Source organism: Dioscorea cayenensis, unplaced genomic scaffold (assembly GCF_009730915.1).
Source record: "Dioscorea cayenensis subsp. rotundata cultivar TDr96_F1 unplaced genomic scaffold, TDr96_F1_v2_PseudoChromosome.rev07_lg8_w22 25.fasta BLBR01000847.1, whole genome shotgun sequence".
NCBI classification, from domain to species: Eukaryota; Viridiplantae; Streptophyta; class Magnoliopsida; order Dioscoreales; family Dioscoreaceae; genus Dioscorea; species Dioscorea cayenensis.
The window spans coordinates 1-125,867 of record NW_024087238.1 but is presented as its reverse complement, the minus strand read 5'-3'; the positions used below and the strand labels follow the sequence as shown (position 1 = coordinate 125,867).

The 125,867-nt window shown below is 35.5% G+C and overlaps 5 protein-coding genes and 1 non-coding gene across 6 annotated transcripts; 2 read left to right on the top strand and 4 right to left on the bottom strand.

Moving 5' to 3' along the window:
* Positions 1 to 22,357: 22,357 nt before the first annotated feature.
* On the bottom strand, positions 22,358 to 22,804 carry LOC120255116. The gene has a single exon (XM_039263007.1). It carries the CDS (start codon positions 22,802 to 22,804, stop codon positions 22,358 to 22,360), a length of 447 nt encoding a protein of 148 aa, XP_039118941.1.
* A 703-nt stretch (positions 22,805 to 23,507) lies between these two features.
* Positions 23,508 to 24,476, bottom strand: LOC120255115. The gene has a single exon (XM_039263006.1). The coding sequence runs from the start codon at positions 24,474 to 24,476 to the stop codon at positions 23,508 to 23,510; it is 969 nt and encodes a 322-aa protein (XP_039118940.1).
* A 20,558-nt stretch (positions 24,477 to 45,034) lies between these two features.
* Positions 45,035 to 45,141, top strand: LOC120255119. The gene has a single exon (XR_005534909.1). It is a non-coding gene; the product is annotated as a small nucleolar RNA R71 (small nucleolar RNA).
* Positions 45,142 to 64,313: 19,172 nt separating this feature from the next.
* On the top strand, positions 64,314 to 66,966 carry LOC120255118 (uncharacterized protein At3g27210-like). Its single transcript, XM_039263009.1, has 4 exons — positions 64,314 to 64,469; positions 64,593 to 64,819; positions 66,073 to 66,153; positions 66,266 to 66,966. The coding sequence occupies exons 2-4, from the start codon at positions 64,681 to 64,683 to the stop codon at positions 66,712 to 66,714; spliced, it is 669 nt and encodes a 222-aa protein (XP_039118943.1). The 5' UTR covers positions 64,314 to 64,469; positions 64,593 to 64,680; the 3' UTR covers positions 66,715 to 66,966.
* A 28,220-nt stretch (positions 66,967 to 95,186) lies between these two features.
* On the bottom strand, positions 95,187 to 100,173 carry LOC120255117 (putative pentatricopeptide repeat-containing protein At3g25060, mitochondrial). Its single transcript, XM_039263008.1, has 4 exons — positions 98,110 to 100,173; positions 97,684 to 97,841; positions 97,296 to 97,400; positions 95,187 to 95,443 (listed from the first exon to the last, which is right to left on the bottom strand). The coding sequence occupies exon 1, from the start codon at positions 100,146 to 100,148 to the stop codon at positions 98,340 to 98,342; it is 1,809 nt and encodes a 602-aa protein (XP_039118942.1). The 5' UTR covers positions 100,149 to 100,173; the 3' UTR covers positions 95,187 to 95,443; positions 97,296 to 97,400; positions 97,684 to 97,841; positions 98,110 to 98,339.
* Positions 95,354 to 97,823, bottom strand: LOC120255114 (actin-related protein 2/3 complex subunit 4-like). The gene is made up of 4 exons (XM_039263005.1): positions 97,779 to 97,823; positions 97,296 to 97,400; positions 97,019 to 97,105; positions 95,354 to 95,443 (listed from the first exon to the last, which is right to left on the bottom strand). Exons 1-4 carry the CDS (start codon positions 97,821 to 97,823, stop codon positions 95,354 to 95,356), a joined length of 327 nt encoding a protein of 108 aa, XP_039118939.1.
* Positions 100,174 to 125,867: the final 25,694 nt, after the last annotated feature.

The window sequence follows — 125,867 nt, the reverse complement described above, 5'->3', positions numbered from 1 at the left end:
TTAATCGGAGGTTCCTAAGATTTCTAATCTAGGGTAATTACTAATAGAGGCTTTGCCTCTGTGAGATGAAAGAACCACTTAAAACAAATCGATATTTGTGCTTGATATATTATGCAGTGTCTTTTTCGCGATGCGGAATCACATATTTGATCCCACAAATTTCGGCACGCTTGGGTGGGGACCATTCCTCCTCCCATCTTTGGGGCCGAGGAAATACAAGAGTAAAGGCATTATTTCCTACATCCCCCTTAGAAAAGAAATCTAATCATATTTCTTTTTTGTTTTGCGGAAACGAAGAGAACAAAATGGCACTCAAAAACCACGACCACATACGGAAGTCCAAAACTCCTGCAATTTTTTTCTTGTGGTAGGGTGCTGGCCTTGTTTGCATTCAACCTTTGGGCTGGGGCCCAGGCTACCTTTGGCACCATGTCAGGTCGGGGTGCGGTTCATCGGAGACCCGCACCTTTGGAGAGAGGCATGAGGTCCACATGACTTCCATCCAAAGGCGTCGCCCCAGTATGATTATTCACACTGACTACATGGGGATCTTGTTCTCAGGACTCACTGAGACTATCTGTATTTGAGCTATCCCTTAACCCTAAGAGGTGGTTCACATGAATGATGATGGGGATGAACCCACCTTCATTCGATAGTGGAAGTAGATTTTTCCACTCAGCCAGTGAAGGCACAAAGAAGAAAAGTGTGTTTCGGGGCTCACACAAAGGAGGAGTTAAAGTTCAAACAAAATTTGGATTTTGTGTCGTTCAAAGAACTTCAAAAAAATAATCAGTTCGATACCTTTAACAACTCATTTGAACCTCTTAACTTTAATTGAAGAGCATGACCCTTTGCAGACTGCACATTCCCAAGCGGGGTGAAAACAAGTTGGTAGACCTCAAGAATCTATCACGGGGAATTCATTTGGTCAGAATCTCTACAAGACTACAGCGTCAAAATTGCAGTCGGAGAAGATTAGACCAAAGAATTCTATCAAGAAAAAGCAATTGATGTCAATAACATGAAACTGAGTGTTGTCCTTCCAAGCTCTAGAAATCAACAGGAGTTAGCGGTCCTAAATTTCAATGGAGAGGAAATGAAAGATGAAGAAATATACGTCTGATGTAGAGTACACACTTATGCATGATTCTTTGAAGCAAAGGAAGTCACACTTTTGACAGGGGCTCATGGGACTGACACAGTCCGTAGAAGCGTGGAATCTGAATGGGAAGAAGGTTCAGGTCATGTGCCATACATGAGGAGCAAGGGATAGGACTAGCCTTCCACCACTCACACGTACTCAAGGAAGCACAAAGCAGTACCTTACTAGAATGACCGAGCATGGCAGAGGACGAACTGCCTTTTATTCCCTCGCAAAAGGACATGCGATCACGAATATCAAAGACCTCAAATCACAACATGGCAATGTTGATGGGGTCAATGTTACAAATGCAAAACAAATTAAAATCCTCATGGAAAATCAGCTCGAATACAGCCGGGAAGATCGAGAGTCAACCCGAGTTTCACGAGAAGCCCCCGAGGCCCGCTTGAGCCGAGGGCAACCTACGTTTCCTACGGAGAATGTCAAGAGGTCGAGAAGTCCAACACCACCTCCAAAGGGAGCAACCTTCGAGGCCGCTGAGAACATGGAAGAACCTCTTATGCCATGCTCGGGGAACAATCGGTACACAATGACTCGAAGAGATACGTGCTAGAATAGTGAAGTTCTTGAGTCACAAACCAAAAGGAATTGCTGAGACAAGGGCAGTATGGAGATCAAGCCCCATCCCAGCTACTCACGACACGGGTGCCTTACCCCAAGGGATATAATATGTCCTAAATCTCAAGCAATTCTCATCAGAGTTGGCAATCCCGACCAACTACTTGGCCTCATTTTGTCCGTGCTTATGTGGAGATCTGACAAGGCACGAAGCCATCGCTCCTCCTGAGGCAGTGCTCTGCGTAAGTCTAAGCGGAAGTAGCATTTGAATGGCAGCGCAAACTGCACACCGAGTGTTCCGATTCAAACATAGCGAGAAGCTAAAGATGCACTCGAGTACTGGCTTGGGGGCATAGGCTTAGCAAAATCACAATTGACGACCTAGTAGCCACTCGCTCGAAAACAGATGAAAAAGTGGTCGAATTACATGCTATGAGATGGAGGAGTCCTGAGCACCAAATGTGAACAAACCACTCTCGACCGGGCATGCAGGCCCGGTGGGTCGGCTGCTTCAAAGAGACATTGATAGTTGGACATGTCACCTTTCTTGAGTACATCTAGCATCACTACATCCCAAGGCTTAATCTGAAGCTAAAATTGGAAAGGACCAGGCGAAGGGTAGCGGTCCAATTTCCAAAACCACTTCAAGGGGTGACAAAGACAAATCCAAGAAAGCGGATAGAGCGCTCAAAGTACACTGCTACTGCACCTTCAATATCGAGGTGGAAAGGCGAACGCAGGTCCCATAAGTTTAACAAGCTAAGGTACCTAGCTTAGAGTGCTACTCTGACGTGAGTCGAAAACCTCTTCCTTCCTTGAAGGATAGGATGAATAAGAAGTATATCCTTCGGAAGGAGATAAAGTACATAAAATCTTCAAAGAGATCGTTTGTGAGAGAGGGTCGCAGGACACTCCTCAGATGCAAAAGACACGACCTGGTGAGACAAAGCAAGACGTGATCATCCCACTCATCTCATATCATGGGGTGTTGGGACCTGATAATAGAAGATTGTTATGTCTTCGAGGGCGGGTCGAGCGACAATACCAAGAGGGCAAGAATCACACTCTCAAAGAATAAGCTTTTGATCCGGAGCAACCAGGCCGCAACACATATACGCTCGATGCGCCCTCGCCTAAACCCCGGAGGTCTCGTCCCTGAAGGAAGTCTGGTGTGGTTGGTAACAAGGTGATATTTACATCGACGGAAGATGATAGGCACTTGTCTCAGCCGAAGCAGAGTTATGGGAAGTATTTGTATCCAAAAGATCAATGAAGATGTTAAAAAGGTTGGGCTGAGCAATTGCAGTGGAGTCATTTGAGGCTGCCTCGAGCAACCTCCACTAGAGGTCGCTGCACAGAAAGCGCAAAGAAAAAGAATAAGAAAAGAAAGCAAAAAGCGCGAACACTCAAAGCGCAGAAATCCTATTATTGGGGAGTATAAACCCAGGACTCAGTGAAGGAATGAGCGAGATGAAAGGGTCTCCTGATTACCCTCGGAGATGTATTTTCCTCACGAAACTCGAGGAGTTACTCGGGGGAACGAGCGAGAAATCGAAATGAAGAAGATGTGCAAGTGGAGACCTGCGAGGATGGCTATCCGGAGAGAAACCTTTATATATAACAACGCGAAGATGATGATGAATATGATAGCTTTTCCGAGCGCAGAAGAGCTCATATGGCCGTGCTGACTGCGACCCCAAGTGCAGTGAAAAAGCAAAAGAAAGCAGATAGCACGTGGAAAGAGTAAAGAAAGGCGAAGCGCTGAGCTCTTAGAGCCCTACCACAACTAATGTCCAAAGAACCATATTGACACCCGAAGACCCCAAAATATAAATAAGGTCTTAGAAAGAAAGCGCACTACTGCTGAAGACATCACGCTTATCATTAAAGAGATGTGGACGAGTGAGGAGCTTACTAGGCTACATACCATTACACATTAGAAGATCGTTTGAGCGGATGAATCTGAGACATATCCTCGAATCACTCAGACAAAATTTTGTTTCACGGTACGTGCAGATTCTCCAAATACCTTCTAAAAGTCAACAAAATATCAAAGACAGAGATCTACGGGAAAGGAATAAAAGGAAAGTAGCTTTTTAGATCAAAAGTGCTATAAGTCGATTGAATTTGCATAAACCCAGGCGCGCCTAATGCGTCTTGGTAGACACTGAGCCTCACGCGACTATCACCGGTTTACGGGTGGATATTAACGCATAGAAGAATGTCAAGCTTTCCAAAAATGGTTGCAAGAGACTGTGAGTTCTCGTAAATTTCACACTCTTGACGGGCATTACTGGGCAGAAAGGAGTGAATGTTATGCTACAATGCTCGTGATGATTCGAGGAAGATGGGCTAAACTTCCCCGCAGGAGGAAGATGAAAGCACCGCGGCACATATACGTCGTGATCACGATGCTTTCAGGAGCGGGCGAAAAGCACTTCACCCAGAGACGTTCCAGCTCAAATAAACGAGATAGGAGCATGATTGAAGTTAAGAGGAATGTCTCTAAGAGACCCTTGAAAAACGCAAACGCTAAGCAATATTTTCGGCACATTTGAAGAAAGGTCCCAGACTTTCACTCGGTGCACGAGTGCGCTGATGATGTCGGTCGAAGTCGGGAGTTCTTTGGACATACATGCCCTACAAAATCCTTGACAGTACTCCAAGCATACCGGGCAAGTCAACATAAAAAGAAGCCCCTATGCATAAGTCTCCTTAGCGAGCATCTTCTCCTGATCTTCAAAGAGGACCTAGTACTTGGGACTACGGACACAACAGTGAGACTCAATTATATGTGACGTTGTGGATTTTGTGGACGAGTGCAAGACTCAGCCGGGTTTTGACTGGATCCGAGTCGTCTTTGAGATTTAATGACCCTCAATACTCTCGAGCATCGCTCTCGAGGCGGCGTCACTTATCTTCGGAGAGGATTGGCTATCCAGCTTCAATCGAGCCATGACCAAAAGCGGGTAGCGATCGATCGCTCTCCCACAGCAAGTTTTGGATATCTGTCCCGGTGTGAAATTTCATGTAATCGCCACGTACGTCCTATAAAAGCTCTTAGGAAGGCCAGGATCTCGAGGAACCGCGAGTGGTTCCTTCCAACATTGCATCAATCAGCAAAATATTTGGTGGATAGAGGAGGAGTCTGGACTGATGGAGAGATCCAACCCTTTGGCATCCAATGGCACACTCAAGTGAGGATGCGAGGCAATATCTCAACACATCCAAACCAAACCGAGCAGATTGCCACTCGCGGAAAAGAAAGTGATCTTTGGATCAAGGCAAATGCAAAACTACCACGTGGCTCCAAAAGAATCCGGCACACCTCGCTTTGGTAGTGACAACTTTCGAGTCATCAGGAAGATGAGAGCAAAGCGGACATCGCCCAAAGTAAGGGTCAAATCGAGAAGGATCCTCATCAAGAAAAGGCTTCACGACTTATACACGACATGAGGATCCCTCAAGGGCTATACACAAATCCTATGGATGACTTGGATGTAAATACACGATCGAGGCATTTAAAAGCACATCATGTCTGACTCATGCTAGATGAAAAGGAGAGAGAGAGGCATTCTCTTTTATAAGGACAAGAGTAAAGAAGACCTGAGTGAGATGATACATATCACAAATATTGAAGAAATAGAAGGCGAGTGAAGCTCAACTGTAAATTTCCTGTACGCCAGTACCCCAACAAGCTTCCGCCTGTGAAGATATGTAGTTTGAGAGATTTTGGGAGCAAAATCAGAAGAGTGAGTCAAGGAGGTCACATACGCCAGGCTTTTGCGCGAGCTGTGGCATCCCATGACGATGAACAAGAACGGGATAGGCTATTACAGAGATTTTCCAAGCACTCATGTTGGCATGGTAACATACTGCGGGGAGGGGAGGAGGGAGGAAATGTAAGATGAAAAATGCACCACCTCAGACGCTAGACAGCCAGGGCAAGCAAACACCTGATGAGCTGAGTTGAAATCGACTTAGGACGCAATGACGCCAAGGCGGCGGACAGCTTTCCTAAGTGCACAACTATCAGAAGAAGAAAAATCACTCATTCCAAGGCCTCTCTTGAAGGAGCATTATATCACCGCTTTTGCTTTGGAAACTATAATGAAATGCCGAGTTGGATGATGAGGTGGCTGCTATTCGCGGGTCAGCCATTGATCTCGATTGCACATTCCTAGCAAAGCGGGCACGAGGGAGATGAGGTCGATCTAGAAGAAAGTGATGAAGAGGACGTTCGAGTTGGAGCCGATGTCGGAGAGGAAAGAAATGCGATTGGATGGCTAGCATAGATCCCACCGCAGAAAGAAAGAGATGGGCTTAAATACTGGGATGTGTGTGGACTTCTGTGAGATTACGAGACAAGGCATGTCCCAAGGATGATTTTCCTCTCCCAGCTATGGAGCTCACGTGATCGACACAACACCTCGAGGGTCTGAAGCATGTTCTCCTTTATGGATGGCTAATCGGATATAATCAAATTAAACGCATCCGAGAGGGATCAAAAGAATACTTTCGCTTTCAGACACCCACATGGAAATCTATTGCTATAGGGTAATGCCGCTCGATCGAAGAATGCGGAGCGACATATCAAAGAGAGCTAGTGACTGTAATATTTGATGATTTAATTCCACAAAGTTGTCGAATGCTATGTGGATGATCTTGTGGATTTACAAATTCCAGAGACTAACATCTTGATGGATCCGAGAACAGCTTACACGCCTCGTAAAATACAAGTTGAAAATGAATCCCATGAAGTGTGCTTTTGAGTCCTCTCCGGGAAAATTCCTAGGCTTCATCGTGAGGCATCGAATAGAGATAGATCCTCCAAGATAAAGGCAATCCAGAAATGCTACACTCTCCTCGGACATCAAGCAAACAAGGCCCTTCCAGGGTCGCTTATGCCACATCGTGAGATTTATCTCCAACCTCTCGGGAAGATGCAAGCCCTTATCTAAACTAGTCAAGAAAAATGCTCCTTTTCAAATGGGATGATGAATGTCGAAAGCATTTGACATTAAGCGGTACTTGTTGAATCCACTATCCGGCCGGCCCGATTCATGGAAAGCCTCGATCTTATATACTGGCCGCATTGAAGGGTCTTTGGGAGCCATGTTGGCTCGTAATAATGAAGAAGGCAAAGAAAATGGGCTATATTACCTTAGCAGGATGTTGGTAGGAGCTCAGAGTAAATATACACCAATTGAAAAAGCATGCATTGCTTAGCTTTGGTGTTTTGCATATGAAGTATAGAGACAATTACTAGCAGAAGCAAAGTAATACTCATATCAAATAGACCCACCTCAAATACCTTATGATCGAGGCCATTGCTTACAGGAAGACTCAGCAAAATGGCATTGATTCCCGATGGAATTTGATATAACGTGATACTCCACGTAGGCAATTAAAGGGCGTGCGCTGGCACTTTCTAGCAAAGACATCCTCTCCCCGATGATTCACCACTTAATCTTGATCTCCCTGGATGAAGAGACATTAATGGTGGAGAGAAACAAGGTGGCGACTATACTTTCGATGGAGCGCCATCTATAAAACCGCACTTATGTTCCAAATCCCACAAATTAAAGCCGGGATAGGACTTGTGTTCGTCACACACCGTAAGGAGGGATCCTGATATGCCTCTCCCTCACGAGCCATGTACAAACAATGAGGCAGTAATATGAAGCTCCTATAGCCATGGTTTTGGAACCGGTCATCAAAATGGGGATCCAAGACATACACATATTTGGAGACTCACACCATTATCAAGCAAGTTGAAGGAGACTACAAGATATACAAACCTGAACTTCTTAAATATTATAAGAAGGTCAAAAATCTGATGAAGAAAACTCCCCAAGTGCAATTGAGGAGGGTTTCAAGATCGAAAATGGAGAAGTCGATTCTTTGGCGAAAGTAGCAAAGGAGCTGGCAAATCCAAATTATGAAGAAATCCATATAACCATAAGAAATAGAAGACCCATTAGTACGATCCCGACGGAAGTCAAGAGGAGAGTGGCTGGGGCAATGCTGAAGTCTTCACTCTCGAAATGTCAAAGGAAGATTGGAGACAACTGCTCATAGAATATTTGAAATATCATAAACTCCTGAGGATAAATCAAAAAGGTCTCATGATGCAGTTGAAGAGCCCTAAGATTCACCCTCATAAATGATATATTATACTCAGTAGGTCATATGATCAATTACCTGCGAGTGCCTCTCATGATGAAGAAGCCCAAGAAGTTATGCATGATATACATTCCCGGGATATGTGGTGCACACCAATCCGGACCTGCAAGATGCGACTCAAGATTAAGCGCTTTGGGATATTACCGCACAACCATGGTTGGAGATTGCATTAATTATGCTAGAAAATGTCATCTATGTCAGATACATGGAGACTTTATTCATAAACATCCAAATCCTTTACACCCCACAGCCTCTTCATGGCCTTTTGAGATATGGGGAACGATGTACATCAGTCCTATCGAACCACCATCATCTTTGGAGATCGATTCATATAGGTCAGCTTGCATTACTTTTCCGCGATGGGCGTATGCAATCCACTGAGAGAAGTCAAAATCGAGAATATCCTCAAATTTTCGTGGAAAACATCTTATATAGATTTGGGACTCCAAGAAGAATTATTTCTGCACAATGGCCCCTCTTTCCGTAAGCTTTCAGTCGGAAGATTTTGCAGTAAAGATCATCAAAAATAGATTGGAGATATACCTCCATCTATAACGCTAGAGCAAAATGGATTGGCGTAAGCATTCAACAAAACCCTCTCGGTCGCTGAAGAAAAAGCCGTGTCCAAAAACAAAAAGAGATTAGGCATGAAAGACTCCCCGGAGATGCTATGGGCATATCGCGACTACCTATAGGACTCCAAACACAGCTGGCACGCCATATTCTTTTTGGTATTTGGAACTCAAGCGGTCTTACCTCTCAAATCCGGATACCTTCCCTAAGGATGGCATTGCAAAAATGAAATTTCTAATGAAGATAATGTTCGGCCCGCTTTGATGAGTTGGACTCTTTGATGAAAAAGATTAGTGCAACAAAATCTCGAAAGTCTACAAAGCTACAAATGTCTCAAGCATACAACAAGATGGCTCGCTTTTCGGACTTTTACCAAAGGAGAGATGGTCCTTGTTCTCGGGAAGACCCATCATCACCAACAAAAAGCTGAGGCAAATTCAAAGCAAATTGGGAAGGCCCCTATGTTGTGGAGATCGCTCACTGATGAGGAGCATATCAACTTATCGATGCCAACGGAGAAAGACCGATGCCACCCATCAACGGGCCGTTTCTTGAAGAAATATTATGTTTAATGTAAAAATGTTTTGCCTATAGCGACTTTTAACGTGCCTGTCCCTCATGTAGGTAGACTAGTCATATACAATTAAATGTATTTCTCGAGGCAAAACATTTAGTTTCATGCATTTATGTACTAAAATCATACCATATACTAAAATTCTTTCAATGAAATAAGGAGACACGTGTTTGTCTATGAAGGAACGTCCGCTATTTGTAGACCGGTCATGGCCACGCTAAGCGTGCTTCCCGAGGCAAATACACCGTCCCCGTGGTCTCTTAATAAAAATTAAGTTAGAAGAAAAACAAAACAAAACAAAACAAAAACAAACAAAACAAAAAGAAAACAAAAAGAAAACAAAAAACAAAAACAAAAACAAAAACAAAACAAAAACAAACAAAATGAAACAAACAAACAAAACATCCCTATGCATGTTAAAGTGTTGAAAGTTAAAGTTTCTTTTGATGGTATTGCTCTCAATCAAGGTCTTCATCGGTGACCAAATTATCTTTGATTATCCTAAAATTTCTTTCAAATCATAAATACGTGTATAATCTTCAATCTGAACGGTTGAAATATGATTTAAAGTCTAAAATGAATTATAGAAGCAAGGAGGATTGTGGGTCACGATTATGATATCACTTCCACATTCAATGTTGATCAAGGTATTAATCGGACTATGCCAAAATTCGGATCGGTCTGAAAATTTTTGTGCAAACTTCAAACCTGACAATGCTCAATATGAACGGTGATGATTTGGTCTCAAGTCCACCAATTATCAAAATAAAATCACAAGACAAACATGAAATTTATTGATGATTGTCATTACATCATAATCAAATTCTAACTTTTAGACTCAGATAGTCAAAAGAGCTTCAATCCTCTTTGAAAGTTTTTTTCTATATGATCAAGGCATCTTAATATCTCAAATGAACGGTCACGATTGATTCTAAGTTCATATGTCTATTATAAAAATTCGCCAATCTAGAGGTAGGATCTGCCTAAATTCCTGCCCAGCTACCCTCATCATCAAGTCAAGCATCGCTATATCAAATCATATTCAATTTTAGTGAAACTTTTACAGTCATTTTATAAGTTCCTTTATCTCTAAGATGAACGGTGGAGATTGGAATTTGAGCTCATTTGATTATCATAAAAATTTGAATTCAAAGACCTTGTTTTTGTCTAATTCACTCGCTTTTAACCATGGTGCTATCAAGTGGATGAATGGTTTATAAAATTATTCCAAAAATTTGGCCGAAAAATGTCTACAAATACAAGACTTTCATTCAAAAAAAGGCAATAAAAAGAAGGAAAAAAATCAATCATGATTTCAATTTTCCAAGTATTCCATAAGACAAAGATGCATGAGAAAAGAAAAGAAAGCTAAGGTTTATTCAAATCAAATGTCCATGACCAATGTGTTAAAATCAATTGCTAAAGCATAAACAAACTAGAAAAACAAACTAAGAAAACAAACTAGGAAAGCAAAAAAAAAAGAAAAGAGAGAAAGGGCTCTTTAATGCCCAGTAAATTTCAACAATGATTCTTTTGCTTCTTCCAACTCGTCAAGCCATTTAGTGAAAATAGCCATAAGAGGAGTATCTAAGTTCTCTCCTTGATTCTCAGCAAGTTGTGTCTTGGCCTCATCCAATGCAACTTGAAGATTCGCTTGTGTATGCTCGGAGGCTTCAAGCAGATCCATTGAATCCGCCATCTTTTCGCTCAGAGTCTTCATTGTGCCTTGAACCTCGCAAAGTTCAACTTGAAGTTGATGTTCCCTTTCAGCAAGTTTTTGATACTTCTCCTTATTCGCACTTATGTCATTGGTCCAGTCTGTCCTGAGATTGTTAAGATGCTCAAGTGCCAAAGTTCTTTCGTGTACGCATGCCTTGGCTTGTTGACTACGTATGCAAGCTTGAACATTAGGATCCTCTGAGGCTTCTTTAGCATAGGATGCACATCGAGCGATCTTCTCTATGAAAGGCTCTAGATTGTTCAAATCAACGTTGAAAGGTTGAAAGAGTAATTTTGACTCCTTTACTTTGTCGATGATGTCTTGGTAGTTGTGATAGTTGAGGGACTTGATGTTGTTGATCATCTCGTCTCGTAGGCGTAAAACTACATTTGGTATATTCTTTGAACCTACAAAGAGAATATACAAAGAAATTTTGACCTTCAATAAATAATAATAATAATAAAAAGATTACCTTGGGCTTGTTCTGGCAAAATGGTAATCCCTACGTCGGCATTAGAGCCATCACTTTCCACTCTTCGGTGGGAGTATGAACGTCCCTGGCAATTTCTTGGACGTCTAAAAACCGAAAGAAAAACCCGAAAAGAAAAAGAAGAAGAAAATTATATATATATATATACATATATCATGGAGGTTCGCGAAAAAAAAGAGAAGGAAAAAAAGAGAGAAAGTAAATAAATAAATAATACCTTCGTTCTGCATTCCTAGAGGTGTGGTATCAACATTAACGTTATCACTATTCTGAGGCGTGTTTTCAATGCTAGCGTTTTTGCTATCACAAGGTACACTCTCAGCATGAGTATTCCCGCCATCACTCTCCATTGAAGAGGGGGCATCTTTTATAAAACTTGCCGAGGGAGTTTGACTAAGAGATGAAATACTTTCATTCTCTTGAATCGCTAAAAAATAATAATAATATCGTTATGCGATGAAGAAAAAAAATATAAATAAATAATATATATTAAAAAAAAAAAAACCTTCTTGGATTATTGACGGGTTTTGCGGGAGCTCATTTTCCAAGGCAACGGGTGCATCCCCTAACAAAAAAAATAATAATAACTAAGGGCTTTGTTGCAAAATTTACGGAGAAATGAAAATATACCTTGTAGTGGATTTGGAAGAGTCTCTTCAATCTCAATATTTTCCTCTACTCCAATATTGTCTTCCATCCCAACATCGTTGCCAACTCCAATGTTTTCTTCGCGACCGACACTTGAAATCTTGTTCGCTCATTTGATCTAGATATAAGACGTCATCAAGATTCATTAAAGATGCATAGATGAGGAGAAAGAGATATTTCTTACCATGGGAGCTCATGTGCATCTCTAGATCTAATGTGGGAACATCATCAATTCTTGAAGGACTTTGAATAACCCTAACATTGTCTAATGGGGTGTCATGAACTTGTATCCCTATATTGAAAAATAGACTTTTGAGTTAAAACTTGGACTTTGAGTCAAATAAAAGTATGAAGTTACAAAGTTTGACTTTGAGTCAAAATTTGGACTTTGAGTCAAGTAAAAAGTGTGAAATTACAAAGTTTGACTTTGAGTCAAATAAAAAAAAACACAAAGTTTAATTTTGAGTCGAAAATTTTTTTTAAGAGGTGATAATAATAAAAAAATTCCGAATTTTTGAAGATAAAAATTTAATTAATTAAAAACAGAAAAAAAGAAGAAGAATAAAAAAATTCGAATTTATTAATTAAAAATTTATCATCAGATTTGAAGGAAAAAGAAGGAAAAAAATCATTGGAAAAAAATAATAAATAAAATAAAAATCAAAAAGAAAAAAAGAAAAAGGGCGTGAAAAAGAAAAAAGAAAAAAATTCTCGAGGGTTTTTGAAAAAAATTTTTCCTTTGTGAAAGAAAAAGTGGTAAAGGAACAATTGATTTTTTTCTTTTTGGAGAAATAAATAAACAAATAATTGAATAAATAAAAATTGACATACCTTCGCTCTTTTGTCGCTTTGATGAGACAACCGGGTCAATAGTAAGATCGTTGTCATCAATGAATATATTTTTCGCTGATAAATCGCGGGCCCTTCAAGATTGCCCTCGCCTCCCTATTAATGTGTCTCTTGTCTCAAGTCATCTTGGATCAACAATGAATGCCTCTGCTTTGAAAAAAACTTCAACAGTTCTCAGCCATTTCTGTGCATAAACAAGTATAAGTCTCCCTTCTCTATCGTGCATCGGGATGTAGAATGAGCTAGATGTCCTTTGGCGAGAAAGATGGAGCCAAGACTCCCGCAAGAATTCCGAGAGAAGGAGCCCTCCTGGGAATATTAATGAACGCCGGAGTATGCTGATCGTATCCAAATTGGCGCCCAAATCGATGTGGATTATAAGGTTCTGCAAAAAAATCTCCTCGCACACTCGAGCGGAAGAATTCCACAACGAAGATTTATCACATATTCCATGGTATATGAATCCAATACATATGGTCCGAGCCGGGTATCCGAATCTCGCACCACCCTCGCCATTATGGTGCATGAACGAGAAAGGGCGAGATATGAAATTGCTTTCATGTCGGATAAAGTTCCTCACATATATAGGATTGGTAAACGGAGTCGCGCTGGAATTCATAAATTGCAAAGATCTTCGGTATTCTCAAAGAACCCGTGGATACTTTTAGGTATTGTCGCTCTATCCTCCTTTTTGAGATATATGTCTCGAAAAATAATAACCAGCCCAAGCATACAAGAAATGAGCAGGGGAACACTGTGGTGGAATATCCTGGTCCTCTTCTGTGTTTAGCCATGGCATTTAAGCCTAAGTATAAGCGTGCTAGCACTGCAGGGGCAAAAGCTACTCTCCTCCCGTGCGCAATGTTGCATGCCATCATAAAAACTCCTGGTCTAATTACTTTGCGATCACCCGCATGATAAAAAAAGCAAATCCACAATGCTATGAAAGCAACTAAACTCGCCTTTGAAAAACAAGCATTGAGGGGATTAGACGCCGATCTATGACGGAGCTATATCTTGATTTCCCAAGAACTCCACCCAATCCTCAAAGAATACATCTTCGTCGACGTTTTTGCCTTGAGAGCCATTGAAAGATGTCGAAAAAGATTTCTTAAAAATAGAAAGTTCGTGGTCATATCTTCGGCAAATTGTGTCATTAGGAGGTATGACTTCATCATAGATGTCTCCCTAGAATTGGAAGTCCTCCCAATTCCTTGATATCCCATAATGAAATCCCAACTTCTCCGGCAAGAAGTGGAAAGTGTTAGTATCGGGACACCATAGTTCTACTAGCGCTTTATAAAAGTTTATGTCAAAATCGTAGCGACCGACTGAAGACACAATCCCGCTCGTCAATTCTGCTTCAGATAGCTCGTTGGAGTAGTTATTAACTATGAATTTGGCCCATTCTGCATAATATGGAAGATCGATCAAATTATTTTGGATTGGTTCCCTACCCTTCCATCCCGGGCGGTGATTGATGATTCTTGATCCAAGGGTTTCGAATGTCTTCAAATCTTTCACTTCTCCTTCAGGTTTCAAGCAAATTGCATCGCTAGGGCCGTCTTCAAACCAACGGTTCGTGGTCAATTTGGCAATAGCCATACGATTTGGATAGCGCTTCACCCACTCTGATTGTTCTCCTCCTTCGTATATGATTGCGGGTTCGGCTTCAGAATCAAACATGGGAGTGTGGCGCATGAAGACTTTACCTTGTGGGACCTCATTGTAATCTTGGTTCATATCCCAAAAAGGTTGAGATGTATTGGCCATGACAAAAGAAAAGATTGGGGATTCCTACTTATCTCACTCAAACTCACCAAAGAGAATTTCGTGAGACAAGTAGGAAGGGGGCATTTGTTTATATAGAAATAATATAACACTTGTCCTAATAAAATTTAATGTCCTAATGGAGATCAAATTCCAATTTAATTTAAATTCTAATATATCTTAATCATAGATATATTTAGAATTTAAAATTTATATGTCCTAATATTAATCTTAATCGATTATTTGGTTGTCTTGGACTACAATGCAAATTCCAACGCAAATACAAAATAGAAATTCGCAAAATTGCCCTTGAGAACATATCTCGAGGCAAAAATGCAAAATTACAAAATTGCCCTTGAGAACATATCTCGAGGCATAAATGCAAAATTTACAAAAAAAATTGCCCTTGAGAACATATCTCAAGGCATGAATGCAAAATTTACAAGATTACCCCTGAGAACACCTATCTCGAGGCAATCCCAAATCTTAGGATAGCCCAAACACACATCCCGAGATAGATTCAGTTAAGTGAATTTTAAAAAATATATATATATATATAAATAATAATATAAAATAATAAATAAATAATATAGAATAAATAATAATAATAATAAATAATAATAATAATAAAAATATCAAAAAAATTAATTAAATCAAATAATAATAATAAAATATTAATAATAAAAAAATTTTTAATAATAATAATAAAAATAATAAATAAAAATTTTTGAAATTTAAATTTTGAGATTTGAATTTATAATAATTTTTAATTAAAAAATTGAAATTTAAATTTTGAGATTTGAATTTATAATAATTTTAATTAAAATTATTTAAATTTAAATTTTTGAGATTTGAATTTATAATAATTTTAATTAAAATTCAAAAATTCAAAAAAATTCAAAAAAAATTCGTTGCTTTGTTGTGATCTCTCGGGGGGGTTAGGATGAGGATAAGATTGATGGATTGCTTTTTGGGGGAGGAGGATAAGGATCGTAGAGAGTTCTTTAAGAAGAAAAAAGAAAGGATCAGAGAAAAAAAAAAGTGGAAAGAATTGGGGAAGGAAAAAGAAGACAAAGGAGAAGGGTATATCTCTCTTCCTCTCTATCTCTCTTCTTCTCTCCCCGTATTTATATATATATACATTAAAAAAAAAAAAATCGCCCGCCGTTCATCGCCATTGCCGCCGTTCATCGCCATTGCCGCCGTTCACCGCCTTGGCATGTTTGGATGGCTGAAATAATGCCGCCAAACATGCCGTCCATTGGTATATACATATATATAAAAAGAAGAAGAAATCACTGTTGTCGTTCATCGCCATTGCCGCCGTTCACCGTCTTGGCATGTTTGGATGGCTGAAATAATGCCGCCAAACATGCCGTCTATTGGACGCTGCTGCTACTCACTGCTGTACTTGGAATCAAGGTTAATCCTTCAGATCCATTGAATGGAGAAGCTGCAGCCCTGATGATGCATGATAGACCTGCTTAGGAATAAAGAGTACTGTGAAAAGTATGCAGAAGCCGAAGATGTTGGGGCTCCGTCAGAAGAGAAATCCAGTAACGAAGAATTAAGTGATGGTGAATATGATTCCCAGTGATGAGGCTGTCGTAGGCAAACCGGATTCTTAGCGGTCATTATTGCTCATTGTCATCTCTGGTTATGTATATTGTAATCCAGTTTCAGGCAAAATCTGGAACCAAAATTTCTAATATATCATCATCCCTACATTCGCAATGATGTCGTTGGTCATCGAAGCCGACATCACCACCCGACCGATCTCCGAGTTGAGCAGCTTCAGCTCTGCTAAGCTGGGCACAATATTGGCAATAGACGTGAAGGAATTCACAGAACAAATGGAGACAACATACACAAACTTTTCCTCTTTGTTCTTGTCCATCAAGATAAGGCCAGAGGTCAATGCTATAGAAACAAAAAGGAACAATTATGCTTGACAAGACAATGACCACGACCTTCCTCCCGGACCTCTTCAAAGAAGCTCGGGTCCATTTTCAATCCAATTAAGAAGGCAGCGAGCATGATCCCAAACTTGGACATTACCTCAACCACCAGCTTCTCCTTGTCCGGAAAAAAAGGGGCCTTGAACCAGCCCATCCTGCTCAACACCGATGGTCCTATCGATATCCCACTCTGCATGTATCATGCATGCATGCATCATGCATGATAGATTTCTGTATTACGTCTACATCCACTTTTTCTATATAAATATAAATATAAGAAATAAAAGTAAGATGACTTACGATGATGTCAGAAATGATCCTGGGTTGTTTAAAGGGACGGAGAAGGAAGTGGATGCTTTCTGGGTGATCCGCTGCGAAGTTCGAACAGCGTACGTGTTCATGGTTGATGTTTACACGTGGAAGGATCCTCACCCTTCGTTGGCCGCTATCATCTTTCTCTCTGATTTTTTATAAGCTATCTATGTATTGGATAAATTATTATAAAAAAAAAGCAATAAAAAAAAAAGCCGGTCATGCATACTCACGTGAATCAATTTAAAAATAATAATTATATATATATTAGCCATTAGTAAATAATGAATATGGCTAAACATATATATATGTTTGTATTCACGTGCCATGCATGCATATATATATATATATATATATATATATATATATATATATAAAATAAAATAAATAAAAAAAACAAAAAAAATCAATTCATGCGACTTATTCATGCACATATAATTGAGGATATGATAAATTCATAAAAGCATCCACGTATGCATGGGGACAAAAAAAATACATATAAAAAAAAATAAAAATAAAAATAAAAAAATTGATGGAAAGCATGCTATAGTCTTGAGACATGCATGCATGGGAAGATATATAATAATAATAAATTATTATTGTTATTATATGCATGCGCATGTTCATGGCAACAAATATATATAATAAAAAAACAATGATGATGAAGCATGCGTACATGCATGGCATATAAAAAAATGATGAATGAAATAATGATAAGCATGTAAGGGAAAAAATGGAAAAATCATGCAAAAAAATAAAAAAATAAAAAAATAAAAAAATAATAAAATGAGAAGTATTTGAGAAACATGTCATATGGGCATTCAAATATGCAGACATGCATAAAAGAGGTGGCCACCATATATAATATATATATATATATAAAAAGAAGCATGCATAGTGGCATAAAAAAATTATAATAATATAAAAACAAAAACAAAATGCATATTGAATGGGAAACATGCATGCGGACGTGCATGATAAAATAAAAGCATAAATAAATAAAAATAAATAGTAATAAAAAGAATGAGAAAGCATGTTCGTTTTTGCCCGAGATGATAAATAACATAGAGAGGAGAGAGAGAAAAAAATTAATGAATGATAAAAATTTTTAAATATGCAATTTCACGTGCATGTTTGTGCATGTTTAAAAAAATGGTCCCACTTGTCATACACATGGGTGCATATATATCTATCCCTAAATATATATGTATACTCAAATAAATACTTCTATAATAAGTGTGGACTGAAATAGATTTAAATAAATAAATAAATAAACAAATAAATAAATCTAGAAATGATAGCATGTCGCTAATCTTAAAAGCAACAACTGAGGGTGCTTGTCTCAAGACAGATGGTTAAATTTATCTCAGGCGACAATGAGATATATAACGCGATCTAGAGATGATAGCATCACTGCTAATCTTAAAAGCAACAACCGGGTGCTTGTCTCAAGACGATGGTTAAATTTATCTCAAGGCGACAATGAGATATATAACGCGATCTAGAGATGATAGCATCTCGCTAATCTTAAAAGCAACAACGGGCGCTTGTCTCAAGAGCAGGTGGTTAAATTTATCTCAAGGCGACAATGAGATATATAACGATGATAAGGCATAGGCAGTGGTGGCCTATTCATTTCACAATAGTAACCAAAATTATTATAAAAAAAGAGACGGCAATGAAATATACGTCTCAAAATGGCAACGCGACAGGCAACGTGGTGGCAAGGCATAGGCCGCGGCAACGATATATATATATATAAAGTCATTTATATCAACATATAAGTGATGTAATCAATATGTTTATATAATAAAATAACAAAATTTATAATTTGCAAATTCTCTTGTCTCTTTACTTGTACTTTTGCCCTTAATCGGAGGTTCCTAAGATTTTTTTTAATCTGGGGTAATTAATAATAGGGGCTTGCCCCTATTAGGAATGAAAGAACCCACACAAAACAAATACGACATTTGTGCTTCGATATATCGTCTGGTGTCTTTTCATGATGCCAGACACGTATTTTCGATCCCACAACTCCCTTTAGCCATTTTATGGACTTGGAGCCAATAACACAAGAGCGAACTATATTGGACAGGTTGATGCAAGTATTCAATGAAAGGACGAAAAGGTTCAAGCTAGGAGAAAGTCATTTGCAATTCAGGCCAGAGGATGTAGCATTGATATTGGGCCTACGTTGTGATGGTGAGCCCATAGAGTTCAAACATAAAAAGGAACGATGCACACTTGAGGAGTAATTCTTCATGAAAGGAGTAGATAGAAACAGGGATTGTCTAATACGTACTTTAATGAATTTAGTGGATAAGAAAAAAAGGAAACAAAGAGAGGAGTTCTGTCAAACTACTTTTGGTGTACATCTTGGGACCATTGCTATTTCCCACAATATCATGTGTAGCACCTTCTTGGTTACTCTATTACTTGAATGATTTAACCAAATTGGACCAGTACGCATAGACACAAGCAACCCACAAATGGCTTATGGATGATGCACCTGTTGCAGCTGCACGAGTGAAGCTTAGGTGTGCGGGGAAGCCATCTGTGATAGGATACCTAAGAAGTTGTGTCATTGCACTAAATGTTTGGTTCTATGAGGTAATAGGTACTGGGAAGAAGGTGTGTTTTGGGAAAACACCAAGGATCCTCTGCTACGGCAATAACAGTTACAGAAAACAAGACGGTGTCACTACATTACTCGAGTCACTCAAGGGAATAGAAGTAAGTGAATATATAGTTTTTGTTTGCAATTTCATGTAAATGTACAAGAGTTTGCACAAATGTTCATATTTATATGTATGTAGATCAACTTATTCGAATATCTTTAACCTATGTACAATTAAAATAGTTTTAGAGTAAACTATTTATTACCTTTCTAATATGATCTCTAATGTACAAACCCATTTATACTACTCCTTTAATATTTAATTATTAAATAAATGGTTAATAATTTTAGAGTTAACGATTGTCTTATTTTGCCAGTTTTTTTGACTTGGGACCAGCTAACCAGGCTGAAGTTGACCTTATTGGTCTTGGTAGAGCCGTGTGCACGAACATACAAAGAAGCCTGGTGGATTTGGCTACTGGTGTGCAAGCATCAGGCTTCAGTAAATCAAGGAAAGCAAAGGCCTCTCTCACGAAAGGTTGACAAGTCGCAGTCATTCTGTCTCATCTAGCCCAGACAGGTAGGCTACAAACGATGAGAAATTCATGTTGGTGATCAATGAAATGAAAGCACTCATATCAACAATTAGTAAACTTGAGGCAAGATTGAATGCGCTTGAGAAGACTATGGATTAACCGGCCGACTCAGAATTGGAATTGGAATCTGAACCTTTGCAAGGAGAACCGTCTGCCCCACCCTGAAAATGAGTGAAAAGTTGCCGTTAAACCCCATAAAGGCCCGGATGATGAACTTCTAGAGGAGACTCGTCACACATGCTGCATTGGCAACAAAGGCCAGGGCACCACGACCTACACCTGAGATTCCCAAAAAGGTTGCGCCAGCAAAGAAAGGGAGAAAAAGATCTGCACCAACACAAACCACTTCTGAGTCCACTGCAGTCGATGAAGAAACAATGAACGACGTTGGTAAAATAATAGAGTCCTTTGCAACTTTGAAGGAAGAGGAACTAATGACCGGCAATGATTTTGCTACAACCATATTTTTTTTTAACACAGTCAGGGTGACAAATCAAAAACTGGTATGGATGCCAAATCGGTAATTACCCAAGACGACAACGTCACAGAAAAGCAGATAGTCAAACCCTGATGTACGAGTTAATTTCATCCCCCAAAGAAAAAGGCTCAGTAGGGTTTCGCACTCCTTGATGAGTTGGAACAAATGACTCTGTCTGTTTTTCTCAATACCTGGATTGACAGGTGAGCTATCTAAGTTTGAAATAGCCCCATTAGTTTAGTTGTAAATAGTGTACAATATTGTTGTTGTTCATGTGTGATTCCAATTTGAAGTTCATATATTTCATGCTTAGATGCCATCATTATTACAAAACGAACTGTTATCTCAATAAGCATTTAGTTATTTTCATTGCAGTTTACTTTTACCAAAGTTTATTCTTCAATTTAGTTACTAAGTCAGTTTCTTCTTTAATGGTGTATTTACAGTTAACATATGTTTGCATTTGAGGATTTTGTTTCAGATATTAATCGCACATAAATTTGCCCTTCCTACTTATACCAAGACAATCGTTTGGTCCAACAGCTATGGACATACTTGTTGTGCACATTTGTATGCATTTTTAGATGGTAAACAATTGGTGCCGGATGACATCATTGATGTTTTTGTCTTAATATTGCTAGATTAAATGAAGAAGCACCCAGGTCGTTACAAGATATATGCTACCATTACCAGACCGCATATCCTCGCCTTATCCAAACAAAAGCATTCCCCCAAGGGGCTAGATAACTTGATTGCCCCTACTGTGCGTGATTATCCCAATGTGCAACTAGTGCTTATGCCATTTGTACTTAGCAAGCATTACAACCTTCTCGTGTTGGACAAGGCAAAGAAAAAATACATTCATTACTCGTCACTTGCAAGCATTGTATATGATGAGCCAGCAAATACTATGGTAATGTCTAAACTTTGAAATCGTAGTCTGTTTTGAGTTTCAATTTGCATAATTTGGTTTTCATCTTGCTTTTAGCGTGCATTGTTTGACATGTACCTACAGAAGAAGTTAGACATTATCGAGACAAAGTCTTATTGTTGGTCACATGTGCAAGACTGTCCACAATAGAGGGAAGACAGTGTGGATTACTTTGTCTACATCATGCGTTTCATGGAACAAATATTACATGGAGATCAACTCAATCTTCCCCATGGTGATGTCCCGCTAGTACGACTTCAGTATGCTACATGGATATTAGCAGAAGGTATTGCCTGCAACCCGCCAAAGAAGGATGACCCCACCCCCATCTTAGATGAACACACCAAAGATGATGAAATCTTTGCAGAACCAAATGAGAATTTCATTGTGACAACAAATGCTACAAAGCCACCAGAGCCAGATGCTACTTTAGTGCCTTCTACAGATTTAGATGCATACGAGACCGCATTAGATGATTGCCTCGAACTATAGATCTATAAAAGAAAGGATGCTTATGGTAGTTTATGTGTCTCATATGTGAATGAAAGTTTGTGTACTATTCTTTTGTGTGCACAGATATCGTAATTTGTCAATAATCATTGGACTTTGCGTAAACTGGTTTACAAATGTTTATGGAACTCGTACTTTATCCATAATCATTGGTAGTTGGTTACCATCTGCGAATATTGCTCTTTATTATATGAATACCTTCATAATTTTATAAACATGTTTAGAATTGTTACTTACCGTTTATATTTCGGCAGTATGTATTGATATATGACTCTCTGGCTTCATATTTTGCATGAAAATATTTAATATCTAGACGTCACTATCAATATCAAGCCATTGTGCTCAAAAATATTCTACCATAAAACTTCATAAGGTGAGATGTTCTACTACTTCTAAAAAGAAATATTTAACTTTTGTCACAGTTTTTAGTCTGCTATAACTGCATTACAGGTAGCTCTATTGTGCCCAACTTCATGACAGCGACTACAACGTAGCTCCCTCACATTGAATGCTTGTAATTCAATCCTCCTGCGTTTTGGGCGCCCAGGTCTTTTCTTTGTAATAGGTGGTCGAAGACGTAGAGGTCGGCTATCATCTTTAGGTTTGTCATCATTTGGTATAGGGAATATTGGGGTTGCGTAAGCTGCCTTGTATGAAGCAACTGTGTGATATTCAGCCACGAAATGATGAACGTTAGTATCAGTCTGCATGATCGCCACACAAGCATGTTGACATGGTAGACCATAAATTTGCCAATGTTGGTATGAGCATGTTCTATCACGTAAATTGATGGAGTTGCTATAGCTGTCAATAACCTTATATTGTTCCCCATTAGAGTGGCCAACGACAAGGGACCTGCTTTCCTCTATCATTTCCTCAATCTTCTTGTGAACCACGGGACAAAGGTGAGTGTCCCATTTCTCACATTGTTGGTGTTGATCATACCGCATGTTCATTACTTTGTACCTATGACACGTATGGATTAGACCAAATGTAAACAAAGACGTGTGGATTCTACATGGAGTACAACAATACTAAAGGCAACAGCTTTGTAACCATGCAGTAATAGATATAACTAAACATTTTCATAATTTAATAAACATATAATTAATATAATAATGACTTATCAATAATATTAACTAGGAAAGACAAATACTAATTATAAAACTTCAAAAGTATTCAGAAACCATGAAAAGTAATCAATAAAAGTGATAACTATACCAAAAAGTGCAATTGAGAACATTTAATGTCAATCCTGAATGAATAAACTATTTAACAATACAGTTAGGAAGAAAACCTAATCGAGTCAACCATATTGCACACAGGAAGGTGGCATGCCTCTCTTATCCATGCATTAAAAGATTCAGTAACGTTTGAGTATATCTCACCCTATTGGAATCCCAGGAATAAGTAATTACACCAATGCTTCAAGTCCGATTTTTGGAACAACCAGTTATGGGCCTGCGCCGAGGTGAGTAAGAGTTTGTTTACAGCATCATCATATTCTGAAGATGTGCATGCATATGCTACACGTACAATCAAGCTCCAACACTCATCTTTCAATACCCTTCCTAGCTAACTATTTGATTTTAAGAAGTTTTCTTGAAGATGTCGTAGGCAGTATACATGTGGGGAAGAAAGGAACACTCTGGCCATAGCATTCATAAGGCCCTTGGATCGATCGGATATGAGCGTAATGATCTTGCCATAGTCAGCTTCACCATATAATGCATCACCTAATGTTGATATGAACCACGTCCAGTTGTTATCAGTCTCATTATCCATGATAGCAAATGGCAAGTGGAATAATCCTTCATTTGCATCCTTGCTTGTAGCACCTAAGAGTATGCCACTATATCTCCCAAGTAGATGTGTTCCGTTAAGAAATAGCATAGGTCTGCAACCCTTTCGAAATCCATTAAGACAAGCACCAAAACAGAAAAAACCACATCTAAATTGCTCACCATCCTTGTCAATGATCACAATGCTTCCCGGATTTGTTTCAGCTAACTTTCCCGCATACCATAATAGCATATCATAGCTTGATATATCACTCCCATGGAGAATTCCTCTTGCTAACTCTTTACCCATCCATGCTTGTTTGTATGGCAAGTGAACACCTTGTTCAAGCAATAAATCCCGTTGTATATCCACTACACAGTATAGAGGACGATCTCGGAGTTTTGGTATTACATGCCTACCAACCCATTTCTTTGATGCTTTTGGATGTGACGTTGTGCTGATACCTCCACTACAAGTATGCACCCCTTGGGTTGTTTTGATTCTAAATGTTGGCAAGTTGCCATCTCTTGAAGCATGGACACACCATTCACAACCATTGGTAGCACATGTCACAGTAACTCTTTCTTTATCATATTTAATGAACTGAATGTTGAAATTCCGCTTGATAGCATGGTCACAAAAGGCTTCCTTGAATTGTGTTGCACTTTCATAACATTGACCAACTGTGAACATGTCGGGTTCAAAATTTCTTGAAGAGTTCGACATTGCTCCTCTAGGCAAACTGGATAATGGCAAGGGCATTGATTAAATGCAGCGCTTTGTGACAAAGGCTCTCTGATTACATCAATACGAATGTTAAACAGTTACTGACATATGTAATGACTATTGTCTGAAATTGAATAGAAAATAACATATGTAAACAAAAACTTCCATAAATAAAAATTTAGGTGATTATAAAGACTTTAGCATCAAAACTTATGCATAACGAATGATTTCTAATTAGAAAATAATGCACAAAAAATGTATAAAGGTGAATTTACATGAAATAGTGAGATTGTGAACACTATATAAAGAAAATAAACACTAATTAGATATGATAATTACGATAATACTGATGACAAAGAAGAGCCCTCTGTAATTCCATTATCAATCTTGACTATCATATCCACCACATTCTTGTTAAACATACGGTGAATGTGACGCATCCATTGGAAGTCGCTTTCTGAGCTAATACAAGACGTTGTCTTCTGCTCATATGGCATTATATACTTCACCCTCACACGGGTAGCTTCAAGGTTCCACCGTTCACATATCTCCTCTACTATCAACCCCCATGCAGTTAAGACAATGAAGTGTAATACATAACCCTCTCTCTTATGCCGTGCAATACTGTAAAATGTATCCATCCCTAGATCAACGAAAACTAACAAAGGTGAGATAAGGATTGAAATGTTCATTACCATATACATTATAAGTTACACAAAATAAATACCACTACAAGACGTTTGTTTTCACTTTGTTCCCGTTGCAAGCTTTCTCTCCCTGCTAGTTTTTTTCACCTACACCATGATCGACTTTCCTCCCCACCAAGTTAGTCTTCAGATTGAGAAGAGATTTACTCCATTCTAACATAAAAGCTTGAGTATAAAAGCAATGGGAACAAGAAGCTTCTTCTACAAGACAATAAGGACAAACAACCATACTTTGACAAGACCTGGCGCCATTTTTCCTTCATTTCCCTCTCAAAAGCATGCAAGGGTATTTTTGAGATTTTCAGAATATTTCACAGATTAAAGTAACGAAAGAGACAATGTGGAAAGAGAATTAAAAAGGAGGGACTGAATAGTATAAATTTTTGTCAAAGGGACTGAATGGTATATTTGAAAAGTCTCAGGGACTTATAAGTAATTTACCCTAATTATTATAAATATATCATTAATTTTAATGAATATAATAAATTATTTAAAATAGTATCTCAATTTGATAATTTATTGATTTAATTAATATATATTAAATAAATAATCATTTTAATTTGGGTTTAGATTTTTTTGGATTTTTCTAACCCCTATATCGGGTTAGAATTTAGGGTTTTTCCTAATCCCAGATTAGAATTTTAGGTTTTAATAATAATAATAATAATAATAATAATAATAATAATAATAATAATAATAATAATGAAAGAACTAATGATAATAATAATAATAATAATAATGAAAGAACTAATGATAATAATAATAATAATAGCCTAATGTATTATTATTATAATTATAATTACAATTATTATTATTATTATTATTATTATTATTATTATTATTATTATTATTATTATTATTATATAGCAATGTATAACAGTAACTCAATGAAAACAAAATGATTGTCCATTTTAGTAATTTTCCACCTCTAAAAGCCCTTTTAAAAATCTCCATCCAAACAACTTCACACATATAAAAGTACTTCTCCATTAACTTATCCAAACATATAAAATACTAAAAAGTACTTAACTTACTCTGAAAATCACTTTTGAAGAAAGTGCTTCTACAATTAAAAAAAAAAAAAAACTCTTTTTTCAAAAACCAACCCGAACAAAGCCTAAATGTAACTCCTACAAAATTGCAATATGAAATATAAACCAAGAATGAGGATTACGTAAGTATAATACACATATAGAACTACTGTATAAATAGAGACGCTCCAAAAAGGTCATCTAGATGTTCCGCATTACTCACTTATAGGTCAAAATCACTTTTCTTGTAAATTTAGTATATTTTAGATAAAACTTGGAAATCCTAGCCTTTATTGACCATGCATGTTATGCCCTCATTGTTGGCGATGCTGTAATACACCGTAATATGGTTTGGATGAAAGCCCCAACATTCTTAGATAGACCTAAGCACGGACTATTAACTTGACAAAGTTAAGCTAAACTTGACAACATGTGCCTCCTCATTGTACCTAGCAATTCCAATAAATGAAGCAATTACCAACAAACTGAATAGAGAAGGTTATGCAAGGACTAAGGAAAAAGAGATATTGCTATGGAGGAAGGGAGATCTTCAAAGTTAGCTGCAAATCATCCAAGTAGTTACACACAACACAACCTACTAAAACGTTGAGCAACTTTGAGGAGTGTAATGCCTTACTTTTTATAACATCAAAGTGGTGAAATAAGTTAAGGCTCTAGATCTAAGGTGAAGAAGAAGAAAATTGGTGAATGAGAGTAAAGTAATGAAGGAGAATCAAGAAAAATGATGTAGAAGAAGAACAACAAGAACAAGATGGAAAGTGAGAAGGAGAAGAAATGGCAATTAATGATATTATCGACAGTTGATAGTACATAGAGATAGGATTTTAATCATAATAATATATGGCATGGACCTTAATGTCATTTTCCTTGAAAGATAATGTACACGGCTACTGCTAATATATATAAGCCAAATAACCACTCACCAAGATTTGAACCCATGACCTCCAATTCACCAATCAAACATCCTAACCACTTAACCAAACTCTTTTTGTCTTTGTTTTTTTTTCTTTTTTGGTTAAATTAAGAAAAACTAAAACCTAAAAATATATTTTGAAAAGAACATTAAATTATCTCACTTTCTTTTTAATCTATACATACCCTTTTACATCTCATTATTTTACATTTTAGGGGGCATATGGTTGTAAGGAATGGAATAGAATGGAAAGGAATGGAATGAAATGGAGTGGAAGAGTAATGATAACGAGAGGGACTAGAGAAGGAATGGAAATGAAAACTATGTTTGGCTGGAAGGATTAGGAATAGTGAGGTAGTTTATTGGGAATGGGAAAAGTGAAAAAAGAAAATATGATAAAATAACTATTATGCCCAAGATTGCTCGTTTTCCTCTCACTCCCCACCCACTCTTCTCTCATACCCATTCATGCCATCCAAACAAAGGTATGACAGTAAGGGAGAACCATTACTTACACTTTCCCATACCTTCATTTGTGAATGTTTTTTGGAAGTTTATCATTACCCTGGCCCCCATAGGATAATGAACCATTAATGAAGGGGGTGGGGGTTAAACCCTACTGTCAAGTTATTTTCTTTAATTGTTATTAGCAAACATTACAAAAGATATTACTCAACATGTTTGTGTATTACTCAACCTTATAACTCATTATTTTTATATGTATTACTCACCTCTGTTATTAATATTATTTAAAATGAATAGAAAAACAAAATGTCAATGATGTAATAGTATAATCGTATTGTTAATTTAAAATTATAATCTTTTCTACACATTTTAGTGTATTTTTAGGTGAAATTTCTAAAATCTTGTTTATATCTATACATGTTAATTTATAATTTTTTTATTTATCTTCATTAACAAGATATTTTAAATAAGAAATCTAAATTAGGATAAAAATAGTCATTAACAACTATTAATATTTTAAAATTTTGTTAGATTTATCATTTTTATATTTAAGAATAACAAGTAATTAAAAAATAAATTAATAATTATAATTTTAATTATTATGGTTTATTTGAAATTATCTTAATTATTTTTGAATTTTTTAAAATTATATTTGTTTTAACCAGCTGAAGTACAAGTTATTAGTGGGTTTTATTCTTTTAGTAAAAGCTATAAACAATAAATTACACTTATGTTGTCCCACATCGCTAACCTACAAAAAACAACATGAAAACCTCCTACCAAAGCAATTATAAGATTTCAACTAACCCAAAAAAAAAAAAAAATTTATTCTTTTTTAACATTTTGTATTAGTTTTAATATTTTAAAATATAATTTTATTTAAAAATAATGAAATTCGATGGGTCGACCCAAGAACCGGTGAGTTTTGGCCCAGTCTATCAGTTTTAGAAGGAGCTCCAGACCGGGTACGAATCACCCTAGAGGTGAGCCTGACCCACAGAGTCCGCCAAAACATAGAATGGGCTGATGTTGATCCATCAAAAACCGATCCCTGACCCACCAGGCCGAGCCTGGTGGATCCGGTTAAGAGATCCATGCCCATCTAAATATGTATACACACGCACCGATCCATAAGCGCACACGCACCCCTCTTTTCCCAAAGAAGAAAAAGTCCCTTCCACTCCGACTTTTCTTTTTCCAATTCACCACTTCAATCCCTTCTCATCCGGACCACCAACAATGTCATCAACATTAACAGTGTTACTTTTTGCCTTTCAAAAAATCCTTTCTTTAATTTACTTTATACACTGCAATTTTTATTTATAACAACTCAAGTTCTATGATCTAGTCAAACATTTTCAAACTTTTAAAATTTATTCAACAACAATAACCCGATTTTGTTAGATCAAAATATTTTGAGTTATTTTTAAAAATTTACTTAACATTAATGAAAATTTCTATATATTATATATATTTTTTTCATTTTCCTCTTAAATACTCCTGAAATTATTTAATTTGTTTAACAACAAAGCAAATTCATTATATCCCTTATCTTGCTCTAAAATATTATTAATATTAAATGTGAACTTGTTGTGGTGGCTAAGTGCAAAGGAATTTGGCCAATGAAAGCACAAGTATTCTTGGGCCCAATCCCAAGGTAGAAGACAAAAAGTGGTAGATGAACTGCATTTTATATGGCAACAGAGACAGTTTCCAATACATGCATGCCATGCACCCCAATAACTATAACATCATTTAATATTTGTGTGCCTAGAATATATATACATGTGATGCTAAGTTGCTAACATCAGAAACAAAAATAAATAAATAAAACGAATAAAAAATCCAGCTCACATGCCAATTGCTCTCAATCCTCTTCATGCAAATGGACCACCAAAAATATCATTAAAAACAGTTGGTATGCAATCTTTGAAAATAAAATTACTTGCATACCCTTGTTCATGAATAATTACTAATAAATTTTTATAAAAATTATATAAAACTGTTTTTACTTGCATAGCCTGTAAATTTTATGAAAATATAAATTAAATTTTATTTTTATCATTTATTTCAACAAATGAATGAAGAGAAGAGGGTAAAAAAAATAGTTTAAGGGTATTTGGTTAAGTTTTCGATTTTTGATTTTTTTTTTTCTATAAATCAGAAACTATAATTTTGTTTTTATATTTAGTTTTTTAAAAAAAAGTTTCAAATTTTTTAATGTATTTTAAAAGCTATATATTTTTTTTATAAATATAGGGGATTATTAAAAATAAATATAACACATTGTTTTGTGAAAGAAACATTCTATTATAAATTAAAATATTGTTATGCCTGCAGGAGATTTTTCCTACCTATACATCAGATGAAGTGGAGTTTGAGTTACTTCAACAACAAAAAAAAAAGTGGAGTTTGAGTTAGAGATAGAAAGATCTATAGATAAAAAAAAAATAGAATTCTAAATTGTGGATGAGATTGGAAACTGAGATTACAGCTGGATGTAATGGGGAAAAAATTATATATATTTATCAATTTGAAAATTTTGGAAACTTTTAATTGATGGATAATAATAAATTTGGTATATCTATCTTAAATACAAGCGAACATATTATTGAAATGCAATATTCATTACATAAATTATTTATGAAATTATAAATATTTTATATTAAAAAATAAAAAAACACAATAAAAATAAATTCACAATAAAATAATGTTGAGTATAAAAAATATTCATTTACAATAATTTTATTTTTAAAATGAAATTTAAATAATATATAATTAATAGGCGAGTTTTGTCAAATCAAATTTTTTGAATTTCCAGAGTACTATTGTAGTTTTTCTTCTTCACACAAAATAAAAAACCAAGTCAATTTTATTGTTTTTAAATAAAATAAAATAGAGATATTAATAACAGCCAATGATAGATTTTTTTCAACTATATAAACAAATAAAAATTGACATATATATATATTAATAACAGCCAATGATAGATTTTTTTCAACTATATAAACAAATAAAAATTGACATATATATATATATGTCACGCCCCAACTCCCGGGCCCACAGGACGTGACAACCGTTACGACAATCCCAAAGAGGGATACCACGCCATTCAACCATCGAGATGCCACAAGACTGACCAACAACATATAATCAACATTATTTAACATTGTCAGAAGGTATAGAAATACAATAATACACAGCGGAAGTAAGAACAACAATAACAATAATATGATACAGAAATAAAGGGGTTTACAAATGTACAGGGAAACAAACTAACAACAGCAACAAAGCTAGCTAATACACCAAAGTTTACAAGTTTCTGAAATACAAGCCATGAAATAAGGTTCTCTACATACTAGTGGATCCAAGACTCAACAACATATGCATGACCAAAATAAACATACATAAACTGAAAAGGAAATACAATAGATAGAACAGTAGTAAATGCTCAGCACACTGCCACACAGTCGTATCTACTACCTGCAACAGCTTGGGAAGAGAAAAGAGGGGTGAGCAACTAGTGTTACTTAGTGAAAGGAAGTTAGCACAACTCCATCAGAGAATACCAACAACAAAGGCAAAAATAAAACTCTAAAATGAATACTTTACCAAAGGAATAATAGTTTAAAACGTTATCGCAATAATAACAATCTTTAAAAGAAGTAACATAACATAATATAATGCCAAGAAAGCCTTTTTACCTCAGCCTAGGTTTACAACACCAAAACCACAAAACAGTGATCATAAGGTTCCAAAAGATGAAAACAAGCTAATTATGAAACTAATTTTTCATCATAGAACATATAAATCAAAATAGTTCCAAAATATAAGCATAACAAACTAAATAACATGAGTTTCGAAATAAGTAATCATAATACTAGTGGCAAACCAAATTTATGGGAGACTGCCATCCTAAGAGTGACAACTAGGCTTCACCGGCTCACCACTAATTCGAGATGACACTACAAATAAACTCAATGGAAATAAATCTCAAACCCAGCATATAGCAACACCCAACACTCACCCAGCATAAAATGGTCTAGAAACCTCTCCAATCCATCGTCGAGGCCGTGGTTAGGTTTAGAACCGTCAAGGTACTCATGCCTTTGACATTGACCCATCTATTCACCGGTTGGTGACTCCGTTTGCCCGATGAATATCCAATAAAGGTCTACACTCCCACTTGAAATGACCCTCGTAAAAAATAAGTTGGTCTACCACACCACCTTAACATCCTAGCTGAGGAGACCACCTACTGTAGTAGGACATTACCATGCAATTTCAACAACAAGAGTAATTCCACACGAATTACAATAGGCAACAATAATTATCAACTAACAACACCTCAGCCATTTCCACGAGAAAATGTTAAATCACAAGAAAACTCAAGCTTTTAACAGAAATTGATTTACAAAATCCAATACAAGCAACAATATGTAAATTCTTTCCTTTCGACAAACCAAAAATGAGTTCAAGCTTAGTTCACAAAAAATCAAAGAATGTCACAACAAATCCAAAGTTTCACAAGACAAAGATTTTTCAAACTTCTTGAAGGATTTCAATCACAAGTCAAACATGAACATTCAAACTCTAATTAAGACATTCAAGATCTTTAATAATAATAAGTATCATTCACCAAGATGGCAAACAATTAAAACCAATAAAGATTTACTTAAGCTATGACATATATATATCTAGTTATCGGTATTCTTCTAATAAAACTTTGTTTAACAATCCCACTCACAAAATTTGACGATTTCACCTCTGCAATGCTAATCCTTGGCTAAATCTTTGCCTCAAACCAAAGCTTCACCTTCTTGCTAAAGCACAACAAAACATAACAATTGTTAATACAAAATCCAAGCAAGAAACCCTAGGTTTCATCTACCAAACAATCCAATTTAATTCTAGTGTTTGCTAAACTAACCCTTGAGGTTGCTAATGAAATCCTAAAGGTTTAAGCCTACCTCTAATCCAAGGAAACCAAGAAAACAAGGAGAACTCACCTGAGCTATAGTAACTCAGAAAACAAAGAAGAAAGAGATCCAATGATTTCACTAGATTGAAGCCAAACAAACCAAGGCAAAAACTCTTCTCAAGCTTCAATAACAAAGAACAAGGTTCAAGCTCCAAATTAAACCAACCAAATAACCCTAGCTTCATCCAACCAAACAAAAAAGAAGGAAAGAGAGAGAAAAAAAAAGCTTACCTTGAAAAAACAATGGATTGATCTCTAAGCTCCACCAACAAGCCCAAGAAGTCCTCCAAAACTAGCCCTTAATCTCCAAGGAAAGGTGGAGGAAGAGAAGAGGAGGGGATGAGGGAGTTTGGGAGAAGAAAACTCAAGAAAAAGGGTTAAAACAGGCTTAAAAACACACAAAACACACGTGTGCAGCCCACACAGTGGATGCACACCACTCTGCTTGGAATGTGAGGCCTAGTGTGTGGCCCACACACTAAGCCGCACACCCCTTTGCCTGGGGTGTGCGGCCCCTTGTGGGCCGCACAGGCCCCAAGATGGCCTGTGCGGCTTGTGCACAGCCCGCACACTCTCTGTGCTGCCTGTGCACAACCCGCACACTCTCTGTGCGGCCTGTGCATAGCCCACACACCCTTTAAAACTCCCGAAACTCACCCCAAAACTCTTAGCAAGAGGCAACGAACTCAAAACAAAAAAAATTAACCATGACATCGAATGAAGGAACAAGGAAAAGCCAAAATAAACTACTCTATACAAGAAAGGTAAACCCCCACGGTGGGAAAAAAAGAAATTTCTACCCTGAAATTTCCTTCTAGGAACAAGAAAAAGAAACAACAAGGCTAACAAGTAAAACCCGAAGAGGCAACAAAACTTTAACTTTCTAAAGAAAATAACTCTATCTTTAACACCACTCCTCTACCAAAACAAGACAACTATGGAACACTGAGCTGACAAACAAAGCAAACAACACAAGACTAAGTAGGATGACCTGGATCAAGCACTGGAGTAGGCTGATAACATCTACGTGGTTCTCGACATCGTCCTTCATGGAATTTATGGCAATTCCAACACTATCGCATAGTTCCTCCTGATCTTGTACCTAACACACTACCTGAAGGTACTGAACTCTGCTGCCTACTGGACTGGCTTGGAGGAACCCTGAAGAAACCAACTGAAGGTGCACCAGCAGATGAACTCTCACCTCTGCTCTTCTTTGAGGGTTGACTTATTTCTATAGTTCTTCTTTTACTCATGCTCTCTCGAACTTGCTTGCCTTCTAAAACCCACCTTTCTACTCGAAGGGCCAACTGAGCTACCTCTTTGAAGCTCTGATATCCCGTGACTGCCATCCTCTCTCGGACATTGAGGTTCAACCCTGCCTCGAACTTCGAACACAAGACTTCCTCGAAGCCCACTAGCTTGGGTACAAAGTTTGTAAGTCGTTTAGCTCTGTCTCATACTCCGTCATAGATCTGTCACCCTGGCTTAACTACAAGAACTCCTGCTTCTTCTAATCTCTATGGAAGCGAGTATAGTACTCCTCATCAAACTCATTCTGAAAATCCAACCAAGTCAAAACAACACGAAAAATGGCCTTTCAAACTTTCCCATCAAACTCTGGCTCTGCTCTCAAGCAACCTGGTGGCGACTTTGAGCCTCACCTTATCTTTAAGAACCATATCATCGAAAGTGTCTATCACTCTCTTTAGCCACTCTTTGGCCACCATGAAATCGCTCGTGTCATCAAAGGAACTACAACCCAACTGTCGGGCTTCCTTCAAAAGCTTGGACAAGAACAAACTCTGACCGGACCAAATATCATCTATAGGGACTCGGGGAACTGACTACATCAAGCAGGTATTGAAGTGGGTGGCTGCACAATTGGTATGGACCCTCCAAAAGCTCATGAAGTTTCTGAACTCTTGATAGATCGGCTGCCTATCCTGATAATCCCAATAGGCCCTGAAAGCCTATATCGCCTCTGGGGATAGAGCTAACTCGGGCACTAGGGCCGGGGCACTAGCTCAGGTACCCCTGGAGCGTGCACCGATGCTTTTTTTATTGATAATGTTAAAAAAGAAAAGGTAATTGAGGGCTTTAGGAATGTAGATAGGATTATTCTTTTAAAATTTAGTTTGGATGGGGAGACTTAAGATGCCATTAGAATTTTATGCCCCTTATGTAGGATTGAGTAAGTAGGTTAAAAATGAGCTTTTAGTGTATTTAGATGAGATTATTCAAAAAATACTGAATAATGGAAAAAGTTTTTATAGGAGATGACTTAAATAGCCATCAAGGTAAGGAGGCTAGAAATTTTGAGAAGGTTCATTGTGGGTTTGGCAATGGTGATAGGAATGATTTGTTATTAGTTAATACTTTGCATGGGAAGAAAAATGAGCATTTAATTAGTTATAAAAGTAGTTCTAGTTGGAGCCAAATTGAATTTTTCTCTTACAAAGCAAATTGAAAAATCAATTTGTAAAAATTACAAAGTGATACTAAAAAAAGTCTAACGACCCAATATAGATTGTTGTTGATCTAAGCTTAAAGAATGGTGTTTTGAATAGTAAAGTAAGAATGCCCCATAATTGAAAGGTACACTTCAAGGATGGTAAGGTACTAAAGTTTCAAAGTAAAGTTGATGCTTCTTTTACTCTATTAACAAGCTGAGGACTAGTAAGTGCACAAGTTGCACAAGTAACATAGTAAATGAGTAAGGATGTCTATCTCATAAGAATGGGAAGTATGGGTATTAATTATTTTCTATTATCCAGCCGAAAGATAAGGATGGAGCTAAAAACTTAGGGAAAGTTAAATTAAGAATTACAAAAACCGACAAATGCTAGCGGAAAGGCAATGAATCTATACCGGTTAACAGTTGCAAGTAAACTTCTATATCAGTTTATTTTCAAGGGTGTATAGGACCATGAACTCCTAGATTATGCTAAAACATTTCTCAAATCTATTAGCACCTAATCTCATATGAAGCTAGGTTGGAATCTCTTCCTTACCTAATTCTCCTTACGATTACATTAAACCCTTTATGAGGCCCTCTATTAGATTTTACCAAAATATAGAGAGCTTGAGGCACCCTATCACTAGATGTGCCTACAACCCCTTTAACCTATGGTAGATCTATTATATGCAATCAGATTTTTTTTTCACAATCACTCACATCAAATACAAATTAGATCTCTTACTATAATTAATTTATAGCATCAAAGGACGCATAGATCAATCATCGATAAAATTCCCTTAATAAACAAAAAATAACGAAGACTAATTACAAGTTCATCCCAAGATTTATCATTTTGAATACCTTAGGATATTTAGTTCCTTGTCCTATGAAAGTTCACAATGCAATCCAAGATAAACGAAATAAAAATTGAACACATAATGAAAACTCCTTTGAACTAAATGCTTCTCTTGGTTGACGAAAACCTTTCTAGGGAGACTTGATCCATCCTTTCAATCTTCATGTTGTGTTGCTCGATATCTCCTCACAATCACTGTCAAGGATCTTTCCTCTAAACTACACTTAAACTCTTGAAAAGATCTGATGGACATCAAAAACCTTCACCAAAAGTGCCTCACAATCTCAAAAACAACCCTTTTATTGCTGTAGAATTGAGGCTAAATACATAGGCAACATAGGGGTGTGTTCCAACTTGTTTTCTTACCCTTGAGCAAACCCTAAAGATACATAGGGAAAATGATGCGTGAGGTTTGTAATGCACTAATCCACAAGTGTAAGTGTCATCAAGTAATAGTTATTGTGTGAGTAGAGTTGCCCTATCCACAGGTACTAAAAATCACTAGTACTGCATTTATCCTTATTATCTAACTGAAATGAAGTTATAGAGAAGTGAATTGCTAAACTAGAATTCAAATTGTTAAGAAATAAGGTCGAGATTTCAAAGAAGAAATCCACCGATTAAGTGAAAGAGGTGTTCAAATAAGATTTCACTTGAGATTAATGAAATAAAGTAATTGCAATTAGCATAGATTAAACCTAAGTGTTGTTGGACCGATGGGATTCAAGAATATATCGAGTGCTCTCTCAAAACTCCTCAATATTTAATCTTATACTACGGTAAAATTAAATCTCTTTAAATTCTACTTGCATATGATTGTAATAAGATTTAGGAAACCCTATTTAGAATTGGAGTTCTCTCTATACCAATTCTAATCAGGAGAACCTAAGCTACCTATCTCTAGTGTGCACTAATGATTCTTTTCATTTATAGGTAATCCTATGCTATGAATCACTCAACCTCGATCATGTAATCAAATTTAATAAGCCACTCTCGTTACGCTAATTCAACAAAATAAGCACATAGATGAACCCAATAATCCAAAGAAAATCTATATTTAAAACAATATAAAAGTAAGAATATCCCAAGCTACATCAAATCCAAACACTCAAGGAAGTTAACCCACCATTGGGGTGATGCTCATCTCAAAACAAAGAAAGTAATGTTCTAGAAGAAACTCCATGAAAGAGATCTCCGCCCCCCCACCCCTTCTTTCCCCTTCCCCTTTCTAATATCTTCAAGAATTGTACTTGATGTGAGTCGATATTGTCACCAAGGATCATCACTCTGGTGACTCTCTCGGACTCTCTTCTTCTTTAACCTCGCTCCTAAACCCTATCCGTGGTCTCACCAAAGTCTCTCCAAAGCGAGCCTCCCCCAATACCTTTTTTAGCTTCCTTTTTATACCCCCATGAATCTAGTAACTATATAGGCAAGTACATAGGTGTCTACTTTTCCCATGTAACTCTCTAGAAAACTTCAAAACACTAATTTTGTGGTTACATGGTCATATACACAAGCATGTAGTTTGGCGGCTGCCCGTGTAGTTCTATGGAAAATCCTGCTATTCAATCTTGGAATCTACACGGATATGTACATGGGCATATAGTTTGCACATGTATTTCTCCAGATTCTTATTGTGCTCGAGCTGGGGAATACACGGCCATGTTCTTGGCCTGTGTATATCTCTAGAATTCCTCATTGCCAATGCTTAAGAGGTACACGGGCAAGTACATGGGTGCGTACTTTGCCTGTGTATTATTTTAAATGTTGTTTTTCGCTCCGTTTTACTCCCGATTTCATACTTTGGCTTCAGTTATGTTTATATTGGCTTGAAATTATAAAAAGAACAAACTGAGGACCAAATCACTCTTAAAAAAATACTTTTGATGACAACTTAAGTGCAAAAGATAATATCAAATTTATATGATATGGCACTTATTACAAAAAATGAACTTGACATTACTCAACACGAGTAGTGTTAATTAACACTATCTTAACAAAAGGGTGTGTTCCAAGTCTTGTTGCTTTATGGAATTCTCCTTTCCACAGTATCCATCAAGCCTTTAGCAAACAATCAACAGTGGGCTATTTTGAACCAATGTTGCCTCCTAAAGCTTCAATATTTGACCCAATTGGGCTCTGACACACCCTTTGCGGGTGTACCTCAAGTGCACGGGTTGTCGAAGTAATAATTACCCTAGTGAGTGGGTAGTCGTATCCATAGGAAATAGTGATTAGAAACACTAGAATTGCTATTTAACTAGGATGACGATGATTCCAAGGTGGTATGAACAATATCAATGTGGAAAAGAAATAAAGAAAACAAGAAAGAGAGACACAATAAAATGAGAGGAAAGGCAATCGATAGAAAGTGGGGCACCCAGACATTGCTTAAAGCTCTAGGAACTCCAAGTGATAAACCCTATTCCCTAATCTAGATCTAACCCTTTGGTCCAGACTTAAGACCCTTAGTCTTAATTAAGCCCCAACAATAAGGATTATTGCAACCCTTCACTCTGTCGCTTGCACAACTAAGCCCCAGTGGAGTTCCTCTCTTAGCACTTCACTCTATTGTGATCGCAAAAAACTCTTGCAACACGGAGGTAGGATAAATCACATTGAAAGGGAGAGGGGACATTCCGCTACCTCTCGACTCACCCTCTCAACCCTCTCCAATCTAGCTTTGTCTAACCCTCATGGTGTGTCACTCATCCACAAGGATTACCAAGCTGGATTATCAACCCTAGTGTCTCTCTAAGGGAAAATCACTTCAACAAACATTCAATATTGGAGATCAATTAGAACATCAATTAAAGAAAACATAATAAAAGATCAATGAAACAAAATTATCCTAGGGTTTACAAGTTGAAGCACCCACTAGGGGTTTAGCTCTCCATGCAGCAAGATACAATCAATAATGAAATCGAAAGTAAAAACATGCAATCCATAAGTAAAACCCCCTTGTAGTCCGTATCGAAGGTCTTGTGGAGTAGCCTCGTGTTGCGTCTTCAATAAACGTCACATTGATGAAGGTCTTACTAGTGTTGCACAAGTCAGAACACGCGAATGTGACTGCCTTTGTGCTCCTCTGAACCATGTATTTGTTTGAGCATGATGGAGGTTGGCACACAATCACGTGTCTTTGAGCACAACTTGTGTCTCCGTGTTTGTTCACTCCAAGATTCTATCAACAAAGTGCATCCACAATCTACTTTTGGCTCCTTTCTTCCACTATTGTCTCCATAACCCTATATGCACAAAAAACACAAATACACATGTATAAGAGATAAAATCTGAGAAAAGTAATGCTCAATGTAAGAAAAAAATACTTCGTATTACTAATACACAAGCACTTATCAAAACCCCCCACACTTAAGCTTTTGCTTGTCCTTAAGCAAAAATACCACATTAAAGCATAGAAGAAGGAAAAATTTAAAGTGCTTGGACTTAGGTTCACCAAAAGCATGCAAGGGAAGCATTCTACAAGTAAGGGAAAATTTTAACACCGAATAAGAAAAATCAATGTTCTACCTAAAAACTGGAATCAAAAAGTTTAACAAACCCAATATCGTGTAAGTGTGTGTAAACTCAGTCAAGTCAACCCAACGTGTACTCCTCAAAGTTCTAAGTACAAGGGACTTATTTATGTATAAAAAGAAAGGAGAAGATAGTAGCTTCACACATGCTCTAAGGTAGCCCTTGCTTAAGCGGCTACAAAGGTAGCTTTCACACTTTCGAGGTGGTACCTCTTCTACCAAGATGGTAGCTTTTACTCATCCCATGAGATAGCTCTTTCTCTCATTAGGGCATAACTAGTATCTAACTTATGAGAGTAGCTCCATATTTCATAGGTGGTAGCTTTTTCCACTGCCACTGCACAAACAAAACAAACCTAACTTTTTCTTTTCATTTAACCATTTTTTTATTTGAAGAAATTAAAATAAGAAATAACTAAACTAGTCCCTTAAACATCGAACATGAGTTTCCACAAGGTTTAATGAGCGAGTAGTGCAACAAGTGTCAATTGGCAAAAAATTCCTAAAAATTCAAGTAGAAACTAGAGCATGAGAACATTCGATGTTAAAAAGTCTCTTAAACTTAAGAATACAACCATTGCAACTAAAGTAAACCGCCATTGGCTACATGAGCATGCACAATCAACGCATAAGTATAGAACATGTGTAATGTGAACTCCCCCCTCCCCCCAACAACACTTAAGATGTACATTGCCCTCAATGTACACATGCAAGCACAATAAAATATAAAACAATAAAAAAACATATGTGGAGGTGGGAAACTGAAACAATAGTCCCCTAAACTCCTAATGGTACGTTTGATAGAGCTATGTTCTTTGAGAGTTGAGTTCCAATGGATTGTGGAGCAAACAGGGCCATGTGAAAATCATAATGACCGTGTCTATGACTATTCCTTAATTTCCATACTCACAAGACCATCTACATGTATACAAAAGGGGGTTCAGTAAAACTCAACAAAAACAAAACAAAATAAAACTCGAGTCTATAAAAATATGAAAATGAAATACAACTCGAGACAACGAAAATAAAAGATAAACTTAGAAGAAGGATCCTTTCTGAGTGATACAAGTCCAACATAAATACAAAAATAAAAATACGAAAACAAATGAAGAAATTAAAGTAGAGATGCCTCAAGCGTTAATGTCTGCTACTGTCTTCTCTGCTGCATAGCTGGAGAAGATACTGATGCTGGTGGATTAGTCGGTGCTGCTGGAACTGGTGATGCCTGAGGGGTACGAGGTCTCATCATGAACCGAGAAGTCGCGTCTCGCTTTAGTAGCTGTTGTTGAATGTCGAGACGCACCATAACCTCCATGTGGTTCGCGGCTTGTGTCGCGCGAACCTCAGCCAAGTCTGCCTATAACACACCCACAGCACTCTCGAGCCTCTCAAAATGATCATGGGCTCGAGTCAGAGAGAAAATCCGAACTGGTGGTGGCTCCTATGCTATAGGTGGTGCCTCTATCTCCATCTTCTCCTCCTGTAGCTCGGGAACACCCTGAGACCCCTTAGTAACGTCACCTCCTCCCTCATCTATCTCTGGAGCAGGTGTAACCTGTATATACACTGCCGCTCGATACCTGTGCACCATCCCCATCAATCTCATCATCTTTATGCCTAGGGAAGCAAGTACAATCATCTTCTCGGCCCCTCTGATCGCGTCTGACAAACCCATCCCAATGATGAGTTTAGTGATGTAAGCGCCGGAGAAGAGGATACTGATCCTGCATACTGTCCCTAATTCAGTAAGTACTCTGCCAAGATGTGTCCAAAGTGGATCGGTGTGCTCCGTACCATATAATATAAATATAACAGCTCATGTTAGCTAGGTAGACCGGTGCTGTCATCACGACCATTCACTGATATGCTCAGAACGGAATAAATATATCTATAGCTCGGCCGAGAGAGACACGTGGCCTTCGAAAGCCCCGCCTCATACTGACCCTGGCCACACAACACGTTGTAAGCACGTTGCGGTGTCATACTGTCGGGGTAATCAGTCGGTAACTACTCATACTCCTCTGTACTGATGAACGCCTCATCATACAGACCCAAGCGGACTGAAAACTGAGTGATGCTCATATTGTGATACTGTCCAAAGGCTCTGAACTGTATGCCGTCAATGCTATCAAAGCTGGAGTACGAGCGGTCAAACTCGAAAGACGCTAACACCTCTAATCTCAGCATACGAATGGCAGGATCATGAATGGACAATGATATGCGCCAACTGCCTACGGTGAGGAGCTCCTTAACCCCATCTACTATATCATTGGATAACTAAACCTTCCTAAGCCACTCAAGTCCGGGAATCGTGTCAGACTAAACTTGAGCTTCGAAATTCACTCAAACCGACCCTGGTGCTCGAGAATAGCGAACTCCATGTGATCCAGCTCAGGGGAATGCTCTCTGGGATGCTTGCTGGCTTGTTTTTTCATCTTGGGGCCATATCTGTAAGAATTGAAAAGAAAATTGATCAAATACACTCACAGAATAATATTGCAGAAATCCTCACGGTCGCGTGGGAATTCCACATGCCCATGTGAATCCACAGGGCGTGAAAGTCGCACGGTCACCATGTAAAAATCAGAAAAATACATAAAAATTTCACTTTAAAATCACTCTCATGCATGCACCAACCAATTAATTATGAAAACTAAGCAGCAAACACCAATTTAACCGAAATAAATCAAGATTTGGTGAAGAAAAAGGGAGACAGGGCTTACCGACGAGATGAACCTCTAAAACCTTGAATGCAACAAGAAAACACCCCCTAAATCTCTATAAATTGACAGTGAAGGGTTGAGAGAGTGAGGAGAGGTGTCGATTGAGTGTTTGGGAGTTAAAATAATGAAGGGGAGTGAGTGATTTATAAAGAAAAGTCACGCCTCTTCACAATCTACACAACCAAACGGGCGTGTGAAAATTACCCACGCCCGTATGACTCCACAGGAGGGCTCACAGGGGCAGACACACACCCCTGTGTGTTGTCAGGATGGCCTCTGGCTTTCTCTAAACGCATCCCCATGGTGTATGAAAATTTCCCATGCCCGTGTGCCTGACCTATAGGGGCACTCACACGCCCCTGTGTCTTTTCGGGATGGAGGAGAACTCTCTGTAGAGATTCACACAGGCGTGTGGAAATTACCCTCGGCCGTGTGTAATTCACAGGGTCATCCACACACCCCTGTGTTTTCTCGGAATGAAGTCTGAGACTCTATAGAGAAACACACGCCCGTATGGAACCCCCTCCCCCCCCGCGCGCGCGCGCGCGTGACCGTCACAAGGTCGTTCACAGGGGCAGACACATGCCCTGTGTCCTCTCGGGATGAGCTCTGAATGAAAACGCAGGCCCATATAGAAATTTTACACGGCCGTGTGTCTTCTCTAGATGACTTAGAAAAAAATCACAGACTCTGTAGAAAATTTCTACACACTTATACAAATATACACATACAGAGCTTGCTTATACTATGAACAACTGACCAGAAAATCATGGAAAACACGCTCAAATGACCAATAAACTTCATCAATCACAATTAAGCCCACGAAAACACCAATGATCCACGAGAAAAACACAGCAATAGCATATAAAAATCAAGACACCAACACTCAAGTCTTATTCATGCAAACACTAAACTAAAACCTAAAAAATAGTAAAGACTTGGGTTGCCTCTCAAGAAGCACTTGTTTAACGTCACTAAGCTTGACGTACTTGACCTTACCTCACGAGGACTCATAGATGAAGGTTTCCCTCTTACCTACAAACTGAAAGAATGATGAACATAATATTTTGAAGGTAGAGAGGGAGTTATCGAGCTTGTTACCACACAAGGGTTCGTCACCCTTAATCCGTTCTTGCACATCCCCATTAGCCTTGGGCGCTTCTTGTAGTGTCTCCTTGCTCGCTTCATCTTGTGGATCATCCTCTTCATGATCCCTGGGGTAGGCTGCATCTTGTCCTCTAGACCAAGCGTCATAACTTCTTCATTCTTTACCGGTCCAGACACATCATTTCCTACACATATTCATATATTAGCTCATCAGTAGTGTCAAGAAAATACGAAGTATCATCAAAATCAAGAGAATGTCTCATGGCTTCGGCAAGGCGATATGTCAACTTGTCATCACCAACTCATAAAGTCAACTCCCCGCCGTCCATGTCAATAAGAGCCTTGGAAGTGCGTAAGAACGGCCTTCCAAGTATCAGCAGAACATCGACATCCTCATCAACATCTAACACTACAAAATCAACAAGAAATATGTACTTGTCAACTTTCACAAGTACGTCTTCAATGATGCCCCTCGGATACCTAACCGTTCGGTCCACCATTGAAGTGTCATCCGAGTGGGCCTAGGCTCTCCCAAGCCTAGCTTCTAGAAGAATGTGTAAGGCATAACGTTGATGCTAGCCCTTGAATCCGCCAATGCCTTTTCTTCACCCAAATTGCAAATGTTGCATGGACTGATAAAGCTTCCGGGGTCTTTCTACTTGTTCGTTATATTCTTTTCCAACACCGTTAAAAATGAAGCATCTAGAATCACAGATGCACTCTCCTCCAAATTCCTCTTGTTGGTCAAGAGGTCCTTCAAAAACTTTGCATAGCAAGGCATTTGAGACAACGCCTCGGCAAATGGGATATTGATGTACAACTACTTGAATAAACCTAAGAACTTCTTGTATTGCTCATCATTTTGGTCGTTCTTCAATCTTGAAGGGTAAGGGATTCTTAGCTTGTACGGTGGTTGTACCACCCCTTCTCTTTTACTATTTCCTCAACCTCCATAACCTCGGGTGATTCAACATTGGTCATGTCACTCGGGAGCCTATCCTCAACTTCATGACCACTTCTCAAAGTGATCGCCTTCACATGTTCTCTTGGGTTGGTTTCAGTGTTGCTAGGCAAACTCCATTAAGGTCTTTTCAAGAGTGACATCGCAATTTGGCCCACTTGGTTCTCCAAGTTGTGCAATGATGCGGTGTGGTTGCGAAGTGCGGCCTCAACTGATTGAAATCTTGTATCCGATGATTGAATGAACTTGATCAAGGCCTTCTCTAGGTCAATCATCCGGTTTTGTAACCCTGAAACTCGATTCTCCATGTTCGGGGCTTATTGTTGTTGTTGGAAACCCGGTGGTGCCATATTCTTCTGTTGCCCTTGATTACTCCAAGAAAGGTTCGGGTGGCTCTTCCACCCCGGATTGTAGGCGTGGCTATATGGATTCCCTTGGCCTCTCATTGCATTACCCACAAAATCCACTTGTTCTATTGAGGATGTAGCACCAATAGAAATAGGGCAATCAGATGGAGTATGTCCTCCTCCACACCCTAGTGCAACTCGTCATAGCCCCCACTCTAGGAGAAGTTAGAGTGTCTAACTTCTTGCTCAATGACTCAACTTGGGCCAACAATGAGGTAACTGCATCAATCTTATAAAGTCCGGCTACCTTCTTTCTGTCCCTTGTATTCCATTGATAACTGTTCATAGCCATTTCTTCAATGAGATGTCATGCTTCTTCAGGGGTCTTGCTTCCTAAGGTATCTCCTGCGGCAGCATCAAGTAACTTCTTTGTGCTTGGGTTCAACCCACTATGGAAAATCTGAATAATAATCCACTCGGGGAGCCCATATTGAGGACATTTTAGCAGGAGCTCCTTGAATCTATCCCATGTCTCAAATAGAGACTCCAATTTTGTTTGTACAAAAGAGGATATTTCATTCCTAAGCTTTGCAGATTTTCTGGGAGGGAAATATCGGGCAAGAAAAGCTTCTACCATCTCCTCCAATGTAGTGATCGATGCTCTAGGTAATCAATGTAGCCATTGCTTCGCTCTCCCTTTTAAGGAAAATGGGAAGTCCCTCAACTTAATAGCATCATCCGTAACACCAAGAAGTTCTCAATGTGATTGTTTAGATCCTCATTGGCCAAACATCAAACTGTGCTGACTGCTGTAACATCTGGATGAAACCTGGCTTGAGCTCAAAAGTCTAAGCCGTAATCGGTGGCCGCACAATATATACTAGACTATGTGCTAAAAACTGCGGGTCTGGCATAATCTGAGAGTGTCCTCTGCTGCTCATTCTATTCTGCCATGTCATCAGACCCTTCACCTTCTATCTCAGCTTGATTAGACTATTCTTGCACAGATTCTTTTCCCCTTCTATGAATTCTTCACTCATTGTCCGGATTTCCTTCAACCAATGTCGAAGAGTTTCCTCGGGTCATAACCTGGAGCTGCAACCAAAGAATTAAAGGCAAATCAAAACGATGGAGGAATAAGAAATTGTGAAATAGAACAAGTGATGAATAGCTAAAATAGCAAAGTGCAAAGTGTTTCCAAAACGCCTATTCCCCTGCAACGGAGCCAAAAACTTGACACACCCCTTGCGTGTATACCGTAAGTGCACAGATTGTCAAATTAATAATTACCCTAGTGAGTGGGTAGTCGTATCCACAGAAAATAGTGATCAGAAACACTAGAATTGCTATTTAACTAGGATGACGATGATTCCAAGGTGGTATGAACAATATCAATGTGAAAAAAAAAATAAAAAAAACGAGAAAGAGAGACGTAATAAAATGAGAGGAAATGCAATCAATAGAAAATGGGGCACCCAGACATTTCTTACCCTAGGACTATTGCTTTAAGTGCAAGACTAATCATTATGTCTCCAACTGATGTCTAATGAGTCGTGGAAATCTTTAAACACACGGTCCCAAACCTAAGGTCAACCGTGACTAACCCTACACTATGCCCCAGTGGAGAAATTGCTCAATCTCAACACCTCACACTGTGCAAGGTTGCTTAAAGCTCCAGGGACTCCAAGTGATAAACCCTATTCCCTAATCTAGATCTAACCCTTTGGTACAGACGAAAGACCCTTAGTCTCAATTAAGGTCCAGCACTAAGGATTACTGCAACGCTTCACTCTGTCGCTTGAGCAACTAAGCCCCAACGGAGTTCCTCTCTTAGAACTTCACTCTATTGTGACCGCAAAGAACTCTTGGAACACGGAGGTAGGATAAGTCACACCGGAAGAGAAAGGGAACATTTTGCTACCTCTCGATTTACCCTCTCAACCCTCTCCAATCTAGCTTTGTCTAACCCTCATGGTGTGTCACTCATCCACAAGGATTACTAAGATGGATTCTCAACCCTAGTGTCACTCTAATGCTTTGCTTGTTTAGAGGTTTGGAAAGGTTTTATAAAGTATGGTATGGTATGGTATGGTAAAGTATGGTAAATAAGGTTGTAAACCATACTTTGCTTGGGGCAAAGGTAGAGTAAATGAAGGTTTTTGAACCATGTTGTGCTTGGTTTGAAGGTAAGGTAAAGTAAAGTTATATATTAAAATTATGAAAAAGCCCTTTGAATATTAAAATATATACATATCAAATATAACTTTTGAATAATATATTTTTATTTATTGTAATTAAGTTATAACCATAAATGGTAAAACTTTAGTCAAGTGAAACAAAATTCTTAGCTTGGAGTGAGTTAAAATATAAGGCATGTATGTAATTGTTAAAAGTGTAAAAGGGCATTTTAGTCAGGTGAAAATATAAAACCCTTCCAACCCCCCAATTTGGAGGGTTGAGAAGTGGGGGTAAAATGGAGGTTCCATTTTACCGCCATAAACTATACCATGTAAAAAACCTTGGATCCAAGCAAGGTTTTATGTAAAACCATACTTTACAAAACCATGCAAAACCTCCAAACAAGCAAGGCATAAGGGAAAATCACTTTAACAAGCATTCAAGATTGGAACCAAATTAGAACATCAATTAAAGAAAACATAATAAAAAGTCAACGAAACAAAATCATTCTAGGGTTTACAAGTGCAAGAACCCACTAGGGGTTTAGCTCTCCATGGAGCAAGATACAATCAATAATGAAATCGAAAGTAAAAACATGCAATCCATATGTAAAACCCCCTTGTAGTCCATATTGAAGGTCTTGTGGAGTAGCCTCGTCTTCTCCGAAGGTTCCCTCGTCAAGCCTAGGGCACACCTCGCCGAATTGATGCCGATGAAAGCTCCCCCAATAACTATCTTCCGAAGGAACTCGGTGTTGAAGACCGTAGAACCACTCCAAAAGCCTTGCCAAAGCCTCCCCGAACCCTAGCCACGAGTGTCTCCAAAGATGAGAAAATAATGGGCAAAAGATTCCTTAAAATGGCTAAAATTGCGACTTAAATTGGGCCACTTTGATTGGCTTCTGCGGTCTATGAATAGTAACTACTACAGTAATTTGCCACTTTGATTTGCTGCAATAAACCGCTACAGTACTCTGCCAAAATATTTTTAAATCCACACTTTTCATCGAGGCCACATGAACGGCACACATCCATGTGGTAGATCGAGTTGCATCTTCAATAAACGTCACATTGATGAAGGTCTTGCTAGTGTTGCACAAGTCGAAATACGCGAATATGACTGCCTTTGTGCCCCTCTGAACCATGTATTTGCTTGAGCACGATGGAGGTTGGCACACAATCACATGTCTTTGAGCACAATTTGTGTCTTCGTGTTTGTTCACTCCAAGATTCTATCAACAAAGTGCATTCACGATCTACTTTTGGCTCCTTTCTTCCACTATTGTCTCCATAACCCTATATGCACAAAAGAACACAAATACACATGTATAAGCGATAAAATCTGAGAAAAGTAATTCTCAATGTAAGAAAAGAATACTTCGTCTTATTAATACACAAGCACTTATCAGGCTCAAAATTACCCTAAGGTCGCTTTTTCTTCTTAAAGCATATAGTTTGTGACCTAAATAAAAATAATAATAATAACTTAAGTACAAAAAATAATCAAATTACACAAAAAGACAAGCGAAGTGAATCAATTTATGGTATGAAAACATGTTTATTCAAAAACTTATCAAAAGTACAAGAAAGCACATTTTGGAGCTTAAAATTGGATTCAAATGGCATGTGGAATGCAGTGGGTGATTGCATTAGAAAAGTAGCTAGGAAAGTACTTGGAGTGTCTAAACGAGGATTAACTAATGCCGGTGGTAAAAAATAGAAAGAGTTGGTGGTGGTGTGAGGATGCATAGAAGATAATTAATACTAAGAAGGATTGCTTTAAGACTTGACAAAGGAATAGAAGTGAGGAAAACTTTAAAATGTATTGATTAGCTAATAAAGACTCTAAAAGGGTCATCATCGAAGCTAAATATAAGGTTTATAATATATTTTATGGTAGATTAAGTTCAATGAAGGGAGAGAAATCTATTTATATGTTAACTAAGGCTAGAGAAAGGAAAATTAAAGATTTAGTGAGTGTTAAATATGTATAAGATAAAGACAATAAAATACTAGTTAAGTATGATGAGATTAAGGAGAGATAAAGAGAATATTTTTATAAGTTGTTTAATGAGAATCATGAGGGTAATATATCATTAGAGGTTAGTAAATACGAAGGATAGGGACAAAATTAAATATGATAGAAATTGAGACTAAAACTAGAGAAATTTTAGTTTATATTCTCACTAATGTACTTAATATTATGAATGTACAAATATTTTTATCCCCTAATCTATTCAATGCTAGATTACAACCACCACAATTAAGGATACCTTAAAAAGATGAAAGTAGGGAAATGTGTAGATCTTGATGGTATCCAAATAAAACTACGGAAGCCTTTTAGGATGTGAGAGATATTATGGTTGACTAGACCTTTTAATAGGATAATACAACCTGGGAAAATACCAAATGAGTGCAAAAAAAGTATTTCAATTCTATAAGAATAAAGGTAACATCTATTGTTGCAATGAGTCATACTATGAAACTTTGAGAGACTTATTAAACAACAAGAGAGACTTGAAAATTAAATTAATATGATTTTATGCTTGAAAAGTCGAAAATATAAGTTATTTGTATTTTAAGACACTTGATGGAGAAGCATAGGGATAGGAAAGAAAATTTATACATAATATTTATTTACCTAGAAAAGACAAACAATAGGGTACCTAGGGAGGTCCTTTGGTGGGTTTTTTTTTTTTTAAGATTAGACCAAACAAAATATATGTGTCATAACTTTGCTACTAGCATTAAAATTATAAGCAGAAGAACAGAAAGTTTCTATTACTATAGGCCTATATCAAGGCTAACAATTAAGTCTTTATTTATTTGCTTTAGTTTTGGACAAGCTGATAAAGCATGTTTGAGATCTAATCCATTGGTAATTTCTTTTTATTGATGATGTAATTTTAGTTGATGAAAGCATGAAGATGCCAACTTAAAGTTAGAAATGTGGAGAAATACTTTAGAAACTAAGAACTTTAAGTTAAATAGCGTAAAGATGGAATATATAAGATGCAATTTTAATTATAAGATAAATAGAAATGAGGGACGGAGTAGGATTGGTAATATTGAGATCAGGAGAAGTAGAAATTTTTTGTATCTAAGCACTATCATCTAAGATGATGGGGAACATATAGAACACATGACAAATATAATTAAAACATAATAATTAAAATAGAGGGAAACCTCTAGATTTTTATGTGATCTACCTTTTAGATTGAAAGGTAAGTTTCATAAAAAAAAAAAAAAGTCATTAAACCGGTTGTGATATTTAGATGTTGAGTGGCTAACAAATAATATACTCAAAGGATAAGCATGATTGAGATCAGTGGCAGACCTAGGAATTTGATCAAGCCCGGGATTTAAATGAAAGTCAATGTTTGATATTAATTACAAAATGCATGGACAAATTTAAAGGACAATGCAAACTAAGTCGATATTTAATATCAATAATTAATATATGGACAAAGTTCAAAGACAATACATAGTAAGTGAAATAACAATGAAAAATACAAATACAAATACAATCTACATGCCGACACTTGAGTTACTCTTGTTACTGCTATGATCAAGAGGTGGCAATTGAATCCTAAAATACTGTCAAATATCTTCATTGTCAATTTCATTAAATTATCTTTCTCAATATAGCAAACCAAGCTATCAATCAAGAAATCATCCTCCATTTTGTTACACAAATCTGTCTTGATGATATTCATTGTTGAAAAAACTCTTTTAACTGAAGCAATTGAAACAGGTAGGACCAACGCCAACTCAATCAATTGATAAACTAGAGGATATTTGAGATATTTTTCTGTTTTAACCAACTTTATAGCAAGTTCTCCAATACTTCCTAGTGAAGAAAAATCAACATATTTTCTCATGTCATATATGTACATCTCTAATTGATTTACTAATGCTATTCGATACAATTCTGAGAAATCTTCAGGATAAAGCTCAGCAATATGAACTAATTTAATAGAATCAAATCTTGAAAATGATTGTTTTGGATCAAGGAAACTTATTCAAGAAAGCAATTCAATAGTCAATTATGAAAAAATGACTATTCATATCTTGCATAATCATATCAAGAACCTAACATAACAAATAAATAAAGAAAATATTAATTAACAAAAATGTAAAGTTTAATAACAAAATAAAGTGAAAGTGATATGGAAAATACTAACCAAGTAAAAAAACTTCAATGCGATAATAGTGCAAATATGTAGTAGTTTGCTTCTCACATCTTGGACGATTGTAGACCAATGTACTATTTTCCATATTATTTGGCATCTCAATATCACTTTCAACACAAAAAATCTAAAACATCAGCCAACAATTTATCCCATCCATAATCTCTCAATGATTGCAACTTAAACTTGACATCTTCAACCATGTCTAAAGCATTCACTATATTTTGATTTTTCTCTTGCATGGCTAGTGACAAGCCATTTGTTATACTCAACACCTTTTTCATCAAAAATAATATGAACACAAATTCAAATCATTCCATACGATCAATCAAACCTAAACCTACACTTTGTTGGTCAGGGTTAGTTCCATCATCACGAACATTTCAAAGAGCATTCGTTATTGTTGGCCACATCATTAGAAGATAAAATATTGTATAATAATGAGATCCCCAATGTGTGCCCCCAGGTCTTGCAAGACTTGTCGCTTGATTGTGGCCTCTGCGTTAGAAATTACACCTTTCTCTATACATGTAACTATATTTTCATGTTGGCTTTGTAGAAATGCATCTTTCCTTTTACATGATGCTCCAAACAAATTAATAATTTTGATCACATAACTAAAGAAGTCATTGATAATAGGCATTTTTTCACAAGACCAACAACAACTAATTAAAGTTGATGCGCAAAGCAATGAACATACCTTGAATATGGATTATCCTTCAATGCCAGTGATTTTAGTCCATTAAATTCTCTTTCAAAGTTTGGGATAAAGTGTCTGTCACATGCTCTATGCAAAGAAATCTCTCAATCACATGTCCACGAGAATCAACATATATCAAAACAGCGGCCATTTGTTCCTTCACTGAAATGTCTTTAGCTTCATCAACCATAAGTGAGAAAATCCAATCACCAATGTCTTCAATAATGAATGATCTCACTTTTTCAACACAAGAGTACTCCAAGTCCTTTTGAATTTTTAGAGTAATCATTTGGTTATTCCTAGGAGCATTTGCTTTCAATGTCTTAGCAATCTTATCAACACGTGCATCATACCAATAGAGTAACTCTAAAAAGTAACCTTTGTTCTTGGAACTTGAAGATTCATCGTGCCCCCGAAAAGCTAAACCTTGTCTTAAAAAAAATGGCACAACATCTAGAACTGCCGTCAAATCTAACACGATAAACAACTTCCATTTCTGAACTATGTTGTGAGATCTTTTGTATCACATTTTTCCACTGGTTCTTGAACAATTCCAATTTATCGGCTACAAAATTATGAATACTAGTAACATTTCCTTCATGATCTCTAAATGTAGAAATAGTATTCTTCCAATTATTATACCCCATTTTAGAAAACACAACCTTTCCGTTTTGCATTCCATAAGTTGCTAGTTTAAACAAATAACACCATACAAATGCAGAAGCCTTCTCCACACTATATGCCTACCATGGAAAAGAATCAAACCATGATGGTGTGGGCCCCACCCAACACTAAAGCATGCTTAGGATGCTAAGCTCTTGATTTGCACTTAATCCCATCTCCTTGTCTCTATGCCTTTATTGTTTAGCTGAGGTGATGAATTTCCGGAGGGATTCCCGGACACCATCCCATCTTTGCCTCCCACTTGGCCGAACTTTTACTCCTCCTATGATCATCATCTTCCTCCTTTCTTCCATCTCCATCTTTTCTCTCCATTCTTCCACTCTACCTAGGACTCCTTGGAAGGTTGATGAAGAGTATGTCCTTCACCGAAGCTTGGGTTTCTACCGGAGTCCTTGTCATCCGGAGGTGAGGTGAAGAGGAGCAACGAGCCGCCGGTGCTTCCAAGAAGGCTAGGTAGGTTTCTTGCCCTCTTGTTGGTAGTAGAGCTTCATGCTAGAGTTTTGGGAGAAGCTTGTTGTATGTGAAATCTTTAGCATGGTTATAGTTTTTTTTTTCTAATGAGATGCATGTTTTGAAGCTCCTAGTTGCTTGTGCTTATACTCATGCAAACCTTGTGATCCTTAGAGCTTATTATCTTTTTTCTACTCCATGGAACTTGAAACCTTTGTATGTCACCTTGGTCTAGTTGTATCTTGTTTAGTGGGTGTTTTATACTCTCATGTGTCTATGGTTGCATTTGATGATGATGTTTGTTTGTAGAGCTTCACCCTTTTGATTTGTTTTTGGCTTATCCTTTCATGGAACTATATATATATATATATATATATATATGCATGCATGAGACCATGGCTATTTATTGTGCAGGAAGCTATATGTATGCTTATATACACATGCAAGAGGCTAAATAGTTAGTTATACTTGAAACCACTTCTACTTATAGGTTGTAGAGCACTCTTGTTCCTCTTGAATATCTCTAGTTCATGGCATCCAAGGATGAATATATATATATATATATATACACTCATGGAACCATCTACTTGTATATCCTTTTATGCATGAAACCCAAGCTTTTGCATGCCTAGTGAATGCATATACATTTATAGCATGTGTGTTTAGCTTTACTATTTTCGGCTCTTTGTGCATGCCTTTCAAAAAATCATACTTTTAGCTACATGGAAAAATAACTAGCAACCTTTGAGTTTATTCTTCTAAGATGCTATTTAAATTGCTTTGGCATATTTAAACTACTCTATTTAGAGTTTGGGTTGTGTGCAAGTAAGTATAATTAGTGAGGCTTTTCCTTGTTGCCCCCTTAAAGTTATAAGTTCTGAATTGGTGTTAGAAAAGGTCTTGCTTTATTTTGTAGAGTTGGTATTTAGGCTAGCTCATCTATAGCCTATGCATGAACTCTCCATGCTTAAGTATTCTTACCATTTGGTTGTAGCGCACTCTTGAAACCACTTCTACTTATAGGTTGTAGAGCACTCTTGTTCCTCTTGAATATCTCTAGTTCATGGCATCCAAGGATGAATATATATATATATATATATATATATATATATACACTCATGGAACCATCTACTTGTATATCCTTTTATGCATGAAACCCAAGCTTTTGCATGCCTAGTGAATGCATATACATTTATAGCATGTGTGTTTAGCTTTACTATTTTTGGCTCTTTGTGCATGCCTTTCAAAAAATCATACTTTTAGCTACATGGAAAAATAACTAGCAACCTTTGAGTTTATTCTTCTAAGATGCTATTTAAATTGCTTTGACATATTTAAACTACTCTATTTAGAGTTTGGGTTGTGTGCAAGTAAGTATAATTAGTGAGGCTTTCCCTTGTTGCCCCCTTAAAGTTATAAGTTCTGAATATATTGGTGTTAGAAAAGGTCTTGCTTTATTTTGTAGGGTTGGTATTTAGGCTAGCTCATCTATAGCCTATACATGAACTCTCCATGCTTAAGTATTCTTACCATTTGGTTGGTTCTTCCGATTGATTATAGGACCACCTTAAGCAATAATCTTGGATTTCTTTTGGATTTAGAAGATCATCAAGGAAGTAATCTCTTGAACTCTTGTATTTAAAATTTTATTGTTATCAATTTATTTTATTTAAATATTTTGGAAATTTATTTGATTATTCCTTGAAATTTATTTTGGAAATGTCATCACATTTTATTATTTATGTTTTAGTTAAATAACTCTTAGACTTAGTTAGAACCATGGCTTTTACCTTGCCAATATTTATATTTGTTTATTTTCCCTTACCAACCAAAGTTGTATAATAATATTTTCCAACCATCCAATCATGCAACATGATGATTTTGAAATACCATCTTAGTTACTCTAGCAGATTCAAAGAGTTGGTATATTCTGGGTATTTATTTAATTATTTTTATTTTATCATTATTATTTTTCATGAGATGGTTGTTTTAGTGGAAGCTTGCTATTTCTTATCTCTTAATGTGGGAATCCGTCAAAAATTGGAAGTTTGGGAATCTTTGTGTATTTATTTATTTATTTATTTTAATTATTTTATTACTTTTTGTTATTACATGAATTTGTTTTTGGCAAAATAATTGTGAATTGTTGTTACTATTTCTTCAAAATGGAAACCGGGCTAAGGTTTGGAAAAGTTGGTGAATTATTTTGCATTTAATTAATTATTTAATTATTTATTATTCATTTATTTATTTACCTTATATTATTACATGAATTTTTAAAAGATACTTGTGAATATCTGTATTCATGGCTTTGAAATCTGTCTGAATATTTTGGTCTCCAAATGAGCGATATGCAACCCTGTCAGTGGGTGTTAAACCCTGACCTCTTCGACAAAAAATTCTGAAAAATAAGACTGTAGTTTCGCACCGTGTCCATTGGGTGAAATAATCAATGGCCATCTAATATTCAGTCTCGGGTCACCGAGGGTAAATAAATGATCTCTGTTATTCTGACTCTAGTCACCGAGAGTAAACAAATGACCTCTAGCATCTATAGCGAATTTGGAGACATACGGTGGAATCTGTTAATTATTTTTTGTTTTGTCCTTTTGATTCTGATTTTCTGCAAAGACAAACTTTTTGTCTGTCTTGAAGTTTCTGTAGTTCTGATATCGCATTTCTGGTTTTAAATTTTTGGTAAATGGCATATTTAAAAATATTATTTTATTAGAATATCATACTCTGTTGATAAGTGCTTGAGTAAACATGTTTTTATACGTGTTTTACATGCATTGAGTATCATTTTATATATGGTTTATGTCTTATATCGTGTATTGGGTGTTCTTTTATACATGTTGGTTGTGAATACATTGAAAATTCGAAAGGAAGCAAAGATAGACTATTAAGGCACAATGTTGAGAGTTCTTATGCAATTTAAAGACGAAGACACAAGAGGAGTTCGTGAATGGGGAGATGTGTGCCAACTTTTAAGGAGATTTAAGTTAATTCACCAGTTAGAAGGGCACAAAGGCAGTCACATCTTCACGTTCCTTCTCTTTGTGAAGATTGCAAGAAATTTCAAAGACGCGTCGATGAAGAAAAAGTTTTATAGCCTACCACATGATTGTGCGCCCTATTATGTGGCCTCAAGAGGAGAATGTTTGAATCGCGTTTGCGAAAATCACTGTAGTAAAGCACTGCAACATTTTTTACTATAGCAGTACTGTAGCAAAGTTACTGTTACACGGGAGAGTGAGGGCATGTGATAGACGCAAATCTAAGCTATAAATACGCTGTTTGCCCTATTTTTGGGGGACATTTTGCGGAGCTTTTGGGGAGCACTATGAAGACAAGGCAACTAGGGTTTGGAAGGAGGTCTTTGGCAATATTAGGGGAAGTCCATCACCAACTTTGATCAATCTTCTCTCTGCCATAGAAAAGAGGAAGCCACTGGCGACCTAGCTTCGGAGGAGGATTCTTTAAGATGGTGGGCGATCCATCAAGGCCATTCATCACGAATTCAAGGGGGTTTTCTTTCATGTTTTTCATTGCTTTTCATTGTATTAATCATTGTCTTGTAACTTGCCCCATAGAGGGCTAAATCCTAGCGGGTAATTGGGCATGTGAACCCTAGGATCTATTCTTTATATTGATTTGCTTTATGTTTCTAGTTAATCCGAGTTTATTTGAGTTTTAACCTTGTGATTTCATTACTTGCATGTGTTATTGATCTTTGTGATTAATCTACATTGCTTGATTTGTTACTTTGAAGTGAGAGGTCTCCATTAAAGTTAGAACACCAAGGTTAAAGGGGGTTAAGAGAGTGAGTCATGAGATAGTGGAGTGTCCCCTTTCCCTTCCGATTGAGTGTTTCCTATCTCCATATTCCCTAGAATCTTTGCAACCATATTTGGTGTGAGGCGTGAGATTGATAGATTTCTCCGCCGGAACCTTGTAGGGACTTAGGGATCCTTCGCTGGGAATTAGGGTTGGATCTATTTTTAGGAATCAGTTTCACTCCTAGGTATCCCTAGAGCTTATTGCGGTCATATGGGGTGTGAGGTGTTGAGATTGAGCGATTTCTCCACCGGGACCTTGTAGGGGACTAGTACCGATTGCTTGGAGATGAGAACCGGTTGTTCTTGGATTATCTCGACTCATTTAAACTCAGTTTAGAGGCATTTAGCGAATCTTAAGCTTCATGTTAGATCCTAGGGGGAGCATTGCCTGAGTACCCCCATCTTAATTAATTGAGAACTCCTTTACTTTATTCCTTGCCTATTTGCTTGCTTATTAACTTCTCTCGTGATTAGTTCAATTCATCACATTCATTGATTCTGACTAGATAACTGAGCATTAGTTAATACTAATACTCCCGTTCTCTGTGGATTCGCCTACCCACTCACCAGGGTAATTCTTACTTCGATACCTTTGCACTTGTGGTTCACATGCAATGAGAGCGCGTGTCATCTGTATTTTGTTAAATTATGATTTCGGAGATTTGTATTATTCTGAAAAATCCGATATACTTGAAAACTCACTTTTAAAGTTTATGGTTTAGTCTAACTATGGTTTGAAGACGCATGCTTATAATTAGAAGACTTTCTATATTTATGATTTACAGCTTTGAAATATGGTATTCTTTTGATTGCCGTATTCTTGAATGTTGGTACTACTTGAGAACCATACCTCCGTTGAATTATTTATTTTGTATTATTTAGCTATGTTTAAGCTTTGAAATTATTTTTAATATTTGAAATCAAGGTTTATAAACTCTGTTATTTTAAACCAATTTCTGGATTACTTATTGGGCTAGTGAGCTCATAGATTTATTTGAAATCCTTTTCAGATCACAAGTGGTAGACCTGTGTGGATGTTGAAAGACTGTCTATAGATGTTGCTTGTCCTATTATAAAATTTGAATTCTTGCCATTATCTGTCCCTGTGTCCTTGTATTTTGTATTTTAGACTTTTTGCATCCCCTATTAAGTACTCTATAAAGTCTATAACCCAGTAACTAAGTTGGTTTGTTATAAGTTATCTGCTTTGAATCAAATTTTGAGGCCTTGCAGGCTTATGGGGCTTTCGCCCTGTAGATCTACGGCCGTTTGTCTGCGCACTGGGTCAAGTGAGCTGGGTTCGGGGCGTGACAGAAGGATTGAGACATCAATACTGATTCCCATATTTTTTTTTTTAAGAAAGTTGTGAGTCCTCAGTTGACATGGCCCTTTTGCTACATAAGATTGTCTCATCTCATCTCTAATGTTGCCATCATATTTCTCAATCGACATTCGAAGTCCAAGATCCACAATTAAATTATTTGGATCAAATCAACTCTTGGTCATTTCGGACTTGAAGATGTGGTCATGTTATCATCTTTAACACTTGACTCAGTGCTTCTTGGTCTTTTAGTAAAAAACTTATTCATATTGAATAACCTACATTAAACAAAAAATCTCAACACATTAACAATTTTGAAAATCAATAATCTCAATAAACTAAAGTCAAGGATGGCTCAAGGGTAAAACGAGTGAAGCAAATGCTTTAAGCCCCCAATTTTAAGATCCTCATACTAGCTTCTATCCTTGAGACAAAAGATTTTTTTTTTTTTTTAAAACCTTATCATTGTAACTATAATAAGTTGGTTTCTAAAATTTTTATTAATACCTATTAAAGGCCTCAATGTTTAAACCTTAACATTTCTAAAACCTTATCAATGTAATTATAATAATAAATTATTATAAAAAAATTGATATTTAAAATTTTTAATTTAATGTTTATTGGAGACCTCATAGTCTCATACTATGTTTAAACTTTAAATTTTTTTAAAACTTGTTGATTATAATATAATAATTATTCGTTACACTAAACTGATATTTTAAAATTTTAATTTAATACTCAATCAATTATATATCATTTATCAACTTAACCCCCTTATGAGTTATTATGTTAGCATTTAAAATAATTAACAAGTATCTTATATCAGTTTTGTTACTAAAATAAAAATATATATATATATATATATATATATTAAATAATTAGCAGCCCTATTTTAAAGTTTGGCTTTATGACTATGACTAAAGTTACTAAATGAATAAACTAACAACTTTCGGCACTTTAACTAATTTTATCTCAACAAGCTAAATGTATAAACTAACAAATTTTGGCAATTAATAAAATATATATTAAATTAAATTAACACAAAAAATTTAACAAAGTTAACAAATATATTAACAAGTTTTACAAATTAATACAACAATCAACAAATAAAAACACAAAAAATAATTAACTTGAATTAATATATTTTTGGAAATTACAAAAAAATTAATTTATTTTCCATAATAAATATATATATATATATATATTTGGAAATTACAAAAAATAAAATTAATTGATTTTCAAAAATTACAATAAAATAAAAAATACATTACACAATATAATTTTTGGACTTATTTATTAATAACTCACCTTCTCTTCCCCATCGATGGCGACTTTGGTGGCCAACGGCAACATAATTGCGGCGAAACAACAGGCGACGGTTTGGTGGTGGAAGTTTGGGGGTGAATTTGGGGAAAAAAAGGGGGAATTGAAGAAATAAGGGTTAGGGATTTTAAGTTTGTTGAAAAATAATGAAAGTGGGCTACTGAATTTTGAGGAAAAAGAAAGGCAAAAAGGAATGATGCTTTTTCACAATGCGCGTTTCACTTAAGTGATATGACACGGTTTCCCTTAAGTGAAACAATGTCATTTTTATTTTTATTTTTAAATTACATCTCTTTCGTCTTCCTAGGAGTGTGACATGTGTTGGAAAGATATTACGGCATCATCTCCTACCTTTACATAGCACTTCTCTTGTATACCTTTTCCATCTACAGATGCTTGCCAGACTTAGTCTTTCCATGTACAGATGCTTGCCAGACTTAGTCTTTCCATGCACAGATGCTCGCCATGTATAGATAATTGTTCTCTCTATAAGATCAATACAACACCAACGCCCCATTGTGTGGCGTCTTCCTCATTCTCCCTCTCTCTACATTAATTCACATGGTATCAGCTTGATCCTCATGTTCTTCCTTCTATCTCTACTTGCTATCTTCTGTTATGAGCACCTACAGCGCCACCGACTCAGCTTCTTCCCCAGCTACGGCAGACGCCATGGCCTCCGTCATCAATGTTGCCTCCGTCAAGACCCACATCCCCATCATGCTCGACATTACCGGCTCCAACTACTCACAATAGAGCACGCTTTTCACGGTGTTTGTTGGCAAGTACGGCTTGTTGGGTTTCATCGACGGAACCATCGAACCCAGCATTGATGAACCTCACCGGCGGCAGGACTTCGCCGTTCGTTCGTGGCTCTACGGCTCAGTCAGCGAGGAGATCTTCGAGATCATCGTCGAGCCCAATCAGATTGCACACGAGACTTGGATTGCGATCGAGGAGCTTTTCCGTGACAATAAGGAAAGTCGCGTTGTCTTCCTTGAAGCGGAATTCCGCAGCATCATCCAAGGGGACATGACCATCGCCGACTACTGCCATAAAATCAAGAAAACGGCCGACGCTTTGCGTGATGTCGGGCAGCCAGTGTCCGATAAGGCTCTTGTCCTTAACACTCTTCGCGGTTTAAACAAGAGGTTTTCCTCTACATCTCAGCTGATTCCCCTACTTGATCCTTTTCTTAATTTTGTGCGCACCAGGTCTATCCTTGCCCCATGGCAGAGACAAAGGCGGCCCATGAAGCAGCTGTGGTGGCCGGCACGGCATTGTTGTCCTCTACCGCTGGAGCCTTGTCCAACTCCCAGTCTGGCATCAGTGGACGCTCCGACAAGCGTGGCAAGTCCTTAGGAGGGGAAAAGAAGTGGAATAAATCCTCCAACAAATTGCGTGACAACGGGCATGTGAACACCAGCGGCAACGGTGGCTTCAACGCTCGTCCGAGTGCCCCTGGAGGAGGGTCGTGGTTTGCTTCAACCCATGGGGCGGACCACCACCCTACTGGTTGCCCAACTTGGGGGGCTCCTGGAGCAATGGTGTGGCTGGCATTCTTGGGCCTCGGCTCACTGTGCCCCAGGACTACACGGCAGGAGGTTTTCCTGTGTTTCTTGCACCACTTACCACTCAACCTACACCGCCAACTTGGGACTCTACCGACCTCATCGCATCAATGAACGCCATGTCTATGCAGCCTTACAGTAGCCAAGCTGGTGACTAGGTGATGGACTTCGGCGCCTCCTCACACATGTCCTCTGACGTCTGTATACTCGACTCTCCAAAACCTTTTCGTTCACCTCCTTTCGTCACCGTTGGTAATGGATCACCTATACCTATCTTTTATACCGGTCACACTTCTCTTCCGACACCTAATCACACTTCTTATTATTCCTTATATAGTCAAAAATCTCCTTTCTGTTCGTCAATTTACTCGTGATAATTCCTGCTCTATCGAATTTCACCCATTTGGTTTTTCTATCAAGGATCTTCGTACCAAGACCGAGACTCTTCGCTGCAATAGTGGAGGTGATCTCTACACCATCTGATCCACCAAGAGCCCGGCCCTCTCCACCTTTCTTGCTTCATCCTCCATTGATCTATGGCACCGTTGTCTCGGCCATCCCAGCTCACGGAATTTATCTTTTATTCCTCAATTAGCAAAATGTAATAAGTCCAGTCAAACTCTTTGTCATGCATGTCAATTGGGTAAACACGTTCGATTATCTTTTAGTCATTCAATTTCTTTCTCGTTACATCCTTTCGAGCTTTTACACTATGATTTGTGGACTTCTCCCATTCCTAGCTTGTCGGGTTTCCAATGCTACCTAGTCATTCTTGATGACCACACACACTACCTCTGGACTTTTCCTCTTCACTGTAAAAGTGATGTTTTCGACATCGGTATAAATATCAAAATGGTCCCTCTATTTTTCATTTTCCATCCTTTTAGTCCCTCTATTATAAAATCTGCCCTTTTGGTCCTTCTATTTGCACATTTTTGTCCTTTAGTTGTAAAATCCGCCCTTTTGGTCCTCGTATTTACACATTTTCATCTTTTTTTAGTCCCTCTAATTCATCAACTGGAAGGACCAAAAAGGCAGATCCATCAATTAGAGGGATCAAAAAGACAAAAATATGAAAATACGAGGACCACAAAGGCGGGTTTTATATTAGAGGGACTAAAAGGGAGAAAAACACAAAATAGAGGGACCATTTTGATATTTTGACCTTTCAACATCTTTTGACACTTCTTCCCATACGCTCAATTTCACATAAATATTCTAGCTATTCAAGCCGATAACGGTGGAGAATTCGTCAACTCTAGTACCTCTGAACTATTGGCTTCCCGTGGAACCCTTCTACGCCTTTCCTGCACACTTCTCCTCAAAATGGGAAAGACGAACGTGTCATTCGTACTATTAATGACATCATTCACACTCTCCTTATTCAAGCCAGCATACCACCCTCCTTCTGGGCGGAAGTTCTTGCTGCCGCTACATACATCCTCAACCGACGTCCTACCACTGCCCTTGATTCTTCCATTCCCTTCCAACTTCTCTACAAAAGACCTCCCTCCTATGACCATCTTAGGGTCTTCGGCTGTCTCTATTACCCAAACACTTCCGCCACAACCTCCCATAAACTTGCATCACGTTCAGCTACCTGTATCTTTCTTGGCTACCCTGACTCCCACAAAGGCTACCAGTGTTATAACCGAGTCACTCGCAAGGTCATCATCTCCCGGCATGTTGTATTTGATGAGGCCACTTTTCCTTTTGCAAATATGCTACCACGTTCGTCCACAACCCAACCATGGCTAGACTATGTCCCAACCACTTTTCCTTTCGCAAATAACGTTTTTCAAAATTAATATTTTTCAACATGTCACCCTCCAATTTTCTGGCGTCCTCAACCAAATCATGGCTCCACCCCGAGCTTCCCTCTCCTCAGCTTGGGCTGCCCTCTCCATCAGCCAGGGCTTAAACCTCATCAGATGGAGTTCTTCCATGGTTTTTCGCCCGGCCAGACCGGGCTTCAGCCCTGGCTGCCAACCATGTGGGTTCGCCATTGGTTGACATGAGAATATTTAGATAGATATCAGGCGTTACAAGAAAATAACGATTATAGAATGAATTTATTTCAAATAAATTAGCAATGATGCCTATTAGGGGCCGTTTGGTTCACTAATGTTTTCACATTATCGCCTGTTACATGGTAATTTGAAAATATTACCACATTTAGCTTGTGGTGGTAGTAATATTAATATGTGATTACCAACCTTGAGATATTACCAAAAAATTTGATAGTCCCATTATCACCAAAACATGTGGCTATCTTGGATTACTAAGTTGGTGGTAATGTGAAACAATTTTTAGATAGATATGCCCTTTGTTTAAAAAAAATAATTTTCAAAGACCACATATTTTACCCATTGGATAAATAATATTAATTTTGAATAACGTTATTTTGGGAAATCTTCATCTTCGAAAATATAATTTTTTTGTATTATAATAAATTTTTTCAGGTAAAAATTTTATTTTATCTTAACTTTATATTTGATCAAAATTTTAGATATAAAAGTATTTTGGGGAAAATATGTAAAAATTAATTTTGATGTTATAATTTAATTATTTTGACCCCAAATTTTATTTTACTTTAAATTTAAACTTGATCATAATTGTAAATATAAGGGTATTTTGAAAAGTTTGGAATATTATTAAGTTGATTACTATGTAATATGAGTTTTCAACCAAGCATGGTTATCATAAATTGCAATAACATTCCTGGGCATATAGCATTTCCGACTTTATTAAAATGGTAATCTCCTTAAAGTGATAATATATCATTACCGGCTACTAAATGACTCCTTAGTGACAAAGAGAATCGATTCAGGATTACATACATATGTAGTTGCCCACTTATTAGTTACACACATTCTATGAACATTCTTAGCAAAAAGAGACGAAGATAAAGACTAAAAAGACCAATACAAGAAAAACAGAGGAGAGAGATGAACAATGACATGAAGAGTGCACTTCCCATTGTACTTATGTAAGAATGGGATAGGTGGGGTGTCATTTATATATATATATATATATATATATATATTTGGGTGTGCAAATGATATTCAACAATCAAGATTATATAATTACTCTTTAGATGTTGATCCAATAATTGTGAATGGATCACTGTGCAAATACTGTTCCTCACACTGAATATTGTAAAAAAAATGTGCAACCATTAGATTTAAATAAACCACTAAAAAATTATAATTATTAGTTTCTAAGATTTATAAAGCAAATGTAAAATAAATTATATAGGTAATCAAATCCTTGTTAATTGTTATTTGGAAAATATTCAACTTTTTTATTATGTTACATGAAAAATGTAAAATCCTTTGAATAACGTTAATATGCAAAAAGGCCCTTCTTATTTCTAATATTGCACATTTTTTTTTTTGAAAAAGCTAATAACATATATTATACAAATAAATAATTATTGATTTATTGGGTTTTAAGTAGAAATAACTTCTTTCTGATATACATACATAATAAATGGGGAACTCTATTATTTCTATGTGGACCCTTCAACCCAATATCTTCACACTTTCTATACTTTCTCTCTCTCTCTCTCTCTCTCTCTCTCTCTCTCTCTCTCTCAGAGTGGTCCTTCCTAGAGTTCATAGATGAGAGCTCTTGATTGCAGTTCGGAGATTGGAGGAAAGGTCTGCCATTGTTGTGATCTTTGATAGTATGGTAGTTTTGCTTTTAATGTTTGATGGATTTAAAGCTAAAAGAGTCATCTTTTTTGCTGTTTTTTTTTTCTTTGCAAATTCATGGGAACAAAGGTTTCTGGACTTCGAAGCAAGGAGTGTTGTTTGTTCTTAGAAAAAATTTAATTCTTGTTTGGGTGTATAAAGTTCAGTGATTGCAAGCATGAGATTCCATCTAGGACTTGGTTCCAAGGCCAAGAAGCTTTTTGTTTCATCTCCAACCAAGAAGAAGCCTCTCAATGGGGAGATCCAAGTTGGGAACTTGGAGCCTGGGCTTGGTGGTTTCAGGAGCCCTGATTATGGTATAATCCTTTTCCTAATGGAAAAATTCTTTGTTTCATTTCCTAGTTTTTAGATCTTTTTTTCTTATTTTGATCATACTTTGTTATGTGGAAAGAGAGTTATTAATTTGATTGAGTTATACTTCATTGATAAGAAAAGGTATTCCAAAGTTTTTTATTATTTATATTTTTAGTATTTCTCTTATTTTCTTCTAAAGATTGAAAGGAAAAACTTGAGAGACCTTAAGAGAATCAATGGTTTTAATTTCCTAAACATCTCTAAAATTTTCTGAAGTTCAGAAAAGTTATGGAATTTGATGGTTTGGTAGAATTGTTGGTATCTATTTCTGTTTCCTGACTTTCATATTTCATGTTCTTGCTTCCTTTTCTTGATGTTTTTTCATGGAAGTAGTCTTTATGGAAACAGAGGAAAAATCTACATTCAAACAAAACACAAGAAACCAAATTCTCCTTCTTGTTTTTCTGTTTCTTTGCCTGTATTCCTTATCTTGTTAAGCACATGCATATTTGACTTGACAGAATGCATATCATGCCCTTCCACTTCGGTAAGTAATCAATTGTTATTTTTGTGGATTCTAATGTCTGGTTGATGCCTAAAGTTTCATGTCGAACTACAGTTTCACTGTGTCGACCATAGATAGAGATAAACCGGTATCTGTCATTGTTAGTGATTGATTTTTATTGGCTAGTTTATGGCTATGCCCCACAAGGACTGCATGCTTTGTCACATCTTCATGAATATGAATTGATGTCAGCAAAATTTGGCCATTGAAATTCTAAATTAAGCTCTAATTTAATTTTTTTTTTCTTTTATCAATTGATGTTTGATCTTAATAAAAAACTTCATTTTTAAACTGATGTCCAAAAGTCTACATCAGTTTCTGAGTTGAAACTTGGGTAACTTTATTTACTATAATAAATTAATAATCACTTGAGGTTGGTGTAGCAGATCAACAACAAAAACAGGAATACTGTTCTTACATTTTGTTCGGATTAAATTGTTAATTATATTCCTTTTGTTACTGCTATTGTAAGATTTCAAGATATCAGTTTGTCTACTAAAGGTTTATTTTCAGTATTGAATGCCTTTGTACAGCTTCGGCATAATGATAATCTATCATTATATTTTGTTTTAAATTTTTGGCCAACTTGTTTAATGAAACATTCAATTCTTTGCTTCTCTGCAAATTGTGTCTAGAATTTGAAAACTTATGAAAATTCATATGATTGTTTACTCATTTATGGTTCTGCAGGAAGCAAGGATGAGACCTTCTTTGATTCGAGGGCATGGTTAGATTCTGATTGCGATGATGATTTTTACAGTGTCAATGGAGGTAATAACATGGTTCTCGTATATGTATTCTAAATTTATGGTAAATCAAGGACCATGATCCTTTTGCTTAATGATTAGCAAGTGTCTGCCAATTTAATGAACTTTTCTTGCAGATTTCACACCTTCACGGGGCAGTACTCCAAACCATCAGTTTGGAACAACTCCCCGGAACAAAGCTTATATGGGCAGCACATTTCCTAATTCCAGTGTGGAACCTTCTCCTACTGAAAGAAAGAAAAAACTTGCTGAACTTCTACAGGAATCATTATACAGTGAACAAATTAGCAACGGGCAAAATGTATCACACAACAACAAGGCACCAAATGGCGAGCTATTTGCTAACAGACTTGACACTGAACATCCTCCAAAGTCAGTTGTTGGGACACCATATTTTTCGGGAGCTAGTTCAGTCTGCGGCAGTGAGGCAATGACTCCGAGCAGAGACTTGAAGCATAGAAAGGAAAGAAGAAGTTCAAGTTGTTGTTTGCCGAGTTTGCTACTGAATCTCACCTTCACTGAGAAGAGGAGGCAGAAAATGAGTCCTGAACATGGCCGCGGTTAATTACTGCATCAGGTATATCTTGAAAAATCCTTTTTCTGCAAACAAAACTGAGCGACGAATCGGGGAATTTGTATATCTATATAATCAATCAATCATCTTTAAAGGCGATGTATGAAACAGTGAAGATGATATGCTGTTTTGGTTTCCAAATCATGCCTTCTTGTATAAGAAAAAGAATGGCCAAATCATGAAAGCAGAAAATATGAGTTTGAATCAACATGAATCATGTTGAGTTTTGGTTTTCTTGTCAAACTTGTCTTCATGATTCAATTTTAATGTTTTTTTTTTTATTTGCAATAGAAGCTGTATGCATGGTATGTCAATGTAGAGTTGTTGTTATTATTATTGTTTTTATTATTATAGATCTGAACAATGCCATAATAGTTCAAAATTCTTAAAATATTTTGGTCACTTATCAAGGCCTATTTTATAATTATTGTAAATCTTTATTTAAAAATGATTTATCAAGGAGATACAGCATAAATATAAATGTGTTGGTGATGAGTATTTGAATAAGAGGATTTATTGTTAGTGACCATGGAAAGAACTTTTAATTATTACACACTTTTTTTTTTAAAAAAAAAAGAGAAGTGTGTTAATGATAAATAAGAGTAGGATTGCATTGAACACATGCTATAAAAGAATCAATTATGGAGTTATTTATTTTTTTATTTTTTTTTATTTTTTTATTTCAGTCAATGCGATTTGCAAGTCTTATGCAAACACAATTCCATGTAGGTTGTTGTACCAAACTCAATCAAGTAATCAATTCCATGCGTACAGCTTGATAAGAAGGAAAACGCCCATTGGCAACTTAATATTAAAATTAATAATGGTATTTAGACCTAATAAATAGACTGAATTGGTAGTCCGAATGTCGTGGATGCTAAATTGACATTCATATTATCATCGATGTCAGTCTTTCTCTCTCTTTTTATATAAAAAAACTTAATTTATTTTTATCATCTAAACTTAGTGTAAAATGTACTCTGGAAACCTCCTCCTTAAAAGCCTAACATAGTGTTTGAATTCAAAAGTTGAAAGGAAAGTAAGGGGAGGGAAGGGGAGAGAAAGGGAGGGAAAGTAAAGAAAAGGAAAGTACATGTTCAACCCTTATTTAGACTGACAAATTTTATAGAGAAAAAAAAAAAGTTGTTTGGTTAGAGAAGGAAAAGGAAAGAACATATAATAATATGATTTACCAATTATACCTTTATTATTAAATAAAAAATTACTTATTTCTATTTAAACAAATACATTACGAATATCTCAAATAAATTCACACTTTAAGCATAGTTTTTTTTAATAAATATTATAATTATTATAATTATCATTATTGTTTTGATTTTGATTTTTATACTTTAATTTTACCTCTTCTCAAATACCACAATTTAATTTTCTTTTGGAAGTATATCATATATTATTTAAAGATCAATTTCTCCACAGCTCTATTAGATCATCACAAGATCACTTTATCATATTGTTAGTAAATCTATTCTAATATTTTAATTCATAGCATGATAATTATGTTGAATTAGATTTTTTTTTCTTACTCGAAGAAAATTTTAATTTTATTTGTACTTTGAATAAAATTTTGATATTAAAGAATTCTATTGAGATAAATTCTTCTAAAGATGAATTGACAAATAAAATATACAACATAGACAAACAAATAAACAAATAAAAAAAATATATAAAAATAAGGATATGTGATGAGTGTCATGTGAATGCTTGATTAAATTAAAATTAAATTGAAAAAAATAAAAGAAGAAACTTATGAAGTGGTATTATGTAATTAATTTAAAAAAAGAAGGGTATTAAGGTCTTTTAAAAATATTAAAATTTTTAGGAGGTTCTCCATCCTCCAGCACCCCAAATCAGGGGGGCAGAAAAAGTAGAGTTTCAGAGGGTTTCGGAAGGCTAGAGTTAACCATTTCTTTTCCTTCGTGAAATTAAAAATATCTATCCAAACGAAGGAAGAGCCGACTATGACCCTCCAAGACCCTCGCTTTACTTAATTTTCCCTCACCGGCCCTCAATCCAAACATAGCATAAATGATACCATTTTGGGTTTAGGTTTTTTGACTTTTAAATATAAGATAATATTTGGGTTTAAGATTTTTAGATATTAGAGTCTAGAGTTTATTATTATAAATCTCTGGACTTTAAAAATTATAAAACATTATGGATTTAGATTATAAAAATAAAATAAAATATTTTTTTCAGAAAAAAAAGAGATAAAGAATAGTGTGATGTTGACATGGATACCAACTTGCCATCCAAGTCATTCGGACTACCAATTCGCTTTTCTATTCTGTCAAAATAGTATTACTCTATTAAAAAAAATATGGGACATGCTCAACATGTGAAAAAATCAAATATTATTAAGAAAAATAATTAATTTAAATTATTTCAATATTTATTTTTGTAGAAATCTTTTTTGAATAATGTATCCAACATCACCCTATAATAGGAAAGTGAGAGATTATTTCCCCTCCCAAATAGAAGGGTAATAAGTTTTCAATTGGTACTTGTCCATATTTATCAATAAAAAAATGTATTTTATTTATACAATAAAGAGTTTGCAACTCTTTTTTAGACGGCGTTTGGTTAGATGTAATTCTAAATGCGGTGGATTTTCAGTTACAATGTAACTGGAAATACTTGGTTTTCAAAATACAATGCAGTCAAATCTTGTGTTTGGTTGAATGTAACTACAATTACTGTATTATAAGATTTTATATTTTTTTTAAAAGAATTTGTAAATCTGGAATTGAAAAACACATGTGTATATATGCATATATGTATATGAGTATATATATGTATCTATATAAGTACATGTATATATGTGTATATATGCATGTATACATACATACATGTATATGCATATATGTATGTGTTTGTATGTATGCATATATGTATGTGTTTGAATATATGTAAAAATATCTTTATATGTTTATATAAATATATATACACACACACATATATGAGTATATATATAAGTGTGTATATGCATATATATATATATATATATATAGTGTGTGTGTGTGTGTATTTTAAAATAAAAAAAATGTATATTAACTAATTCATCATTTTTAAACTAAATAAATAAATAAATCATCATTGTATAATAGAAAAAAAGGTGTTAAGATGAGAACAGAAAGGTGGCCATAGTTTGCTTGCAATATGCTAAATAAATATATAATTAAAATGATGATAATTTTTTTTTTTAAAAAAAAGGATAATCTATGATGGTAGTATTTTGATAAATTTTTAAGAAAAATTAAGGGTAAATTGCAAGAAGTGGAGTCAAAAGGGGTTATAAAATTATATTATGACATTATACATTCTAAAACATAAATAATTTTATGGGAAAAAAATTAAATGGCACTTGATTCATAGCTTGTTTGTAAACAAGATGAATATTAAGAGGTAATATTGGAAAGATAATTTGTAGACAAGGACACACCACCTATTTATAGGATCTATTTTCTAATTTTTTTATTTTTAATAATGCAGAAGGAATTATTATATAAAAAAACAATTAAAAAATAACAATGATAATAATACTAATATTAATAATGATTTCAAATATTACTTTTGACATCTGTGTATATAACCATGGGTAGAATTTGAACTTTTTATTTTTGAATTAAGAGATGAATGAAATACTATGTACTACTCTATTACCCTACTCTACAACTATATTACTGGGGTGGTTGTCCATGTAAATATATATTTAGCATTTTACAATGAAAAGATAAACTCAAACATTTTAAAATAATTTTATAATAGAATAAACATTTCCCAATTTGATATCTGCTTTGTTCATTTGAAAGAGGCTTTTTATTGCCTCTTATTTTTTTTAAAAGAAATTACTTGTCATCTTCTGATTGGATTCTATTTCACTGACCTCTTCCTAAAGCAATTTTAACTATTTTAAATCAAGGTAAAAGACAATAGTACCTTTTATTTATATAAAATATGTTTATCCTTTAATTTTTCAAAGATAAGTTTAGACAAAACTAAATATATAAGTTGCCTTACTATGCATTTTTTTCCATGTAATTTTAAAATTTTGAAAATGATATTTGTACCCTGTATATTTGATTTTCTTTTGTTTATTTTGTCTTTATAATTTAATATAATAGCCATTATTTTATCAGATTTTCTCAATCCCAACACTGCCCATATAGTAACATATTAAACATTTTCAAAGCTCAGGAATTAAAACAGAAAAAAAAAAACACAAAATACAAGTCTAAAACTTTATATATTTAGGTAAAATATAAAAAAAATTTATGGTTTTTTTCGTTTGCAAAATAAGAAGTAAGAACATATGTATTTTTTTTTATTCTAATTCTATGATGTGTGATTTCTCATATTTACAAAAAGAAAAAAAAAACCGTTACCAAACCATTAATATTGTTAACTCATATGAATAATCGTTATGTCTTATATATATATATATATATATATATATATAAGTTAATTGATCTTTTCTAAAACTCCTGTAAATAAAAAAATTCTAAATTCTAAAAATAAAATAAAATTATGTTCTTTATACCACGTGGTAGTTTTTTTTACATTAATGGGCGATTTTGTCTTTACTATAAAAAAAAATTAACATCATTGACGTTTTTTTTTACAAAGCTAAAAAGCCAATGTCATATAATCGGGAAAAAAAACCTCTATTTTTATTTTACAAAAAGCAAAAACCACAAAGTTATTGTTTTTTTTTTTTTTACTTTTCACTTTATATTTTTATGTTTCCAATTGCTCGCCCAATCAAAACTTGATCGATGTGTGTTTTTTTTTAAACAGTAAAAAAATGGGGAAAAAAAAAGGATTTGAGGTCCTTGGCACTAATTAGTTCTCCTACGTCTGTTGGGCGAGCTCAACCCACACTAGGATGAGAGAGCTCACAGATGCCAGTAAGGTAGGGTGAGCTTGCTGAGGCGAGTTCGGTCTCAATGTAAACTAGCCTTGGCTTTGAGACCATCTTGCTGAGGTGAGTAAGCAATTGCAAGAAAATGAATATGATGCTATACATATTTGTATATGTACAATAGTTATATAAAATAAATTTAATTTAATTAAAAAATAAAAATAATAAAAAAATTTAGGAAAAATTATTTATTAGTCTCTGAAACTTTTTATTTTTCAATAAAACTAAAAACTGAAGGTGATATAAGAATAATAAATTCAAAATATTAAAATAAAAAAAAACTAAAAATTGAACGTAATGTAAGAATAGTAAAACCAAAGTTATTTAGTTATTGAACTTAAAAATAATTTTAAAAAAAAGAGAGACTTTTCAAAAGATTTAAAAAAATCAAAAGTTTTTTGGCCTAATAATAATAGAGCTGTTTGGACGTTTTTGAGCAATTCCTCTCAAATTTAAAATTTATACCACTCATAGTTGATATTTTTTTTTAATTTAAATATTGAGAGTTGAGTCTTGTGATTTGTTCATGTTTATAAAAAACAAATAAATAAAATAAAATAAAATAAAATTTACGGGAGTTTGGAAAAAGATCACGAGTACAGTAATGGTGCAATGAGATTGACAGGAATAGATGATTAGATCTTTCACATCCTTCAAATTGTTTGTTTATTGAGAGCATATGTTGACTTCTTGCACTTTCTTGCTCAATGGAATGCCATGGCCCCCATGAAAATTCCATTTATTTGGCTGCTTTGAGAATTCTCAGCCTCATTACCGACTGTCGGCAGCCTATCTTTCTTTATATATATATATCATTATATATATAGGGTCCACTCAATTCATGCCTTCCATTTCACTTTGGAAATTCTATTGTCTCTTCAATCTCACATTATTGCTCAATCAAGCACCAATGAACATTTCTGATTATGTAAAAAAACAAAAAATCTCAGTATTTCACATTCATCTAAATTTACTCATTACTCGCGATGGGTTCAAATTATAGAATTGCAAATGATTTAAATACGAGATTTTGAGTTCAAATATTTATATATGTAAAAACACAAATAATGAGAAATTGAATCTTTACAAAACTTTTTGTATCTCATTCTGAAAAATTGATAGGCCAAAAATAAAATAAAAAATTCACTCATTGATATAAAAGAAATTAAACTTAATATATTAATTTAATCAATTTTATTTATTTACAAATTAATTGCAAGATTTAAAAATTTATATGTTTTGAGGAATATCAGTATATATAAACCCTCATGATGTGTGTGTTTTTTAAAGACCTACAAGTAGATAATTTATTAAGGGAAGAACAAGAAGATTACAAAAGTTCAAATGAATAACAAGGTACAAACTACATCCAAACTTATTAAGGGAAGAAAAAGAAGATTACAAAAGTTCAAATGAATAACAAGGTACAAACTACATCCAAACTTAAACAATAGAAATGAAAGCCCATCTTTTGAATAGACTCTATCAACCACTTTGGAAACTCCATGCCTTTATGAAATAGGGATTAGCCGGGTGATGTTCTACCATACTTTTCAAGTTTGTCTGCAATATAATTCCAAACTCTTGAAATGATATCAGCCACCAGGTGATTCATGTATGCTCTGAGTTGATTCAAAGTGAAGATTTTGTGTTGAGTACTCAACCATTGTCTCCACTGTTTGGATTTAGAGCTTGACAAACAACTATGCAATCCATGGAATGAATCCAATTTGATAGTTGCAATTTGCTGCAATATTCGGCCCCATTTGCATTGCATCAATTTTAGCCTCAATACTTGACTGAGCTTTACTAATAAAATAATTAAATTAACATTCGACACCAGAATCTTCAATATATGTCTGAATGAAGTAGAATTAAAACAGTTTATAAAAAACTTTCCCATTTCATTCCTTGTTGTGGTATAGTATTATCTAACATGGTCAACTACCCTCCAAACCATGAAATGGAAATATCATTGATAGCCTTTATATATTAAATTACATCTTACGTTCCATAACAACAATTAAATTAGTATTGAGGTTAGCATTAGGAGATTGATTATAGTCTAGCCATCTCCGTGAAGAGAAGCCTTCTCTCATGTTAATATGATGGCCAATTTGTTCTTCCATCAATTGACAAAGTAATTGAGTCTTATGGCAAAAAAAAAAAAAGAACTAGTTTTTCTTTTTGTTTTTTGTTTTGTTTTTTTGGAAGAACAGAGCTAACTAAAAGGAAAACAAAAACTAATCAACAAAACATACAGAGAGCAAGGCAATTAAAACTTGAAATCATTGGCGTACGCAGCCTTCACCAGCCAGTTGGGAATATCAAGGCCTCTATGGAATAAAAAAACAACAGGATTCTTCAGAGCAAATTTGGCAACTTTGTCCACCACACGGTTGAGGTTTCTGGGGATACATTCTAAATGAGCAACATCACATAAGCTTATAAAACTTCACACTCTCTTGAGATGATCACTGAACCTCCAAGAAACTGTCAGATCTTCTTTGTATAACATATCAACCAGGCTTGTACAGTCAGAATAGATATGTGTGTGGTACAAGCTTCTTTCAATATACCTATTTAGAGCCTCCTCTAGAGCAATAATCTCAACCTGAGTGCTAGACTCCACCGTGGTATTACTAGCACCTGCAAATAAAACCATTTGATTACCATTCACTAGAACGGAACCTGTGCCACAGCACCCATCATGCTCAGTCCAAGCTGCATCAGTAAATAAACTTAAAGAGTATTGAAAAGGGAAATGGGATAACTTCCCTGTATTGTGCTTATGCTCCGAGACAATGTCCCTCACCATGTTTACAGCTTGCTTACCAATACCAAACCACTTTAGATCTCTCCTATTATAAACTTTGTCACACCTGGCTTTCCAAATCAACCAAGCACAAGAAGCTAGAATCGCTTTGAGGTTCAGACTTCCACAATTAGCTCTCCAGCTCCTAGTGATCTACTCCCCACCAGTGAAGTTTGAAATTACAGAAAGGTCCACACTCACAAGTGACCCAACATTGTTCCAAATAAATTTGGTCTTATGATAATCCCAAAGGACATGGGCCTCCGATTCCAGCTCTAGCTCACAAAAAACAACATTCTCTAGCTGGACCAATGATCAGATTCTAGAGGTAAGCAAATGTAGGCGTTCTGCCATGAAACATTCTCCAAATGAAATGCTTAACTCTCGAGATGGTCTTGAGCTTCCAAAGAATTTTCCAGCCCTCTCATTTGCCATTCTTACCTTCAGAATCGCAGTTTAGCCAATTGTATATAGAGTTAACTATTGAGGAATTGGAACACTTCGGATTCCACACCAAATAATTATTGCCTTCTCTATTTATGCTCCAATTAATCATGTGAGAAGTATCCATATTTTCACCAAAAACCAGCTTACACATGTCATGATTAACAGAACCATGATTCACACAATCTTCAATAGAAATATCATCCATTCGAATACTCATGTTAAGGAAAGAAGGTTTAAAACCAATCGTGATATCGAAAAACCAGGGATCAGTGAAAAAACCAATTTTATCAGGATTGCACTCTGTAACCCAGCAGTTGGGCCTAATTTTGGAAGCAACAGAGAACAGAGCTCTAGAGAAACTAGAGCCATTCTTGACATGTCTGCTAGTCTAACAAAGCTCCCATATTTCAGATTGAAAATATGAATCCAGAGCCTATCTTCAAAGTTCAACACCATAAAAACATTTTTCACCATCAAAGCAATTTTAGCATTCCTTAAGTTTCAGATACCAAGCCCCCCATTAGGCTTAGCAAGTGTCGTAGTGCTAGTGTGAAAGCCGCTACGATTACAACCCCCCACACACACACACCCCCCACACACACACACAGATCTATCGGCCAGGAAAATAGGATTAAGGCTCCAAGCAGAAGTACAATTTTGAGCTCTATTATGCAGGGGTTGGAAATGAGACTTATTGATCCTCTTAGGCCAAATTAAGCACCCCAGGTATTTGAAGAGGGAAGGATCCCTCTTTCATACGTAGTATGTTCACTATAGCTTTACAGACCTTCTTGTTAGCCTAACTAGGGAAGTGAATGGTAGATTTGCTCTCATTAGGGTTTGCCCAATTTGATCATTATAAATAGTCAGGCACAACTTGCAAGACTTAGCAACAGACCGGGAGGCTTTGGAGACAATAACAAGATCATCGGCAAACATAAGATGATTGAAATTTCTATTCAACCTCTCATCAAACCCAGGAATCCAATAATGCACTAAAGAATTGTTAAGCTTGGCAGAAAGGTTCTGGGAAACAAGGAGAAAAAGGTAGGGAAAAAGCGGGTCTCCTTGTCTTAAACCTCGACCAACATGACCATTAATCAACAAAGCAAAACTAGCATTAGAAATGCAAGCCCTAATCCAATTGATCCACAAAGTGAGAAAGTTCAGAAGATGGAGTGTTGCAAGAATAGTTTCCCACTCAATCATGTCATAAGCCTTAGCTATGTTCACTTTCAAAATCATCCTAGGGGGGCTCTCAATGTCTGATTCTAAGGAATACACAATTTCTTGAATAGCAATAATGTTATCAAAGCTAGATTTCCAGGCTAAGAAAGAACTTTGCTCTTGCCCAACAATCTTATGCATGACATGCTTTAAACTATTTGTTAAAATCTTAGAAACAATTTTGTAAGACACATTGCATAAAGAAACTGTCCTGGGTTTGTCAAGTTTAGGGATAAGTACAATAAAGGTTTTACCCCAAGAGCTAGGCAACTGAGCAGAAGTAAGGAAATGAGTAATGGCCTTAAAGAGGGGTTCCTTAATGATATCCCAGTAAAAAAGGTAGAATTCTACATTTAAACCGTTTGGCCCAAGGCCTTTCCCATTTACCATAGATTTGATAGTAGTAAAAATCTCCATATACATCACTAGTCTGATCAAAGAGGTTTGGTCTTCCTCAAAGATGGAATTGTGATCAGGAGGAAGAGCTTTGACTACTCATTGAGGGATCATTTACCCCTAGAAGTCCAGAGATCCCGAAAAAAATTGATAAAAAAAAGCTCAATACTGATCTGATCTGAAAATGAGTTCCCAAGGTTATTGTGGACAACAGAAATCCTATTCTTGTGGCTACAGACTTTGGCAACATTATTAAAGAATTTGATGTTTAGGTCACCCTGCTTAAGCCATAACATGTGAGCTCTTTGGCCCAACGAATGTTATCCTGCTTGAGCAAGGCAGTGTGTCTATTAGTCAAAGCTCTAAGACAACTAAAATCCAGGGAATTAGTATTAAAGGAACTCTCTAAATTCTCTAAAAAGAAATATCTTTCTCGGTGTTTTGAATGTCAACATCTAACGAGGAAAGGCCAAAAGCTCTCCAGGGAATAAGCCGATTTTTGGTTCTACACAGGAAATGAGAGAAAGCATGAAGAGGAGAGGTCTTGGGGTCAAACCTCCAGGCTTTAACAACCACATCATGACAACCCTTGTAATCATACAAAATATTTTCTTTTTAACCACAGAATGCATGCGCAAATTAAGTAACAGAGGCGCATGATCAGAAGAGATGCACTTGAGATGAGACACAGAAAAATTCTTAAAAAGATCAACCCCCAAATTAGCGAGAAATCTATCAAGACGAGCCCATCTCTGGGCACATCCGAGTTGCCCATTACACCAAGTATAGGAGGGCCCAAAAAAGCCAAGATCTAACAAATTATTAGAAAATTAAACTCATTAAAGTACTTAGACTTAGCTGCGTAATGCTTGAAGCTCCCCCTATATGTTTAGCCTCCGAACTAATAACATTAAAGTCTTTGAATACTAGTTAGGGCACCTTAATCCGCGAAATCTTTGAAGGCTCCTTCCACACTCTGACTTTGCGCCGAGATCATCTGCGAATTATACACAACTAATAAAATCCAGCCATCTGAAGAGTTTGAAGTGATTACCAGGTGAATAATGTTCTGAGACAGGGCAATGGGAGTGACAGTGTTGATTTCCTTCATCCAAAACGTCATCATGTATCCCGACATTCCCCGGGCTGGAAGAGCAGCCTAGTCCCAATCCCTAGAAACTCTTTTGCAAAAATCGATTGCATTTGTCCTTATTTGCCCTAGTTTTGACCAGACAAAACATTTGGGTTCGATATTTTTTCATCAAATTCCAGAATTAGTTACTTGTACTCGAGTTTGAAATACCTCTAAAATTCCAGCATAAGACATCAGAAATTTTAGTGTTATTCATAATCAACAACATAGAGAAAATCATTATAGTATTAATAATCATCGAAAACCAGGATGAACAAGGGCAGATTAATAGGGTGAGTTCCTCCCTTTTTTTATTTTGGAGTTGGCTTTCCTCACTCCCCTCCTTGCACTTGCTTCGGCTTTGGCCTCCCTTGGTACTGAACCAACGTCATATCATCATCAGTCTCCACCATGCCTCCCAAACAATCCGCGTCGCAGGCTATCTGAGTCTTTGGGTTGGATTGCTGTAAGGCATCCAATATTCTATCAACAAGATTGTTATGAGAATCGTTGCTTTCATGATGTTGAAGAGCTGGCATGCAGTTGGATCGATCTCTATCATTAATTTTCAAACTAGATGAAGTGATCAGAAATGGTTTAAGAGATAGAAACAAAACTTCTTGGGAACCGGCTCCCATATCCCCGTCAATCACAATAGGTTTTCCAGCTGACAACAAGTTTTGTGAAGAGTATCCACTATCATTAATGCTTCCATACTAATCCATCTCATCGTTGCTTTAGAAACCTTGCAGATCCAAATTTTTTCCCTTGTCTCTTGAATTTTCAATGGGCGGATCACGATGCATCGGAAGCCATGTGTTCTCATCCCGGGTGAACAATGCATGCCCACCATGGATGGAGCTATTTCCCCCATGCGTCTACCTAGTGCCTTCATGAGAAGCCACGTGGTGATCATCAAGGAGGGATGAACACCACGTGTTACTTGCTTGTGCGCTAGGACTGTTCCTCGGAGCCAACCCAAGACCCCTGCCTCATCCTCGATCCTGGTGGCTGTAGACCATCATCCAAGGACCGAACTGGCTGCCAGCATCCTGTTCTAGTTCCTTCACATGTTCTCTAGGGAAATCATCATTTGAGACAAACTCTGAGTCCTTATCTCTATCTTCGGTATCCAACAGCTGCATGTCATTCTAATCAGGGTGTTAGTCGACAACCATGAAACCCTCACCAACCTCTCCTCCATCTGGTAACGAGCCCACATTTGTAGTAGAACACCAACAGGCGCTCATACAGGACAGCCAATATACACCGATGCCCCTCATCTCCAATCCAAAAATCCCTCTTTAGGGGCCTGGACAAATCAATTTCAACACAAATTCGGGCAAATTTCATTCGGGAAAGCTTCTCAGTGTGATCATCCACTTTCAGAAGCTTTCCAAACTGTTTTCCAATAATCTCTAAGACCTCTCCTTCCCAGTATTTTATAGGTAAATGGTGCAACTTCAAACAAACAATAGCCTTATTTAGCTTCTCGAATGCCAGCTAAAAGTGATCTCGCCATGGTGTCAATTGAAACACCATCCCACTAATCGTCCATGGCCCTTCCCAAAGAACAACCTCCGCTATCTCTTGCTTCTCACATCGAATTAGGTAAAACCCATTTGACATGTCGGACACCTAAAATGGGCCCATCCCTCGCCACATCTCTGAGAGGGAATTTTTGACAACCTTTAGCGGTGGGGCTCTCCCCAAAAATTTGCCGAATAAGCTATTACTCATCTTGTTCATAGCTTTGTCCTTTAGCTCTTTGTGAATAATTACCACATCACTCACTGATTTTTTCAGGTTTTCTAAAGTCTCTCTTTGATTCAAGCTATTTGGTTGATCAGTTACAACTTGCTCCTCCGGTTTCATGATACTCACCGAGGAACGACCAGGCCGAACTGCCAAGGAAGGCCCTCCTCCAGGGTCGTCCCTTCTTCCACTCGCAATCGCAAGTGGGGGCGAAGCGGCAGGTTAGCTTCTGGCAGTGGAGAGACGGTGAGTGCTTGGTTGGTTGCCTCTTTAGGAACACAATCTTGCCTAAATTTTAAATATCTTAGAAAAAATGTTTAATAGGAACAAATATTTAATATCCTCTCGGCACAAACCACAAAGAACACATGGCTCCTCTTGGCCCATGTTCATAGAATGAAGAAAGTAATTTTAATTTTGCCATGAATTGTCATTCAATTAAAAAAAAATAAATCCTAGGGCCATATTGAGATTCATAAATTCTTCTAACCTTTCCAATAATACTCCTCTATGTTTCTCCCATTGTAAAATTTATAAACAAATGTGGAGATCCTGTTATTGTTTGATTTTGGGAGCCAAACCCAATAAATATTTGCTTTAAGCTCTATGTCTCTCAAATTCAAGTTTGGTGAATTCAATTTGCAACTCTCTAAATTGCTAAGAGCCTCAAGGTTATAATAGGATCTAAAAATAAAATCTAAAACATCTAGAGAGTTGAAATTAAAGTTCATTATTAAATAGGTTAGTGTTTCAAATTTAATATAATATCAAATCACTATGGATACTCTAAAAAAGAGATGATGTTAGATTTATAGACTTAATCAATATTATATCAAATTCCTCAATGTTGAAGCATAACGTTCTGTTAAAAAAAAACATTTTGTTGCCGTTTTTATCTAGGTGATCCCAAATCCCCTATATTTCAAGATAGAGGAACACTTGGAACGTCCATTCAAAACCGAATGCGATATTATCACAGTCCAGATAAGGTTCAACAACAACCTGAGGAAAGCATTGAGGATTCACAAACACTAGATTTATTTCAAAATCTAGACAACATTAACTCCAAGTAGTTCAAGCTTCCTTCAGATACTTCGATTTTATGTTTAGATGAATACTATTTCCATTACTACCTTTGGAACACTAGAACTTCTTTGCCAACTTGGAGATGGACTCAAGGACAAAGTTAGGTAAGGAATAATTGGATAAGTAATATTTAGGAATGGACAGTATAACATAATTCATCACAATGACTTTCCTATCACGAGAAATGTGATGTCTATTCTAGGATGCAATTCTATTAGCAATTTTGATTATCATATTATTAAAATGATGGACAAGAAGCCTATTAAAGGAAATAGAAATTCCTAAATAGGTGAAAGGGAAAGGACAATGTTGAAATTAAGAATGCTACTAATACTCTTAGCAACTCTATTGTTAAACTAGTTAGGAAAGTACACTATTGATTTGAGGTTGTTAGGTATTTGATAATTTAAGGATTTGTAAATAGAAGTATTGGTCCTACAAAGGCAAACCACTTTTTTAGAAGTTTTAATAATGATAATCAAGTTGTCATCATACAGAAGATAGTTGAAGGTACAGTTTAGTTTGCTAATAAACCCAGAAATCATGTGAAGTCCCATAGCATAATTTAAAATTGTTGTGAGATTTTGAGAAATCAGGATAAAGAGATACGAAGGTTCTTTTTGCCACACACCTTTAGTTGTTAACATTTTATTAGTAGGGTGACCATTAATCATAGGAGGGAAACTAGCAGAATTAATACAAGATTGAATCTAAGAAATACCTTTTATAGGAAATCCCATTTTAGCTATGATACTATAACAAACATTACACAAAGAAATGGGTAATAATCTATAGTAAATTTGGACTTGTCCTTTTTGGGGATCAAAGCCATATAAATATAACCTTAGGATTTAGGTATAGAGGGGTAGGAGGAGAAAAAGTATTGTATAACACTATACAACCTATCTCCTATCTCTTTCCAAAAGGCTCGATAAAATTCATCATTAATTCATCCAAGCCAGGGCTCTTACCAAGTGGTAGAGATATAAGGGTAAATTTAAACTTTACTTTTGGTAATATTTCTAACAAGAGAAATGTTGTTCCTATCAGAAATGGATTTAAGATAATGAGGCAAAACGTATATCATATCAAATAAATGGACAACACTAGTCTCATGTCAAAGGCTATTATAAGACTGGGTGAAACAATTGGCAATGCTTTCTTGGTAAGCATACAAAATATAATTGTTTTTTGTAGTATGAGAAATGGTTTTTTTAGACTTTTGAGTATTGCAATCACCATTTTGACCCATAGAAGTCTTGCTCTTTGAGCCCATTTAATGGAGTATTACCTGAGTAAAGCATCATAATTGTTATAAAGCATTCCAAGCAAACTAGTATTACTCTCATTGACAAACATGGACATATCAAAATTCTTAGCAATCAGAATGCTAGTCTCCACAGTTTTGATGTTCTCTAATGAATTTAAACCTTGAATTCTCTACCTAATAAGATTTTTCCTAGTTCTAGCAAGGAGGTGGAGAAGACATGCATTGGGGAGGAATGAGGATTAAAATTCCAAGAATATCTCACTACCCTAAAATAGTCATAGTCAATATAATCTAGCTAGTAGTTTTCAAACCTAAACATTCTATTTCTAGAGTGAAACTTATGATTAACAATCAAAAGAAAGGGCCCATGGTTAGAAGTAACTCTAGGAAGGTGAGATACAATCAAAGTAATATAGTTAGTAGCCCAAATAGCATTACCAAGAAATCTATCTAATCTAGCCCATCCCTGGACCATACATAGTTAGCCATTGCTCAAGTGAAAGGAGTTTAAGCATGACCCAAGTCAAACAGAGACTTATAAGCAATGTAATCACTAAAAAGCCTAGCTTTACAAGAATAATAATCAATGGATCCATCCCTATGTTATCATGGGAAGAAAATAGTATTGAAACTACCACTTATTCACCATTTTCACTTATTCAGCAAGGGAGATTAAGAGAAGAGACACCAGATGATTCAAGCCTTTTCTGCTCATCAATATCTTGACCATTATAAACTATAAAAAGAATCCAATCACCAGAAAAAGTTGGCTAATATTATCAGATGAAGTGAGCATTTGGAGACAAAAATAGGAGTCACAATGCCAATGGTCTAACGCCAAAATATGATATATTATCCCGCCAAACATCCCTACTGTAAGGATGGCATCCCACTGCCAAGTCTTATTAAACTTGGAACAAAAATAGACAACCCTTAAGTTATTTGTTGGAGTCTATATAAGGAAAAGAATGACAGGATCATACCCTTCTTATCACTTCAGTAGCATAATGAATGACAACAGATAAATTTTGTAGTAAGCCATCCAACTTTCACTTATTTTTAATTTGGCCGCTCAATTTCAATTTGCATCAAAATAGTCACCGAATTTTAATTTGCTTTCACCTGGTAGTCACCCAAGGTTTTTGGCCCTTAATTGCTTATGTGACTGCCAGACAGTATGAGTCATCTCACCGTAGTCACGTTAGCTAGCCTATTTGACGGTTCCATGTCACCATAATTTTTCCACACCAACAAGAGGCCATTACATCATTAGAAAATGACCATGTTGGCCTTCATTTTGTTTCAATGTTCCTTCTTCTTCCTTCTTTCCAGAGAAATGCCAAAAGGTAAGTAAACCATGGGAAGATAAGGCCATGGGGAGAAGCTTGAATGGCTATTCATAGAATTGGAAGATGTAATGTACAAAGTTTAGGTTTTTTATTTTTTCTAGTTGTTGCAATGTATTTCTTGGTCATGTGATTAAACAAAGTGAAAAAGGAACAGACTTGTGACCTAGAACATGTGTCACCTAGAACATGTGCAAATGAAGTTTATTGTTTTCTGCTTTCATTAAATTGTTTAATTTCAATTGTTAGTTCTAATTAGTTTCACAAATCCTTCTCTTTTTTTCTATAATTTCCTAATGTATCTCTCCATCAATTATTCTCTGTAATGGCATGAATAAGTTATGATATAAGGGATTAATTATTTTTGTTAGTATTAATCAATTAGTAATGCTTAATTATACAATTAAGAAGCCATTATTAATTAATAACTATATTAACCTTAATCAGTTATAATTGATTAGTTGACCATGTTTGTGATACTAAGGGAGTGTTTGGATTGCCACTATAATTCCCCTCTAGGGGGAATCTTTACTTGCCCATGTGCATCCCCATGTTTGGGTATGCACATGGGAGTAATGATTACTCTCCAGGTTTGTTTATAATTCTTCTCTTTGGTTTTATTCCCTATTTTGGGTGTGCTCGATAGGGCTTTATTTGGTCTAGAGAAATTTTGGTTGTAGAATAGTCCTTTTAATCAATTTCTGGCATTGCTTACACGATTCGGCACCGCCTGTGCGATCCTCAGCCCAGAAAATTGTGTAATAGGCTGAAATCCACATAACTTGTGCAAATTGGCACAACTTATGTAAGTTTCAACTCAAATCTTTTGTCGGGCTGAGATCCGCACATCTTGTGCTAGTTTTAGCTCAAACCCTTTGTTGGGTTGAGATTCACACAACCTATGCAAATCGGCACACTCCGAGCGAAATTTCCTTGCACCCTCCTTTCTTGATGTCACATGGGTAGTTTCATAATTTTTCGCCCCTAAACCCCTTTTATCCTCTTCTTCCTTGTTTTTCTTCTAATCTTTTAGCTTTCTCCCCTTGGATGAAAGATTTCCACTTGAATCCCTTCATCCTCATCCTTGGAAGAAGCTCTGTTGGTCCTCTCTCCTTCTCCTTAGGGCTTAATGAGGTATGTCATCTTGTTTCTCCTTATTTTACTCCATGTTCTTTGATAAGTGCTTGAAATGCAAATTTAACATGTCATTTACACTACGTCTAGCAAGAAATTTCATATATTTAGCACCAAACTAGTACAGATATTCATTTTTTCGTTCACCATGGTCTAATTGCAATTAAGGGCCAAATAAACAAATATTGAAGCGATTTGAGGCAAATCAGACCAAAATACAATTTTTAGAATCTCATAACGACCTAACTGGACAGCGGAGAATCGCATTCAGTATGAGTAAGCTCCATTTTGGTAAAATTTAGAAAATTTGTCAAAGCTCACACACATCCGGGTGGGCTTCAGTTATCGATCACTGTAGCGGTGATATTGTAGTAGTGATTAGTGTAGACGATTACTATAGCACAATGTCATCACAACAAGTAGTGATTTCAGAGGTCACAATCAGCATCACGAATCACAACACCCATAGTCATAAGAGATAACGCCTAAAACGACCGTGCGAGGATACAACTTGCGGCCGAAGAAATAAACTTGATCACCACGGTTTTCACAATGGTTGTGGTGTACCTATGGCAGACTCGGTCTATAAATAACCCTATGTTTTATGTCAAGAGGGGGGGGATTATTTTGCCAAATTTGGGAGAGGTGGCTGGATTTGTGGAGACCCTTGCGGCTGGAGATGAGTTCCATCAAGATTTTAGCGGGTTCTGGTAAATTTTCCAAGGAAGATTCAATGTGCATCAATAGTGGAGTCCGCGCGAAGAGATTCGGTGTTTTCTTGACGATCTTGGGATCTACTCAACCTCAAACATCGGAGACCATACTGCAGGGAGTTAGTCTAGAAATTCTTTAGATTTTTTCCTTTGGATTATTGTTATTAATTGATCAATACTTCTATATCCATTAGAGGCCCCCAATTTGAGGGGAATTTCACGTAAATTCACCTTGATTGTTACTTGTGATTCTTTATTGATAATTCAATATTCTTTCTAGTCCTTTGTGATTCATTGCATGTTTGCTTAAAGATATTTTGTTGACGTGGAGAGGAGGATATGCCCACACATTAGAACATCCATGCTCTATTAGATCTATACATGCGCTAAGAGATTAGGCATAGCTAGGTTTCTGGTTTAGGGTTGGATTAGATTTCTGGATTAGGATTTGATTAGCCATTTTAGTGGAGTTCTTAAACTTAAGGTGCATATAGGAGGCTGGGGTGGAATAGATTCTATTTTAAGTTCCTAGTGTTTAGACCTGGTTGCCAATAGATTGGGACCAGTAGACCCTTGAATTCCCCCAGTCCAACACTAGATTGAATCCTCATCCCTTAACGCAATTTCACAAGTGATCATTAAGGGAACCTTCATATGATTTACCAAACTTCTTCCAATCGCACTTAATAATCCTCAATTTTATTGTATTAATTAATTTGTAGAAGTAGAATTAAGAAACACCGTAGACATTCAGGCTATTGATTAAGAGAAAATGAAGTAATAGGAGCTCTCGTAGTTCCCTGAGGAATACGACCCTCGTGCTCACCCACAAGGTATTACTTGATGACCCGTGCACTTGTGGTATATATAGACCTAAATTCACATGTCTATCATTCTTTATCCTTAGCAGATTAAAACTAGCTCTTTGATTGTTGAGAATGAGGAGTTTGATTTGTTGCTCTATCCTTATTTGTGAGAGGGTAGGATCATAGATTCAAGCTAGATTCTTCCATTCCTCCAACTTGTATTTCATCCCTTGAATGCTTGATCTAGGGTTTATACTTGTTGAAATTGGTGAGTTTTGTGTTTGCCCATCTTGTTTGTGGATGTTAAGAGCTTAAGTGAAGAGTGTGTATTCCCTTTCCTTCAATCTTGTTGGATTCATAAATCTCCTTTGTGCTTGAGATCAGGTGCACTGGACAATAACCATAGCACCGATGAATCTTGTTTATTTCTTGTATTTCTTTGGTTTGGAATGGAGTTGATGCCCATGGAAATTTCTTGGAATTTGTTGGACTCAAGTTTAAGTCAATCTAAGCCTTTATTAGAGTTGCATTGCATATAGGTTTACGCTTTTCTTTTATTCATCTCTTCTTCATGTTTTCCTCAGAGCTTATCTTCTTGTTGGTTGGGTTTTATTGTGTGTGTGTGTGTGTGTGAAAGCTCGGTTTGAGGCTCCGGTTGAGGAGTATCACCCTTGGGGGAAAACCTAGTTTTCTACGTTATGAGTGGGTTATGTTGAAATGCATGGTTCTATTAGGATCTTTAAATGCTTTAAATCGTTTTATGGATTGTTCTTGTCTTTATCATACATAAATCAACGTTTTTGATTGTTTTGAAATGGTTTATTATGTTATTGACTTTAACACATGGTTCTTCTAGCTTTAAATGTTTCATGCATTTTCTTATGATGTTTATAAATCCTCATGACAAACTTTATAGTTTTTTCATGTTTGAATGATTTACTTTGATTGATCTTCTATATAAAAATTATATGTTCAAATTGTATTTTTGTATTCGGAAGTGTTGATAACTTACAATTATATACTCTTGTGTATGCATATTAACTTATATTTCATGCATATGAGTAAATTGAATGATTTTATCGAATACGGTTGATTCTGCAAAATATGGTTAATGTGGGACATTGAACCATGAATTTTATTTGCTAGGCTTTTAAATGTGAAAAACACTGCTTGAGGTATTGCAGCCTATAGCTATATATATTTGATTTGATTTTGATGATGATGACTGGGTGCCTTAGCCAAAGCATATTTGTGTTTTTGACATTTATGGTTATGAAAATGATTGTCATTTCTGAAATGCAAATTCTTGTCCTAAAGTTGGCATTTTGATATATTTGTTTGACATGAATTGTACTATTTGGACAACCCCAAGTCTTGAACATATACACAAAAGTGTTGACTATGGCTTTGATGTTCTTGCGAGGGTTTAAGTTTTGATGGTGATGGTCGTAACCTGCCTACTGCAATAAGGGGTCCTTACGGTCTAGCCTTTAGAGGTGGTATGCTGGACTCGGATTATGTTTTTTTTATAGGTGTGAAGAATTTCCCAAATGGGTGTTATTGTAATGAGATACGGGGTCATCACACGTCTTAGTGGGCCAACATCAAGGGTATGAAGACCTCGATGGCTCCGGATTTAGTCGCCGTGGTGGCTAAAGGCGAAGAAGTTTTTCAGATTGTTGTGTTTGAGAATGGTATTATATTTTAGATTTGTAAAACATGACTTATTGAATTGGAATCTTAAATTGAGGATTCCCTTTATGTTTTTAAATATCTTTTTTGGAAATTAAGATGATTTTATTGAAGAGTTTGAAATGGATTGTGATTGTAGCTTCATTTGAATATCTGTATTATGCCAAAGTTTCCTTGTCAACCTTGAAGTTTTTATTCGGTTTCATAATGCCAACTTCCATTTTGTTAATAAATTTATGACGAATATCTTAATGATTCCTTTTAAAGTTTGTCTTAAGTCAAAATTATTATTGGTGAATGTTGGAAGTTTCATTTTATTAAAATTGATTTTTATGTTCATCATAGAACCTATATATATATATATATGCTGAAATGTTTTGAAGTTAAATGTGTACTTGTAAAAGTTTGTTTATTTGGATTTAAATGTTGTGGGTTTATTTCCATTTAGAATTATGCTACTACACTCACTAAGTGACTTTAGTTACTCACCCCTCTCCCCTCTTTCCAAGCTATAGTGTTTAGCAGCGTCGCAGTGAAGTGAAGTGCCCGGCAACTGCTTGTCTTTTCATTCTTCACTCCAAGTATTGGTGTATGTCTGTTTTTGAGCATAATTGCATTGTATAAGAATTATGGATCCACTAATGTTTTTGACTCTATAAACCTGTATTATTTGCACTCTTGTCTTTCTTTTTGAAATCTTGGCTGTACTTTGTAATTTATATATCTTCTTGAACTCTATTGACAGGCTTTGTGAAAATCTTGCTTACCTGTTCAATTATTGTATTCCCTGCAATATACGATCTTCACTTATGATTTGTGTATAGTGTTGTTTAAATCTAGGAAGTTGTAAGCCTTGCTGCGACTCGAGGGTTGGGAGGTGTGTACCCTTCCTTGGGTTATCATGGCTGTTGTCGCATACCAAATTCTGTGGGACATGGCGTGACAATGTTATCATTAATCAACAAGTAATACTTAATACTTACTTATTGATACAAAAAAAAAATAGGAGAAAATTTTGAACAATATTCTATTATCCAGGTGTACATACAGCCAGAAAAAAATGAGCCTACAGGAAAATGGCAAGTTAACTAAGTGCACATACAAATTAAAAATAATGTCAATGATTAATATGAAAACTTAAAAATCTAACTACAACAACCATGCCTTACCTCATTAATTGATTAATTCCTGCAGATTAATATCTTCTAAAAATAATCTCAACACAATACTTGACCCTGCTATGTGCAACATCCTTAATATATTTCCCTTGCAATTCTAGTAATTGCAAATTGTATTATATATTAACATGTCTATAATATTCACATACGTGCATAGTCATCCCAAAGAGATAAATGGAAAAAAGAAACAAAATTACTGAATATCCATTCTTATTTTGTGAAACCAAATTATTTACAAGAGCATCTGAAAAACTAAAAATTACAGGAGTGTACAATAAAAAAAAAAAATCTGCAACTTCATTCAATTTTTTGTATTGTTACTATGCGCAAAAATGGGCTAAACAAGTTTACTATTAAACCATCCCTTTCACACCACAAGAAAAGATGTAGTAGCTCTAATTACATTAAAGTAGTGATGACATGATAATGTAACTTTTTCACTTTGCATTAGATTGTGGTGGCACCCATATCTTTTTTCTTTTTTTTACAACAATTCCTTCTTTGTTCCTTTCCTCTATATCCTTTTATTTCCCCTGAGGCTTTAGGACATGAGGTATGATAGGTTAGTTCATATTTAAGGCTTCTTGTGTTGCATTTAGATTAGTGCTTTTGCCTCCCCTTACACTCATTTTTTGCTTCCTTACTCTAGACCTATTTGCAGTTGGTGTTATCATGGGAATGTTCTAATGAGGTGCAATAATTACTTGGAATGTTATATAAAGATGAACTCATGTCAGTTTTATGGAAGGCAATACATTGAAGAACATGGTGTTGCAGAAACAAAAAAACTACCTATGGCATAGGATCCTTAGGTGCCTATGGTTATGTTGTGGCTACTTCTTGTTGGCCAAATCCATTTAAAGCATCAACTCTTAAGATTCATATGATCAATAGTGAGAGACAGGAATCAATTTCAACATAAGATCTTTAAAATTTAAAAACATCAACTAACCATTTCAAAATGCTTTTACAGAATTTGTGGTCTATTGCGTTCATAGGATTATCTTATCTTGCTTCATTTGAGTCCTTATATTGTTGCTCACTGAGATAGCATGGTTGTAATGGATCCTACTCAATTGCTATTTTCTACATGAGCAACAATCTCCATTCTTGTCAATTATAAACTGCCAACCTGATACTAGGTCTCCCTTCTTGACCAAGTTGTATTGTAAAGCCAACTCAATTACTTAAATTTTTCTAGCTTTTTAAGTATCCTAGGGAAGTGAGTAGTTGTGCTTTTTTTCATGGCATCCCTCCTCTTCAGTATCTTAATCATTAATTTTGTTCTAATCATCCCATTCATGGTGACGATGGCTTTAAAAAATAGAAGACAATCCACCGAAGGAAATCTTAGATCTTCTTGATAAAGATCTTAAGGGAATATAAATCATCCAAGAAATTTGTAAATCGATGGATTTTTTTTTTCATTTTATTGTTCAGTATATAGACATCAAGTACCTAGACTTGATGATATGCTTGATGAACTTAGTGGATCTGTTAGTTTCTCCAAGATAGACTTGCGTTAGAATGAAAGAGGGTGATGAGTGAAAACATTTAAAAAGAAATTTGAATTGTATAAATGGTTAGTCATGCTTTTTGGTTTAACAAATGCACCTACTACTTTCATGAGATTGATGAACCATGTGCTTAGAGCTTTCATTGGAATTTTTTTTGGTAGTCTACTTTGATGACATCTTAATTTTCAGCAAGTCTTTAGATGATCATATTGAACATTTACGTTTTGTACTTGCTGTTTTAAGAAAAGAACAATTATATGCTAATCTTAAAAAGTGCACCTTTTGCACCGACAAAGTAGTTTGTTGGCTTTGTGGTTTTATCTCAGGGTATTGGGGCAGATGCAGACAAGATCAAAGCGGTACATGAGCACGCAACACACCAAAATGTGAGCCAAGTGAGAAGCTTCATTTCAAAAATTGAAGGACAAATTGACATCCGCACCACTACTAGCACTTTTTGACTTTGGTAAGACTTTCGAAATAGAATGTGATGCAAGTGGTGTAGGAATTGGTACAGGGCTTATTCAAGAAGGTATACCTATTGCTTATTTTAGTGAAAAGTTAAGCGGTCTAGCTCTCAATTAATTTGTTTATGATAAGGAGTTGCATGCGCTTGCTTGTAAGGGTTTGGAAACTTTGCAGCATTACTTACGGACTAAAGAATTTGTGATACATTCTAACCATGAATCAGTGAAGCATTTTAAGAGTCAATTAAAACTAAACCATAAACATGCAAAATGGAGGGAGTTCATTAGAATCTTTTCCTTACATTGTCAAGTACAAAAAAGGGAAAGACAACCTTATAGCTTATGCATTGTGTTGGTGCCATGCTTTATTGTCCCAACTAGATGCTAAAACTCTGGGTTGTGTTGGTGCCATGCTTTATTGTCCAACTAGATGCTAAAACTCTGGGTTTAGAGAGAGTTTAAGGAGTTACATACCAAAGATTCATACTTTGTTGAACCCTAACCTAAATGTAGTGTAGGAAAAGATTGTGAAAAATTTCAATTGGATGATGGTTTCTTGTTTCAAGCTAACAAATTGTGTATAACAAATTGCTCTGTTTGCATATTGCTCTTGAAGGAAGCTCATGCAAGAAGCCTCATGGGCCACTTTTGTGCCAAGAAGATAGAAAATATGCTAACCGACCACTTCTTTTGGCCAAAGATGAGGTATGATGTTGAGCGCTATGTCTCGTTTAAACCCTCATGGATTGTATACTTCCTTACCTATTCTTAGTGAACCATGGGAAGATATTTCTATGTATTTTGTTCTTGTATTAACACAGACTAAAACGGGAACAAATTCTATCATTTGTGGTAGTTGATTGGTTTAGCAAGATGTCTCATTTTATTCCCTGTTATAAGACCGATGATGCTTCATATGTTGTTGATCTAATTTTCAAGAAAGTGGTATGACTATATGGTGTGCAACGAACCATTGTCTCAGATCGTGACACCAAATTCTTGATCTATTTTTGGAAAACATTATGGGAGAAAGCTAGAAACCAAGTTATTATTCTCTACTACTTGCCACCCCTAGATAGATGGGGAAACGAAAGTTGTGAACCGCACGTTGTCTATGATACTAAGAGTAGTTTTAAAGAAAATTTTGAAGATGTGGGAGGGGTGTACTGCATGTCGAATTCACATATAAAAGGCTGCTACATTCTACCAACAAATTTTGTCCAATCGAGAACCTATTGCCCCTATAGATCTTTTGCCACTAAATTCTCCATATGTGATTAAGCGATTGAACAGAAGGAGTCGAAAGAACTAGCCTTGATTTTTAGTGGAGTTTAGTTGGCTAAAAGAAGAAGGGTATATAGTACTGAAATCTAGAATGTGCAAAAGAAGTAATACTCTGACAAAAAATAGGATCTAGATTGCTGGAAACTCCAATTTGATGTTTTGATTTTGTAATGCCCTTTCTTGACCTTTCTTTCTTTCTTTCTTCCTTTCTTTCTTTTTTGTTTTTTTTTATTACCAACAAGTAGAGGAATATGAACTGATTATAAACTCGAAATATAATACTAAAGTAACATGAAGAACCAATAAAAAAAAGGATGGGAGAAAATAAATTTTGAGATCGGAAAAACCAAGAAAAAAAAATTATGAAGAAAAAGAGAGTTAAAGATCTTGGAATGTTTGTCTAAGCCATTAATGCTTATGAGGAAAATATAGTAATTAATGTCCTTAATAGGTTAGGTTAATGGTTTGGAAACGTTTTCAAAATAGTTGAAAACATAAAAATTGTCTTTCCACTTTTTTTTGAAAACGTGGATGTTGTTTTCAAAATTATTGGAAACAAAAATTGCTTGCCAAACGTGGTTTTCTAGTTTCGTTTACAAAATTTGGAATTGGCAACAAAAATAAAGGTTTGGCAACAATGCCAAATGACCCCTGAGTTATTAACTGATCATTGCCACATTTTTTTTAAAGCAATTATGTTATTTTCCTACTCAATAATATTCTCCTTGCAAAGAGCCGTGGGACTGCCTTTATAAATGAACTATTTCTGGTTATTGATCGATATCTATCACAAGCTTGTTTAAGTGGCTTGCATTGTATAATATGATATTTGCTAGAGTTTAATATTCTTACATTGTACAATATGCCTTGCATGAGGGGATAAAGTTAGATTGTATCAATTTCAGCTTTAATTCAAGGAGTGTTGTTGTACCTATCAATAGCCGACCTATTTATGCGTAATTATGTCGAACATGTAACTCTAGAGTGCTAGGGGAAAATGACGTCATTTTAGACCCAAACAACCTCAAGCTGGAGTAAACTTAGTTCCCATGAATTCTAAGTAAGAATGGTTTCAATTTGGAGCAAAGAAATACAAGAAAAGACCAAAAACTTTCGGATACCAATTGTTGCGTGTGAGGAAACGCGGAACTAGTGTGACAATTCGTCAAATACTTGTTGTGCAATATCATAATACCTAGCAATAACACAATGAATGGGCAATGCAAGGATAACATACAACCAATCTCACAAGAATAAAGTAAGGGACACCAATTTAATGTGGTTTGGCTAAGGACAAGCCTACATTCACGGGAGAACAATGCTTCATTATATCAGGGGGAATAACAATAGTACAAGAGTACAAAGAATAGGCATAAAGCCACAAGAATTACCAAGCTCTAAGAACTAGCCTTACTTAAAAAACAAAGGTCTTACCTTGCTTTAATAAAATCAAACAAGAACAAGAGCTCTCCTCTACACCTTCACTTTTTTCACTCTCCAAAACACAAGAGAACTCACCCTCTCTATCTTTCTCTCTTTTCTCTCATTACACAACACCCAACAAACATAACCATTTATGAACAATAGAGCAATTAAACTGTTGGATTATAAGAGATTAAGATTTCGCTTTATCCCAAGGATATTAAGCCAATATTTAACAACGATGAGGTAAACGATGTTGCAAAAGAAGCTCAGGCTTCTATAGTTCCATTGCTCTTCCTTCCTCAGCTTTTCCAAGAAATATGTCTACTTTCTTCTTGTCATATCTTGCAATAGGTACATCACTTAGGTTGTTTTGGTTCAATGGTTAGAAACTTATTGAGAATATAAGTTGACACTCTTAAGTTAGCAAATAATGATGTTTTGAGCTCAATAACAATAACATTTTATGTTCGTCATGCACCAACAACTTTTATGGTGCATCAGTGATTGTGTCTCATTACTAACATTTATACAACTGTTAATTATATGAGTACAATACGTTTAGCCTTCCACATCCAATAAACTATTTTCAAACGTAAGTTTTTATCTCTAACTTTGAACTTGAAAGTTTGAATGTTCGTGGGTCCCACACCCATGTGAAAAAATGTATCCCGCCATGTCTTTGACTACCATTTGAATGTTAGTTACACTAGTTCTCCTGACTCCGCCCAATTATTTTAACATTTTAAATTAATAAATAAATTAATTATTAGCTATTGCATCCCCCTCTTGTAACTACAACATGAAGAAAGATCTCATGAAGCAGAATAACACTCATATGAGAAAGCATCTCTATTTGATTGGGAACTTTTAATCAGTTGTTATTCTAGTAACCAATTTTTCAATCAATGTTTGTCAAAAAACCCCCCAAATTGTAGCACTTCTATCAATTTTTTTTTATCAAGGGCTGTCCAGCATGATATAATCTCATTCACATTAAATGGGAAAAAAAATCACAATTTGTTTTTATCAAAGACTAAATTAAGTATTTGTTTTTCTTTAAAAAAAAAACCCCCCCAATTGGAGCAACTTTAATTTTCTCCATTAAAAAAACACAAAAAATTATATCAAAACTATAATAAAAATTGCACCCTCTCAAACAAGGCACTCAACATTGATGTCACAACAAACGGATTTGGCCGAGATGCAATCCGATCATATTCGAAGTGGTTCCCACCGCCGAATGCGCCAGTATGAGCAGGATAAGGAGTGGAACTACTAAGAAGCGGCTCCTTTGGTCGTCGTGGGTGGGGATGCTATACTAGCTTTGTCTCCAGGTGCATTTTTTTTAATATCAACCTCTTAAGGTTTAGTCCTTCATTTCCCTTAATTGGCCGTGTGGTAGTGGTAGTGAACATATTTTTTTTTGGGGAAGAGGAGCGGGGCGAACCCACTAAAGACCCAGGGACGTACACAAGTCTCGGTGGAACAAGTGGGGACGAGACCGCGCTCACGTGGGCGCTGGAACCACTCGTACACAACCCCTATTCACAACTCCCAGAAATGTGCCCTCAGCCGAGAATCGAACTCTCACCACTCGGTGAGAGCTCTATTGGCGACCTATATACCAATAGACCCGCAGGTCGTTGGCATAGTGAACATATTGAAATGGGAGGAGAGAGAGAGATGGAGGAGTTCGAGGATAGTGGTTCTCACAACCTGACTCGCAATCGAGCTTGCAACAACCGTTTGATATGCAAACTGATTATCCATAAGGTTTTCTATGCAAACTGAGAACATAATATAATTCTGATTCTTTACACAAAAAAATCCAATGTTTGATATGCAAACTGAGAACATAATATACTTTTCACAATGTTTGATATGCAAACTGATTATCCGTAAGGTTTTCTATGGAATACATCAAGAACTTTCAGATTTACATTTCATCCCTTATAACAGATACTGTAACTCATAAATTTCACATGAAGTCACATAATTGTTTCAGACGAACTGCTTCAGAAACTCAGTTGCCACAAGCCGGCCTCTTGTGTTTACTGATAGCTTTAACTCAGTGATCTCTTTGTCAATGTCCTATATTATACACAGGCAAAGCAAATTTAGTGAGGAAAAAAATTGCACTTATTCCAAATGTAAGTTTTTAGTATAAGAAGAGTGTGGTTATTTATTGTTCTAAAGACATAGACATGTATCCAAATTTAGTATTACAGAAGGAACATTATTAGATGAATTTTTGAACCTCGTGATATATGTGCCAACTATTTGATTTTGAATAGTAGGGAACTGATACAATCAATGAAAGCAACTGGCAATAGGTTCTGCAAATGTCTTCGATAAGAGAATGTACAACCATTTGAATTTATAATTCTTACTTAAATTCAGAATATATTTCTTCCATCTCTATCACTGAAATAACTGCACATTACCCTACCATTTCAAACAAAATGTGACTTCTCTTACCATTATGACAATATGATCCTCTTACACTATCACTCATAATAATAGTGCAACAGGGAACTGGTACAATCAATAAAAGCAACTAGCAATAGGCTCTAACAAGGTCTTTGATAAGAGAATGTACAACCATTCGAATCGATAATCCTTGCCTATCATCAGAAAATATTTCTGTCTTTATCACTGAAGTAAATGATAATTACCCTACCAAATCAAACGAAATGTGACTTCTCTTACCATTATGCAAATATGACCCTCTTACACTATCACTCACAATGATTTTTCCTGTAAAATTAAAAGTAAAGACCAACTCGATTGGTAGAGGCATAGCCATGGGTCGCTTGAGAAAGTGGTATCAAGTTCAAATTCTAATAATGACAAAAAAAAAAGACATTGAGAGAAGACTACCCTCTTATAGGGCTTCTAATAAATCACCCTGAATCAGTATAGGACCCGTGGCTCCTAGGAAAGCCATTGGTCAAAGACAAAAGAAAAAATAAAAATAAGACAAAAGCTATTTTTGGATCCTATACATTGAGCCCAATATTTATTTCACTTTCAAAATGTTCAACAAAATCCTTGTACTTTGCGTTTTCATTTCATCTAGAGTGGCATGGCAGTCCATTGGCAAGTTTCACCGCGTAAGCATCTCATAAATTGTTGGTAAAGGCCAAGCAAATATTTTTCGTTTGCATTTTAAATAATTTATAGATTCTAGCTTAGTAAAATCCAGTTTGTTAGGCGACAACGATCATTAGGTCGATTGGGAAAAACTGACAAAACAATCCTACGTTTCATATAGCATATCAAGTAGCATCCAAAATCATTCCTAAGGATGAGAATGACAAAAAAATTAAAATAAAAATAAAAACACACGCGAGCGCACACACACAAAAAAGGGATAAAGCACAAAATACAAGGAATAGCTAAAATCAAGATATGCCATTAGTAAGTTGTCAAGAACCTAATAACCATTTCACCAATCAACAAGATCTTTCTTTTACCATTGTGTGCATGTTATGTTATTCATATACCACTGATCAATATGAACTCAGTGTCATGAGAGAATAACAAGCACTTTAAGGCAATAGTTATCCAATATAACAAGGGAAAATTAGCCAAAGGTTTTTAAATCATTGACAAAAGATATTGATGGAAAAAGTATTTAGGTGAAAAGCAAAATGATGCTACCACCAGAGATTGCACAATGACATCTATAAGCTTGTGCTTTTGCATATCTTCATAGTGGCAGTTTATGATGAGAAAACTAAGATCATAACCCTGAAAGAGCGACAAGTGAGAGTGCAGATCATTATCTCAATACAAAGGTCATCCAAATTAAACAATTTAATCAGAATAAAAAATCAAGCTAGTTATTCAAAAGTAAGAAAAGGAAAATATTATTTCCTGTGACACAATAATTGGTGAAAATCCCATACCCATTTTAAAGTAACTTAATGATAAAACACACCTGCACTGCCTTTCTTCTGAGAACTTGGAATGCATCTGCCTTCATTGACAAAAACCTGGGCAACTTTTTTGCCTGAATGTTTTCAAGCTCATCAGCCTGCTTAACCTGAACCAAAAATAAAAATAAAAAGATCATCAATAACCTATATGAATGAAGAATCCCATCACCATAGAAATGAAACCCTCCATTCAAAAGCAGTTAGATCCTTGAGATATATAATATGCTAGGGAGCCATACAAGTCAAAAACTAAAGGTAATCACCTTGATGTTATTCTTTTACTCATCATTCTTGGCATTTATATGCCTTTTTCTTTTATCGATTCTAATTCAAAGTTAGTTTGTCGCACACAATCACACTGAGAATGTTTTACTTGATTAAAATACTCACCCAATGATAAGGAGTGACAAATCAATCCAAGAACAGGAACAAATATAAGCTAGTCCCTCAAGTGTAAAATAATTCATAATCATTTTGACGCTTACACGAATCGAATTGATAGATGTCTCTATCAAGCATTTTTCTGCCATATTTCGGCATATCAAAATCTGCAATAACAAACTGTTAAATATCAAAGAAAACAAATTTATAATACTTCAAATATCAAAATATAGAAGGTATAATGGAAATGATATTTTGAACATCCAAGAATCAATGATATCATATACTCAGATACAAACAAGTACAAATTGATAATTCAATAAGTTCAATCATATCAAATGAAGAAAAAAAACTAGGACATATATTTGAAGGGCTAAAGACAAGAATTTAGAATCCAGAAAAAGGAACATAATCTGAAATGAGAATGAGGAATACCTAGAGGCACATGGTGGCATTAAGGGTGTTGCAAATGCAAGTGAGATAAGAACAAAGGGAGTCTGGGGAAGGAGCAATGAAGGCATGAAATCTATTTAATTGCATCATGGCAGTCCCCACAAACAATAAAGGTTCTTCATGATCAGAGTCCTTGTTCTTGCACTGATGGTTAGCTATCCAAATGCAAAGGCCAGGCCCTCACTGTGGTTGCACAGAATTCTCTCCTTCACCTATTCATCAAGGTCATGAAGTATAAACTCCGTTTTAAGAGTGTATTCTATTTTCCTCATCTCCAAATCCAATCTTTTCAACATCTCAATAATCTCTTCATGCTGTGGATGACTCTTATCCTCCATTAAAAATGCATGGAGCTTCCCATTAACCTCCACTGAACTATATCCTGGAACCTTCTTCATCCCCATTTTCTTCATTAATCTTCTCACCTCAACCACTTTGTCCCACTTCTTCGCTGCAGCATAGACATTTGACACCAACGTATATATTCCCAGATCATCGGGATCCAACTCTATAACCTTCCCCGCAGCATAGTCTCCTAGTTCCAACTTCTTATGATTATGACAACCAGAAAGTAGGGCAACCCAGACAGTCATTCCTGGTTGGATCGCCATAGATTTTATGAGTTCATGGGCTTCTTCAACATGGCCTGCACGAGCTAAAAGATCCACCATACAAGCATAATGTTTCTCACCTGGTTCAAATCCAAATTCCCCGACTATAAGATCAAACCAGTAGCGTCCTTCATCTACAAGCCCAGAATGACCAAAAGCTGAAAGAAGAGAAGCGAAAGTTGTCTCATCAGGTTTTAAACCAGCTTCTTTCATCTCCAAGAAGAGCAAATACGCTTCCTTTCCCTGACCATGAGCACCATAACTAGCTATCATTGCATTCCAAGAGATTGAATCTTTTGCACTGACCTTATCAAACAACTCACGAGCATTTGCTATGCTCCCACATTTCGAGTACATATCTATCAATGCAGTGCCTGATATTCGATCACATTCAAGCTTCCTCACAATGTATCCATGAACTGATTTACCTAATATCAAAGACCCAATTTGTGAACATGCCAGCAGGGTACTCACAAGCGCAACCAAGTCAGGCTGAAGCCCACAAATTTGCATATCGATCAACAACCAGATTGCATCACTAGCAAATCCATTCTGAGCATATCCAGAGATCAATGCACTCCATGAGACAACATTCTTAATCTCCATCCTCTGAAAAACAAGCTTTGCCAGTTTCAGAAACCCATTCTTTGCATACATGTCAACAAGGCTGGTCTCAACAACAACATCCATTCTCATCTCACGGCGAATCATGAGCCCATGAACAGATCGGCCCATCCTCACATCTCCAATCCCTGCACATGCTTGAATTATACCGACCATGACAATCCCATCCCCTTCCATACCCTCCAATCTCATCCTTCTATAAATCCCAATCGTCTCAAACGGTATTCTGGAGCTCGCAAACCCATTTATCATTGTAGTCCAAGAAACAAGATCCTTCTTGGGCATTCCTTCAAACACCTTCACTGCATCACTCAACCTGCCACATTTTATATACAAATTCAACAAAGAGGAGCAAACAAACACATCACCAGCATATCCAAGATCAAAAGCTATGGCTTTGATGTCCTCCCCAGCTCCAAGATCCAAGATCTTAGCACAAGCATTGAGAGCAACAGTGAAAGAGGAGCTATCAGGGCGCGCTTGGTTCCTTGAGATCATGCGACGAAAGAGATCAAGAACGCGGTGAGGGGAGCCATGACGGGAGAAGGCAATGAGAATGGCGTTCCAAGCGGAGACATTGGGTTGAGGAATGGTTTGGAAGAGCAAGTGGGCGGCGGGGAGGTTACGGAGGCGAGCATAGGCGGCGATGAGGGCGCCGGGGGAGTGGTGGTGGAGGAAGGCGCCGGAGAGGAGCATGAGAGCGTGGATTTTGGAGAGGGTCTCGGGATCTTTGGTGTGTTGCAAGAGGGCTTGCAGCCATCGATGGCGGGAGAGAGCTCGGAGCATTTCATTTGTTCCAAGTGAAAGTGTTCACTTATCATCGCTCCCTTAATATATTAAAATTGTTATGTTAATCCAAAGACTTTTAACTGACCTTGACAATAGGCCTTTCCAAGGGCCGGGCTACCGGTCTAAGCCCGAAGGCCCGCTCGAAAAATGAGAGAGTTTGGACAAATATATAAAGCCCGATGTCCGGGGTTTGGAAAGCCCATTTTAAAAATGGGTCGAATTTGGTTTTCATGTTAAAAGTCCGACCCGGTCCGATCTGACCCGAATTATAAAATATATTTATTAATTAGTTTTACATATACATATATATATATAATGGTTTGAATTTCCATTGATTATTTATTAATTAATTTTGTATATATATATATATATATATATATTTTTTATGATTGTCATTGATTATAATGGTTTGAATTTTAATTGTTGTAATTGAATAAATATTTGCATTTTGGTTTTTTAATTTTTAAGTGTTTTGTAGAATAATATTTGGTTATATTCACATATTAATATTATTGTTAAGTTTTTTTTATAACTCATATATTATTTGATGAAAACCTATTTGGGCGGGTCTTAGGTAGAGGTCATTAAATTTGGGTTGGTTCTAGCAAGGGTTAAGGCCCATATTTTCGAGCCTGGGTTTGGCAATGGTTTGGCAAGGGTTAAGGCCCATATCATCATCGTCATTAGCGCTCCTTTAATCAGTGAGTTCCTAATTCCTTTTTGAAGGTTTTCCTCTTCTTTTCTTTTCATGTTTTTTTTTTCCTAAATTTTATTTGGATTCAGGATTGTTTTTACATTGTTTTTTTTATTGGATTTATTTTGCAGCTTCGTTTCCGATATTTTATTTCCAATAACGTCATTCGATCAATGTTATTTTGCTTGGATTGTTTACAATTTTCATGGCTTGCAAGATTGGATTGGAATGCGTGAGCGTGTGTTGGGATGCTTTAAGATTACGGTTAAATACCCTATTAAGTCCCTCTAATATAGTATGTCTGTCTTTTGGTCCCTCTAATATAATTTGTTCCTACGAGGTTCCCGTATTTTAATTTTTGAGAAATGTAAGTCCCCGGATAAATTATATTAGAGAAAGAGATTTATATTCCTCAAAAATTAAAATACAAGGACCTCCTAGAGACAAATCATATTAGATGGGACCAAAGGGGCAGACTAACTATATTAGATGGACTAAATAGGGTATTCTACCTTTATTTTTTATTGAATTGAAAGAAGAGCAAAGTTAGTTATGAAAGTTTCCTACTCCTAGCAAGAGTTTGTTACCCATGTGCTAATTCTATTTTGTAAAATCAAAGTATATAAACAACTATATTCATTCTAATATCATAAAATTCAATGATTTCTCTTCTTCTCCAACTTTTCCTTCTTCTTCTTTTTGGTTTCCTCTTCTTCTCAAATGATTGCGTCTACTTTTCCATTTGTTGATTTTCATTACTAGAGAGCTGTGGAAGGAGATTGGCTTAAGTAGTGAGTTTTCTTTACCTTTATTGATTTTCTCAACAGTGTTATTTACGCTATTCGTTCTAATATCATCACATTCAATGATTTCTCTTCTCCAACCTTTCCTTCTTCTTCTTTTTGGTTTTCTCTTCTAAATCGATAGTGTCTTCTTTTCCGATTTTCATTGTTGTAGGGCTATTGAAGGGGAGTGGCTTTGACCAATGTGTTATTTATGCTATTCGTTCTAATATCACAAGATTCAATGATTTCTCTTCTTTTCCAACCTTTCATTCTTCTTTATAGTTTTTTCTTCTTCTCAATCGATTGCGTGTTCATTGCATCTTCATTATGCAGAGAGTTTTTTCTACATTTACTGATTTTCTCAATAGTGTTATTTATGCTATTTCATGAATTTTGTCGCTTTTTTATTGTAAATAGTGTTTTTTAATTAACTACCTGAAATGCGCATGTTTATTTTTTTAATAGATTTTTTTAAAGTCGTGGGTTCACTCATTTTTTAATCTCAAATTTTTATTTTTTAAAAAAAATCAAGGATCCCACTATTTTTTTAATATTAAATTTTTATTTTTTTAAAAAACAGTGAGTCCCATTAATATTTTAAATTAAAAAATAGTTTTAGATTTAGGGTCCGTTTGGTACTTTGCATGGAAACACTTTCCCTACAAAGTATTTCCTTAGATTCATTTTCCCTGTATTTACTTTCCCTGTAAAGTAACAATACGTGTTTGGTATGAACTTTGAAAATTGCAATTGAAATACATGCAAAATGAATTCCTTTGTTTGTTATGAATAACATTTCCATGCAAAGTTATGTTTATTCTCAATTTTACCCTTCAATGAATATCAATTATTTTAATTTTAACTATGTTCTAATTTTCACATTAATCAATGGTTTATATATAAATAAATCAAGAAAATTGCTTATATACCCGGCAAAAGTAGATATTTAATTCTTGCTTTTCTATTATGAGAAATATGATTACCCGAACTTTATCCAAGAGACACACTTCCTATATGAATTTTGGCAATATTTTTGTGGATAGATCTCACCTAAAGGAAAGGTATTATGCATGTTTCTTTCAATGAATTTTCAATAAAAATCTATTATCAATAAAACAATATCAAAGGCAATAAGAAAAGATTCTTAGAAAAATTACAAAAAATTATATGACTTACCGAGATTGGCTTGCGCTACGGTTTTGAAAAGGAAGACGGTGAAGAAGTTCTTCGCTAAAGTTAGGGTTTTTAAAAAGAAGACAGAACAAAATAGAAGAATTTTAATGTTAGAAAAGGGTAAAATTGGAATTTTATATGTAATCCGTTTCATACCCCCTCTCCCTGTGAATCCTTTTCATTGGCCAAGTGGAAAATAATTATAATTTGACCATTACTTTACATGGTCTATTTTTCAACCAAACATATGAAAGCTTTTCACAACCTCAACTTTTCAGGGAAAGTTGTTCCCTTCCCCCATACCAAACGGCCCCTTAAAAGCCTTATAATTTTTTTATAAATTTATTTTATTTCCACTCCCATTCTCTTATTTCTACTTTAACTAATTTTAAAATTATCTCCAAATATTAGAATAGTTAAAATTGCAATTATTGGAGTAGGTGGAGAGCATTAATAAAAATTAAAATTATATCTAAATATTAAAATTGTCAAATCTATAATTATTGAAATAGGTGGAGAATATTATTGGGGGTTAATAGAATGAATTATTGGTAACAGATGACACATACCCCATTCACGAGAGTTAGAGTGGGATACAAGTCGGTTAACCTGGCCCGACCTACCGGCAAAAAACCAACACGGACCCAGCAGTTTTTTCCTTTATTTTTAAAATTTTTTAATTATCATATTAAAATTTAAAACCCATTGTTATTGATGTTGGGCCGAAACCCGCCAGGCCCGACAGTTTTTTCCTTTATTTTTTGAATTTTTTTTAATTATCATATTTAAATTTAGAACTCATTGTTATTGATGAGATTCGAAGCGTGATCAATTGTAAAAACTTTTCGCCTCCTAACCATCCTTTCCAAACTTCTTTTAAACATAGTTGTTAAAAAATGAATAAAATTATATTTCAGATGGTTTTTAAAATAATTCTAAAAAATTAAAAATAATTTTAATAAATTAGATGACTTTGAGAGAACTAAAAAAATTCAAAATAATTTTAGAAAAAAAAAAGTACTTTGAGACAACTAAATTCATTTTTCAATCTAATTAAAGTTTTGATAAATATTAGTTTTTTTATTTTTTATTTTATTGGAGTTGTTACTCACTAATTTATAACCATTGAGATCTATCTAAGCTTTAGCTTTGGTCTCGAATTCTGAGGTGTTACTCACTAGTTTCATAGCTTCTTGTTTATGTTTCTTATTGTTGAACTAAAGCTATTTGGTTCAATGAGAGTTGTAATCCTCATTGACCAAAACAACACACGAGTGATGTCTCAATCCACACTTACACTTCATAAAGACAAACGTTTGTCGCCTTTTAAAAAAAAACACTAAAGCGTAGTGGCTATCACCAAATTAGAATGAAAAAGGTAGAATACCCTATTTAGTCCCTCTAATATAGTCAGTCTGCCTCTTTGGTCCCTCTAATATGTTTTGTCCATTTGGAGGTCCCTATATTTTAATATTTGAGAAATATAAGTTCTCATAGGGCCCTCTTAAGGACAAATTATATTAGAGAGAGGGACTTATATTTCCCAAATATTAAAATAGAGGAATCTCTTAGGGACAAATCATATTAGAGGGACCAAAGGGGCAGACTGACTATATTAGAGGGATGAAATCAGATATTCTACCAATGAAAGATATAGTTGCTTACAGAGATAGATTGTAAAACTATAAATTAACATATAAATAAATTTTAAAAAAAATTGTAAAAAATTAATAGATTATATATTTTTCCTTTTACATTTCGTAATTGTTGATCACTTCCTCTTTTAATTGTTGTTCTTTGATTTGGTTTTTATGATGTGGATAAGAGAAAGTACTGAAATTTTTTGTTCTAAAGAGTTTGTGAACTGTGTTTGATTTGGATATTCTAAAGAGATTCTGATTTTTTAGTATATTTGACATAATTCACTACAGATTGCATTATATCTTAACAGGTAAAATGATCAGGGCATGCAGTTTAATCTCAAGGGCATTACAATGGAAACTTCATCACAATATTGAAAGACCACACAATCCACACGTGTGGAATAAGCCAAAAGAAGGGGTCTTGATATTGAATTTCGATGGAGCTTCAGGACGTCAGTCAAAAGTTGCCAGGATTGGAGGAGCTTTTAGAGACCATGAAAGTCGCTTCATTCTCGCCTATGCTGGACGCATTGGAAAGGCTACATGCTCAGTAGCCGAATTCATTGCAATAAAGAGAGGACTTGAAATTGCTCTTACTAACAACTGGCTAGATATTTTGATTGAATGTGATGCCAAATCTGTCATTGATCATATTAGATGCAACATTGTGATCAAAGCAAAGGTGGATGCGAAGCATGCAAGGGAAATAGATGAACTTGCTACCAAGCTCAATTCGCTCAATTCGCTCAATTCGGTTCACAACCATAGGGATGCGAACTAGGTGGCGATAGACTTGCTAACAAGGGGTTTAGTCTGAAAAAGTTTGCAATTTGGGAAAACAATCCACCAAAAGAAATCTTAGATCTTCTTGATCAAGATCTTAAGGGAATATAAGTCATCTAAGAAATTTTTAAATCGATGGATTTTTTTTTTTCATTTTCTTGTTCGGTATATAGACATCACATACCTAGACTTGATGATATATGCATGATAAACTTAGTGGATCTGTTATCTTCTCCAAGATAGACTTGCGTAGTGGCTATCACCAAATTAGAATGAAAGAGGTAGAATACCCTATTTAGTCCCTCTAATGTAGTCAGTCTGCCTCTTTGGTCTCTCTAATATGTTTTGTCCTTTGGAGGTCCCTTTATTTTAATATTTGAAAAATATAAGTTCTCATAGGGCCCTCTTAAGGACAAATTATATTAGAGAAAGGGACTTATATTTCCCAAATATTAAAATAGAGGAATCTCTTAGGGACAAATCATATTAGAGGGACCAAAGGGGCAGACTGACTATATTAGAGGGACTAAATCAGATATTGTTGATGTAATATAACATTTCCTGCGTGAAATGTTGTAAATATTTTCTCGAGCATCATACCTTCCGTCGCTATTACTCCACAGAGACGTAGCACTGAAACAATTTTAAATATTTTAAATAGCTCGGAATTATATTCTTGCACGCTTTCTAAAGTCTTTGGAACTTGAGACTTGACTAGTTATTACATGCTTTGGGCAAGTAGACCATTTTGAGATGTTCAAATCGTTCTTTCAGGGATAACCACAATTCTTGTGGATCCTCAATGGTTAAATATTCATTCTTCAATCCATCATCAATATGATGTCTTATAAATATTAAGGTTTTCGCCTTATTATCGTTAGGCTCATTGTTATTAGCCTTAATAGTTTTGCCTAGGTTCTTTGCTTTTCAAATGGAGCTTGATATTGAGGCTCCATGATATATAGTTGCTCCCAGAAATGTGAAGAGCCTCAAATTCTCTTTTTTGCGATATTAGCCATTAAAAATCAATCTCTATAAAATATAATAGATGATTAGAAGAAAGGCGAAAAATATGAATACTTGAAATATAGTTACATTAAAGTTAAATGGAAATGTAAAATAAGATTAGGAGTAGATTCGTGTTGATAACTTATTGTATAAGCAACAAGTAATTCATCTTCAATATAAATATATATAGATTTCTATGAATAGAAAATAAGTAGAGAAGAAAACATAAAGAGAGAAAAAAAAAAAGAAAATGTACTGATCACCGTCAATTACACTGAACCTTCTTTTACTTATTTATTTTTCTTCTTCATTCTCTCAAAATACATAAATATAGGAGGGTATTTATAAGCTTACAAGAGTTGAATGAACGGTCAAAATTGATTAGATCCGACTATCCAAAATACTCTAATAAGTGAAATAGTAACAGTGCTGGCGGTTGCTATAGTACCACATTGTCGGTTGCTATAGTAATACAATTACTACAGTGTTATGGACTGCTACATTAGACATCCACTATTTATAATATTCATAACAATTTTGTTCATTTTAAAGAGGTTTTTATTGCCTCTTGTTTCCTAAAAAGAAATTATCTGTCATCATGCTGTTTGGATTCTATTTTCACTGACCACTTCCTGAAACAATTTTAACTATTTTAAATCAAGTTAAAAGACAATATTGCCCTTATACTTAAATAAAATAAGTCTAACCTTCAATTTTTCAAAAGTAAGTTTTAGACAAAACTAAATATTTAAGTTGCTTTACCATGCATTTTTGTTCATTTAATTAAAATTTTTCAAAATAATATTTGTACTTTGTATATTTGATTTCTTTTGTTTATTTAATTTAAAATTTTAATATAATAATTATTATTTTATCATATTTTCTCAGTCAAACACTATCAATATGGTAACATATTGAACATTTTAAAAGCTTAGGAACCAAAATTAAATAAAAAATACAACAAAATACAAGTCTAAGCCTTCACTATTTTTATGTTTCCAATTACTCAACCAAACAAAACTTGATTAATGTTTTTTTAAACTTAAACAAAAAAGAAAAAAAAATGATTTGAGGTCCTTGACACTAAGCTATCCTAGGTCTCAACAAATGCCACAAATGCGAGTAAGGACATGTTCACCCGGCCTCAACACATGCAAGAAAATGAATATGATGTTATACATACATAAAATAATTATATAAAATAGATTTAATTAAATTAAAAAATTAAATAAAAATAATTTTAAAATTTAAAATTTATACCACTTAGAGTTAATATTTTTAATTTAAATTAATTAAAAAAATAGAGTAATTTGTCCACATTTATAAAAGAAGTAAATAAAATAAATTGAATTAAATTAAATTTATGGAGATTTGGTAAAACATTAACAAGTACAGTAATAGGTCCAATGAGATTGAAAGGAATGGATGATTAGTTTTTTTCACATCCTCCAAATTGTTTGTTTATTGAGAGCAGATGTTGACTTCTTGCTCAATGGAATGCCATGGCCCCATGAAAATTCCATTTATTTGCATGCTTTGAGAATTCTCAACCTCATCGTCCACTATCGACAGCCTATCTCTCTTTATATATATGTATATGATATCATTATTTTTATATAGGGTCCACTCAATTCATGCCTTCCATTCCACTTTGGAAATTCTCTCATCTCTTCAATCTCACATTATTGCTCAGTCAATCACCAATCATGGTGTTAGAATATTTCTGATAATGTTAAAGAAAAAATCTCACTATTTTACATTCATCTAAATGTAGTTACAAATAGCTAATTTATTAAGGGGATAAAAAAGAAGATTACAAAAGTTCAAATGAATAACAATGTACGAACTACATCCATCCATAATAAATAATAGAAATGAAAACCCATCTTTTGAACTACATCCATCCATAATAAATAATAGAAATGAAAACCCATCTTTTGAATAGATTTCATCAACCACTTTGGAAACTCCATGTCTTTATGAAATAGGGATAAGCCGGGTGATGTTCTACCATACTTTTCGAGTTTGTCTGCAATATAATTCCAATCTCTTGGAATGATCTCAGCCACCATGTGATTCATGTATGCTATGAGTTGATTCAAAGTGAAGATTTTGTGTTGAATACTCCAACCATTGTCTCCATTGTTTGGATTTAAAGCTTGACAAACAACTATGCAATCTATGGAATGAATCCAATTTGATAGTTGCAATTTGCTGCAATATTCGGCCACATTTGCATTGCATCAATTTTAGCCTCAATACTTGACTGAGCTTTACTCATAAAATAATTAAATTAACATTCGACACCAGAATCTTCAATATATGTCTGAATGAAGTAGAATTAAAACAGTTTATAAAAAACTTTCCCATTTCATTCCTTGTTGTGGTATAGTATTATCTAACATGGTCAACTACCCTCCAAACCATCAAATGGAAATATCATTGATAGCCTTTATAGATTAAATTACATCTTACGTTCCATAACAACAATTAAATTAGTATTGAGGTTAGCATTAGGAGGTTGATTATAGTCTAGCCAACTCCGTGAAGAGAAGCCTCCTCTCATGTTAATATGACAGCCAATTAATTATTTCATCAATTTACAAAGTAATTGAGTCTTATGGCCAACAAAAGAACAATTGTTTGATATCCTCTCAGCACAAACTACAAAGAACACAAGGCTTCTCCTGACACATGTTCAAAGAATGAAGAAAGTACTTTTTAATTTTGCCATGAATTGTCAACCAATTGAAAAAATTCAATCTTAGGGCCACATTGAGATTCATAAATTCTTCTAACCTTTTCAATAATACTCCTCTATGTTTCTCCCATTGTAAAATTTATAAACAAATGTGGAGATCTTGTTATTGTTTGATTTTGGGAGCCAACCCCAATAATTATTTGTTTTAAGCTTAATGTCTCTCAAATTAATGTTTGGTGAAGTCAATTTGCATCTCAGTAAATTGCTAAGAGCCCCAAGGTTACAATAGGATTGGTGTTTCAAATTTAGAACATTTATAGAGTTGAAATTAAGTTCATTCTTAAAAAGATTGGTGTTTCAAATTTAATATAGTATCAAAACACCATGGATGCTCTAAAAAAGAGATAACGTTAGATTTATAGACTTAATCCAAAGATGAGGTCAATTTCCTCAATGCCGAAGCATAAAGTTCTGTAAAAATAAGAGCATTTTGAGGGGATTTTGAGACCCCAAAGATTATAATGAAACCATACATGGAACTAAGAATATTCGTCCAAATTTTAGGAACACCATTAGGAGAATTAAGAGCATTCTTAGCTGTTAAAGATTTTTTTGATAGTTTTAAGGTTTTAGATTCCTAGACCTGTCTCAGTCTAATCAAGTGAAGCTTTACTCAACTAATTAGATTCTATTGCTACCTTAGAACACTAGAATTTTTTTTGCCAACTTGGAGATGGACTCAAGGACAAAGTTAGGTATGAAATAACTAGATAAGTAATATTCAGGAATGGACAAAAGAACATAATTCATTAAAGGGTTGTTTAGTTGGCAGTAAGTTAAATTACATGTAAGTGGACTTACATTGTAAGTGAAAATGCTATATTTCAGCTTACATCATTATTGTTTGCTTTGATGTAACTGAAAATACTTTAATTAATTTTTATGAGTTTGGTTTGATGTAGTGTGAGAGGTATAGTCACCATGTAAGTTGTATGGTGAGATTACCTCCATTAGTTTTTATTACTAATTATTTAATACTTGTCATACAAATTAATTTAAGCTAAAATAATTAATTAACTTAAATGCATTATTTATTTAATGTAAAATATTTAATATTTATTTTTTAAAAAATTAGCATTAAATTTAATCAACAAATAATATTTTTTTTACATAAAATTAAATAAAATTAGCAAATAATATTTTTCCTCGGTTGAAGGTTGTAGTAGAAATCCTAAAAATGAAACAAATGAAAAAGAAAAGAAAAGAAATGAAAAGAAAGGATGAAGATTATGAGTATGAATGAAATATATCAACGGCAACCACAAGCCTTGGAAATGCGCATGAAAATAACAAGGAAAACCAAGAAAGATAGAGTAATGGTAACTCTGAGCACAACCTTGTTAGACCCACCACCACCATGATGTTCACCATTAATACTCTTCAATCCACCATCATCCTCATCGTCCAGAGAGTCGTCATAGTTCAACTTGTGAGGTGAGTCAACTACTGGTGGTGGAGATATTGGTAAACTATATTGGTCACACTTGGCGATACCAAGATTGAGTTTGGAGGAGAGGATGGAGTTCTGGTTGTAGCAAAGGTTGGGATTACAGGTGACTTTGAAGAGCTGGAGACGGGTGATGAAAAAGGAGTTGTAAGGGATGACGCCATGGAAGTTGTTGTTTTCGAGGTTGAGGTATTGGAGATGGGTGAAGAAGGCCGGGAAGATGGGGAGAGTGCCATTGAGGTTGTTGGAGGTGAGGTGGTGGAGGTTATTGCTGATGGTGTTGATCATCACCTGATGGTGAGATCTAAAGGAGGCAGTTGTTTGATTTTGGAGTAGGGGATGAGGTGAGGTTACTGTAAACAATGTTTTACAGTATTTCAACTCACAACAAAAGTTGTCGTGAGTTAAAATACTATAAAATGGGGGTCTAGTGTAAAAATTTTCATAGGTATAAAAGTTACTTTTACATCAAACCAAACACCAATAAGCAAGTTTGTCATGTAAAATTTTTTACATCACACCTACTTACATCTAATTACTGCTGACCAAACAACCCCTAAAATGACTTTCCTAGTACCAGAAATGTGATGTCTGTTCTATGATGCAATTCTATTAGCAATTTTGATTATCATATTATTAAATGATGGACAAGAAGCCCATTAAAGGAAATAGAAATGCCTAAGTAGGTGAAGGGGAAAGGACAATGTTGAAATTAAGAATGCTACTATACTCTTGGCAACTCTATTGTTAAACCACTTAGGAAGGTACACTGTTGATTTGAGGTTGTTAGGTATTTGAATAGTTAAGGATGTGTAAATAGAAGTATTGGTCCTATAATGGGCAACCACTTTCCTAGAATTTTTAATAATGATAATCAAGTCGGCAACATACATAAGATGGTTGAAGTTATAGTTTAGTCTGCTAATAAACCAAAGAATCATGTGAATTCTCATAGCATAATTTAAAATTGTTGTGAGATTTTGAGAAATCAGGATAAAGAGATACAGAGAGAAGGGTTCTCCTTGCCACACACCTTTAATAGTTAAAATTTTGTTTGTTGGGTGACCATTATTCATAGGAGAGAAACTAGCAGAATTAATACAAGACTGAATCTAAGAATTCCCTTTTGTAGGAAATCCCATTTTGGTTATATTAACAAAAAATTGCATTCCATCTCAGCATGTCATAATCTTTTTCAATATCCACTTTCAATAAGAAGCAACTAGAATCTTGATATATATAATACACCACCTCTTGGACAACAATAAGATCGTCCGTAATGGTATGACCATGGATGAACCCACATGTCTCTCTTTCAATCAAATTAGGGATCACAACTCTTAACCTATTAGTGAGAATTCTAGCAAATGATCTTATAACAAACATTACACAAAGAAAGGGGTTGATAATTTAAAGCAAATTTAGGCTTGTCCTTTTTGCTGATCAAAGCCACATAAATATAACCCTAGGATTTAAGTATAGAGGGGGAGGAGGAGAAAAAGTTATGTATAACACTATACAACCTATCTCCTATCTCCTTCCAAAAGGCTTGGAAAATTCATCATTAATTCATCCAGGCCATGACTCTTACCAAGTGGTAGAGACATAAGAGTAAATGTAACCTTTACTTTTTGGTAACATCTCTAACAAGAGAAATGTTGTTCCTATCAGAAATGGATTTAAGATAATGAGGCAAAGCATAAATCATATCAGATAAATGGACAACACTAGTCTTACGCCAAAGGCTATTAGAAGATTGGATGAAACAATTGGCAATGCTTTCTTGGTCAAAATATAAAATATCATTGCTTTTTGTTGTATGGGAAGTGGTTTTCTTATACTTTTGAAACTTAGCACTATTGTGAAAAAGAAAAATATTGCAATCACCATTTTGAACCCATGAAGTCTTGTTTTTTTAGCACACTTAATGGAGTATTACATGATTAAAGAATTATAATTGTTATAATGCATTCCAAGCAAACTAGGGTTTTTCTCAATGACAAACATGGACATATCAAAATTCTTAGCAATCAAAATCCTAGTCTCCATTGTTTTGATATCCTCTATGGAATTTAAACCTTGAATTCTCCACCTAATAAGATTTTTCCTAGTTCTAGCAAGTAGGTGGAGAAGACATGAATTGGAGAGGAATGAGAATTAAAATTCCAAGAATGTCTCACTAGCCTAAAATAGTCAATATAATCTAGCTAATAGTTTTCAAACCAAAACATTCTATTGCTTGAGTGAAACCTATGATTAGCAATCAAAAGAAGGAGGCCATGGTTAGAAGTAACTCTAGGAAGGTGAGATACAATAAAAATACTATACTTATCAGCCCAAAAAGCATTACCAAGAATTCTATCTAGTCTAGCCCATTATCTGGGCCATGCCTAGTTGGCCATTGCACAATTGAAAGGAGTATAAGCATGACCTAAGTCAATCAAGACTTATAAGCAATGAAATCACTAAAAAGATAGGTTTTTAAAATCAGACCAGATCGGCCGGTCAGACCTGTAAAACTGTGACCCGACCGGTAGTTTGGTCCAGTTTTAGTTTGTTTGTTGACCAAAATGTGAATTGGCCAAACCAAGTGAACTTGGCGGTCGGACCAAAACCTAATAGAACCCAATTTCAAATGATCTTTTTTATTTTTATCTAGAAAGTAAAGAAAGAAAGTGTTACACCCTGACCCACGGGTCCACAGGATGCGACAACCACCTTGACATCCCGAGGAGAGATACCCCACCACTCAACCCTTGGGTCGCTGCAAGGCTAACCTACAAACCTAGAAACAACAATATCAAATACATGTACAGAGTAGAGAAATTCAAGGACACACAGAGGAAGTAAGGACAACATTGACAACGAATACAGAATAGGGAGATTCACAAATATGCATGGAAGAAATATCAACAACAGTAGTAAATGCTTATACACAAGAGTTTAAGTAGTGATTAAATACACAACAATGTAACAAAGTTTTCAACATACTAGTGGATCCAAGATTCAAATAACATTTTCATGACCAAAACAAACATACATAAAATGAAATAGGAATACAGAAGATAGGAGGGTAGCAAATGCTCAACACGCTACCACACCACCATACTACTACTTGCAACAGACTGGGAAGGAGAAAGAGAGGTGAGCAACCTAGGTCACTCGGTGAGCGGGTTGGCACAACTCTACAATAATATACCAAAACAATAAACATAAATTACCAAAATAACACTTTATATGATAATATAACCAGTTTAGAATATAATTACATATAATGGTAATACTTAAAACAATAACAAAAGATAGAGTCAATAAAACCTTTTTTCCCCAACTAGGGTTTTACGACATCAACTCCACAAAATGCCGAACACGGGTTTCATACTATGAAATAAATTGAACATCAAAACAAGATTTTAAAATAAAGTATAAATCTCATAACAGTTCCATAAGCATACAAATATATAATATGAGTTTCGAAATAAATAAAATAAAATAAGCGTACCAAATCAAATTTGTGGGAGACTGCCCTCCTAAGAGCAACAGCTGGGCTTCACCCCCTCACCACAAGTTCGATGTGACACTACAAAAGAAACACAATAGAATGATTCCCAAAACTAGATTGTATTAAAGCATCACTCTTTAAAGTACTCAACTCACAATGTACCAAGCAAATAGTGGTCTAGAAATCTCTCTAAACCTTTAACATGGTCGCAACTAGATTCAAAGCCATCAGGGTACTTTTACCCTTGATGTTGACCCATCCATTCAATGTATGTTGCCTTCGGTTCCCCGATGACTATCAAATCAGGGTTCTACACCCTCTCTTGAATTGGTAAAAAAAGATCAGCAGATCTATCGCGCCATCTCAAAAGGCTGGACGCGGATATCTCCTACTATAGTAGGATACCACCATACAATCTAAACAATACAAGTAAAACTCCACATAGAGTACAATAGCTAGCACAATACTCAGTAATCAAGAAATCACTGCCATTTCCACCACAAGGAAATGATGAACACAAGTATATCAAAAGATTTTAACACAAATCAACTCACAACTTACGAATCAAGTATCAACCCAAAAATCCTTTCCTTTGAACAATAATGCTTTTCAAGTATAAAACATAGATAAATAACTCATTCCAAGTAAATCAAATTCTCGAATTCAAGTATAAAAACCAATGAAACATTACTCAAGCATTATAATATATATATATATATATCGGTGTTTTTCTAATAGAATTATGCTTAATAGCCCTACTCACAACTTCGACGATTTCTTTTTACTTGCACGCTAATCTTCTACAAGCTCTTTGCCTAGAGCCAAGTCTTCACCTCCTTGCCAAAGCATAAGAAAACACTAACAAGAATTAGCACAATAAGGCAAATAATATAACCTTAGGTTTCATTAACAAACAACCCTAATCAACTCTATAGTTTGCTCAAACTAGCTCCTTAGGTTACTAATGACGTTCTAAAGATTTAAGCTTCACTCTAAACTAAAGAAACCAAGGAAAAAAGTAGAACCCATCATGCTACAGTAACTTCAAAAGCAAGGAAGGAGAAGGTTCAAGGATTACCCCAGATCAAATCCATACAAGTAACTACAAACACCCTCTTAAGATTCACTAACAAAAACCAAGGAGAAGAATAAGGATCAAGCTCCAAATCAAACCCACAATTCAACCCTAGCTTCAACCAACCAAAGAACAAAGAAAGAAGGGAAGAATGGGAGCTTACCTCGAGCAAAGAGGAGATCAAATCCTAAGATCCAAAATCAAGCCCAAGAAATCCTCCAAAACTAGCCCTTAGGTTCCAAAGGAAGATAGAAGATGAGTGATAAGCCCCTTGCCTAACCTTAAGTGCATGGGTTGTACAAGTAGTAAAGTGTACCCAATAGAATTAGGTAGTCGAATCCACAGTAACTGGGATACCTCTTGGCACTTGTCCATTTTCTAATATCTAGCCATATCAAAAGGTTGGGTTTAACATAATTAAAATCACTAAAGAGAAAATTAAGAAGAGAAAGAAGAGACATGGTTTTGGGTTAAAGAGATAGCAATGGATAGGACAGTGCCTCGGATTTATCCCTTTGACAAATGCAATGACTAGGCAATGATTCAAGAGTTTCTTCTTGGACCGTGGTGACCACCTATGGAGGGTTTGGTAGCATATGTCCTCACTCAAAGCTCGAAGCGGACTCAACTCCTTCCCTAATGTGTGTTCTAGCTAAATGAATAGAATCTACCCTCTAGACAGCAAAAAGACAATCTAAGGTTAACTATCAACGAAAAATCAATGCGTACGCAGCTATCGGTAATCCACACATCAATTAACAATAAACCCACAACAAGGCAATCACCACAAAGATGAGTAAATAATATAAATAGGGGGGAGACCAAAAGGAAACTCAAGAATCAATATCACTAAAATCAAAACATTAAAAGTCAAGGTTTAAAATCTGCGGCACCTAAAGATGGTTAGCCCCTCATAGTTTTACAATTAATCAAAGGAAATCAAATAGATAAATAAATATTTTCCATTAAACTCCCTTCTTGTTTCATAATTACGTCTGAGAAGGCTTGACAATGGTAGTCGTTACAATCTTCTTTTTTCACAATTTTATCCACTCCAGATCTAGCCCTGAACGGTGTCAACGGCTGTCCTAACCCACGCCTCCAGAAAGATAAAAGATCCCCTCAAAATCTAATTTTAGGGCTTAAATAAATCTTTCCTGATGTAAGCACAGCTGTGTTGATGACCGTGCTTGGCTCCTGATGCTGATAACGATCTTCTGCGTAAAACCAGTAAACTGCACGGGGCTCAGCACGCCCGTGATACTACCCCTGCTTGCTAAGCATGATGGTGCTAGGAGCACTAGAGATCATGCTTTTGCTTTAGGAACTTTCCAGTAAAATGTAAGGGGTTAGCATGCCCGTGCTTATCGCTTATGCTACCTCAGGCCAATGGTGCTAGGGATAGCAAAACCATGCTTCTCAGTCTTGTGCAGACGCCAATGAATCGCACGGGGTTTAGCACGCCCTTGCTTCCAACCATGCTTTCAAGCATACCCATACATGGGACCCTACTTATCCTGAAACTTGTATTCCAATGTTGTTTTGCGTTGGAATTCTTCTCTTGTCATTCCTTTTAGTCTAGAACTCAATTATCTGCATAATTTAGCAAACATACTTCAAGTAGCATCAGTTTATAACAAAATCATGCTAAAAGGATAAGTAAAACACATAATACGGTATATAAAATATCTATATAAAATGCACTCATCAATGAGAGGAGGGGAGGATGAGGGAGTTTGGGTATAAAAAGAGGTATCACACCATACGTGTGTGGCTTGGTGTACGGCCCTCACAGAGGCCGCACACCTTCCAGCCTGGGATGTGCGGCCTGGTGTGCAGCCAACATACTAGGCATCACACCTGAATAGGGATTATAATTCTTTCTACTTCTCAAGGTATATATAATGACAGATCAAGAAGCTCGACTAAAAAACATTGGAGGAGAAATTTTGTGTTATATATGGTGATCTTCCTCCGGTATCCTAATTTGATCTCTAAATCCCCATTTGTGAAATAGGGGGAAAGTAAGTTATATAACTCTTCTCCATTAGTTGATACTTTAAAGGGGTTACCTGGAATAAAAGAACAAAAATTCATGAAGGTGTAATTATTGGATCACTTCCCAATGGTATTTCTTGAGTATGTTTAGATAATGAAGATTTAATTCTAGGTTATGTTTCAGGAAAGATATGGCGTAGTTTTATATGGGCGCACAACCCCTAGGCATGGTTGTGCGTCCTGTGCACAGCCCACACACCTCTAAAATTCCCAAAACTCACCCCAAACTCTTGGTAGTAGGCACCTAACTCAAAACAAAGACAATTCAACCAAGACATCGAACCAACAAATAAGGAAAGACCGAAATACACCATCATATAGGAGGCCGCACAACCCCGGCCTACACACCTCTAAAACTCCCAAAACTCACCCCCAAACTCTCAGTAATAGGCACCACACTCAAAACAAAGAGAATTCAACCAAGACATCAAACCAACAAACAAGGAATGACCAAAATACACCACTCTACACAAGGAAGAAAACCGAAATACCACAAGGACTTAAGGCATGAATCGGTTCCTTTTGTTCTTGGTTTCCTGATACTCTTTGAGTCTTGATTTGTTGAAGGTGTTGTTTGGATTCTTGGAACTTTGGAGTTTAAAAATTAGCTGTTTGAGAAAGTGAGAAGGATGAAGAATTATGTAGATTGTTTAAAAGGTATATATCATCTAGGAATTATTTTATTCTATACCTTCATTTTAATGATAATGGTGATCAGATCTAAGAATTAAATTAAGCATTCTTAGTTCTAGTTTTGTTTTGAATTTTTTGTTCATGCCTTGTCTCATCCTCACATAATTAGAGAGAGAACATTTCTCTCTCTTTGATGGCAGTTTAACTTATCTAGTTATCATCATCCATTTATGAATCATGTATATATAAATATCCATTATGGTAACATTGTCAAAGACTTTAGTTTATACTGTAAACTCGTTTGAAAAGTTTCTAAGCAAAAAGGAGTACATGCTTCTTTGTTTGCTCTTATTAATATTATGTGAGAAAAGGATGTTTGCACTATATGTACATGTATGTAATAGATTAAGAGATAGGGTGTTGTATTTGTTGCTTCTACTAGATTATTTATTTGAATCTTCAATGATTTTTTATAAAATCATAATGATAGTAAAATAAATATTTAAAATAATTATGAGTAACAATATGATAAAGGTTGTTATATATATATATATATATATATATATATATTAATTAATGATGTCATCCGGTCCAACTGGAATGGGTCATCAGGCCGAACCGACTAACCTGTGACCCAAATATGAGACCGGTTTGCCATCTGGTTTGGTTTTAAAAACATTGTTACAAAACCTAGCTTTACAAGAATAATAATCAATGGATCCATCTCAATGCTCATCATGGGAAGAAAATAATATTGAAACCACCACTTATTCACCAAGGGAGATTATGAGAAAAGATACCATATAATTCAAGCCTTTTTTGGCTCATCAATATCTTGACCATAATAAATTATAAAAAGAATCCAATCACTACCAAAAGTTGGCTGATATTATCAAATGAAGTGAGCATTTGGAGACAATAATAGAAGTCACAATGCAAATGGTCTGACGCAAAAAATTATATATTATCTCACTAAACATCCCTATTGTTAGGATGGCATCCCACTGTCAAGTCTTATTAAACTTGGAACAGAAGCAGACAACCCTTATGTTATCTTCTCGAGTCTCTATAAGGAAAAGAATGACAAGATCATATCTTCTTATCACTTCAATAGCATAGTGAAAGACAATTGTTAAATTTTTTAGTAAGCCATCCAACTTTCACTTATTTCCAATTTAGTCATTCAACTTCAATTTATATTAAAATGGTCATCAAACTTTAATTTGCTTTCACCTAGCAGTCACCCAAGGTTTTTGACCCCTAATTGCTTATGTGGCTGCTAGAAAGTATGGGTCATCTTGCCGTGGTCACATTAGCTAGCCTATTTGGCGGTTCCTTGTCACCATACTCTTTCCACACCAACAAAAGACCATTACATCATCAGAAAATGTCCACATTGGCCTTCATTTTGTCTCTATGTTCTTTCTTCTTCTTTCTTGATAGAGAAACACCATAAGGTAAGTTAACCATAGGAAGATAAGGCCGTAGGAAGAAGCTTGAATAGGCTATTTATAGAATGGGAAGATGTAATGTACATAGTTTAGTTTTTTTTTTTTGGATTTTTTTTCTAGTTGTTGCAATTTATAGTCATGTGATTGATTGACAAAATGTAAGTGTGCACGTAAGCATACATGTCAATCGAAGTAATATATGCAAATAGCAAGGTCAAATCCACATAGACTAGATACTACCAGTACTACCTTTATATTTGTTAGCTAACCAATCAACAAAGATCAATCTCTAGTTCAAAAAGTAAACAACAAAAGAAATAAAAGACCAAATCCAGGGAGATGAGAAATAAGAAACAATGAATAAAGTAGTGCCCAAATCAACTTCACTTGGGATATTAATGATAAGGATGATTGCAAACTAATGGAGATTAAACCTTGGCAAATGGATGGAAGGAAATAAAAATTACACTAGGTGCTCTCAAGACTTCCTAATGTCTAATCCTATGTTACATGTGGAAGTGAATCTCTCCTACTTCTACCCTTACAAGATTGCAATGAGCTCTAGAATTTCTATGTCACGCCGGCTATGCACCAGTGGTCCGGCAGGCCTCCGGCGGTAGGCCACGGGTCCACTGGCGGTCCGGTTACCTACTGGCTAGCCTCCGGTGACCGGCCATAAGCCGACAATCCACCAGTGGTCCGGCAGGCCTCCGACGACTAGCCACCGGTCCGGTCATCGATCGCCTGGTCTCCGTAAGTTTTTTTTAATTTTGTTAACCAAACACTCATTTTGTAAAAATAAAATATGCCACAATTTTTGTAATAATTACTTACATTTTCTACATAATAAAATTATGCCATATTTTTTTTTATTATGCAGCCAAACAGTCCCTAAGTAATATTATTGAGCTTAACACACATACCAAACATAGGCTAATTTACATCTCATGTAAAAAAAATTTAATATGTAAAATTATATTTTTAATCCTTTGATGCTAAGAAAATATATTTTAACCCTTGAATTTCACTATTACATGTTAATTTATCCCTAAAAACTACAAGAGGTGGCAATAATTTCAGTAATCTATAAGTTAATATTTTTAAATTTTTATATAATATATGCATTTCAAATTGACATGACATGATCCTGATTTGACAAAATCACATGACAGGGTTAATTCAACACCAATAAACTCTGTTTAAGAGAAGAATGATGAAGTTTGACACATTCATAGATACGTCTGAGGCTTTGAGCCATGTTTAGATCTATGGAGGCCATGGCCCTTCCCCTTACCAAAGACTTTTGAAACTATATCATATTATACAATCATGGCAGCGGCGCAGCCACGTATAGACTCGGGGGCATGGCCGAACCCTCCCAAGATTTGAAAATCTATAAATGTTATATATTGATTTATTTTAGTTATATATATATATATATATATACAAATAGGTGGGGCACGGGGCGGTTAACAGGACCCGCAGGGCCTGACTTGCCAGGTCCGGTTCACCCAAAGCTGGACCCGGAACTGGCCCGTGCCACAATAATGAACCGCCAAACCGGTTTGACCCGATGGACCCGCCGGGTCCGATTTCTCACCTGAGTGAACTGGACTCGGACCGCCTCACAATAAACCCGCCAGGTCTGGGCCAGGCCCGTTAGACCCGACAGGTTATAAATATTTTAAAATTATTATTTAAATAGTATTTTATTCTAAAATTAAAATATTTTTTTAAAAGTTAAAGTTTGTGATGTTCATGGGATTAGAACTTAGGCATTTTGCATAAAAAACCATCCCATGTACCAATTGGGCTACAATATTTTTTGATGATAATGTAAAACATATATAAATAAAAATAAATCATAAAAATATTTTTAATTTTAATAAAAAACAAAAAAATTAAAATAATTTATAAAAGAATTTGAGACAAGACAAAATAAATAAAAAAATTAAATTTTAATTTGTTTAACTATAAAATTAAGTTCTCAACATATCTTTTTGCGTATGAAAAACATTAAATATTAACTAACTCTCTTATTTTGAATCAAAATTATCGTTTACTTGTTTATTCATTGCAATCAGGGATGGCTCTTTGTTTTAACTTTGGTCTCAAACTCTAGTAATTATTATTATTGTGCTCATCATATTATCATTGAAAACAAAACCACTAATTTTAAAACTTCCTATATTTTATAACTAATCAAAACAATATGGTACCAACCATTATTAAAATATATTGAAAATTATATTTATGTTCAGAAGAGAGCCAGAGATTGACCACTTGACCTCATCTTTTTACTTTTTTTTTAAATACATTTTTTTACAATTGATACATATAATTTATGTATAAATTTTAAAATGTTATTATTTTCTTTTACAAATTAATACAAATAATCATATATATATATATATATGACAAATAATAGTGCCCTTATTTAAAGGAATTTAGGAGTGTATATGCATAGGGACATGGTGCTAATGGGCCAAAAAAAATTAACAAAAAAAATATTCTTAAAAATATATATATTTGTGAAAATTTATTATTTGGTACTTTGATATTGTACAAATTGATTTGTATATTTTTAAAAAATTTATAATTTAGTCTCTTCAATATATATATATATATATATATATATATATATATTTTTTAGTATAAAAAATAATTTTAAAGAAATATTTGTGAAAGTGTTATTGTCTTAGTTTAGTCCAAATAAAACTTTTTGATCCCCATCTTACAACTATCGATATATATATAATCTTTTCCTACAATAAGTCACAAATAACTTATAGCTTAATTGGTAAGATGTTGTTCACCTAATGGGGTTCAAATCCCATGAACAACGTGAGTTTTTTATATAGACCTGGGCCCGCTACAGTGCCTGCCGGTTACGGGTTTCCAACCTAGCCCGCCAGGTCACTTGAACCGCGGACCCCCACGAGCCGGGCCAAAAGTCGGCCCGTGCCCCCCTCTACATACAAAAGATGGGCCCTGAAATATTTAAATTTATTTTAAAACCTAAAGTTAAGTTAATGCGGACCGCTTTTCCAAATAGTTTACGCTTCTTCTCTAAACTCTAACGTCAAAACCAGTGGTCTTTGCATACGATCTGAGATCTCGTTTTGAGATAAATTTTTCCTCTTCATTATTTAATAATCTATATTCTTGATTTCTTCTTTTTATATGTGAATTTTTTTAAAGATTGTGAATTTATGATTCTTTGATCATGTTATGTGAGTAATTTTGATCATTACCCAAAGTTTAATAACCAATAAGATATTAGGTTGCCAATAGGTGGGGTTTGAACTTTGAAATAAAAAATATTCAATAAAATATTTTTTTTTCTTTGATGTAGGCCTTGTTTGGGTTAGTTTTTAAAAAAATATATATTTTTTTTAATTTGTAGAAATACTTTTTTCAAAAGTGCTTTTTAAAATAACTTAAGTGCTTTTCAGTATTTTATATGTGAGTTTGGTTTGTGGATTTTTAAAAGGCTTTAGAGGGGGCAAATTATTAAAATTGGCATTTATTATGCTTTCATTGAGTTGCTATTATATATTACTATTAATAATGATAATGAAAACACTAATAATAATAATAATAACAACAACAACAACAACAACAACAACAACAATCTAAAAAAACCTAAAAACATAGTCATTCCACTATTTGATAGAGGTAACTTCATAATTTAACAACCTCCAAAATAGCTTCTGAGAAATGCTTTTTCCAAAAATATCACATGCCTAGCTTCTGAAAAAAAAAAACTATTTCTAGTTTTTCTTATCAATTTCTACTTTTACAGAAAAGTCAACCCAAACATGTTTATTTTCCTAGAAATGCTTAACTTATAAAAAAAACACTTCTTGGCTTAAAAAAAACCAATCCAACTACCTTACTTTTCATGTTTTTCTTGCTATTGTTGATGGTGAGCTAAATGTTGCGGGTAAGAAGAGTTGCTACTCTTGTACTAGTTGGGGGTTTTTTTAATTTTTTCTATCTATTTAAGAGTGTGATTTGCTTATCTAATTGACTTCTATGATTACATTATATTTTTTTATCATTAAACTCTAATTTGAATCAAATTTCTTTTGTACTTTTATTTTGTATCCATTCTTTACTTGTGAAAGGTTATTTTTAATTTTGTAAGATCAAATTTCATATTAAGAAAAGGTAGCGATACTTGTCGTACTTAGTCATTTGAGTTAATGATGAAAAATTATTGATAATCTTATTGGTTATATTGAGACATGTTACTAAAACTTTTGTTGTTTATATTGAGAGAGAAATTGCTGAACCTTTTAACTCATAATTTATATCTGAATATTTTATTTCATTGAAAGAATGTCCTTTATACTTTGAGGTACTAACTTTGTTCTTCTTTAATAGTTCGTTTTATATTCCCATCTTTAAATTTCCTCTATAGCGCATATTGTCTATACTTTTATGTATGAAATGGCATCTATAATAAAATTTTAAAACTTTTCTATAATAGTAACATATATAAGATAAATTATACTAAAAAGTTTTTTAGATAATAGATTTGATTTTAGTTTACAATTTCATGTGAACCAAACTTTTTCTCAATTTATCTATTAGTTAAGCATCAATTGCTCCCATGCCATGTGGACCTACATGGTCTAGTCTTGGAGCTAAATTGTCATTTAAAAAAAAATTCCATTAGCAGCGTATGTGTTCAAGGCACAATTTCAACATAGAGGTTTAATTGAAACTTACATCAAACTATGGAGTTTAATTGATGATGATTGTAAAATCTCATTGTTTAAAATTAAATTTATACTAATACATACCCACAACAATTGTTATTTACCACAACATTGTTTATACATTAATTATTATTATAGAAAATCTATGCTGTGATTATAACTCATATATTGTAACTAAGGTTTTGCACTATTATTTTTATAACTACCAGCATGAACCCGCACTTACATTGGGGTTTTTATGGAATGGGAACAAAATTTTGTTAAAGTGCCAATAATTATTAGAGAATCACTATCATTCATTTGATTAGTTGACTAGTTAATCTTGTACCCATCGCATAGTTTTTGTCTGATTGTATTACTTGAAATATTCATCTGTTAAATCATGATGATTTAGGCATATAATCCTCGTAACTACAATGGGTGCAAATAGCCATTTCTAACAAAGAATACAATTTGAAATTAATTTAAAATATGGACAAACAGTATAAGCCTGAGAAGAGAAGATACATTTGGGCATCAGATAATTTTATTCAACTTTTCATAAAAAACGATATAAACTCAAGCCTTCATGATAATAATCTAAATATAAACAAAATAAGAGGATGCATAATGATTAATTTCAGACTTGCATAATCTTATCAAACTAGTGGATAATTTCATTCAATTTTCTAAAAAAAAAATATAAATTTAAGCCTCCATAATAATGAACAATCTAAACATAAACTGAACAACATGAGACTAACAAAATTTAGATAATTTCATTCAATTTTCCACAAAAAGCAACATAAACTCATATCTCCATATAATAATGAACAATCTAAACACAAACAAAACAATAGGATCAGTAATGACTTCAAACCTGCACTACAAGAAAAAAATACTATTTGCGACACATAAATGTGTCGCAGATTTGCGACACAAATTGCAACCATTTGTGACAAAAAATAAAAACGTTGCAAATTTAACCAAATTACGTCGCAAAAAAATGACCATGCAAAAATGTCGCCAATTTTGTCACAAAAGTTTTGTACCTACTGACACGGGGCTTGTCTGCGTGGCAACCTTCAACGCTCCTCCGTGCGGCACTTGTGCGCTCCCACAAGTCAGCCTACTCTCGCGGGTGTAAAAACTTACACCTGCCCAAGGAACTCACACAAAGAGAATGGACACAAAGATAAGAGAGAAAAGATAAACTCTCTATTGATGTAAGGAAGCTATTACAACCGAAGCCAAGATATAACTCTTCCCCTCTCCTCCTCACTTCTACTAAGTGAGAGCTCTCTTCTCTTCTTCTTCTCCTAAGAATGAGAATGAGAATGAGAGAGTGAAGAATGAAAATGAGAATGAATGAAATGGAGATGGGAGGGGGAGTTTATATAGCCAAGTCTTGGAATCTCATCCAAGGATAACGAGAAGAACGCCGTTCGAGACATTCCCGTTCCAAGAGCTAGATGCCGAGCCGAATTCCTCTCCAAGGACAAGCAAACGAACAACGCTCCTATTTGCCAGGTCCCGACATCAATCCATGCTCCCCATTAGCTATAGAGTGTCTCCCTCCTGTCAACAGCTCTAGATAATCACTGTTCATCCACCCGGGATTTCTCGGTACCATAACCGGCCTACCGAGATACTGTCTCCGCCCGTACACGTCTGTCCATATGAGAATACGAGGTCTTGATGCTTTGGCTTCAGTCGAGCGGGTCGCTACTCCGCTCTCGGACAAGATGATCCGATCATGTCCTAGTATATTTGACTGTTCAGAGTGAAATCCGAAAATCAGTCTAAGGGAGTGGACTAACCACACTCCCGGCTTCTCTTGGCCATGTCACTCCCGTGCCAAGGGTGTGACGCCAAAAGGCCCTATAATACCTACCATGTAATGGTTTGCGACACAGGTTGCGACACCGGTTGCAACATATTATTTGCAACGATCTATTGCCGTCGCAAACGTTATCGCAAATGTTGGCACTTAGCAT

Coding starts and splice junctions, on each gene's coding strand:
- LOC120255115 (XM_039263006.1), bottom strand. CDS start 24,476: ATGCCCTTGCCATTATCCAGTTTGCCTAGAGGAGCAATGTCGAACTCT.
- LOC120255117 (XM_039263008.1), bottom strand. CDS start 100,148: ATGCTCCGAGCTCTCTCCCGCCATCGATGGCTGCAAGCCCTCTTGCAA.
- LOC120255114 (XM_039263005.1), bottom strand. CDS start 97,823: ATGGCAGAAAAATGCTTGATAGAGACATCTATCAATTCGATTCGT. Junction 97,106..97,295: donor TCAGAAGAAAGGCAGTGCAG/GTGTGTTTTATC, acceptor TCGCTCTTTCAG/GGTTATGATCTTAGTTTTCT. Junction 95,444..97,018: donor ATGTCATTGTGCAATCTCTG/GTGGTAGCATCA, acceptor TGTATAATATAG/GACATTGACAAAGAGATCAC.
- LOC120255116 (XM_039263007.1), bottom strand. CDS start 22,804: ATGATAGAGGAAAGCAGGTCCCTTGTCGTTGGCCACTCTAATGGGGAA.
- LOC120255118 (XM_039263009.1), top strand. CDS start 64,681: ATGAGATTCCATCTAGGACTTGGTTCCAAGGCCAAGAAGCTTTTTGTT. Junction 64,820..66,072: donor TTTCAGGAGCCCTGATTATG/GTATAATCCTTT, acceptor ATGGTTCTGCAG/GAAGCAAGGATGAGACCTTC. Junction 66,154..66,265: donor TTTTTACAGTGTCAATGGAG/GTAATAACATGG, acceptor CTTTTCTTGCAG/ATTTCACACCTTCACGGGGC.